We start from the raw sequence: 142,228 nt of genomic DNA on the forward strand, positions 1-142,228 counted from the left end.
AGGTTTTAACTTTTATTGCGATTTCTGGAGTTGGGCTGCGGAGCATATATTAAGTTTACGCTTATGCGCTCTCGGCGGGGAGGGTCCTTTAAGAAATAAAAATCCATCTTAATATCCGCAGACGAGAGAGATAATTTTTTCCCTCCTCTTCACGCTGTTTCTTCTGAAGACTCCCTTCCAGCGAAGCGAATAAATAATCACCATCGCCTTAGCCATAATCTACGGTCCCAGGGCCGTGGGGGTGGACTCTGACCACCAGACTGGCCCTCACCTTGGCGGGGTGAGGACTCGCCCCATTCCCCAGGATCTGGGAAGGGGAACACCGCAGACTCATGGCTCTGTGGCCACCCTCCCATAAGCCCACCGACTCTGAAATGGAAATGGGGGCAGAGAGAGACCCAAAGCACAAAAGTCGTTCATTGGTGAATTTCGGCCCATCAGGGACACTCTCTCCAAGCCAGGCACTCCTGAGCACCCGGCCCCTGCCTGGGACTCCCTTCACTCCAACTGGTCCTGTGCTTCTGACAGCTGGAAAACTCAGAGACTGCTAGGGGCTCCCAAACCAGGGGAGCCCCTGCCTGCCTCGCACCAGCTGGCCTTCTTCTCTGAAAACCTCCCTATTTCCCAGGAGCCATAGAGAGATTTGAGCACTTTCCTTCAAGGAAAAGAGATTATTTTCCCCCACAAAGGGCTGGGGGATAGACAGAAAGACTAACAAACTCAGGGAGAAGAAAGGCTCTATTCCCATTTTCTCCTCTAGCCTCCCTGGGGTCAAAAGAAATCTCTCTGGAGAGAGAGAGAGAGAGAGAGAGAGAGAGAGAAATACACGAAGTATGCATGGAAAAATATACTAGGGCTTTGAGAGAGTCTGGAGAAGACAGACATATAGAAAAAGGGACCTACACTCATATACAAGGTTAGATATATCCCTCCAGCAGCCCACTGTAAGAAAATAGAACTCCATGTATATATTCTGTTACAGGGATGTAATTTTATTCCCCTGTCTCAAAGTTTATAATACTTTAATAATCATAATAATTCCAAAGTAAGAGAACCAGGAGTCTATCCTTCTCCTCTTGGCTTTCTCTTTCCCAGTCTCTCTGAGAACAGGGGTGTATCTCCCCATTCTCCCTGACCCCCCTCCCATTTTTCTCCACAGGCAGAGAAGCCTCTTTTGAGAGCCTTCTCTCTAGCGACCAGGGCCAGAATTCAGGAGCCGGGTAGGGAAAGGAAGGGAAGAAGCTTTGCAAAGTTTCACTTTGCTCGGGTTCTCTACTCCATTATCCTCCCCTCCTCCCCCTGGCATCAGCCAACAACCTTCCCAACAATATGGTAATGGTGGGCGCTGGCAGCCTCCGTTCACCCAGACATTTCCACACAGCGCAAAGACAAGCAGCTGCCTGACAGCCACAGACACAACAGACCAAGGCCTATGGGCCACAGACAGCTAGACCGAAACTAGAACTAGGTTCCTGCCCTGATGTTTCCCAGTAGGGTGTGTGTGTGTGTTGGGCGGGGGTGGGGGGGTGGGGGTGTTTCTATTTGGACTTGATGGCTTTTCTCTAACTACTAACACACTAAATATCCCCTTCTCATGGGTATGGAGCTATAGAAAGGGAAGGGGAGGTGGCTGAGCTGGAGCTCAGAGTTCCCCAACTCTTGGGACCCCCCAGACACCCCACTTGTCAAGGGAGAAGCTCCAGCCCCAGCCGACTGGAGGTAGATTTTTGTCTTTGGAGGTTGGCAGGTGAGAGAAGCTAGCCCTTCCAGAGACTCCCTTCTCTTTCAGTACTCTTCTCTCTCTTTCTGATCCTGCCCCACCCTGCTGTCCAACTGAGAGGGCCCACCAGGCCACCTCTTACTCAAATTCCTCAATTTCCTTGGAATTGGCTAGACTTTCTTTGTCTGTCTCCATCAGCTGGGCCCAGGAAACAATAGCTGCTGGGAAAACTCCTCTCCCTCAGTCACAGGGATTGGGACAGGCTGAGGAGTGGACAATATGAAGCGGGTCTCCCCAGACTTGTCCTGCAGTCCCAGTCACAGCTTGTCCTCCTCAGTCTGTACCCATTTTGCCCTACCTGGGAGGGGGCTGTGGGGCAGTCCCACTGGGGAGGGAAGGAGCAGGGTAGGTGGATTGGGGCCCTCGACGAAAACCGACTGATGTAACTCAGGCAGTTTCTTGTTGCCGAGTTCAAAACTCAATCCCAACAACATGAAACTACCTAAGCCACAGATCAGCTGAGCGAGCAGGGCGGGATCGGCTTTGCATCTATCGCGAGGAGAAGGGAAGGGGGTTGGGGAAGGAAGAAATTCAGCCCCGTCCCCCTTTCCGCCCCCACAACCTCCCTAAGGACTAGAGAGTAGACTTTGGGTGGCTGGGTGGGTAGGGGGTCTGACTGCCTCAACAGCCTCTGGTCTAAGCAAATTGCTCAGGGAAACTCTGGTGAAATGGGACCTCCAGCCGCCAAACCCCCGCCCCGCCCCCAGCCCCGCAGTGGAGCTATTCCCCTGCCTCTGGCCCTGGCCCTGGGGGAAGCTGGAGTGTCCTTCCACTCTTGAGCTGGGTCCCCTGTCTTGTCCATCTGGCTCTCCTCCTGGATTCCCTCTGGTCTTCTCCCTGTCTCAGCTCTGCTTTGCTTCCCTGCCTCTATGGGTGGCCGAACCAAGGCTCTTGTGCTCCAGAGCCTCTTCCAATCAGGCCACTTGCCTGGCAAAACCCCACGGCCAGAAAACGTGGAGACCGAAAGCTTGAATAAGGCTCGGATCCAAACCAGCAGAAAGCAGGAAACCTAAGCTTCAAGCTCCAGCCCTCTCTCGCCCACCCTCCCTCTTCTTCCCCCAGCAGACGACCAGACGGAGCGACATCTACATCCATGTGTCGACCTCGAGGCCACCCTAAGTGCCCGCACAGAGAAAGAAGCCAAAAACCACCAATTTACCCCTTTACCCGCCGAACCCCACGGCAACGGGTCGGGGAGGGGTGGAGAGGGAGCTCCCGGCCACTGCCCTCCACCGTGAGTGCGGCCACAAGACAAGCCTGGGCTCTCAGCAAGCTCAGATGCCCGAAACACCTTCCTCCCTGTTGTGCCCGCTGCACGCCAGGCACCTGGGGACACCGCTGGTCCCCACTACGCCGCCAAGAGAAGAACAAGAAACCGCTTCTCTTACCTTGTCGCCGCCTCCTCCTCCTGCCTCTGCCCGCGTTTCTGCTGCTGCTGTCGAGGAGGGGGGGTTGGCTGAGCTCCTCGTCCCCCTCCGGCGGTTAAGTTTATTCCTCTCTTTGGATAGGTGGGGGGCTCTTGGGGTTCCCCCAGCAGCGGTGGGGTGCGCCTGGCCCAGCACCCCAGGCAATCAGATCCGTCTGCTCCTCAAGATTGCAGTTTGCTCTCTGCCTCTTTCCCTCCTCCAGTCACCTTTAAATGCATCTTTTACTGCAGCACCACATTATATTTGCAGATCATAAAATCCACCTCTCGCGCGCACCAAGACCGTCCTGACATTACTGTTTTATGACCTTGACTTATTGTGGTCACCTGGATAATATTTAAATCAACGTTATGGTCTCTCACTTACATTAAACCCGCCAAGAGACATTCTAGAAAGGCTCTAGGAGATGAGTCAAACACAAAACACACACATCCATACACTCAGCCTCTTTTTGGGGTGGGGGTGTTGCTAAAAAAACACTTAAAAACAAAAAACCACCCATTTGAGGATTACGATTCTGGAAATTTATTAGGATTTTCTTCTCCATTAAGGAAGCGACATGCAAAAGATACAACATACAGAATATCTTTAAATAACACAACTCCCAGACAGGGACAGGGCAATATTTAAGGGGGGGCAGTCTGTCTTTGCTTTACTATGTTCTATTTTTAATTTTTAAATTTTTTTGTATTCCTCTGGATGGAATTTCTGAGGTGTCAGTGGTGGGAGAATGTGGGGGGTGCTGGGAGAATGGAAGAAAAGCAGAAAGCAGTACAAATACGAGACTTCAAGCAGATTCTCAGAGCGACTGGGAGGTAAAGACATGGAGAGGGTTTCGTGGAGGCGCTGGGCGCTACGACAAACACACAAACACTAGCCGAACTTTCCAAAACGTCTATTATCCTAAGGAGGAAATGCAGCAAGGAAGGAGCGATTCTGACTGTGCTCTGCGAGATTACAGACCTTCTCTGGTTGATTTTTTTCCCCCTGTGATCGGGTGGGTTCGACCTTAACTTTGCATGGAGGACAGGATGGTGTGTGTGAGTGCGTGGGTGAGTGAGGGGTTGACACACACACCAGCCACTCTCCCACCCTCATCTATGCGGGCACACCACACCCCACACCCCGGCACCCCGTTTCTCATGCTTTAGGTGGAGGCATCTTCGCAGCACGAACCATAGGTCCCTTGGAAGGAGAGTCTGAGGTCTTTGCCTTTTTGGCAGGCGCGTTGCATTTATACTCAGGGAGGGAAAAAAAAAAAAATATATAGCACCAGGCACAAAGGGAGGAGGGGGCGGGGAAAGGAAGGAGCAGGGAGAAAGGGGAGGAGGAGGGGAGGCCGCGCGCTCAGGTGAAATTAAAATTGGAGGTCAGTTCCCGGATCCGATTCTCTCGGTTCATTTTCTTGAGTTTCATTCTGCGATTTTGAAACCAGATTTTGACTTGTCTGTCTGTAAGGTTAATGGTCTTGCTAATCTCCAGGCGGCGCTCTCGCGTCAAATACATATTGAACAGAAATTCTTTCTCCAATTCCAGCGTCTGGTGTTTAGTATAGGGGCACCGCTTCTTCCTTCCGCTCTTTGCTGTCAGCCAATTTCCTGTGGTGTTTTCTGCCTTTATCTCCTCTGTTAAAAATAACATTATTTACATAAGTATCCCTCGAAGTGGCAGACCCTCGCAGCCCGCTGCAGCCTTTGCCAGTCTGCTGTGGGGGGCGGCTGAGGGAGCAGAGGGGAGCTGTTCTCACCCCAAAGGCCTGGCTGGCGGGGTGTTCTTGGGCTCTGGGCTCTTAGAATTTCTTTGGGGTCTAGACTTCCATGGGGAAAGACAGAAAGCTCTTGCCTTGGGAGCATTTATTAATTAAGTGACCCCAATCCACCTTGACCTAGCAGATTCTGAGTACTCCCACTCTCCCTCAGCTTATTGACTGACCCTGGCGGGCGTGTGCTCAACCTCACCAGGCCCTCCCTCCTCTAGGTTCCATTCCAGTTCTGGAAAAATCCAACTGGAAGGAAAAGTGCTTCCCAGGCCCCAGACGGGGTTGCAGAGTCCACCCTGCTGCCCAGAGCAATTCCCAGAGAGCTTTGACCCCTTTCAACTCAGTGGAGGGACAGAGGGACATCGCCTTAGAGTCCCTGTGGCCAGAGGCCCTTGCAGTTGTCCCTGTACCAGACCCCCAGCCCTTGTTCCCACCTGAAGTGCCACAGAGCAACTCTGCCCCTTTCAATCTCCCGTTGCCAGCTCTTCCTCTCCTGGCCATTTCCCCCAGGTGTGAATAGCTGAAGCAGGGTTGCTTGTGAAGGCAGCAGAGGTCAGGGGCAACCGCTCTGGGGCATGCTGAGGGGTCCTCAGACAACTGCCCTAGCCATAGGACCTAAGGTCAAGGGAGAGAGATATCCTGAAGAAATGCAGCCTCCTGGAAGTCTCCATCTAGTCTATATAGATGTGAATGCCTGTGTGTGCACGTGTATTCCTGTAGAGGTGCGCACTCCTACACAACTGTCCACACACAGATACGTACACATGTGTCTACTGAGAGAAGGAGATGATATAGATAGAGTGTGTAATTCCCATTATCTTATTGACAGCTTCTTTCCTTGGTACACATTCTTGCTGAAATGGACCAGCCTTGCTCCTCAAGCAGCATGAGAGCCCTTGGCCATCCTTTCTAGGGAAAAAACCCAGAGTCCAGAGACCCAACAAGGGCACCCAGCAAAGGTGGCTGCTGATGGCTCTGTACTCTCACCCCCCGGCCCCCCGCTTTGCCAAATGGAACTGCCAGATTCCTAGATCCTCTTTTGATGGGGTGTGAGGCAGGGGCCCTTGGGGAACTGAGAGGCACCAGGGGAAAAAAAAAAAAAAAGGCAAACTTAAGGCTATAGTTTAAGACATCTGAATGTCCTTACTTCTGCTCCCACCTCTGCACCTGCAGCCTCTTGCTAAATTATTTAAATGTTCTCCACATCTAACTCTGCCCTATTTATTTTCTCATTGGGATTGTTGGGTTTTGGGCGAAGGGAGAAATTAAAAATGGGGAAGTCTGGCTAAAAGCCCTCTCGCCTCTGGCCTGGTGGAGACACCATATGGGGGGGGAGTGGAGGCAAGAAGGGCACAGGCAAAGTGCAGACTGAGAGGGATTGGGTGGGATGGAAGGGCTTAGGTTGTTGTGCGGAGGGCAAGAGAGAAAGGGAGCCTACCCGAATGGGGGCAGTTTGAGTTAGGAGGTGGACTTGTTAACCTTGACTTTGCTTTTGGTGGGGGTAGGACGCAGCTTTTCCTAACCTAAAATTCTTTCCCAACAAAGCTCAGGATCTGGGGAGAGGGCACAAAATTAAGCTTTCCTGCAGCACATGTGTCACAGGGAAGCCTTCCTGGGTGTGGGTACCTCACTCTCTCCCTCAGCCTCATGAACACACTGGTGCACATCTTCTGCTGGGGTCTCTATGGGCTGATTTGCCAAGGCCATCTTTGCAGAGGAGACCCAAGAGGGCAAGGCTCTGCCCTTGCCCGCCAAAACAGTGCGGGTGCGCGCACGAGCGTGCGCGCGCGCGCATGTTTGTGTGTGTGTGTGTGTGCGTGCGCACGGGGGCATGCGTGAGTGTGCGCGAAACATGAGAGAGGCGTGTGTGTGAGTGTGAGTGTGACACAGGTCGCCGCCAGGCATGCGTGTGCACCGTATCCATATACAAAGCACCACAAGATCCAGGCCGCCCCAGGCTGCTCAGCTCTCAGGAACTCATCTGCCTCTGCGTCCAACGAGCCCCACTTATACACAGCCTCCAGTAGTTAGTGGCAGGGGACACAGGTTTATTCCTCTCCTCCCAGTTGGGCCTTTCTGGATGATTTTTGCTCCAACTTTTCAAGGAAAGTGGGTCCCCTCAAGTTCCCTCCACTGCTCCCGTTTCCTCCACATTCTTTCTCCAGGTGTCAGAGAAAGGTCCTGGAGGACCCCAGTTCCAGCAGCAGAAATGAATCTTGAACCCTGAGCTTGAACTCTGGCTAGGCTTTCTCTCTCCAGCCGAAATCACAATGAAATCCAACTAAAGCAACACTCCCTTTCAGGAGAAAACCGCTTGCCACGCACACAGAAAATTCCCAACCACTCATTTGTAAACTGTTTTTGGAAAAGAACGAAAAAATATGTTTTTAAATTTAACTAGAAAAAGAAAAAGAAATTTTACAGTGGAGACAAGAAACTAACAACATTCCAAATGCCCTGTTCCAACGCCATCCCCTAGCCAGGCGTCTGGAGGAGGGACGGACGTGGAGATCAGCCCTTCACCTCCACCTCTTTCCGCCCCAGCCCCCGTTGCCCGAGGGCCCCCGGCCGAGCTCAAACCGCAGGAGCCCATACCACACACACAAATCAGACCCACAAACAATAACAAATCGCGCTTCGAAGGAAACAATTTTCAACTGGGAAAGCGCAGTAAAGCGAAATCCCCCTTCACCTAAGCCTTCCCCAGTCCCTGGCCCAAGATCGCCATTTTAAGCTTTTTGCAAGCTTCTGACCTGAACGAGGGACCTCAGCCCCCCAAGCCACCACCGTAAAGCAAGCAAACCAAAGCCAGCAAGCACCCGGGAGCCGTCATCAGCCCTGGGCAGCACAAGGCGCCCGCAGGCTGCCCGCGGTGCGCACCACTCCCGGGTCTCGGCGCCCACAGCCGCTGGCGGCCCGGCCCTTCCACTCTGCCGCTTACCTTCCTTAGCCAAATGACGCGCCACCAGCCTGGCGCTCAGCGGACACGAGTCGCAAGCCGGGATCGCATTCCCGGGACTGTCCAGGGCCTCCTCGGCCCAACCCTCCCCCTGCCCCCGCCCCGGCCACGAAGACCAAGTACCCGAGCGTCCCAGCCCGGCCGCCGCGGCCCAGGCAGCCTTACCTTTCGCTTCGTTATCCGAGGTGTCTGGGCTGGAGTCCGCGGTTTTGGCTCGCTCCTTTTCGCTCTCCAAGGGGCTGCCTTTTGGGCCCGCCAGGCTCTGCTCGGTCTTGATTTCATTGGGGCTAGGGGTCTGGCTGTCGGACTTGGGGGTCTCAGGGAAACTCACTTTGCCCCCGAGCTGGGGCGACTCCAGATGTTCCGCGCGCGGGTTGAGATTGGCCCGCTGCTCAAAGGGGGCTTCGAAGTCGTTGGCCCCGGCACAGTGGGGCGGCTTGTCCAGCGCTGAGTAGCTCGGGCTGGCGCGGTAGTAGCTGGGCACGGGCACCTCGTGCTCCCCGAGGCAGGACTCCTGCAGGGGGTGGGAGTAGAGAGCTGCCTCGGGGCCACTTTTCGCCCGCTTCTCTGCGCTGTACATACAGCAGACATTCTCCTCCTTGACACTAGGTGGGTAGGAGCAGGAGGACAGCGGCCTGCCAACAGGTTGTTCCAGGCGGTAGGTGGCTTTGGGGTCGCCCCAGGAGTCCAGCTGCGAGAGGTAGGACGGGTAGGTGTTGAGGGCGAGGTTGGGACTGCTGCCCTCGTCCCTCTTGGAGAGCGAGGGCGCGAGCCCGCAGCCCCTCATCACCCCGCAGTTGAAGTCACTCCCAGATTGCATATACATGCCTGCGCTCCGGCTATAGCGCTCTCCTCCGCCCGGCGCAGCCAAGGGCTCAGCGTACGAGTTCGGAGTTACATTGCGAGGGCATGTCATTTTCAGAGAGAGGGGTTTTTAAGGAGCAATACTACAGCGGAGGAGCTGACATCTTTTTTTTTCCCCATCCGGGAGGGGGGGCGGTTGGAGGGGCGGGAGGGAAAAGAAGGGGAGGGGGGGGAAATATCAGCTCCATAATTATCCGCGCATTCGGTCCTCACCATGTGACGGCTAGACCAATGGGATTTGAAAATGGCCTTGATGATTCAGACGGCCGTGACGTCAGCGGGGTCAAGTTGTCGGCAGGCGGAGCGCGCAGCGTGGAGTAACAGCGCCACCTAGCAGCCGCCCCGGGGTAGGGGCGCCGGAGCCCTTCCCGCGAACAAAGGAAGCGCCCCCGGGGCGGCAGGGGCAGGAGAGGGGTGGAGGAGGGTGGGGGGATGTTCTAGAGAGAACGGGGTTTGTTTACCCGGGAGCCAGCCTGTAACTCTTGGGGAGAGTGGGGCGGAGAGGGGGGACATGCAGGAGAGAGGGAGAGAGCAAGGCAACTCGGGGCTCAAAACAGTCAAATTCAAATTAAAAGGTCAAGACACGATCCAGGTACTTTTTCCCTTGTCTTTTACCTCTTCTTTTCCTCTCTTTGTGCCCTTGCCCCGTTTCTTCCCTTGGGAGGGGTGTGGGGTGATGTTTGGAGGGAGGGCTCCAGTGGGCAGAGAAAGGCAGAAAAGTTAAGGAATCCCAAACAGAACTAAACTTTCTGCTCTCCTGCGTCCCGGTTCTCAGGGCTTGGCCTGGGAGCTCAGTTTGGGGACCTTGCTCAGTGGAACCTGGTTGAGTTATAAGTTTCCTGTGCGGGTTGACGGGGGAATCCCCAGAGTCTGGAGTGGACCAGGGAGGGGGTCATCATCACTTCAGGGCTGTTCCAGGAGGGTAAAGGAGGTTTCCAGTGGATCTAGGGGTCCGGAGAGAAGGAAGCCAGAGACCAGAGGCGCCAGCTCCCAGACCAGGGAATGCAGTCCGGGCCTGACAGAGTGGGCGGCCCCTGGGTCACCATCTCAAGGGTTGGAAGGCTTGGGCCTTGGAGTCGGTTCGGGTGCTTTGCTCCAGGCCTTGGCGGTCCTCGCTTTCCAATTGACCTTGCCCCCACTAAAACAAGGAATATTCCCAGAGAGGAAGAGGGAACCTGCAGGGCCTCGGATGGTTTGTGGGAGTCACGTATCACACGGGAAACTAGGACACCAGATGCGACAAAATTCGACCCAGAGAAGTGTCCTTTACAGAGCGAATGAGCTGGGGGGCATTTTTTAACGGAAAAGAGGAACCAGCGTCTTTGTGTGGTTTTTATTTTTTTAATAAGGGACAAGGTATGTTTTAAATAGTTCTTTCCGTTTCTCCATCGCCTTTCTCCCAAAGCGAACTAAACTCTCCACCCCTTCCTCAGGAAACGGAATCTGGAAAATAACTTGTCTTTCCGGTCGCCCCACATTTTCCCCTGGATGAAGCCTCGGGTTTCGATTTTCCAAAGGGCTGAAGCCTGGCCGGGAAAGGACCGGTGCTGCGGGCGCCCTGGCGTGGAAGAGTGCAGAGGCTGGATCGCTTCTAGAGAGGCCCCAGCCCGCGGCTGCTAGAAAAGGACTTCGGAAAGAAATCCACGGAAGTCCCTCAGCCAGGGGGCGAGAGAGGAGACCACAGGGGTCCATGGACCCTGGGAACACTGGCAGGAAAATGTGTAAACTGTGACTCGCTTGCAGGGTCAGCCAGAGGAGATTAGAAATGGTTTTGTGTTTTCATTTGCAGGGGTCGCAGTGGGCTCGGCACAGGGGTTGGCTGGGGCAAGGTTAGGCTGTTTAGGCCCCAGACGAGACTTGGGACAGCCTGGGCAGCCGTCAACCCAGGGAACCATTTGTCCCACCTCCCACCCCGCGGGAAACGGCGGAGACTTTATGGCCACTCTGTTTGTATTATCTGCATAAGTCTTTCCCCACCAGTTTGATCGAAACTGTTCGCTTTTACGAGGACCCAACGAAAATTCCCCGTCATATTTATCAGCCGGGGATAAAAATTTAGTATGGGAACTGATATTTCCTCATTTATGGGGCGATGAAATTAAAGACCAAAGCAATTGAGAATTATATGGCTTTGGGGGGGTTCCCTCCCCCGCTCTTTCACATCTCCTTTATTTTCCCGCCTGGTGTGCCTGTCCGTGGAGTTTGGTGTTGCAGTCTCCTGCCCTTGTCCCCCATTTGGGGGTCTGCTGGGCCCTCTCCTCCACACCCAGGTACCGCTTGGTCAACCCTAACTTTTCCTGGCTTTTCTGTCGGTGTTAGCAGCTAGGGGCTGGGATAGGGCTCCTTGAGCCTCTGCCCAGCCAGGCTGGGATCTGGCTGGGGTGGTGGAAGGTTGCCAAGAGGCTCACAGGGGAAGGGTCTGAGCCCAGGCTGGGAGGGGGCGAGGGTGGTGGCGGAGGGTGAAGAAGACAAACTCCAGATTACCTCTCAAAAAACAGCAAGCCCCAAGACTTAAGCTGGGGAACCAACGGGAGAGGAACAGAGTCACTCCGCCTCAGGACCTGTCTCTCCCTACCAGCCCGACCTCCATCCCAAACTCACTCCTTACCTCAGCCCCAGGAGGGGTTGGAGCTGCTTCAGAATTCTTGCCATTATTAATGGAAATAATCCCCCGGGGAAAAGGAGCCTCCCGCCTCAGCTCTCACCTCCTCACAAGAACGAATAGTGTTTAAAGTTGAAATAATTAGAAGTATGATAAACACGGCCCATTAATGAAAAAAGAAATCAAATTCATCAGCCTAAGTGGGACCCCCGGTGGGACAAATGTTTGCCTCTAATTACACAGGATAAACGCAAACCCGGAGCTGTTAAACAAGACCCCAAGCGCGGACGCAGACTCGAATAACTTGGGTTTTTGCAGACTTTGGGATTCTGCCCCAGTGGAGGCGAAAGAGAGGAAGACGTGAGGGTGAGGACGAGGCAAGGGGAGCATTTGAGCAGGTCCAGGAAAGTACAGTCAGATGTGTGTTCCAGCCCTGCCTCCTTGGGCTCGGTCTTTCCCGAGGCCACGAGCAAAGGCCGTTTCAGTCCTATTGTCCGGGCCTGGCGTTCAAAGGCACTCGGGCTGCCACGGCCATCCCGCCTGCTGCCGCTGCCAGGCACCCACAGGTCCTGCCCCACAGAGCCAAGACCCTCAGGCCTGCACCCCTGGGGAACTGGATTGGGGTCAAGAGAAATCTGTGTGGCTACGCTCAGCCAGTTAAACCATTTCCCCAACTTTCTGGGAGTGCTGAGAGACTTCAGGGCTCCCCCTTCTTGCCTCAACTTGGGGCTGTGAAAATCCAGGGGTGGCAGGCCAGAGCAGGGCTCAGGCTGCACGTACATCTTGACCAATCCCACCCAACCCGAGAGCCCTCTCATTCTGGTTGCTTCTTCCTGGTACCCTGAACCTGGAAGGGCAGCAGGGACGGGGGACTGAGCCTCCTGCTGCCTGTGGGACTGTGAGCCAGGGAGAGGAGGAGGGTGCCCCTTGCTCGCTCCTAGCATATTCCAGGAAGATCTGTGGTTCCAGATGGCAGGCCGAGGGCTGGGGCACTAGGGGTCCCCATGTGAAAACAGAAGAAGGAAAATGTAGTGCTCAACGAACAGAAAGGAACCGGGCTGTTTCCCTGGCGCCAGCCCTCAACGTGCCCCAGAAACACCCCGATTTTTCCAAGGAAAATGAGGAGAGTTTCCCCAACAGTTTAAGGAAATCATCTGGGAAATTTTAAAGGTGGATTGAAAAAAGGAAGAGCGTCTCTCCCTTTGGGGTAAAATAATAAAATAAAATAGTAGTAAAGTTGGTGTATTGAAATCTCTCCAAGTGAAATGGAAAACAAAACCACACCAGGGAGTAAAGTTACAGGCATTTTTCCTCTTGTTTTGGAGACCCAGATAAATCATTCTCATCCCAAAACTTGAAGGAAAATTTTGCTTTTCTCCTTCACAAACACGGGGCTCTGCCCAGGCTGAGTTGGTAACATTGAACTACCAGGCAAACTGCAGAATGCTCAGAAGCCCAAGACAGAGATTTTCAAAGAGGTACAAGAGAGACATGGGAGACCCAGGACCCTTGGAGGTGCCTCTGGTCTACTCAGGATCTCGAAGCCACCCTGGCAGCCCGGCCATCAGAGTCCCTCTCACATCTGGACACTGTACACTACACGATTGCACCCAGATGCTACAGAATTTACCGTTTACGAACTTGTCTAACCTGTGCTCCATTGCGCACGCACGGCAACAAATATTCACCTCTACCTAAGAGTTGTGCTCCCCAGGATCCCCGCATCCTGAAGTCCGATAAACCTGAGCCAACACAACGGCCTTTTTGCCCTGCCGAAGGCGGCCAGTTATTTAACTTTGCCTCCTGAATCGAAACCAGACAGCAAACACTTCGGAAAGAAGCTTTGAGAGAAGGAAACAGATGGGAGGATGTCTTGGTGGGGGGAAACCTGGCCCCCCACATCAGGGATTTGCTCCCAAGTTGCCCCAGTAGATTGGGTTTCCAGTGGGGAGTCAGGGCTGTGGTTGGGCCGACTGGCTCCGGAGAAGGAAACCCCCCGCTCCTCCCTTACCGGCTAAATTCCTTTCCGAAGATCCATTTTGCATCTTTTTTTCCTCTTTCTCTCTCAGTTTCTTCCTTTCTTCCTGCTTTCCTTATTTTCTTTTTCTTCTTCCTCCTTTCTCTTTATTTGTTTCTTTCTCTTTTTCTTTCCTTCTCTTTTTTCCTGCAGTTCATTTTTCCCTTCATTTTTTCCTGACCTTTTCTCTTTCTTAATTCATTGTTTTCTTTATTTCCTTCTTCCTTTTTTCTTTAGGACACAATTTATTCTTTGCTCTTTTCTTTCCTCCTCAGTGCTTTCCTTCCCCCTTGACTTTCGGTCTCCCCAGCCTTTCTTGTTTTTCTCTCTGATGCATAGCTCAGGGAGGAGAAAGCCGCAGGCTCAGGTCCATCTCTTCCCAGCCTTACTACTCAGGCTTGGAGTTGACCTTCTCCGGCCTTCAGCCTTAATAACTCGGCTCCTCACAAGGCGAAGTGTACAGCTGCCAGCGGCCAGCGGCCAGGCCTCAGCAGTCGCCATTAGAGGGAAGGAAAAGCTGACGCAGGGGCACATTCTTACTGGCCCTGATGGTTCCCTGACACGCCTGGTCCCAGGGCTCAGGTACCTTTGGTCCCATTGCCTCCAAGACGCCTCTTTGGAGAAGTCGCTCCATCTTTGTCCTGACCTCCAGAGCTGAACATTAAAATAGCCTCAGTTTGAGCTGAACTGGAGTCCCCAAGGCTGGAGCCAGGGGAAATGAAGGAGTGGGGCTCTGTCAGTCCCAGATGGGGGTCAAGATCCAGGGGCCACCCGCGGGCTTAGCAACCCAAAGCCATGTCCCCACATGGGCACCTTTGTTCTCTGAGCTTCCGGACTGCAGCCTGCCGGCCCTCCTCTGTCAGTCTTGCAATCTCTGGAACCTCTGGGCAGGAATTCCTCGGTGTTTTGAATTCTGTCTTTCTTCCGACCCACTGGAGACTTTGCAAGAAACAGAGATGCAAGGCCGTGTGTGTAACTCTCCTAAATCCGTAGTCTGAGTCAAGGTTATGGGTTTCCACTTTGTGTAGTGGGTTGAGGGAGTGTTTGGTGTGTGTGTGTGTGTGTGTGTGTGTGTGTGTGTGTGTGTGTGTGTTGTGTGTAGAGACAGAGAGACAGAGAGACAGAGAGACAGAGAGAATGATGCCTGCAGGAGAACAGAGGGAATGAAGGGAAAGGTCTGGCCCTGATGACATTGCCCAGCTTTGGGAGTCTGCAAGGGCGTGCGTCCAGAGTGGAGCGGCTAGCACTGTCTTGCAGGCCTGTAGTGGCTGTGAGCCGCTAGCCCCCAAAGCTCGGTCTAAGTTGGGCCTCAGGCAAAGACTGGCGACAGTCTTCAGCCTTGTTCTGCCGTAGGCAGACGGAGTCACCTTCAGACGCCCCCACTTCCCCCACCGGGGCCCCAGAACCTCTCTCCCCACAACCTCCTAAAGATCCTGAGGTTTCATTCCGTGAAAAGACCAAAACTTAAAGTTTTTTAAAAGGGGAGGAGGAATCTTGTAAAACTTTTATGCCAAACAAAGTTATAAAAACTGCCCGGGCGTTGCCTTTTCCAAAGGTTTATACGAATAATAAAGAGTGTAGTCGCGTGCACACGGTTCTGGCGGGCTCCGAGCAGAGAAGGTTCAGCAAACAGTGTTATCCAGCCCTGGGGCACCAGGAAACCCCAGGGACAGCCCCCTTGAAGGAATAGTGGCCCAGAAACGAATTGTCCTACAGATTCCTGAGAGGGGGCGGGGAAAGGGAAGGGGTGGCGCCCTTGACTTCTTGAAGTTCAAAGTTCTTCTTTGCTCTGGTGAGAAAATCCCCCTCTGCCTTCAGCCCACTCAGGAAATTAGCCCCAGCTAGTTTTTCTCCCTCTGGTTGAGAAGGGGCTCTAGGTATCCCCATGTCTGTGCACCTTTCAGACACCTGGTCTGTCACTTTCTTGCTTTCTCAAAGCAGAGCTGCCCATCCTCTCCATCTGGGACATCTGAAACCTGTGGGCTTGCTTTCAGAGGTGCCTGTGTGAACTGTCTTCTAAGGGACCCTTGCATCCCCATTCCTCAGCAACCCAGGGATCTGAGGGACAAAGAAACCCCAACACAAGGCTGGCCCCAAGCCATTTCTCCTTTCAAGTCTCCAAGGTTCTCTCTGTACCCCTAAAGCCCATAGCGAGAGGGGGAGGGGCCCAGAGTGCTCTCTCTCAGCCCACACCACTTAATACCCTTGTAAACTCCCACGTGCGCTATAAACTTGGATTTTTACAACCAACATTCCTCCTTAGCTCCAAGAAACTTTGAACTCGGCCTCGGGTTTATTTACTGGGGGGGGGGGGGGGTGAGAGGGGGTTGGGGAGCTGGGAGCTGAGAAAAGGTGGAGGAGAAGAGGGGGAAGATGCGGGGCAAGAGGGTAATGGCGTGGGGGTCTGGGGTGTGTTGGGGGAGCCAAGACCATCCGCTGTGGGTTTGTTTACTATTTAGAGCGGAAGCATTTTCTAACCCAGGCCAGACTGGGTCATTAAGGGCGAAATGAAACTGGGTTTAGAGGCACGGGGGGTGCTTTATGGCGGCGTCTAGACGAAGATCTTTTGTTCCCTGGCAGCGCCTCGGCTGGAGGGGATTACCCAGAAAGGCTGAGCCCAGAGTGCTCCTGACCCACAAGGGGGGTTGGACACCCCAGGGGCCAGAAGATGGGTTCGTTTGGGGGACAGAGACCCCTTTTTTCTCTTTTTAGAGGGTTGCAAAGGACAGGCAGGTTTCTGGGCCTGGGTCACAAAAGGCTTTGTTTTTCTTTCACTATGACCCCCCCCCTCCCCTGCCATCCGAAATCCCTTCTGGGGCCGGGGATCTTTTCTGGGCTGCATATTGCAGGCAAGGGGTAGCTATAGGTTTCAAATAGTTTTCTCCAAAATCGGAATCCATTTGGAGATCAACATTTAGCTCTATAAACAGGTTTGCTCAATAGAGTTATCCCCACCTTATTTTATTGGAAACATGGCCAGCATGTCAATATTCCTTGATATGACTAGGGGATAAATGAGGTCTTGCGCATCCACACACACATACACACCCACAGAGCACCCCCAGCTTCGTTCTTGCTGACACTCATAAACACTGCCAAGGCTTACACACCACAGAGGACACAAGCCTTGGATGTGTGTGGGGTGAGGCTTACTCCACAGCACGGGCAGAAATGTACATATAAGATTCCTTCTTCTGTACACACAGGCACACCAACTTAAAATACCTGGGTGGGGGCACACAAGGGAATTGTGGGGCTGTATGCACACGTTGGCTTTCGGATTTTATCTCAAGACTCACATTGACAAATTACAGATTCAGATAGCTAAGCCGCACAGGTCCCTGTCATCGAAAACAACGGCGGAGCCTGGTTGTGACTGTCCATTATTAGGGCGTTTTGCCTGTCATTCCACAGAATCATATTGGCAAAACCATTTTCTTTGATTTCTGTAAGAACAGTTCCAAAGGGGGAAAAGAAGAGAGACTGTTTCCAAATCTTTGCCCCTAAATAACGAATTTGGAACCAAGACTGCCAGAGCGCCCTTGCTTTTTGTTTGAAAGGACTATGGTTATCTTTTTACAGAGGAAAAAAAAAGCATGCAGGAAATATAGATGGGTATGGCGAATGTCCCCATGGATCACCCCATTACTCAGGGCCCCACCGCATCCCCACCCCTTACAAAACAAATCTCTGGGGCTTTCTACTCTGGGAGACCCAATGTACAAACATCAGGGTGGCCCCAATATAGGGTCTTGTTGTGTCTGGAGGAGCCTGGCCATTTGTGCTTGAGGGGAAGGGGCCCAGCCTCGGTGAGGAAAGGGAGGGGGCTAGTTTCCCCTCCTCTCCCCCTCCCTCCTTCAAAACTGTATATAAAAATTCCAATACAGCCTTCTCATAGAGGGGGAAAAAAAAAACCCCGAAAGCCCTACCCTCAACCCTGCACATTTAACTGCGACAGACGGAGACATCTGGCGGGAGGGCGGTGGAGCCAAGAAAATTCCTATAAATTTAAATTCGATGATGGTTACAATTAACTCCACAACAAACGTGTACTTAAACGGAAAGCGGTGCTGGGCGTTTGGACGCAGCTCGAACTGCACGTGAGAAAGGAGAGCTTTAAGAGTCGCGGTGGAATGTCCTCAGCTCGAGAGCAGGAGGAAGCTACCGCCTCGCTCTTTCCCCTGCCAGCGGGGAGAGCCGGCAGGCCCACTAGCCCAGGCCTACCTCACCTTCCCTTGCCTGTCCTCACCAGCTGGGCCCTACCCTCCAGCCTCCTCCTCCGCCTTGGGAGCACTGAGGATTTTAAGAGGAGAGGGGCTAATAAAAGGGTCAAATAAAATCATAATATTGAACAGAATGAAATATCTTTATTTGCCACAAAAAAAAAATTCACAGCAATCCCTCTGGGATGGGAGCCGGGTGGGGATTGCACACGTACACGCGCACTCACACTCATGGAGAGAGATGGGTGATTTGAATCTCATTCCAGGAGAGTCCTCCCCCCCACCCCATTCCCTCTGGGTAAAAAGAAACGCTAGTGAAATTTATTTACAAAAATTCAGGCCCCAGCATGGGGGAGGCGTCCAATCTCACCTCCCTCCTGCCTCCTCCACCCTAATCTCTTTTTTTGTCTTTTTTTTTTTTTAAGGGAGGTAACAACTGCATAGACTATAGCTATAAATCCATGGAGTAGGGCACGGCTGGGAAATAGGTTAGGAAACCTCAATGCACCAGTTAAGAAATTTCAAAAGAGGGGCTCTACACGGTCACGGGGAGAACAACTAGGCTCAGGCGGGGCCTGGGCGCAGACGGAGGTAGGACACGGACTTTGCACACCTAACACCAGGTCGAAGGTACAGAAATTTCACAGCAAGGCAGGATCACATTTAGCTGCCCCCTAGCAGTGGGGCGAGGTGGGGTAGGGGTGGGGAGAGCAAGAAGTCTCCCCTCGTAGACACGGTGTCTTAGCAGATCTTATCACTGGGGCAAGGGAAGGCTTATAGTTCAAGGATTGTTCCCTCAGGCGCCCACTACTCTCGCCCCTCCCCCACCCAATCGGAGCAGCAAGACATTGTCGCGAGGTGTGTTTTCTTTTAAATAGAGTCTTGGCCTCCGCGCCAACGAAGTCCACTCGCTGTGGGTTAGACACTTCCCTTCACCCTCTTTCCAGGCCCGGTCCCTGTCCCACAGCGAGTCAGACGGAAGGTGAAGGAGGTTCCAGAAAGAAGTGCGGGCATCGGCAGTGGGGGCCAGCCCTGGCCACAGTCCAGTTTTCCACCCGCGGAAAGAAGGCGAGTTTAGAAAATAAAAAATAAAAATAAAATAAAATAATTTTCCCCTTCCACCCCCCACCCCCGTGAAGGGCCCGGTCTGCAGTTACAGCAGAGGATTTCCGGAGAAATACTGCAGCCGGTCTCTGCTTAGTTTTTTTTCTTTCATCCTTCTGTTCTGAAACCAAATTTTCACTTGTCGGTCCGTCAGGTTCAGCATGCGGGACAGCTGCAGCCGCTTCTCTTTGTTGATATACACGTTGAAGAAAAACTCTCTCTCCAGTTCCCGGATCTGGAATTTCGAATAAGGGCAGCGCTTCTTGCGGGTGCGGGGGGCGTCTGGAGGGGAGGGGAGGGGGCAAGTGCGAGGAGAGGGGAGAGAGACACGTGAGACCCGGGCGACCCCAGCCCGCTGAGCGCTCAGCGGCCCTTCCACCAGCCCCACCGCCAGGCAGCCCTCCCGCCAGGCCGGCCTGCTTTCCTCGCTCGGGCCGCAGTGCTGGGGCAAGCCCGGGACCCCCTGACAGGTCTGGCTCGGCCGCTCCCGGGCCACCGCGGGGTCGCCGCCCCTCCCCTCGGCTGGTGGAGTCTGGGGGAGTAGGTAGTCTGGTGGACCAAGTGCGTCCCGGGGACGCGCGGGCTCAGCCGCCGTCCTCGGCCCCTTCCTGCACTGCCCTCCCAGTGGCTCCGAGCACCCACCCACCCCTCCTCCAGAAATCTGGGGGACCGCGGAGAACAAGAATGAAGAAGTGAGAGCGGGCGAGAGCAGTGGGGAGACGGGAAGGAAGCGAGCGAGTAGCACCAAAGACACCCGAGAGCCGCTTCCGGGGGCCCTGGCGCCCCGGGACGCCCGGCCGGCCGCGCCTTCCAAGCTACCGGGCTAGGCCGGCGCCGAGGCCGCGGACCGCAGGGAGACAGTGAGACCCGGGCCTGGAGCCGCGTGGAGCCCTGAGCTGGCTCTCCCCACCCTTTGTCGCCATGACCCCTGGCTTGCTGGGGTTCTGCTCAAGGACCCGTGAACACATAGTTTGAACATTTCAAAAATAGTTTTTAAAAGAAGCAGAGCAGTCCTGGCCGGCCTCTCCGTCTCAGGTTCTGCTCCATTGCCTCTCCCCCACCACTCCCCCTCTCTGAGTTTCTCCCTGTCTTTCCCTCGCCCTCCCCTTACTCCCCCTCCACCCCTCCCCTACGTCCCACCCCCCGGCAGCCCGGCTCCCCATCCTTCCTTAAATGCTCTTCTAAGTTCACGATCAAAGTTAATATCGCTCGCAATGGTGGCGCTTTTAAAAATTTCACAGACCGAGGGAGATAACGGGGAGGGGGGGTTCACCCGGCTTTTCCAAAGAGCCCTTCCCCCCCCCACCCCTTCTCCATCGTAAAAAGTCGAGTCGTTGGGAGAGAGGGCTTTGTAGGTTATAATAAAATCCTTTGAATGCTTATAAAACTCCACATAAATCGGACTGACCCAAAACACGAGGCCGTCCCCGCTCCCCTCGCCTCCCCCCTGCTCTCGCCCTCCCTCTCCCGCTCCCTCCCTTGCTGCCCGCTAGTATCCCGGCCGCGGCTACCTACTGGGGGCGGCTCCCTTGGCCGGCTCCTTGGCCGCGGAGTGGGCTGAACCGGACGAGCTGGGATTCGTGTTTTCCTCCTCGGCCTCCGCCTCGGCCCCCGCCTCAGCCCGGGACGCCAGTCCCGAGGCCGGGGTCGCCTCAGGCTCCCCCTTGGCCTCGCCCTTGCCTGGGCAGGGGGGCTCGGTAGGCGCGTCGCCGCCACCGCAGTAGGCGTTGTCGAAGAAACGGTCGAAGGCTTGAGGCAGGACGCTGTTCTTGTTGACTGAGGAGTAGAAGCCGGCAGGGGCTGCGTGCGGGGCGCTGGGGTGGTGGTGGCTGCCGTAGGAGCCTTCGTTTTTCATGAGGATCTCGGTGACCGTGGAAGGAGGCAGGCACTCCCGGTGCATAAGCTCGTCGGCCGCTGCATAGCAGGAGGAGTAGCTGTTCCGGTGGTGCCACTTGCCGGATGGCTCCAGGCCGTATGAGACTTCCCGGACCGGGGGCACTTGGGCTGAGTAGGGATAGGAGATCTGACGAGAGGGGGCCTGGGGCAGGAAGGAGGAGACCGTGGAGAACTCGGGCACGTAGTAAGTGCAACTGGGTAGATAGAGGTTGGAGGCGCAGCTCCCTCGCTCGCCGAAATCAGCGCCCCTCTCCTTGCGCGACGGCGAGCAGAAGTTGCCCAGGTTGACCGAGTTAAACATCGTTCTCTTCTCCTGCCGGCTCCAGATGGAGGTTTTGGACCCGATCTAGCGAGGGGGGAAAATTTGGGAAGGCGAGATGACGCGTTATCCGTCTTAGTCTCTCTCCCCGAGCACGTGATCCAAAGTAGATATTGTCATATATCAGTTCGGAGCACTTCGCAGACGTAGGAGGGGTTCTCTCTTAGGTAAGATGGGGACGTTCAGGCGATTGGTTTGCAAACACCGCAGAAACATTATGAAAATCAATTGCAGATTTGTATTCGTTTTTCTCTCGTCACTCCCCTCCTCTCCATTCCACAGAGCAAGCAAAGGAAAGAGAGGGTTGGAGTGGAGTGGGTGGTGGGATGGGCGGGGGCGGTGGCTGGGAGGGGGCAACTGTATTTTTTTTCTAGCTGCTGCTGCCCCCCCCCCCCACAGGATTGGGTGTAGGAGGAGGGTTCCCACATATAGGGGGTCTTCCCTCCTCCCCATGATGAGCCCAAGACTGAGGTGGGGAGGAAGACTGAGTTCCCCACTGCCTGGTTCCGGCGGGAGATGTGAATCCTTCCCCCCAACTCTCAAGATCTCTTACCCTGCCAACCCACAGAGGGCCAGCGCCTGTTTACAAGAGTTTGAAGAAGTCCATTCTTTTCTTGGCCGGGCTGTATGTCAAGACTCCCTTTCCCCTTTGGAGAGACTCCTCAGAAGAGTGTGTGAAGTTTCCCAAAGGTGAGGCAGCCCAGCAGCAAGCCAGTGTCCCAACTTTGTCTGGCTTGCTGTGCTGCCTGCGGCTAGGGACTCAGATTAGTCATAAACGAGTGGTAAGCAGTGCGCCAGCCGCCCAGCCGGTGCCTGGCGAAGTCTGGGAAAAACCTTCTCTAATGTTGTGTTAAATATTTAGTATGAGAGAGTGGCCCTGGGTGAATATTTCATGCCTGCCTTTATTGTCAATCAATGTGCAGAAAGCTACATCCACTGTGGATTTTGAAATCTCAAACCCCAAAGATAAAGATCGGAATGAGAGCTATGTATTTTCTCTGTCTGTGGTCCTTTGGGTCGGGGGTTCAGCCTCAGCTTGGGAGCTGAAAAGAAGCCCAGAGTCAGAGTTCAGGAAGAATATGAGGGGGGTGCTGGGTTTGGGGCTCATATCCTTGAATAATTTGGGGGCTGGGAGGTGGGCAGTGGGTCTGCTGGACAGACTAGCAGGGGAATGGAAGGGAGCTGAGGAACCCGGGTGTACAGGGCAAGGCCAAGGGCCACTCCCTAATGGAGGCCCCCAGCCCTGCTCCCAGGGGGCTGTAGGCAGTCCCTGGTACCTCTTTCCCATTTCTCAGTCATTTCCTGACCTCTACCATGTCCACCAGCCTCCTAGATAACTATGGCCCTAGAGGTGGACTCAGTGGTTTTGCCCTCCTTTGCCTTTCATCCCTCTGGGCACTATGGGACACATTTAGGCAGGTGAGAATCACTTTATTGGAAGGTTCCGGACTGGATCCAGGGGGCCAGAGCAATCGTCATAAGCAGAAAGCAACCTTGGATCCAAGGAGGAGCTGCCAGGTCATGATGTGCTCAGGTAGGAGGGGAAGACTGAAGCCCCAAAAGGACTCAGGGAAAGCCAGAATGACCCAGACCTTCTTTTTACCCCTAACTCTTGGTTAAAACTGATTTCTACTTTAAAAATATTATTTGGATTTGATTTTCCTTGCAGAGCTAGGGGAGGTACTGAGGCCCCAAAACCAGACGGGGGAGGCACAAAAAATCGTATCGCGTCCCCCAAATACAACTCCCTTAATCCACTCCTTCTCAATCCTCCTGCATCCCCAAGTTTGCTCAGCCTTTAGAGCATCACCTGAAGTGAAGCCGCATTGGCAGCCCCATTCTTGGGCAGGCTCTGGAATACCCAAGGATAGACCTTCAGCACCCCTCTACCCATTATTATTTGTTGGGCAATATTTCCTGAACCCTTCTTTAGTCCTGGCCAGATCTTAAATGATGGCAAATAGGAACTAGATCGGGGCTTTGCTAAAGTGTGGAACTTCTCTATCAGTTAGGAGCTGCAAGAAGAAAAATCTGTTGCTTTTCCTCCTTCCTCTACCTCTTTTTATAGGGTGACCTGGGGCTAGCGTTTTTAATTATAATGATGGGGAACTAAGGACTATGGCTTTTATGGGGTTCGTGCTGACCTCATTAAACTCAAGTTTATTGGAGGCAAAATGTTCCCCAAACAGTGATAGGAACCAGCAAGAGGGAAGTGCGAGGCACCCCATCCCTTGCAGAGGTGGGGATAAAGGCTCAGAGTCTCAGCTTTGGCTTTTCCCAGTTCCCCCAGGGCCCTGCTTCTTTCTCTATCCTGGTCTCCAGGGCACTGTGGGGCCTGAGCCCTTAAGGCAAATTCTGTACAGCCAGTGCCGACAGTGGGGAGGGGTACGCTTCCTGTGAGGAGCCAGCTGTGGGCCTGAGCACTTGAATTTGACCACCAAAGTTTATTCCAGGGCCACCATAAAAGTGAGCCAGGCGGCTGCAAGGAGCCACTGGCGGCTTTATTTCCTTGAAACAAAAAAGAAGGCAAAAAAGAATGTCAAAGAAGTTGATGTTCAGAAACTCTAGGGTCTCCTAACAGAGGCTTCTGAGAATTAATATTCTTCCCCCTAAAAGACATGAAGTTCTTTCTTTCTTTATTTATTTTGCCTAGTTTTGGTCTGACTGTTAATTTTTCAACAACTGTTTAAAAATTCCAGCAACTGGAGATTGCTGCTGGGGTCAAGGAAAGAAAGCCCTGGACGCTGAGGTTAGCAAGGCCCTGATGGGCAAAAATGCCCACAGTGTGGGCTGGCCACTTCCCTGCCCACCCCTTGGTCCAAGGCTACTCCAAAGCATAGACTGGGTCACTTACCCCAGGGTGCACCCCGGGGCATCAGTACATCCCCCAATAGGAGACTCAGCTGTGGTCCAAAATCAGTTCCTAAGAGCCCTGGCAAGCCCCACTCCCTGGCAGGAGGTGGCTTCCCCTCCCCATCTCATGGGTGCCTGTGGCCCTTCCACAATCCTGGAGTCCCATCTTTCATCTGAATTCCTCCAGGGCAGGGCCATCCTGCCTAGCTCACCGGTTCTTGGTGGCCTCAGACAGCACCTCCAGCCCGCCCGCCTGCCTGGCCGCTTCCAGGCAGCTGCGGTCGGGCTGCTGATATGGTACTCTGGCCAGGACCAAAACAGACTCCAGTGACACTCCCTTCCACACACAGACACTAGAGGTGGCTTCAGAAGGGGGCAGTATCTCCTGAATTCTGAATCCCCTCACGCACGGCAGACCCCACACACAGCGCTGGCTAGCTTTGCAGCTTGTCCACCTCCCGGTTCTAGAAAGCAGATTGGGGTAACCAGGGAAAGGGACCCATCCCACAGACCAGGCACCGGGAGGACAAAACCAGAGCGGAGAAAGAGGGACGGTTAGAGCTCCGGTGGGCTTGTACTCTAAGTACAGTCCTGTGTGGGGTCAGTAAAAGATAAGCAATAGGCCGTGAACAACCTCAGTGCTTGGAGGCTTGGCCCGCAAGGATGAGCCCTCATTCGAAATCGGCTCACACCTTCTTGTACGTCTTTCTCTCCCCTTAGAGCAATCCGAGACGTTTAATAAGCTCTCTAGTGTGCTTGGAGATTTTCAGGTCAGCCGTTTACCCTGCACCCAGGACACATCCCACCCCCAGCCACAGAAATGGGGGGGGGACTACTGGTTATTGGCCCCCACCTCTTCTCAGCCCTGGCCATCGTCCCAAACCCAAGGGCCCAAGTCAGGTCACCCTAGCTGGTAGATGCTGCTGCTCCGAGGTTCCTCGGCCACTGGGCCCCTGGAAGTGACAGGGGGATGGAGAAGGGCAGCTTCTCCGCCCCCGCAGCCCCACCCACCTTCCTCCGCTGAGGGATTGTCCCAGGAGGCTAGGAACGCGACCCCATTTCTCCCCATAAAAGTCCCATTTTATGAGCCAGTTTCACTGGGCCCCTCACCAAATGCTCTAAAATGAAGGAAATGTCTTAAAAGCAGTCTGAATTGGAGGCGCTACTACTGGACCTTGGTGTCCAAGCCCGGTTGCAACCCCACAGAAATGTCTTTTCTGGGTGGGATTGCCCTGTTGGGCCACCCGGATCTCTGTCCTCTCCACCGCCAGCGAGCAGAGGCCGGTTGGCCGGAGCCGCCATTCCCTGGCTTTAGCGCCTAGTTAGGCTCGGACCCAGTCCGCGCAGATCAAAGTGAGCTCACGGCATTTTTATGAGATGAACTTCAGTGGCTCTTTACTTGTAATCAGACGCCTGGGTCGAAAATGCAAAAGGGAACAGCCCATCAATCCAAAAAGGAAAAGGGGGGGTGGAGAGAGAGAAAGAGAGAGAGAGAACACTAGGGAGAAGAGGGGTACTGGGGTGAAAACATTCAGGTGACACATAGCAGCAGGAAGATTCTGATCACCACCACCGACCAAAAAAAAAAAAAAAAAAAAAAAAAAAAAAAAAACAAAAAAAAACAAAAAACCCTTTGCTTGCAGCAAAAATGGTCTGTGGGTCTGTTCCAGCCTCCAGGCCCCGCCATCTGCCTGTACACTTCGCCCCGATTTCCGGGGGGCCGGGAAACCTGACTCGCCTGTGTGCTGGAGCTTGATCCGAAAGCTTCCACAGTGTGGACGTGCCTTGTGAGGCGAGCGTGGCCGCCTGCACTCTCCTGCCCCAGCGGGGAAGTCGCCTTCTGCTCAGGATTTCAAAGTCTCTCCCGTTTTGCTCCTTCTTTCTCTGCGGTCTCCGTGGTTCTCTTGTCTCTACAGCCAGAAGTTGAGTTACAGGAAGATTCACCAGAGATTTATCGCCTGGCTCCAAACTTGGAGAGCCCCGTTGCCAATAACAGCCGTCTATTGTCTAGACTTTTATCTCCGGGTATGGATCCTGCATTACTGAGGCTCAGGGGACATGGGTCTGGCTCTGTGCGGGGAGTGTGTGTGCCAACCAGCGCTTGCCCCTTGCCCCCGCAAAGGTTGCTGTGGGTAGGTTTAGGAAAGTGCACAAATTTGTGTGTGCTTCTGGAGCTGGGCAGGTACACCTGAGTGTCCCGTTGGGGAGGCCCAGGGTGAGGAGGGTCTCTTTGTGCCTGGGAACATTCTGGTGCATGGACTTGTGTGTTGGGTGAGAATTTGTCACGGTGCGCTTTGTTTCTGGGGGCATTTTAAGTGTTCCTGTCTGGGTTTTTGCAGGTTTTATGAACCTGCATCCGCTTGGCCTGTTTATGTCCCTTCGAAGGAGATCATCTGGTGTTTTTCAATATTGGAGTCCAGTGTGTGTGTGTGTGTGTGTGTGTGTGTGTGTGTGTGTGTGTGTGTTTGGCTTCTCTGAGAAAATGGATTTGGGTGATACCTTTCTAGTCTTGCTCCCTCAGATTCCTCTACTTACCCTAAATCACACCTCAGCCTCTGCCTTCCCCCAAGTGTCTGGCCCTGCTCTACTCCCTAAAAGTCCGGAAATCTCCCAAGCAGCTACCAATTTTCTGTCACAGGCATGAAACACATTTTTGCAGGATGAGGTCTGGCTATCTCTGTCTTTCCCACATTAGGGGGAAATGTCCCAGCTCATAAACTCCCTCACTTCCTGGGGCTCCCCTTCCCAGAGCTGAGAGGAACATCAGAAAGGGCCTCCCCAGTTCATTCCAACCTTTTAAAACACTCTCCACACCACTGGAGATAATACGAAAGCGGGCCTGTCGTGCCCTCCTGGGGCTTTCTGGTAGCAAATGTCCTCACCCTGCTCACCTCTTCAGCCCCTGGAGCTCAAGCAGTAGGACATTTGCCCAGATTGAATGTCTATGGGAGAGACGCCTATCACCTTAGATCTCGGGGTCAGGTGCTGTTTATCTAAGCTTGGATCCTTTAACACCATCAGAAATAATCAAGTCCTCCCTCTTTGTTTTTCATTATCAGGAAGCAGGGTGGGAGGGCTCTAGGCCCTGAGGCCTGGGAGCTCTACTGACCACCCCCAGTGCTCCCGGCTACTCCCACCTGGGTGTCAGGTCCTACTTTGGGTCCCTAGTAGCCCTTAGGCACTTTAGCCAGGTAGGTAAAGTGGGAGGGGACTGATCCTAGAGGCTGGTTTACAGTTGGGAAGGGCGGATGTGACAAAATTAGGCCTTTGAGGAGTATCACATTGAACCAGAAGTCCCCAGAATTGCTTTCCAAGCATTTCTCCCTTACCTCGCCATTTAGAGTTCCCATTTTAAAGTAACAGATAGGCCTAAAAAGGGCTCTATGGGCACCGAGCAAGAGGAAATCCGCTGACAGGGCCAGGAAAAAGGAGGTGAACCCTTCACAGACACCCCTATGCTATATTCTCTCTCTCCCTCCCTCTCTCCCCACAGTGCCATCTTGCAGGGAAAAGATCTAAGATTCCACTTTAGGTTTCTTTCTCTGGCGCCTTGGCTTTCGGCTGAGCTGCCCGCTGCCCCCAGCCCGCAGCTAGCCGGGTCACCGCCACTGCCCCCAGGGTCCGGAACTCACTTTCCCTCTGGCTGGCCGGTTGGGGCGCCGCCTTCCTCTGTCTCTCCCTGCCTCCCTCCGTCCTTGAGTCTCCCACACTTCTCAGGCCAACCGATTTGGGGTATGCTCGCTTCTCCGCACCTCAGGCCTAGGCTGAGCCCGCTCCGTGCTCGAGGAGAGCGGCTGCAGGTCCGGGTCCTAGGCCCGCGCTCTTGACTCCCAGTCCCGCCCGCTGCAGCTTCCTTTGCTAGTTGCCGGGTTAAAGCGCTTCTCTCTCGCTTTCCTGCTTCTCCTCCTTTCTCTCCGCCTCTAGATCTGCGAAATAAATAAATCCAAGCCTCCTACCTCGTCAGCCCTCCCCACTGGCGCTGCCTCACTTCTCCTCCTCCTTACCGAGTACACCGCCTTGTTTTCAGAAGGAAATCTTATTAGACATTTAGGCTGTAAATGAACTTTTCTTTGTGATGGCTAATTTTCTTTCCATTTCTTAAGTCCTGCTCCTTTTCCTGGTGGAGTGGAACGGATTTAGAAGTCTGCAGTAGGGGAGGGGAGTGTGGAGAGACGGAGCCCAGACTGTGATGAGAGACACGGAAGACCAAGAGATAGAGAGAGCAAAAGAGGCGTTGGGTTGGGAAGAGGAGGGTGAGAGGGAGGGAGGGAGGGAGGGAGAGTAGGAGGGAGGGAGGGAGGGAGTCCCAGCTGGCGGGAGCGGAGCCAGAGAGAGAGAGAAAAGGAGAGAAAAGTTTCCCAGAGTCTTCATTAGTTGACTTCTCTGTCCACTGCTTCCCCCAGCCGGCGGAGCTCACCCCCAATAAAGGAAGGAAGGGGGTCTTTATTTTTTTTTTTAAGGCCCCAAAGAATCCAGTGTTTACAAGACTAGAAATGCTACAGCCATGTCCTGGCAGAAAGGCTGAAATGGAGGACCGAAGCCTTCCTTATAAGGTACGATGCTAACTTGACCTTCACTTTGTCATGGCGCCCCCCCCCCCCCCCGCCCACCCAGACTGCTACAGGCTGCCTGGCAGATCGTGCGGCCAGCGGGACCCTAGCCTCTGTCTCCCTCCTTCCTCTCTTTTGCTTTCAAATCTTTCTTTCCTTTTAAAATGCCCCTCCTTTTTTTTCCTTCTGTCTTTTTATTTCCTTTCTACCTTTTCCTTTTTATTTCCTTCCTTTATTTATTGTGGTTTCTCCTCCTGCCCCTTTTCTTTCACTTGTTCCTTTTATTCTTGTCTTCCTGTTTCATGATTTCTCTTGATTCTCTCTTGCCTGGCTCTCCCTCCCTCTTTCCTCTCCCCTCCCCCCAGGCTTCCGGCTTCTGGTCTTCCGAATCCCAGAAACAAGAAAGCATATTTTCAGTTTTTTTACCCATCCCCATCCCAGCCTGACCTCTACCCCCATCCAGGTGTCCCTAGGGAAGAGGTCCAAGAAGGAAGGCCAAACTGGGATCAAAGGGGGCTTCACTGAGAACCTAGGGCCCACTTGGGGATGACAATGAACTTGGTTTTGGTAAGACCCTGCCTTCTTCTCACTGGCCTAAATTGCCAAGTCTCTGTGACCTTAGGAGTCTTGAAATAAGGTTGAAGTCTTTCACTGTGGGGGGACATGGGGAGAACAGAGACTACTGGTCCTGAGACTAAGGGGGGAGATTTAAGTACCAAATTGTTGTTTGCCCTTCTCTGAGCTCCCAACCCCTAAAATTGTAGAGATTTCCCTTAAGACATCTGGGGAGGGAATTTAGAGAATTGGGGATTTCTGGAGATTCACACACACATAAAATAGGAAAGAGAAAGACAATCAGGACTCTCTCTCTACTTTGTCTTTTGCTGCCTGCCAGGTTCCAACAGAGCCTCCGACATTAACTAATCATATCTTGCACAGCTGTAAAATAAATGATATTATCGACACCCCTATAATTATCTATTATTCGCTTACTTGTGATAATTACAATACTAGATGAGGCAGGTCTATACAGACAAAGTAAAACCAAACAAATATTTTGGAAAATGAAACTGGATCACCGAGGTTTTCAAAATCTCTTAAGAATATCTGAGCTCCTGCCTAGGACCTTCTTGGCTCAGGAGTAGCCATCTTGTAGGTCACAGAGTGACATTGGGAGACCCTACTACCTCCTTTTCCTCCATATCCCATATAGCCACCCCTCTCCTTGCACTGACACCAGAGAGGATCAGACAATAAAAAGGAAATGCTTTCTCTCTCCCTCTCCCTACAATTATCCAGATAATTGCATGAATTTTTCCTTGAATACTGCTGTGTAGTTGGGATTGGGATTTCAGCAGGAAGTGCAGGGGACAGGATTCCAAATGGGGGAAGTTGACAGGGTCCTGCGTTGTTACATTCCCAGACTTTATAGTTCTGTCTAGTGTTACATTGTTTCTTCAGGCAAAGATCTTTGTTCGCCTTCAGTCATATTTCTCCCTTCCCCCTCCCTTTCTTTCTCTCTCCCTCCCCGCTTTTTGGTCCCTTTAAAGGAGACTCAGATCATCTTGTGCTCTTAATAGATGACTATAAAAGTAAAATTAATTCCCCCTGCCCTTTAATATCAATATCTCTTCGTTAAGTATGCACATTGGTGAGAATAAACAGAATTAAGTGTTGCAACCCAAACCAGCAATTACATTCAAGGTTTTTTTTTGTTTGTTTTTTGTTTTTTTTCCATGGGGTCTGGCTTATCAGGGGGTGTTCACTCTGCCGCAAGATAACCAAGGGTTATTTGTATTATTATTATTTTTTTACAAGCTCACTGGGGCCTGAGCCAGCACCAACCCAGTAGAAAAAGCAACCATGAAGCCAGAGAGGGAAGAGAGCTCCAGACAGAGATGAAAAGGAACGATGCGGAGTAATGCAGAGAAAGGAGGAGGCAGCAGGTCTCAGAACAAGCAAATGTGGCAGAGAGCAAGACAGGCACTCACAGACAGAGGTTTATACATTTTTATTTACAATTTTTTTTTTAAATTTGGGGCTCGATGAAGAAAAGGGAAAATTCAGAGGAGCGGAGAGGGGAGGGAATTATCCGAGTTCCAGCATGAACGCCCCAGAAGGGGAGAAGACTGGATAAACGCGAGCGAGGAGCGATGCCAGAGCCGAATTCCGGCTCCGACTCCCGGCTGCCGCTGCCCCACACGCTGTGGGCTGGCCCTCGAAGCCCCCCCTCGTGGCCGCCAGGGCTTCCTCGCTCTCCTTATCATCTCCATCTTTATGATGAGGCTTGTTAACAAGACCAGCGATCTGGCCACGCGCATCTATCTCAGCCGCTCCCGCTTAGCCAAGCAGCGGCCGGCTCTGGGACTGGCGAGGCACTAATTAATTGATTCCTTTGGACAGTAAAATATGGCAGTGTCTACACGGAACCCATGAACAATATCTGTGCGGAGGATGAGTGCATTGTCTTTTAAAGAATTTTTCCATAGGGTGTGTCAGGTAGTCTCGGATTTTTAGCTACTAAAAGACCCAACTGGGATTTATTTTTTCCGGGGCTGAAACAGTTAGCTCTGTGTCTGAAAATGCTTCAAGCTATGATTCCCTCTCTGAAAGCGTTAGGAGTGGATCTTGTTGAGAAAAACTTGGGTTCCAGAATAAACTTTCCCTGATGCCTGTGTAGACCTGGCCAGCATAAAGGATGCTAACCGGCTGCTAAAGAACTGGGTGGGCCAGAATCCTCTCCTGGGTTGGCTGAGAGGGAGTGGAGCAGCTTTGGGGTTTGAGAGGGAGGTAGAAGACCAGGTCCAGCCCTTACTTCATGCCATCTTCCTCCACTGGAGATTTTAAAAATAAATTTTAAAAAATTTAAACAAACTTTGGCTTTCAGGAACTCTGAGTGCCCAGCATACACCTGGAAGTTGCCTTTACCCCAACCTGCCTCTTACACAACTTTGCCAAGTCACTGCACTTCCCTCTCCTCCCCTCCCTTCTTAACTCACAGCCTAGAGTAATGCTCTAATATATTTATCTTAGGTCTAGAAGAACAAGTCCTGAGACACAAGGTAACTTAATTATATAATGCTCATTCCATATAGGCTGTGTTTACGCAGTCAGACCCTGCTGCAAACAGGACTTGGGATTCTAAATATAGATGCTGATTTCAGCAAGAGATGGACTAAGGAAATCGAGATAGGAGACCACTTATATAAATAATCCATTAGACATAGAAGGGGTTTTTAAAAGACAGAAATAATAGAAAAACAGAAAGACAGAAAAGAGGCTCAGCTGTTGGAGACTGTCAATGCCAATGCCTGAGCTTCCTCCCGCTTCTGTCTGTAAGACAGCCAAATAAATGTGTATTATAAATGCAATACTATGTGAGCTCAAAGAATGTACTGCAATGTATTTGGTATGCACACACCATGTAAACAAACTAATTTACAGCACATATTTTTCATACATTGGGTAGATACTCAATTTATGTGTGTATAATAATATGATGTATTTTCCATGTGCTTTTTATGTGAACAGTTAATATCTGGATGCATTTTCCATGCATGATTTTATACGCCCTATGGAATGTATACATTTATGTAGCTAAACAGATGAGGACTGTATATTTCCTGTGTAGGATATACATGCAAGTGTACTGTTTATGTAAATTACGTGTGGTGTCTATCCATGCTGTGCGTGACCTTTACCCAGAACGTTGCTTTCCCATACAAATGAAAGTGTCTTTGTATGTATGATTTATAGAGAAATATATTTTCCATGCCCAGTATGTACATGTAATAGAGCTATCTGTGCATTTTAGACTGTTTCAATATATCGGTTATGTTGGCATTCCCGCCAAGTGTGCGTTTTCTGAAACATCTTTCCCGTGCTCCGCATACGAACTATGCATCTTTCACAGGAGCTTTCTTAGCAAGAATTGCGGGAGAGCTCCATCCGCGCAGATCTGCCCTCAAGAAAGTTCTGCACTCCGAGACGTGGAAACTGACATAGTGAAGGCTGATCTCCTAGTCTCCAGGAAGTGCCTCTGGCTCTGAGAGGAGGGATCACCCACCCGCAGCCGGCTGGGTCACATTGGCTAAAGGTCCGGCTGTGTTTGGTCTCATCTGAGATCAGTTCCTCGTCTCCAGTGCCAGGCTCCTTGAGGAGGCAGAGGCTTTAGGAGCCTCTGCCGCCGGCGGTGAGAAGCCCAGCGGGAGAGAGGACCGACGCTGTGGGGACGCCGCGTGCCCAGCAGAGGGAGGGCGCTTAGCAGCCCGGCAGCGCCAGAGACTCGGGCTGTTCTTCCAGGACTCCCACAAACTGGGAGCACTCCCGCCCAGGCCCGGGGTGCTCGGGGCAGAGCGGCTGGGCGGGGCGGCGCTCGCCAGCCTCCACTGCTCCGGCCAGCAGGGGTCATCCCGTACTTCGCGGGGGCCCGGCGGCCCTCGGGCGGCGACTGGAGCGGCTGGCGGCTGTTGGGCGGAGAGCTGCGCGGGGCAGCGGGGGGCTGATAGGCGCGCCGGGTCTCCCCTCCCGGGGGCCCTGCAGCGGACAGGAGCCGTGGCTGGGGCCGGCCGGGGACGCGGATCGACCTCCCAGAGCCCTTTCCACCCGGCCAGGCCATGGAGGGTTCCCGGCGCCCGTGTCCTCACCAGCGGCCGCCGCGCCTTTGTTTCGGAGCCTCCTCCTGAGCGGCGACCGCGAGCGCGGCGCCGGGGCACAGCGGTGCGGGGCGTTCGGGGCGGCGGGCGCCGGCCGCACGCTTCACGGAAAACCCGCAGCTCTGTCTCGACCGAAGCAGACGCCGGAAGGCGGCCACGCCGGCCTAAGGCTCGGCAGGCGCGCGGCTGCGGGATCCGGCGCCTGCAGCCCGCCGCGCGATGAATTACACCCGACCCTCCGGCGCCTCCATGTGCCCGCCGCGCAGAGAGGGTTGGGGGCTCCGGGGTGCGTTTCCCGCGCCGGCCCGGGGCCTAAAAACCGCTCCTAGTTTCCTGGTAATGGCAGGGAGGATGGTGGGCAGGAGCTCCGGCCTGTCCGGAACCCAAGGCCCCGGGGGGTTTGCTTTGTTCGTAGATGGGGCTGGCGGTCCCTGCTCTGCTCCGGGTCTGAGCCATCGACCGCGCGCCGGGTTTCCGGCTGCATTAGCATCCACAGAACCCCGGCTGCCGGACCCATCTCCCGCCCGCTCGATAGCTTCTTTAAATACCGTAGCTGTGTCTATGCAGGCCAGAGTGGAGTAGAACAGGGTGGACAACAGGGGCCAGAGATGATAGAAGCTTACAAATACACAACAGCAGAAATATTTTCTACCTGAATTATCCAGATAATTGTCTCCGTTTCTTGCTCCTCAAGACCCAGGTAGAGACACGAGATTCTTTGTCTTAAAGTCCATGGAGTAAATTGTAGTTTGAGGGTTTAAGCCAGAAAAATAGTTGCAAAATACATGCAATCCTTGCCGAGATGCTGAATACAGCCTTGCCCTGAGTATTTGGATGGAGGCTCCAACCATGACATTCTCTTTGGCCCAGATACCCAACAGTAAGTTTTTCAACCCTTAGGAGGAAGTTATAGGGTCGTTCCTTCTCTGACAGTCTCCCCAGTTATTGAGTTTGGGGATCTGTGTAGACACGACCCAGCAAAGTACCTCCTCTCTCAGATCCACAGTGTCTCAGGAATGAATCAAGGGAATAAATTAAAGGCCAGTTATTTCCGACCTCCTTAAATTCCCTCCTTTCTTTTTAGCCAGAAATGCCTTCACTGTTAATTCTTCCTATATAGATGTGTCCTAAGAATAGAGTAGTCTCATGCCTGGGTTCATTGGGATTCAACTCCTGCCCCCCACCCCCCCCCCCCGCCAAATTAATTCAGACCTAGGCACAGCCCCCACCCAGTCCCTCCCCAGCTCATGGCTGCCAGAAGCTATTCTGTTCCCAGCTTTGCCTATACTCTGTGGGGACCTTTGTATGGTGACCCCCCCCCAAAAGCTTGGGATCTTCCTTCTTGCCCAAACCCTTCAACTTCACCAGATAAGCTGTGTGTTAGGAGCAAAAGGAGAGTGGGATTCAATTTAAATTTGTTAGTTTTTCTAGTTGCAGGAGTAAGGAAAGAAAGGAAGAGAAAGAAAGATTTCCAGCCAGGAGTTGTGGGGGCCTCTGCTTTTCCAAAGCAGGCCCAGGAGGGTGGAGAGGGAATCTGGTGGAGACTCCCTGGTTGGAACCAAGCTGTGAGAAAGGGAAATTCAGGGGCCAGATGCACAAGGGTAGAGGCAGTGGGAGGATATCACACCCAGAATGAAAGGGTGAAGTGGAGGTGCAGAGGGCCCATGGGCTTTGCTGGAACCCAGACTCTGGCTTCCACCTGGGCCTCTCTCTGGCAAGGTAGGCCCAGAGGCAATTGCTGGCCGAGAGAGAGAGGAAGTCTATTTCGCCAGCTTCAAGGGGCCTTTAGTCCCATATCTAGTCATTTTGCTGTGCACAGAATGTGCTCTCGGGGTTAAGCCATGGGGTTAGACCATGGGGTTGAAGTGTGGTTTCACCAGCCCCTGCCCCATATCCCAGGGCATTCTTGCCATCCTTGCCCCAACCTGCTTGAGCCCCTACCCTGGTTTCACTTCCTGGAGATCCTGCAGCTCAGACATCCTCTACGTTATTTTTATGGCCCCATGACTCCTCAGATATCCCTCTCCTCCCCCCTAATCTTCTATCCCCCAATTTTCTCTCTGCTAGTAATTGCTTGGGACCAGAGATGGCAGCTCATCAACAGATCTTTGTTGCTCATATATTTTTGTTGCCCCTGCACCGTTCTTCCTTTATCATTATACATTTATTATTTTTATTATTCACCTGAGCTGGAGACAATCAAGTGGGAGAGCTGCTAGGAATGGGGATCCCATTCTTTTCTTTCTGGGCAGAGGAGACCATGTGTGGGGACTCAGTTTAAAATTATTTCTAAAAAAAAATCACATCATCATTCGGTCATGTTTTAATTATTATTATTAATATTAATATGATGAAGCAACTCTGTACAAGGACTATATAAAGGGAAAACGTGCTAAAGACAGACGTTTGAATAGGAGGGCACACTACAGAGAGCTGGGAAGGGCATCTACCCACAGAGACTACACTAGGTACTAGCAACGGATACAGAGAACAGGACACAGATTGACAGAGAAGCTCACAGAAGTCAAGTTTAAAGCGACAGGAAGAGAATATTGCATATCTTTGTACCCCCACCCCTTTTGGAGTGTTCTGGTCTCTTTTTTCTACCAGGCTGTAGGAATCAGGCTGGAGTGGTGAAGCTTGAATCCAGCACCCCAGAGCCCACAATGTGGGGGGGGGCGCTGCATGAAGGGGTAATGGGTGACCAGGCAAAGGGGAGAGTGCCACGTACCCAGGGTCAACCCAGAAGGGATTGTGCAGACAGCTGGAATGATGCTGATTTCTGCAAACTGGTACATAGGTGAAACAAGTTTACGTCAGTAGGGAAGTGTGTCAGGTGCCCAGTGGGGGATGAGGGCAAGTGATTGTATGGCCACTCTGCAGGGCTGTATTTGGGGACATGAGGCTTCCTGCTTACAAGTACAGTCAGGAAAGTGGCATAGGCCCCGTGGGAGTGCTGGGCTCAGCTGTGCCTGTGTTTGCCCATGCCTCTGCACAATCCCGTATGGGGGACCTGAAGCTGTGTGCTGGTGGGAGAGTTGGAGGCTCTGGGGATTGCCTTTTGAGGGTGGGTTAGGGGACACTCTTCCCAGGCAGGAAGAACTCCAAGCTAGCAGGCCAGTTCACACTGTGCATGCTGGGCTTAACTCCCATTGGTCCCCTCTTCTCACCTTCTTACTCCTGGCAAGGGTGGGTCAGCAGAGGAGGACGTCCAGGGGCTCTCACCAAGAGTGCAGGAAGGTGCGGCGGGGCTTCTTCACTGCCTCTCTCTCCTAAGCCAGCCTAGATCTATTGGACTGGGGCTGGGGCCTAAAGGGGGCTATGAATAAAATGTCCTGGGCTGAAGAAGCCACTCTGGCTTCCAACCGGTTCTGGGGATGTGCCCCTCCTATTCTGGTCCTCCTACTCCGAGGCTCGCTAGCTAGGGTGAGGCCCCCGGCAGCGGATCCTGAGACAAAGGGCAACGCTGGGGGCGGGTGGAGTGGGGGTGGGTAAAAGAGAGAAAGGAGTTGTGTGGGGGGCAGCAGCGCCCCCTCCTTCATTGTCACCAGCCTGGGAAACCCGGGCTGAGCTGGGGCCTCCGTGGCCGGTAGCCCCTTTAGGGGCAGATTCTCCTCCTGCCTCGTAAATTATGCCGGTCCAGCCTCTGGCCGGCCGTGACCGTGAACGCCAGCGGGGAAGGGAGAATCAGCCGCGGTAGCCGCGGCTGTCAGAAACTCTCCCGGCCAATCAGTGCTAGGTTCGAAAGCCTCTTTCACAGCCTCTTGGGCTTCCTGGTGGGCCAGGTGGGGGTCCCAGGGGTGGTTACTAACCCTGAGGCTGCATCCGCTCAGCTCGCAATCCCTTGGGGCTTCCGGTCCGCAGCCGCCTAGGCTGCAGGAAGAGTGGATGGCTGCACACCTGTGAGCGAATGGGAGGGCAGGGCCATCGGGAGAAGGAACCCAGAGACTTTTCCAGCAGGCTGCCCTAGAGGGGACATAAGGCTGATGATCTCCCTGTCCACAGCCAGGTCTGCCAAACGTGCTTGCACCTCTGCCTGTTCCATTTCCAGTCCTAGAGGACCAGACCCCAGTGGACTTGAGCATTACTGATCACTCTGTTCTCCCAAACTGCACTTCCTCTTAGGTTCCTGCACTTCCTCCTACCCTCCCAGAGCTACCCTAACCCCTTCCAATCTCTCCACCGACCCTCCACTCTTGCTGCCTCCTCTCTCCCTCTCCTAACCCCAGCTACTGGGACTTTGGGGAGACTTGGTTCCACTGTCTCCACTTTTGCCTACCGCAGGCTGGCTTAAGACCATGGAAGGAGATGGGGGAGAGGGGGTGGGGGGCAGATTACCTTTCCTCCAGATCCTCAGACGGAGGCCAAATGCCCCAGTTCCACTGCAAACCAGCCCCACCCCAGCACCTCAGCCTTCCCTGTCCCTATCCCCAGTCTGCAGATCCTCTCCCTGGTTGGGTTCTTCCCTTCTCTCTGGGACCTGGCGGGGCCTGCTGAGGGGTGTGTGGGAGGGAACCACAAACAAAACAGACAAGAGGATGTCCAAGGAGCGCCTGCCAGAGATGCCTGGCGTTCTAAGCGGGGACTGTCCCAGGCAGCACCCCCTCTTGCTCTCTGTCAGAGACAGGCTCAGTCCGGGGCCGGTGCCCATGTCTTGCCCCCTAAAAGAAGGAGAGAGCTTGCTCCCTCAACAGAAGTCTTTTCTTTTTCATTCTCCGGTTCTGAAACCAGATCTTGACCTGCTGGTCACTAAGATTCAAGCGGTCTGAGAGTTCCCTCCGGCGCTGCCGTGTGATGAACTCGTTCACCAGAAATTCCCCCTCCAGCTCCGCCAGCTGCAACTTCGAATAGGGCTTGCGCTTCTTCCGGGAGCGGCTGTGGATCGGGTACCAGGGCGCGCCTGGGTGGAGACGAACCGGCAGCGTTGGCCAGAGGACCAAGAGGTGACAAGCCCAGTGCCCTCGGTCCTTCCCCAGCCCTTTTCACCTTGGCCTACCGCCCACCCCTAGGCCCTGGCTCTTCTGTCTCATCCCCTCACTTCTACACAGATCCTCATCCCCATCAACTCCCCCACCTTCATCATTCTCTTTTTCCCCTTTCACTCGTCCTTGCCTCCTCAACCCTACCTCCCACTGTAGTATCTCTGACCCTTCTGGGTTCTGATCCCCTCATTTCTCCCCAACCTCTTCTTCTCTCAGATATCCTGGCCCCTTCCTTTCACATCCACCAGGATGGGGTCCCTGATCAGCTAGAACACATAGGAGCAAGTGGCCAGAGTAAACTGGGTCCACTGGCATTCCTTGAAAGGAAAAATGTAGGTAACGGAGCCTGTGTGAAGGCGGAGGGAGAGGCCCTAAAGAGAGGGACCAAGGTCTCAGTCCCCACCCCAGGCATGGGGAAATGTCGGTCAGAGTCCCCTTCTCCCGAATTCCCTGCCCCCTCCAGCCGCAGGTCGGCTAAAAGGGGACTCTGTGCAGTTCTTTTATGGGGATATTTACATGTTTATAGGCGCCCCCCACCCCGTACTTCTTTTTAAAGGAAGCCCTTCCTCACCACACATTCTGTCACCCCAGGCGGCCCTAGCTCAGTCCTACACTGCCCGCCCCCGGAGAGCTGTCCGGTCCTGAGTACGCCTCACGAGTGGGCTGGGGTCCTTACCGCTGGCCGAGAGCCCGCCGCCGGGGTTTAAAGGAGATACCAAGCTGCCCGGGTCGCCCGCGCCGGCGCCCTTGTTGCTCTCGTTGAGCAGGGAAGAACTGGAGTCGGATTCCAGTGACTGGCACGAGGGCGGGTCGTGCGGGGGTCCCGCGCCACCGTCGCCACCGCCGCCGCCGGCCGCGTAGTCGTACTTGAAACCGAGCGCGGGCGGCCCCGACGGCTCCAGCGGCAGCAACGCTGCCCCCGGCCCGACTCCCGGGCCCGGCTCGCGCCCGCGCTCCTCACGCTTCAAGCCCCCGCCGCCGCCCTCCGCGCAGGGCTCGCGGTAGTAACCCTTGCTGTCCTCCACTCGCGCCAGCTCGCACGTGCGGCCAAAGGGCGGGTTGAGCGACACCGGGCTGCCGAGATAGGGCTGAGGGTAGCCATTGCAGGGCTCCGCCGACGGCCAGGGCAACGAGCACACGTTGTCGCGGCGCGGGTAGGACAGCGAAGGCAGCCCTGGCAGCTGCGCCCCGGACGCGCGGAAGTTGGGGAAGTAGAACGTGTCTCCCGTGTGGATGTTCACCAGCGGCCCCACAAACCCGGGATTCAGGAGATTATGCTCGCCCATTTCCGCGGGGCCCGACCGGCAGCTTCTACTTTATTGCTATCTGACATTAAACATAGTTAAACCTGCACCAGCCACCCATTGGCCATCCAGCTCACGTGGGCCCAGCCGCCAGGGGGATGGGTGGGGACAGCGAGTCCCCCCCACCCCGCACCAACTCCAACTTCCCCTTCCCCACTCGGGGTGGGGGGGACAAAATGCTGGGGCAGATTTATTCACTGGATTCTGGTTTTCAAAAATATCATATAAAACCTAATGCAGAGAGTGAGGCAATCGCCGGACACGGGGCAAGAGGGAAAAAGCCACACCAAAAAAACCCACACATCTGCACTTCTGCACCATGCACTCCCCCCCCAGATGTATTATCTTCTCGCCAACAGCTGGCCAAGCACAGCCTGTCCCTCTTTAATTAGCTCCTTTATTAACTAAAACCGTTGGAATTTACAATATCTCCCCAATAAATTACTATTAGATATTGTGTCATATAAAGTTTACTGGCTGTTTAAGGAGACGGATGAGCCCTTTGGCTCTGGGTTTATTTACAGTAGAGGCAAAGTGGGGGTAAGGACAGATTTTCCTGCCACTGTCTTTCCCAGCCCTGCCGCTGCTGTGCTCCTCTTCCTCAGCTCTTTCTCCTCAGGAATTTTGGGAGGCACTTGGGGTCCTCTCCTCTAGGAAGGACTATGGGAGAATTATTAATGCTGGGTATCCCTCGCCCCTGGAGCTGGGAGCCACTCCAGCCTCACACTTTCACTCACCGTTAGAGGAGGGATGCAGAAAGGAGGCAGAAGAAGCCAAAAAAAGGAGGTGCCCGACTCTAGGTGGACCTGACTACCTGCTCCTGAAAATCTGGGGGCCTGAACTACTCTTGCCTTTGACTTCTGTGGGTCAGATGGGCTTCTGGGGGTCTTCCAGAGTCTTTGCAGCAAGAGGCTCTGGGACCTCATTAGGTCTTGGCTGGCCTGAGAGGCTCACGACTCCCACAGCAGAAGAGACCCCCACACACCAGAACCAGCCCAGCCTGCTGCTGGGACCATCAGATAGCAGTGCCAATCCCAGTAGGTATGCTGGGAGTGAGGGAGAGGACTCCGGAGAATTACCTTGTTGGGGTTTAAAATTATATTTATGGTGCTAACCTCAGCAGCTCCTTCCGGACAAGGTTAAGAATCCAACGCTGGCCGTTGATGAGATTAATCGACATCTGGAAACCACAAACCCATCCCAAGCAAGTCCACAGAACACAGATAAGCAGATTAAAGTGAAAACCAAAACAAAGCCTTCAAAACTAGATGTATTCTATTGGTGTCTGGTAGGCAAAATACTCAGATTTCTATTTGCTTGTTCCAAGCTCCTATACAATGCTTGGCTTTGAATAATATAGGGTAAAGTAGATAGTTCAGCAAACGTCAAAGTGCAGAAAACACCAGAAAATCTAGAGAAATTTGGAGAAACCGAGAGTCTCCGCAAGAATATGGCAGAAAGAAACCCATGTAGGTGAAAGTTAAGTATCTGAGAATGAGCCGAAGCTACAAAAGCAAACCGAAGCCGAAGATTCTCATCTCCCTTTTTCTCTCTCTCCTCTGCAGGACTCGGCAGAGAGAAAAGCAGATTCTTTAAATTCCACAGCTCGCCGGGAGATTTCATATCCCCAACCAGAATTGCTCCGGACAGAAATGTGTCCGCACGAGCGAGCGTCGCCCAGCCCCGCGCAGCTCAGGGCTCGCAGCTCGGCGCCCGCCCCTCTTCCACTTCCCCTTCCCTGCCCGGACCGCCGGGCGGTCCGGCCAAGGCCCTTCCGCCCCTGGGAGCCCGACCCGCGCCCGGCACTTGCCAGGCCCACTTGCCGGAACCGAGTCCGAACGGTGAGATGCTAGCCCCGAGTAGTCACCTCCAGTCAGAACGGCGCGAGCCAGGGCGCCAAGCGGCGGGCAGGAGACCGCCTGGATTGGCCTTTTTGTGCTTAATTGATTAAGGGGCTGCGCGGCTGCAGAAAGGAGCATCCCTGAGCTGCAAATTCCACGTCACAGCATCTCTAGCATCTTATGTATGCCCCCGTTTCCAGATGCATTAATGAGCACCACTGAAAATTTAATTTTTAAAAATTTTATTTGGGGGTTATTTTGGTAATAAAGATAAACAGGGTGTGACTTGAATATTGTTGCTGTTTTCTATCAGAACACTGCGCTGGCTGCAAGGTCTCCGGGCCTCCAGGCCTGTGTGCTCTGCGGCTATTGTTGGTATGAGGGTCGCGGAGCTGAGCTGTGCACAGTCATCCCTAGTCCTCGTGGGGTAGAGGCTTCTCCCCATCCTCTTTTACCCTTCCAGATGATTCCAGTCTCCCAGAAAGGGGACCCCAGGAGGAAGGTACCTGACTCTCCCTGTCCCTTTTTAGCCTGAGAACCTCCAGCCCACAGCCCTGCACATTGCCCTCCAGCCAGGCCTCCGAGCACACAGAGCAGCGGCCACCGGGCGGCAGAGGCAATGCCCGGGGAACTGAGAACAGAGGGAGGGCTTTCTTCTTCCAGGAACACAGTTTCTCCCGCCCGGATTTGGCCCCATCCGAAAAGGGCATTTTCCCCCCGGGGGTTGCCATTCTGTGGACAATGGCACACGCACAAACCCCTCTTCGAGGCGTGGAGCTGACCCTGATTTCTGCTCAGTGAGAGCTGCGGGGAACCTTCAGCAACGTTCACATCCCCAGTGTTCTGCTCCTCGAGATCCATTGTGAGCCTAGGGGTTTCCAGGATCCCGGCGAGGACACAGGCAATCTAAGTGCACCACCGCCGATCTGTCCACCTTTAAGGCACCGCACCACACACACACCGCTCAGCCCCCTCTTTAACCCGGGCGCCCACAAGCGGGCCCCAGAGCGCGGCGCCCAGCCTGGGTCCCCGGGGCCGTCGGGAGGCTCGGGTGCAAAGCTTCAAATTTAAATCCGGCCATGGCGGGAGCTGCCTGCCAAGAACCCACTGGGGCTCAGGAAGGGGATCTGGGATGGACTCGCAACCCAAAGCGCTGAGCAGCCGCGTCTAGCCGAGTTTTATCCACCCGCACTTCGCAGCCCACACGCAAAACTATAATTGGCTAGACCCAGGCTCTGGAACTGCTGAGGGCTCTGTGCGTCTGCTCTCCCGCACATTCATCAAATCCCAAGGTTTGAAGAGGCGGCCTGCCTGCTGGCCATTGAGCCTCCAGCTCCTGCTGCAGCTGGCCTGGTTCAACCATGCCCCGCTCATTAACTCAGGGGTTAATTAAAACTGAAGGCTAGGATGTGGCCCCAGGCTTTCCTTGAAGACCCGAGGCAGCCCTCCTGCTCCTGCGCACCCACCAGCTGGCTGTCCCACCGCCTCTCCCGCACCTTCTGTCTGTGCCTTCATCCCTCCCGCATCTCGCAGCCTCTGCGAGGGGCCTCGAGTCCCTGCCCAGCCGAGCCCGGCGGCAGGAGTTAATTATAACATCCATGCCCGCTCTGGTGGCAGGGGCAAGGCAGCTGCGGGAGGCTCAGGCCACCATGGAGCGGCTGTGAACTGCCGGGAGTTGGCTCCCCCGAGGGCCCCAGGTCAGAAGTACTCCACGCAGTGCTGCCTTCTCCACGGTCAGTGGAGAGGCTTCGCGGCCCAGTTCAAGGTCACTGCCTAGTTTGCAGAAAGCGGTTCTGCCCCGTATGCAAATGAGGCAGGGCCTGGGCCACTGACGGAGTGTGAGTAGGAACTGAGCAGGTGTTGAGAGGGGAGATGAAGGGCGGCAGATGAGGAAGTTCTGCCCACCCCCACCCCCAGCCCCGCGCCCGACCCTACAGTCTTCTCTGTTTCATTCTTTTGAGGCAGCTCAGGCTTGGTACAGCCTCTTTGTTGGGTTCAGACAAGGCTGAGGGGTGGGAAGGGGCTCTCCGTCACCTTTTTCTTTCCTTTGCTAACTCCTCCAGGGGTTGGAGCCCACCTGGCTGCCAGCCACCCCTCCGGGTGTCCGGGGATTTCAGAGGAAGCATGGGAGATCCCTGCTCCAGGTGCTGCCTTCTAGGCATCTGCAGCCTGGAGTGGGGAGGGGGTGCGTCAGAAGAACCTGGGGTGGGGGGCCTAGCCAGGCTTTCAGGCTCACACAATCTGCCTTGGGTCTGCAGCATCCTTACCTCCAAACTTTCTGCGGCATCTCTGGGGCCCTTCCTCCATAAGACCCCAGTCTGATTGCTACTCTGGAAGGGAGTGGGGGTGGGGGTCCCAGGCGGGAACATCTGGGAGACCATCTCTCCACCAATCACCTGAGCATCCCTAAATGGGCCCATTCCCCCCAGTTTCTCTGTCCTTTCAGCGCGTTAATAGTTAAATAGTTTCCCGACTCTGACATTTTCCCCCTCCGCCAGCAGAGGATCTCCTCCGCCTAGTGAATTACTGAGTGTCAAGAAAGGTGTGGGGACCGAGTTAAAACACGCGCGCGCGCGCACACACACACACACACACACACACATCAAACGCCACACCCACAGCCGCCTGCACCGTATCCGGGAGCCCCGGGCCTGGTCTCTGCGACCTCGAAGCTCGGTATAGGGGAAGACTGCCCAAGTGCCCTCTGCCCCACAGCCAGAGGCTCGCTGTGACCATGGCCTGTCGCCAGGCCTAGCACTGGGGAGAGGCTGAGATCTATTTGGGGTCTACTCTCCCCAGCCTCTACAAATCCCAAATCCAAGCCCCCAGTCCCGGGGAGGCGGGGCGCGGGTGGACTGAAGTGGGGGCAATCGGCCTGGCGGGTGGCGGTGGGAGGATGTGCGGCTAACCTGGAGGCTGGGTTGGAAGAACGGGGGTCTACTTACCTTTGGAGACAGAAGAGGCTCAGAAGGGTGCGGGGCGGGGTTTCTTAGCCTCTAGAAACCCTCTGGGTGCCCCCTCCCCAGGGCCGCCGCAGGCCCAGCCTTGGTATCCGAGGAGGGCGGGGCGGAGGAGGCGGAGGGAGCCGCCAGCTGTAGGCGCGCGGGAGCCGAGTTACAGAACATCTCTGGAGAGGCCGCCTTTTATGGGCGTTATTAGCGCCCCTGTCTAGACTGGAGACGACACCTCCTCTGTGTGTAAACAGAGGCGGCGGGCTCTGGCGGGAAGGAGGATGGCGCGTCGAGGGGGCGAGCGGCCCTCCCCTTCTCTGGCCACCGGAAGATCAAGGCCTTTTCCACCCTGCCCCCCTTCCCTGTGCTCCCTGTGATGTCAAGGTCAGAAAGACCTAGTCACGGTCAAGGCTAAAAGAGGAAGAGCCTGGTTGGTTGCGAAAAGACTCTGGCCCCCTCCTCCTCCCAGAAGCCCCTCACTTCCCAAGGCCCCTCAATCTTCCACCAGCGCAGGTCTGGATACACATCTGCCTGAACCAGCACTTGGAGTTTTTTGAGGGGTGGGCTCCCGACACCATCCCCGTTCCGCACAGGTGGATCCTAGGGTGGGGAGCTCGGTTTTGAATTGGGGAACCTGCCGCAGGATTCCCAGGTCCAGTCCTCCGAGAGATGGAGAATGTCCCAGGGCCTGCCCCTGCCTCACACCCACACTGGCCTGCTGATCCCCTGGCCTGTGGATCAGCCTCAGGAGCAGACGGTCTGGAGACAGTCCTGGAGGGATCTCCCCGAGAACTGCTGGCCTTGCTCCCTCAGGTGGGTTCTTAGCTGTGGGTCTACAGGCTGAAAAGCCCATTCTGCCTGCCCTAGGTCTGGGGACTAAGATGTGGGTGGGGAAGGGATTTTCCCCCAAGTCCAGGAAAGGATCTGAGCTCTCCCTGGAAGCTTGGTAGAGTGACCTCCGGATGGAGAGTCCTATGAGTCTCCAGCCCAGCCAGGTCCCTCAGTCCTGGCCTGGGGTGGGTGGGGGTAGCCATGGGGTGTGGGGAGTGACCTGGATTGTGAGAAATATCACTGGAGCCCCAGTCCCAGAGGAGAAAGACCGTCTGTTTCCAGGGCCTCTGCTCTTAGCCCTTCACACCGCTTATGTCCCCCTACCCCATTGTATACAGTGGAGTCTTGCTCTCAGATCAGTGCTAGAAGATTGACCTTGGAGAGAAAATCTTCTCACATATTTGAATGAAGAAAAGTAAATACGCTCTATACCTTGAGATGACAACGTTCCTACTTACATGCTTACACACACATGGGAAAATCTCCACTGGTCGAAAGCTCTCTCCACACACACACACACACACACACACACACACGCACATCGGTGTGCACGTGCACAGATAAACCATCACAGGAATGTCTCAGAGTCCCCAAAGAGAATGCCAGCTCTTGGAGGAAGGAAAGGTAAGGGACCAACACAACCAGGAACGAGAATAATACATTTTCCCATCTTTGCCTCCCCAGAATACACACTCGCCCACTACCTGTCTCATACAAGAGTTCGATTCTTGTGCTTGCTTACTCTTATGGGAGAGGAATCTCCAGAATTGATCCAGACATGATAATCCTCCAAAAACCATTCAGACATATTAATCCAATGTAAGAGATGGTCCTAAACACCCCTGGCACACCAGGGCTCCCAGGGACTTCAAAGGGACTGCCGTCTTTGCCTGGGTTTTCAGTGTCCCAATGCAACTCCAAGGAGCCTGCTATTAGCCTTCTCCTTTTTTCCATCGCCCCCTTCTGGGGCCTTAGGGAGGGTCTTTCTGTATGGGAAGACTCGCTCATTAGACTCTCTGTGAGTTTGTGTGCAGAAGTAGAGAGAGCCCATCCCTTGGAGAACTCTAGACTTGTCTTTCCCTACAGTCTCCAACTTCCTCTGTATCGACAGCTGTCATGAGACAAAGCCAATGTACCCGCGAGTGAAGAGAGATGGGGGCCCATATCAAGAGAGCCCCAGGCTTCTGCTCTGCTCAGTTTCTTTTTCTGACACACATAGTTAATTTTCAACTCTTTCCATCCTAGGAGAGACTCAGGGTTTTGGGAAGAGGTGAAGCTGGCAGGTGGTGAGAGAAGGGAAGATGGAATTAAGAATGAACCTTATTCCTGGGAGGTTCACCTATACCCCCTAACCCCTCACTTCCCAGCCTGTGATTCTCTGATAGTTGATAGAGTTGAAATGGAGTAAACCGGGACTGGCAGGCACAACAGTAGCAGAATCTCTATGGAGGATAAATTCTTCAGGTTCTTTGTCTCTCTCTCAGACTGCACGGTGTGCAGTGTGCATGTGTGTGTTTCACCCCCAGAAATGTTTATTTAAATAAGCTTGTAAGAACTTCAGCCATCAGGCAAAGTGCGATCGGAGAGCTCTGATTTCCAACCCAATGCCTCCAGTCTTTCTGTGTCTCAGGAGAGGAAAAATATTTTATATAAATAAAAATTGCTGCAGTAAAGATTTAATCTGAGATAACATTGTTTTAGGCTATATTGCTTTTTAAAAGTCTCTTAACCTGACAACTTAACGATCTCATTAACTCAGCCAGATAGGGAGATAGGCACGACTGACGCGACAGGGAAAACAAATTAATGGCAGAGTCTACATGGCTCCTGGCGGCCTAGAAGTCTGTGGTCCCCAGGAATGCTGGAAAATAAAGGTGGGCTTGGCTTATGAATGGGGAGGGGGGGCAGGCAAGGGGTCCTAGCTGCTGGATATCTCTGCATAAATTGATGGAGAAGAAAAGAGAACAGCCTCGGAGCGCTGAGTTTGCGGCTGCTACCCAGCAGGACAGGCTGCGCCGACGCCTTCCCTGCCCCAGTCCTAGCCCTGCGCTGGCCGGAGCAACTGCAGACCATCTGGGGGCAGTAAGGCCCCAGGAGTCCAAGATTAGCTCCCCACATGGCCCCCACTGCTACCACCACAGTGTCCAATTCCAGCTGGCTGGGTGCTGCCTTCTTAGCTCCGGAATTTGGATGTGAGTCCCAACCAGTAACTGAAGTCCACGGGCAACGTACTTTCTCACTCACCTGCTTCCAGGCCTTCCCATTCACAGATTACATCCTTCTCTCCCCAACATACACTCCTCTATTCTAAAGGAGTTTTCTCGTAGTTAGATCATCACAATAATGCAAAAAATTCACTTTAAGAACGTGAGTGAAACAAAATATGAGTTTGAAATTTATATAGCTGGGGGTGATGTCTACACTCTTCCCCTTGCCCATTCTGGCTGAGTCTGGGCAGCAAAGATGGCCCTGATAAGCCAGTGGACAGAAGGGTCTGCAGAAGGAATCTGAGTAATAAAATCAAGGCAAAAAAAAAAAAAGATTTTATTCTAAAAACAGGTTTGTGGGTTTTTTTTCCTTTTTGCATTCAGTACATTGTCATTCAGACATCACAATACTATATACAGATACACAACATTTTAAAAAAGCCTATTTCTGATGAACATTTCAAAAGAACACTGTTTTGTAATGCACCAGTGGGAAGGGAGAAGGTGAGGGACCTCCCCCCTCAGCAGCAAGTCGGCCTTTGAGGAGGGATATGTTAGGCAGCGTCTACATTAGCTGGTTAATTGGGGGCTGGTTATTTTGGCCTCCCGGAAGAAAACTGCTTTCCTCCGAACAATCAGTAAAAGTGAGTGTGAGGCTCTCTCTTCAGTGACTGCCTCCATGGAGAAGCAACTGGAGAGGGGCTCTGCTGGGGGACCCACTCTCCATCCCCATGGAAGAGAAGTTTGTCCTTTCCTTAGAAAAACGTTCTGCTTCTGTGCCTGGCCTGATCCCCAGCAGAGAGAGAGAAGGGCAGGGAGGGAGACGGAGAGAGAGAGACAGACAGACAGTAGACAGACATTTAGCAGCGTGGTTGGAGTTTCCATCCTCCATGGATTTCTGCACATTGACTGAGAGAGCAGAACAGAGGAGGCAGTGGGGGCAAAGTCGGCTCCGGAGAAATTCAGTTTCCTGACTGAGGTGAGGGTAGGCAGCTCCTCCACCAATTCCAGCTTTTGTTGAAACAGGAAAGAAAGAAAACCTATGCGCTGTCTGTACTCCAATCACGATGCCAGATCCCTAACAGTTATCATTAATATTAACGCGACTTTTAAAATATGCACAGAAAATCTTACCTGGGAAATCTTGGCTAACTAAGGAGTGCGGGAGGGACAGGGAACAGGAGGAGGAACTAGAAGGACAGTATGAGCTTGCCAGGTCCTGCACAGGGGCCCCACCCTCAGGAGGGTCATCAACCTACCTGGGCAAAGGATGAGGCAAGAATAGGGTCATTCGGGGTTCCCCAACCCTGCTTTGGTTGGAATGATCGGGATCTTTGCCCCCTACCAGTCAGCTTTCTGGCAGGGTGAGGGATGAGGGCAAAGGAGAGTGGAGGCCGTGAACCTGCCTCCCACAGCCCACCCCAACCCACCTCCAAAGGTGCTGAGGCCTGCGAGGTCCCATCTGCATGGCGGTTGGGGGTTGAGGATGGGGTGGGGAATAGGGGGCTGCAGAGTGCGCCCTCCAATCCTCTCTGCCTCCCGCGGCGCAGTCCCTCTTTCTTGTTAACATTAAATATTCGTCTGCACCGGCAAAGCGTCCTTCGTTGGGTTTGGTAATGGTACAAAGCGGCGACATAAATAGACGGGGTGGGGGGCGGATGGGCGGTCAGGTGGAGTGGAGATGAGGCGCTTTCGATTTGCTGACCACCTTCTTCTCTTTGACCCGTCGGTTCTGGAACCAGATGGTGACCTGGCGCTCGGAGAGGTTCGTGGTGGCAGAGATGCGCCGGCGCTTCTCTTTGGTGATGAACTTGCTGGCAGCGTACTCCTTCTCTAGCTCCTTCAGCTGCACCTTGGTGTAGGGCACACGCTTCTTGCGCCCGCGCCGGTAGCTGCTCACCTCGGGCTGTAGGGGAACCACGTCTGGGGGGAGAAAGAAGCCGGGCAGCACGAAGTGAATAGCATGCCTGGAGCCTGGACCGACCATGCTGTGCGCCCCAGGCGGCACCACGTTGTAGGAGCCAGATTCCGGCAGGGACACAGACCAATTGCCCCCTAGTCCCTTGCGCTTCTGTTATTATCAAGGCCACGACTAAGGTGAGGCTGCAGATCTGTTGCCTCTGGTGAAAACTTAAAAAGTGGGGGGGGGGGACCTCGATACCTGGGAATGGAGGTAAATAATATTTTAATACAATGTTTAAAAAATTGAAATGAATGCCAAAAAATGCATGATAAACAAAACATTTTAAAATAAACATGGTGCAAGTAGTACTGATTTTTCCTTTTGCCTCAGGTTCCAATATAGTTCTGCACAGCATTCATTTTTAGAATCCTGCACCCGTAAAAGGATCCCTACAAATTTTGCCCTGGTCTGAGGACCTAGAGGATTGTAGGTATTCAGGAAAATTCCTCCTTCCTGCGCTTAGATCACTCGGGCATACATTAGCACAAACTGTGTCCCATTATCAGGGGAAGGTGTTCTCTTGTATGTTTCAGGGAAGGCATGGCAGGAAGGGAGAGAACTTCGGTGGGCACTGGCCACTGAGTGGGGCCTCCTGCCTTCAGTCACTGACTCTGCCCTAGGAATCTGAGACCTGTACAAACAGCTACAGAAGAAAAATGTCCAGGTGAAGCCAGCCTGCTTGGGAGCCAATCACTCTAAGTGTCCAGTGTTGTGAGCCACTTAACAACATCCAAGTTGAGGGGTCCTGGATGGGAGATATAGGGAGTCAGACCCCTGGAGGTAGAGTCCATGCTCCAGGGTCTGCTCACCAAAGGAAGCTCTAGGAGAACCCTTCTTGGGTTAAAACATAAGACATAAGTCTTCTAGGAAAAGAATTCAGTGCCTCTCCTCCCTGCCCCCCCAACCAAGTGTCCACTCACCAAAACAGAGCAAATGCTGCTCCCACCCGCTCTCCTCTTCATTCCTTCAAAGCTGAGAGAAACTGTCTCCATCGCATATAGGAACCCTAGCCACCCTAAATACCTTGTTATCCCAACTACTACTAGGTCAATTTCTTTAAGCTCTGTGAATTTTACAGGAACTAAGAACAATATATGTCACTCATATCCCCCTTCCATTTCACCCTCACCTTTGTTAAAACAAAGATCACTTATTGTGATGCCTTCAAGGGGGAAGTGGGGAATTAGGGAGATTAGCTGAATAATTCACCCCTCAATTTAAAAAAATGTAATTGTTAGACTTCTTCAGGCAGAAGCTAATGATGAGGACAGAATGTCTGGGGTTCCCCTTTCATTCTCACTGCCCTTTGGAAATGAAGAGGCAGCCCAGAACACAGACACGAAGCTCTTCCTGAAGTGCTTGTTCTCACTCCACCCTCAAAAAACACCTTCCCGACACCATTCCCATTGGGTCTGCTCTCACCCAGGAATACTTGTCTATACAGGCTGGAAAGAGAAGAGGTCACAATCAAATGCCAGTAGGAAATAAAGTGCTCAGGAAGAATATGTGAAGGAGAGGGTTCCAATGGCCTGGTTTGGCTGTCTTCACGATGACAATCTCTCAGGAAAATTACTGAACTTGTCACTTTTCTCTGTCTGTGTAGGAATAGGCCAAGGTTGTTTTGTTTTGTTGTGTTGTGTTGTGTTGTGTTTGTTTTTAATCTGAAAAACAAAACAGCTTCACTTTCACAGAGAAGATCCTTTAGGTTAAGAAGAGGTTTTTTGTACAAGACAATTTTTTAAAAAATCTTTCATTTCTCAAGTTTGTTTTACTCTTACAGACTTAGGTATGATTCAGGAGATTGAGGATTCCAGGACAAGAGTAAAACAAAGAGGGTAAGTAGTAATACCATGAGGTATTTGTTGTTGTCATTGTTGTTTGCTGTTTTTTTTTTTAATTTAAATCTTCATAACATTGTTTCAGGCTTATTTCATTAAATCTTATTTTATAAGATGAGGAATCTGAAGCTCAGAGTGGGTAAAATAACTTATGTGGCAGAGCCAGATTTTAAAACAAGATTTTTCTGACTCAACATAATGACACAGTAAGTTCTAAAATGGAAATAGGCTATCTGGTACAAAATACCTCCTTTTCCCTGGAAAGCAAAATGAGATAAAGTCGTTGGTTCCTGAATTCACCAGCTAATTGTCCCTGATTTTTATCTCATTTTCTGGAAATGCTACAGTTATCTACCGAATTTTGGATTTTCTAAACTTCAACTCTAAATTCCCAATAAATTTAGAAGTTCTTAAAAATTGGTTTTAAATCCTTAAAAATCGGTTTTAAAAAGCAGATACCTGGTCTAAACTGGTTATTTTTCTCTATAGGATGCCAAGGATTGATTTGCCAAAGTTTTTAATGGATCTGACCAAAGTGTTGGTTGTTTTGGCCTCTTGGGAAAATACCTTTAGTCTTGCCTTCTCAAAGAAGCCCCCCTTCATTGCCTGCTGTCTTGCCTGGAAAGGAATTGGGATCTACAGTTATAGAAACATCTGGAAGCTTAGACCTTGAGAAGTGTCTATACTGCCTAAAGTAAGTAGGGGACTTGCTTATTGATTTTACAATCAAGCCTTCCCTAACATCCCTCCAGAGCACATACACACACAAACCACTTCATACCTGGGGACCTAATAGACACCTTTGAGAAGTGAAGAAAAATCAGATCAATGATCAGCTGTAGCCTTCTCTTGGGGTTCTATGCACAGGTTTGCACTGCCCACTTGCTCATGACCATCCATCTGCTCCTATAACAGGGCTCTGTGTTCGGAAGAGGACTTTGTCCAGTTAGAAATCCTAGCTGCTCGTCTCAGCCATAATCCAAAGGTTTGTCGGTAGGGACTTCCAGTATGGCCCAAAGAACCCACTATTTCATTCTATTGCTCTCCCCAAGCCGATCTGATGCTGTCTCACCCTGCCCATTCCCCACCCCCATGCTCTGATTCTCTCTCCTAGAATTTCTGCTGATTCTCTCTCAGAATTTTTGTCTCTGTTAAAAAAAAAAAAAAGTGCCTACACTCATCATAGGACGGGAAAAAAAAAAAAGAGCAATGAAACAAGGGTATGTATAATTGGGGGAAGGAAGAAGCCACAACACATCTTGGCCCTAATTATCTGGATCTTTCTGAACAATTGCCTCCATATCCCACACCAGCCCAGACTGCCACAGTGAGGTTTCTTAGAGCCAGAGGCGCTAAAGAGAGACAGGAGTGTTTATGCCCAGATGCTGCCGAACAAACCACAAGTGCATAGACAGAGTTATCTGGAAATCTCACTACTTCTAAAAGATCTCTGTGTGGGTAGAAAGACGCAGGGTGTCTGAAGATAATTTCTTTTTCATCTGCTCTTTTGCCTGGACATCTGCACTCACTGAGCTTTACCAGCCCAAGTAGTCTTTTTCCACACAGGGAGTGTGTGAGCGCATAGCTGCTGAGACCTAGTGGGTTTTATATCCATCTCCATGCCGTAATTTGCAAGTGTATTAAATCTCAATTGGGCTATATTTTCTTTATGTTAAAGTTATTTTTCTCTAGGAGGCTATGATCAAAAAGTGTTTATTTTTAGCAGGTTTTTTTTTTCTGGGAAACTTTAAGATGTTCATTTTGCTCAAAGATATTTCTGAGCTTCTTTCCAATCCTTCCCCGCCACTTCGCTCTACATGCATACACAGGGGTGCCAAAGCAACTCCTTCTCTTCACCTCTCCACACTAAACCCATTGCCCATTGCTCTAGAACTATGCCTCTGCCCACAGTGGGTGAGGTAGGCATCTGCTCCCCTGCCTTTCGGCCCAGCAGCATGGCCTAACAGCTCCCCCTGTTCCAGGAATTCCTGCTGGACCCCTGTCTCCAAAGGAGTTTTCCATTTGGGTGAGATGGTGAATTAAAGGGCCATCTGTCTATAATACATTACTGTATACTTACATGTGAATTGCCTATCTTCTAGAAATGTATTATCATGTGTTTCATATTAGGTAGTTGGTAACAAATTATTATATAAAAATATTATTGCCAATTCAGAACAGGTAACACATGATATACCATGTACTACAATTCTATCATCCTGGAATCTTCTGGCAGCCAGAAATAGGGTGCCTAGTGTGGCTCCCACCCTGATATTCAGTTGTGTTATACTAAGTAATCTCATATTTGCAAGAATGTTATCTTCTGCACTTTCTAACATCATTCAGTGATTTTTTTCACCATCTGCCTTTGCCTCAGTCCCGGATGCAGAGGAATTTCAGGCCCACCCTTAGGAGGTCTTCACATCTCTAATTCCCAGTGAAAATGTCCCAGTGAGTGAAAAGCTCACATGTAGAGCTGGGGGCCCACTGGGTAGTATGGGGAGACATCTGTGGCTTCCATGCCTCCTCCCCAGGATTCCTGTAGGCATTAGAATGGAGCCAGTCAGCCCTCTCCCACCGAGTTCTGCTTACAACCAAAGCAGACTCAGGGTTTGGCTTCGTAATTTCTCAGCCCTGTGCTGAATCCAAAGCTCCTGATGTGATTTTGACAAACCTGGGACTGATCTTTCTCCTCTGGAGAATGGTGGGATTGCAGGATCCCCTCTGGTTCAGAAACAGCCTCAGTTGGAAAAGGAACAGGACATCCGTGAATTCCGCTTCCCCCCACACATAGGCAAAGATTTGGGGGTCCCTAGCCTGGGCCGGGATCCTAGATGTATCCAGAACAGGTCTTCAGTCCCTCACTTCTCATCCTCATACCCCTTTTTCTGTGTTGGATACATAGAAAACTCTCCCTCTCCCTGAAATTTGGGGAAGTTGGCAGTGGGAACACCCACAGGATTTGAGCTCAGGCAAATTAAAATTTTATACCCAGGAGAGGGATGCAAACTCCCTTCTTACTACATCCTTTTCAGGGATTTTAGTTCTGCTCCTTTAACGATCAGGAAATTCGTGGCCGAATTCTTAAAATAAATCAAGAAAAGAAAATATTCTGCATTTCTTTGGATCCGGCAAATTAGACCTCTATTCAAAAAACAAAACCAAAAAAACTATCTAGTGCTTCAACGATCCTGAAAATTCAGGCAAGATAGTTCTTATTTTTTCTTCAATTATCGGTGGGTTGAGGGTTTTGTCCGCGTGGTTTCGGATTCCAAAGCACCCAAGGCCCACCCCACCCCCATTCCTGGCTGGAATCGGGCTTGCGGGGCGCCAAGAGCCGCGCGTGAGACTGGAACGGGCTGGGGGAGGAGGAGGCGAGCTCCCGACTCGAGCGGAGCCGGCAGCCCGGCGCTCGGGCGCCTGTGATTGCTTCACTCTCGGCCAGGCAGCTCCGGGGAACGTGTCGGAGCAGATTTCTTCCCCGGCGCATTCCTCAGCGCAGCTCGCCCGGCCGGCTCCATCGGCAGCCCAGCAGAGCCGGCGCGCCGGGGCCAGACGGCGGGGGTGGCTGAGGCGCGGAGCCCCGGGGCAGGCGGGGCGGGGAGGGGTCCCTGGCTGCTTCTGCAGCTGCTGCTGCTGCGGCGGCGGCGGCGGCGCTCGGGCCCCTTCCTTACCTGGAAAGGGAGACTTCCAGAGGTGGGCGGACTGCGACTGCTCCTTGGAGCAATACACCTGACTGTCCCAGCCGTTGGAGAGAGCCCAATGCTGGTAGCCTTCGACGGGGATGAGCGCATCGTGACGCGGCTCCGGGTGCCCGCTGATCCCAGGCACCACCGACACGTCCAGGTAGCTGGGCATCGCCTGGTAGGAGCTGGCGAAGCTGGGGTAGAAGGCGAACTCCTTGGCTCTGGAGGACAGGTCGTCACCGGGCAGGGCGCCCGACGGCTCCGGGTATTTATCGCCCGGGTGGTAGGCGCAAGGCTTTTGCTGCAGGTTCACGTTGTGCGACAGGCGGCAGCCGTAGTAGCTGCCACCGAACGGGTAGCCGTAGCCCAGGGTGGCGCTGGACGAGGTGGGGGGCGCTGGCGGCGGGGCGCACTGGCGCGCCGCCTCCGGGGCCGGGATGTCCGTGTAGACAGCGCCCTGTGGGGCGCCCAGGGGAGCCGGCGGGCGGCCCAGCACGGGGTGTGGAAGCAGGTCGCGGCAGTGGCTGGCCGGGCAGCTGCTGCCCAGCCCGTCCATGCTAGGGGCTTTGCTGGGGCTCGCTCCGCTGCAGCCGCCCCCCGCGCCGCCCGCGCCGCCGCCTCCCCCGCCGCCGCCTCCGCTGCCGCTCTCCGCCGCGCTGTCCTCATAGACGTACATAAGGCTCTCCGGCCAGCGCGGATGCAAGAGCAGCGAAGTCGTCATGACATGATCTGCTCGAGCTTTTTAAAAACTCCACTTGCCAGAGGCAGCGAGCTAGGGAGACACCTCGCTCCCTTTTCCCCTCCCCCATCCCTCCTCCCTTCCCTCTCCTCCCCTCCCCTCCTCCTCCGGGTGCTTCCACCTCCCTCCCTACGTTCCCTCTACGCATGCGGGGACACTTCATTAAGAAATCCGCGGTCTCCCGCCCGGCTCCCCTCTACACCCCTCCCGCGCCCACGTGACGAGCCAACTCACGTGACCCTGGGGCCAGGTCTCCTGGGGTTCCCACCCCTTGCCGTGGGGCGGGGCAAAAGGAAACAGATCTCTGCTGATTGGCTCTCAGGAGGGGCAAAGAGGAGGGAGCTGGGAGATTTAAAGGGACAGGGCAACGCCCCCCCAACAGGCCCGAGGGAGGCAAAGGGAGGAGGGTGAGGCTGAATTTGGCCGACGCAAAGGGGTCTAGAGAGACTAAGATTGTTCCTGGGCGCCTCCCTCTAGGTTTGGGTTTAGATTGGCTATGGGGAAGTCAGATCCTTACCCAAAAAAAAAAAAAAAAAAACGATCGCTGTGACTGGATTGGAGTTGGGGCTAAGGGTGGGGGAGAAACTGGATTGTTTTATCTCCTAATAAATAAACTAGAAAGCAGGCGGAAACATGAGGGCAACGCGTGGGGAGCCCTGGTTCTGGCCCTGGCATAATCCCCTAGAGCTCTTGGATGGAAAGAACCTGAAGCCGCGCAGCGAGACGCTTTGATGTCCGGGTTGCATTTCCATTTCAGACTTTCGGCCACTTTCTCCAAAGCCCCAGTTGTCTGAAAGGGACCCTTTCGGCTCCTCCACCTCCACCGCAGAGCAAAGAGGGCTGAAAGGATGTGATAGCCCCGAAACACACACACACACACACACACACACACACACACACACACACACACACAATCAATACATGGAGGGGGTGGAGTTATGCTCTCAGTGAAAAATGGAGAAAGAATAAAAGGAGGAAAATGAGGGCAATAGAATAGACTGATATTTCAATGTACAATAGAAATAAAAAGCCTCGGAGCGAGATTTTCAAAGAAAAGGGCGGGAGATGGGGAAAGAATTTGGTGTAGGAAAGCTAAAAAGCCCTTGATGCAAACAAGAGCAAGAGCTCTCAGATCCGTGTACAAAAGGAATTGTGGAATGAGAGTCGGCCCAATCTGTCCCTTTGGAGGGACCTTTCCCAGGCGCAACCCTGTAAGACCCCAGAAAGACCGACCTAAGCCTCGTGGGCCCACCTCTGCCCTCTGCAGCCTGGGCTTATCAGGCCTAAGAGGGCCCAGGGGCAGAGCCAGAAAAAGCACGGTTCTCTAAGTTTAGCTCCGGGGGCTTTCTTGGGGTCACTCCCTTTTAGTGTGGAGCATAAAATTGCCGCATATGTCAAAGAAAAAATTAACACCAATTAAGTGATTTTTGGAAAAAGTCCCCCTCTTCCTTACCGATCTCCAGACATGGGTTTCTATGCCCAGTTGACCTCATTAATAGAGTCACCAGAGTCACCCTTTTCCAGAGCGCATCTCCATGGAATTGAGCCAAGTTCCCTTTCAGCACAGGGCCTCCCTGAGGAGAAGAGGTAATAAAGAGAGAGGGGAAAAAAAGAGGGGAGAGGGGCTGCAGCCTCTCCCTCTTTCCTGCCTCTGTCGCAGATTTTAAATGCTGGGTGCTCCTGTCCAGACAGCACACAGGCGGGGCCACGCAGTAGCACCAGGCTACGGACCCACTGGATCCCTCAAACCTGAGAGCAAATGCCAAGTCTGTACTGAGATGTGGGCCACTGGCCACCTCCCTTCTCCAGATATGGAGACGATGGTATTTGACGATGGAGAGCGCCCTGGTGTTGGTGAGTTAGGATAAAAAACGAGTCATCTTTATTAGTGTGATATTCATCTGGAAGGGTCACCTCAGAATCTGTAAAGCAGGCTTTGGGCAGCTGACAGTAGGAAGAAAATACAACAGAAAGGTTTAAAACATAAGCTGACTTAGCATGAAAGTGTGTTAGGGCGAAGATGGTGGAGGGAGAAGAGATAAGACGGGGGTGGGGGCTGTGGGGGGATTGCTTGCTCGGAGGAGGCTTTTGGCTAGGAAACTGGCTTCCTTGCCTCAGAGTCCAAGGTCAAGGTAAAACAGGGAGAGCAAACACGGGCTGGCCAGTCTAGACTGGATGGTGTGACCTTGGCCCTCATCGGCCTGCCGCCTGGCTGGCGGGGTTAGGTGGTGAGAAGGTCTGAGGTTTTCCAGCTGCAGGTGTAAGGAGCTGCCCGGCCCTGACTTCCCCCACTGTGAAGTGCTGGGTCTCCATGGAGAACCCAGGGCTACGTGGACCCGGCTCTGTGGGGCCGCCAGGAGAAACAAAGGGCCTGAGCAGCCCACCCCATTCCTGGGTTTCCCTCCCCAGTCCAGGAACGCTGGAGCTCAACGCCAGACGCGTCTCCCGCGGACCCGAACCCAAAGACACGCTTCCCCCAGCCTTTGGGAGTACGGGGCACAGCCGCGGGAAGGATCTGGGTGCAGGACGACCCAGCAATAAATAAAATTAATAGTATCTTCTTTTCCAGGTTTATGTAAGGACATTAACTATTCCTATTGCAATGAGATATAGATTTAATTAACCCGGCAATTTTACAATTCCATTTATTAGGGGCATGATGCAGCCAAAATTTAGCAACGAGAGGAGAGGGAACCAAAGTCTCCTTCATCAAGAAGACCAGCCAGGAAAGATGTAGCGCCCCCAGCCCCGACTTGGGGGTGTGGGAAGGCTGGAGGAGGGGAAAGTTCAGGGCTAAGGGCGTTGAAAGCATCTGGAGACGTGTCCGCATACTCTGAACGATTCCCGGTCCTTTCGCTGGGTTCCCCGAGACAGTCCGCGCCTGAAACCGGCTCCACCACAGGGGCGCACCGGGAGCTGGGAAGGAGGTGGCAGTGCAGGAGCCTTTGGCGGGTGGGCGGCCGAAAGTAAAGCCTGGTTGGTTAATTAACTTTAAGCCTGGGGTCTCTTCTCTCTCTCCCCCCGAAAAAATGTGGATCTCGCTGAGACACAAATAAAACCAAATTAAACACTCCAGGAGAATATGCACCACTGGAAACGTAGTAATTACATCTCCGAGGCGAACCCGCCCTAGGAAGCCGGGCGCTGAAACCCGCGGCCCAGCGCTCGCCCCCCACCGCCCCGCCACACCTCACCGGCCGGGCTTCGCGGATGGGGCGCTGAAGCTTGACTGTGGGGGAAGTTTAGAGAAAATCAAGAGAAAGGAAAAGGATTGTGACTCCTTGGTCTCTAGCTGAGCTGCTGGTGTGGGAGTGAAGACGCAGCATTTCATTATATCAAAGGAAAATGGAAAATAACCCTTCAGCCACCTCGGGAAGACCGGGCTCTGCTCTGGGCTCTGGGCTCCTTTCTCAAAAGGGTACTTGCAAAGGCTAGACGGCGGAGCCTCTCTGTCCTTAGCTTCCTCTCCGAACGAGTTCCAGGCTAAGTTCAACTCTGAAATTCTTCTTTTGTGAGTGTCCAACATACAAAGGAGATATTCAGCGTGCCTTCTCACTGAAAGTGTGTGTGTGTGTGTGTGTGTGTGTGTGTGTGTGTGGGCTCCTAGCCTGTGGATTTGGGATGGTGTGCAGGCTGCCGGCACTGTCCCAGCACATACCCTTGTGGACACAGCCCAGTGTGTTCCTGAAGATACCCGGTTCTAGGCTGACATCCTCTCTTTGCAAATAAAGATTTCTGCTTGTCTCTTTGTCTCTTTATCTCTTTGTGTACACTCTTAATTTACATACTCAGCTTATCTACCTATACTTCCCCCAGGAAAATACTAAGAAAATGAAGAGGCAGCTGTCTGCACCTTTCTGAAGGTGAGAGCTGGAATTCCTGGCCCATGGTATTAAAGACAAACTCAGAGGTGTAAGTTAGCAGCGCCTGCAGCAGGAGGATGCAAGCCTGATGAGCCGGGTCTGAGGGCTGGGTGTACCTTCAACACCAGGCTATGAAAGAAGAGGAATGAAGTTGGTGTGTCCCCCACTCCCAGATTCTTCTCTCTGGAAATTAAGAATCAGTTGATTTCCCTTTCTTTTCCCCACAATTTCTTCTGCTTCCTTCAAATTCCCCAGGATTAAAAAAAAGAAAAGAAAAAAAGAGAAAGCTTGAAGCTCTTAAGCTCCTGCCTCCCCCCTTTTTTTATGGGAGAAATTCCAGTTTAAAAAAAAAGAAGGAGGGGGTGGGTTGAGGCTGCTAGAGAACAAAGAGCCTCACCACCATGGGGTCTGGATTCTGGCCCAGACTTGGGACCTTGGTGGGCGGGCATAGTTTGGGGGGCCCTTTCCTGTCCGGGGCAAGGGCTGCAGAAGGGAAAAGGAGATTTGTGGATTACAGAGGTGTAGGGCTTGAGCTATCCAGGAAAGAAAGGGATGTTTTGGATGGAGAGGCCACATACAGGAAGGGTTTGGGGGTTCAGGGAAGGCCTAGGGGAGGGCACGCCTGAGAGTATGTCTGAGTGAGAGAGCCTCCCACACACTAAGTGCCAATTCTTGGACTGCAAAGGTGACCTAGGCAAAGAAGTAAAGAAAAGTGACTGACCATGGGGCTCCCTGACCTAGCCCAGTCTCCCCTTCTCCTCTTTCCCTCTCCCTCTCTGGGCTCTGGAAGGTTGGGGATGACCCAAGGAGTGTGGAGACACAGATGACACAGATGCCCCCTCCCAGGCACCTGAACCTTCTGGAACCTGCTCTACTTTATCCCCCCCCCCCCACCTGGCCTCAGAAAAGGGCCATCCAGACCTCTCCTCCCAGCCTTGGAACTCACCTCCTGGACAGTGGCTGCCTTCCTGGCATCTTCCACCTTTATTGTTCTACCTCCCCGTGTCCCCAGCTTGAGGGAAGCTGCGACCAGGATGGCTGATGCAGCACTTTGCTCCTAGTTTCAGAGTTTCCAACTCTCAAACCCAAACTTGCCTTCCTCTAGACCCCATTCACTTCCCTCTTTTAGATATCAGGGAAATCTACTCCCTTCTGCTGCCAACTTAGGACTTGCGGTGCTGGCTGAGAGTTTGGGGAGCCACATCAAACTCTCCTTTCTGCTTCTGCAGGGATCCACACGGGGGTTCAGAAGGGTTCAGGTTTAGGCTGTGAGCACCAATCGTTTCGTGGATTCTCCTCCAGGTTGCCCATAATCACAGGCCCTGCCTGGTGGTGCCCTGGGTTGGCGAGAGATCAGCCCCTGCCATGGGAACTCTCAGGAAGCCTCCTCCAGTGGCTTCCAGGGTCCCTACCTCAGCCCTCTTTCTTCCACTACTTTGGAACCTGGCCAAGCTCCTGACAGAACCATTCCCAGCTTCCTCATCTTCTCCTTCCCCAGCGCCATCCTTTTCTAATCACATCCCTCCTACTCTCTTTCTCTTGGCAACATCTCAGCCTGTCACTTGCCCTTTCCTCACCCTCCACTGACAAAAGAAATTCAGAGAATTAACACTGAGTTTGGAAATTAACAAGTACATCCTCCGGCTTCTTGCCTCGCTGGAGCCCCTACGCCTACCCCATCTTCTGCTATGGATGAGAGTCCTCTGTCCCCTCCCCCCCAAAACACCTCCCCCTTTTAGGAAGCCCTTCAGAAACAGACAAATAAAATCTCTCCTGGTTTTAGGGCCTGTCTGAGAGGGAAGTCCAAGTTCATTTTCAAGTTAGACAAGAGAGTGAGGGGGGTGGGGAAGAGGTGGAGGAGTGTTTGCTGGGAGCTGGTTTTGGCTTTCTCGCAGAGATCTGACAAGGGCCCCTTTTGGTCAGAAAGCCAACAAACTGAATGCTCAGAAAAGGCATTTATCACTTTCGATCATTTCCTCTATCTTTTAAAGTTTAGATTTGGGGCTCCTAGGAAGAAGGCTGACCAATCTCTCTCTCTCTCTCTTGCTTTTTCAGATTTCCAGTTACTTTAAAGGAGAGTATGAGAAGCAACATTTTTCTCAGGAAAAGGAGGGGTTGTGGACCCCAATACATTATTCTTCTGTATCAAAGAGGACTGTTTAACCTGTCCCAAAGAATGGCAAAATATAAAAGAGTTGAAGGGCTAGACATTCCATTTCTAACTAGATGAGAGACCCCTTTAATGCCCCCGTGGTGCTGGGAACTGGAATTTTGTAGAACCCCAAGAGGCAGATGGTGGAGGATATATGTACATTTCATCATGAGGAAGGGGGGAAATGACACACCCTAGCTCTCCAGATGACCAGACACCCTCAGAAGTCACAGAAGAAGGTACAGTCTAATTATTCTAATTTGAAAATAACCAAGCAGGACACAAGTAACTGAAGGACCATCAGAAGATGTTTTATCAGAAGAAAGAAAATTTAATTTCCCCATCTCCAAAAAAAGAGGGAAGCAAAGACCCAAGACTCAACTAAAACTGAGGAGTGGCAGATAAACCCCTCTTTGTGAAAACAGCCAAACTGGCTTAGGATCTGTGGAACAGAAAGGCAGGAGGGAGTTTGTTTGGTAATTAACTCAATCTTCCTTAAAAGATATAATTTGGTGCAGTTTTAGTGACTGGTGGGAAATTATCCCTATGATACCCTGGGGGAGGGGGTGTTAGACTTTTCTTCCCTCACTGCCTCCTCCCTCTCACCCAAATTCCCCTTCCCTAGGGAGTTATTTAGGAACACTTTTTTCTCTCCGTTGTGATATTGCCTTGTACATGCAGCAAAGTAGATGAAATCTGAAGAACTAGAAGAAAGGAGGGGGGACATCCTTTTTTTTTTTTCTCTTCCCAAAGATTACCACACTCACTTACATAGAGAAAATCGAACTCAGATAAGAAGTATCTTTCAAGGCATAGAGACCACCCCAGGCTCCTCACACTTGATGGACTTCTGCATTTCTAGAGAGCATAATCGCTGAGTCCTGGCTTTTGGAGACTCCTGGAGAGTTAGTGCCCATGCTGGGGAACACATGTTGCGATGGGTATGCATTGTGCTTGTATAGCTTGGAGACATTTATGGGTTGGTCATGACAAGGGTGCTGGTTGAGGCAGGCTGATAGAATGGATAGGGGTGAAAGGAAAGGAGACACTTTTAGAATGGGAGCTTGGGGAGACTCTGTGAACCCGCCAATTCCAGCTGTCTCCAGAGGTGGCCTTCTCTTCCACTAAGCCACTCTAAGCAAATGGATGTGAGAAAAGACCATCCTCGAGCGTTACAGACTTGCTACTCTTAAGGCATGGGGAGAAGGGACCTTGTGCAATTCCTTGCCTGCTCTAACTCTTAGGAGAATCCTTTTCTGCCAGAATCTACATTGTGATTTAAAATACTTGTAACTCTCTTTTCAGCGCTTGGCTTATTAATGAATTTCCCTCCAAAGAAGTAATACAGATTTATTTCTCTCTCATCTATTCTAGAACCTATCATCTCTAGACAAATAAGTGTATAATATATGCTTTGCTGGTTGTTAAGGGAACTTTAGATAAATATTAACAGAAGATATGTGCCCTCGGATACACATATTCAGATAATTAGGTAATCTTTTAAAAAAACTTTAAAAATACTTTCCTTGAATATGAAACACAGTCATGTTTAACTTTTAAAATGTAAAGCCTCTCACTGTCTTTATGCCCATGCCCACATGTGTGTGGGGGGACGGGTGGACCTACAGTTGTGTGGATGAAGATACACGTTGGATGGACATGTTCACTAATTCACCTCCACCGGTGTTTTCTCTGATGCAGTGAGCTGTGACGTGGAAATGGTATTCAATCATAAACAAAGCAGAAATGCTCGTTACAATTTTATTTTTAAGAAAGAATAAAGACACCAGGTCTGAGAATATGCAGGAGTAACTCGCAGTGTGTAATTCTCAGATCCATCCCCCCACCCCTCCCCAGATACCGCTTAGCGGAATCGAGCGCCTGCGGGAAACCAAATTGCCCTCTCGCCAGACTTGGAGGAATCCTGGCGTTGACACAGTTCTTTCCGCGCAATTTTTTTCTGGGCACGAATTTTAGGAGATTCGGGTCACTTCCGGAGCCTGGATGACGAGTCCCCCCCCCCCCCCCAACCCCCAGCCGGAGCAGTCACCACCTCCTGCTACCGCCGAAAACTCGGCGCCCGCCTCTGTTTGATTCCTTTTTCCCTTTTCTCTCTGGATTGCTCCCAAGACTTGGAGAGGTCCTTCGTTTATTTTAATAGGCTGATTTGGGGGTTGTTGTTGTTGTTTTACATGTAGTAATTATTGAGTATTTGATTTCACTAACTCCGACCGAGCTTAAGCTGGGCGAAAGCCGCTTCCACACAGGACAATAAATGGCCGACAGGGGAGGACAGCAGGATGAGCGCCCGCATCCGGAGGCGCCTGATCCACTCCCCAAGGCCGCTCGGCAGAGTCCTCGAGCCCCGCACGGTCGCTCCCGGGATCCTGGACGATGCGCTTGTGTGCACTCGCTGGGCACCTATAGCTGAAGGCACATGTGGGTACGTTCATTTGTGGGGTAGAGAAGATCTACGAGGTCCCTGGGAGCTTTGGGTGTGGGGGGCGGAGGGGGTTTACCCGACTGCCGGGGCATTTTTGGGTGTGCTCCTGTGAGCCTCGGTGGGGGGTTGGGAGTCAGATCCTTGTGCTTCTGGGGACTCCTATGCTGATCTATAGGGTCACGTCTCGACTGCAGATTTCTGTTGACCACCACCTGCCAAGACCAAGAATCAGCTAGCTTTCCCTTCTTTTTCACTGCCTGTCTGCTTGTTCCTGTGGAAGAGGGCACCTCCCAAATGCGAAAGGAAAAGGAAAAGGAAAGAAAAGAAAAGAAAAGCAAAGAAAAGAAAAGAAAAGAAAAGAAAAGAAAAAAGAAAAGCTATTTTCTATTCCTTATCTCCAGTCGTGGGATAGGGAAGTGTTTTTTTTTTTGTTTTGTTTTTTTTTTTTTTTTTTAAATCATGCACCTACTAAGAAAATTTGTGAGAGAATTCTTGGCTCAAAAAAAAAAAAAAAGTGTGGGGGGGTGGATGGGAAGAGGACAGAGGCAGAGAAGCCATGAGAAAAAACTTCTGCAAAGCTGGGCAAATCTTAGCTGCCATAAGTGTTAAGGAGAAATGGCAAATTATTCACATGATAGAAACCTCAGCATTAATTCTGGTGTGGCTACATATTTATTGTTATTTGCTACATGTGGCATGGTCATGTTTTGTGTAGAAACCCAGAATGGCAACCCGGTTGGGCATATTTCAAATGTACTTCTAAATCTGGGGCACTGTGGGTCTACAAATTTCCTACTAAATCTTGTCTTTAGAACACTTTATGCTTTAAATAGTAGGATCACAAGCAGGGTGAATTTCTCTCTTCAAACGTTGCCAGTAAGAAAAGTGGGTTCACAACCGTCAAAACTTAGCCCCACCCTTGAGAAAAAAATTTCCCAAAAGTGATTTATCCAGGGGAGAAGAAAGCCCCACCCCAACACCTCCCCCTTCCCCAAAGTAACTGCTCTCTTGGTCTCAGGGTGCCAGCTCCCTGGGTGCAGCCATTAGAGCCCAACTCCTTGCTAGGTCCAGAGAAACTCTCTTCTTGGTTTTCATGCTGGCCTGTCAGGGGTCACTCCTCCGGCTCTGGCCTCAGCAGGGAATGCTGCCCAGTTTGGAATATGGATCTGAATCTGCCGGTTCAAGTCAGGCAGAGTTATAACCCAGATTCACTCAGCCTAAGGATTATGTGGAGGAGGCTGGTCCGACCCAGTTTCAATCACCGTGGGAAAAAACTAGAGCCCAAATGTTATTCCCACCAAGAAAGATGTTTTCCAGTGATAGACGTAGAAACCTCTTGCTTTCATACACATACACACCCACACATTTTAGTAAATTTATCTAGTACTATGCCTTTTACCACAACAGAAGTAATATCCTTCCAGAAACTGATTCCCAGGAAAGGCAGACTCTGACCAGAAAATATGTACAGAGGACCCATTTCACCATCTCAGCGCTCACTCCACGGTTCTCTATTCGATTTTCCTTTCCCTCTCTCCCTCTCTCTCTCCTCTCCAGCGATGATGGGTCTCTACAAGCAACGAAAATTCTCCTTTTCCTGAATCACTCAACTAATCAAAAGGTAAGTGAGAGGAAGAGTTGCCTGGATATTCCCACGATTTCGCTGTGATGATGTTTTTTTAGAATGCTGGAACGGAGAACCTTGCGGCTGCGACCCGCCCCGCACAGTGGACCTGAAGAATGAAGTCTATGCTAATGTGAACAGGGAACCTGTTTGTAATAAGTTCAAAATCTACTTTGTTACAAACCCCTAGGATAGTGAAGAAACCCCCCTCAACGCTTCCTTCTCCCCCATTTCCTCAACCATTATTTAACAGCTTCAGTTTTAAGGATCCAAAGCTGGGGGAGAGGGGAGGAGAGGGCCCCTTCTCAAGGCCCAAAAGGCATCTTTTCGAGCTCCTGCTATCCCGTGGTATCCCGTAAGGAGCCAGCTCAGACGTGCACGGCGGAAGGTTGGGGGGCGAACCTCAGCGGAAAAGCCAGTGGGATCATAATCACGCTCCAGATCTTTATTTTCAAGATCAGTAGCTTCTTTGTTTTTCTTCTTTCCGAGGGCCGTTCAAGGAGCTCAGGAGTATTGCCTTCTCGTCTAATTCCCCAGCAGCTTCGTATTCTGCCCTCGAAAACAGACCACCTCCTCCAACCGAAATCAGGCGGAGGGCCTAGCAGAAGCCGAGCAACGAGCATAGGCTGAGGACTCTCGCCGCCTTCTCGCCTCGCAGCCGCGTGCGTCAAACAGCGCTTTCAGGCCGACGGCTTCGAGGGGTACCGGCAACGGCGCTCAGTGCTTTCCCCCTGGCCCACCCCCTTAGGGAGCTGGGGTCCAGGGGTGCGCATGGTCTCCACGGAACTTTCCGAGGCTTTGGGCAGCTGGGAGAGCACTCCTCTTCGAGGGAGCTGCGAAGGTCTGCACCGCTTGGAGACAGAGGGCCCACGTTCCAGCCTGGGACAGGGCGACCCTTATTTTCTCAATCTGAACCAAACGAAATCTGCCCCAGCCAGAACCTCAGTGCCCAGACTGGGTGGCGCCTGCCCATCCACGTCTTTGGTTTTTTGAAGGGAATAGACTTAGAGGGGGTAAAAAACCCCTAACGGGGAGAAACTTTATTTTCAAACATTCCTAGCAGAACTTCTACGCGTTGGCGCCTCACTAGGGCCGGGCAGCCGCCCAGCGCCTCCTCGCGCCTTCCAGGAACTGGGTCCGTCGGCAGCGTCTGCATGGTGGGGGGACCCAGTCAGGAACGCAGAACTCCCCAAAGCCGCTTTTCGAGAGGGGCGGCCCCCTCTGCAGGCAGATTCGCAGCTGCGGCCGCGGCGGGCTGCAGGCAACGGGGGCGCAGGAGTGCAGCCCAGCAGTCGAGCCCCGGACGCGGGGCTCCGGACAGTGCAAGCCTTAGGACCCGGCTTTCGCGTGGACCCGCGAGGAGGAGGGGGTTGGGAAATTGAGGGATTGCTGACTCCCCGAGCCTCCAAAGACCAATCTTTGCAGCTTTGTACCCCCCCCCCCCCCCCCGAGCTGCTCACTCCTAAAGGCGAGGACTGGGTCCTTCTTAATGGTGGCATTGGAGGGAGGGGGAGTAATTTCAACCCCGCGGTACCTACGCTAACGGATAATTTCTTCCTCAAGTCCTTCGCCTTTCCTTAGGAAGCTTTGGCTGCTCTTGGCTTTGGGATTAGACAGACTTCCTCCTCTCCCCCGTTTTGTTTTTCTAGCGTGTGTTCTAGTTCATCTCAAGAAACCGGGCAGGGGAGGGTACTTAATGTATAAATCCAGTGAAACTTCACACAGACATGAATACGGTAGTGAGCCTCGCTGCAGAACCGTGCATCTGAGCTAGAAAGGAGATGCCCTTTATTTTTAATAGCGAGCTAGAGGCCCGGAATATAGATAATAGAGGAGATTGAGTTTCGGGAAACTTGGCCTTCAGCGATGGGTCCTGCGAAGCTGTTTGTTCCCACCTCGACTGAGACTCCAAAAGAGGCGAGTGTTTTTGGTTTTTTTAATTGCAAATATTCAAATTCTTCTTCTGATGACCTCATCCCTGCTAGATGTGCCTTCTGATCTTACCAAAATGAGGCACTTAAAAAATTAAATTCTGTTTTATGATTAATCTAATGTAAAATATGATTTTGTTTAAGGTTGAAGGGCCAGGCAATACTGCCTTCACTGGGTTTTACTGACTTCTGTATTTGCCAGCAAATTTTACCTGAGATTCTTTTCAGTAGCAATAAGGGTATCATTGTTTTCTTTTAAGAGGACTCTCTACTTCCAGGCTTCTCAAGATCTGGGGATTTCAGGCACTTCTTCACTACACAGGAAGCCAGAAGTTCCATGGGAGTGGGGGTGGGGAAGGAACAAGTCTCCTGAGGTGGAAGGTCTCAGTAGTCAAGCTACACCAACTCCTCCATCTTCATGACACCTGATTGCGTTTGTTTCTGTTCTTACAGGAGAGTCCTCTCAATTTCTCCCCCGTTCCATCTTTACTCTCCCCCATGCATCAATGCACATCATCTGGAGAAAAATCTTTTTGGGGAGCGATGATCTTTTTGAAGGAAAAAATATTCTCACAGTTATGCTCTCTATTGTGGTTGAACCATTGGTTCTCCATGAGGATCTTCCAGGTGGGTCTCTATAGCAACTGCTCCAAACCTGGGCATTCTTCTCCTGGGTTCATAGCTGGACTACATTCCCCAGCTTCCTTTGCAGTTTGATGTGGCCATGTGACTGAGTTCTGGTCAATGGGATATATATCCCATTTCCTGGCTAAAGGTTTTAACAAGTGGATGCGTCCCCATCCTCCTCTCCCATGCTCTGTGTCTCCTTCTTCAGTTTGGACACCAGGCTTTAGGTCCGAGGAAATAGTGGACATTCATACAGGAAGAGCCTGAACCCCTGAACCACATGTAGAGAAGAGCTTTCCACTGACAAGAAGCATTTGCCTAGGACTTTACTTAAGGGAGAACTAACCTTCTATTGTGTTTGAGCCACTGTACATTTTGAAGTATATTATGGCCACCCAGTCCATCCTTAACTAACATACCCTTTAACAGACAAAATGCAACTTGATTTTTATCTTCCATCACTCATTATAAATGTCAATGGTTGTTAGGTAATCCTTTTTGACCCTCGGATTAAAACCCTAGGAGGCTCCAAGACTCTTCTGCTCATTCTTAGGTAACAGATAGTTCTATAACAACTTCAAGTCATATACACAATTTCAAATCTGTAATTAGAATGTCCAGTCCAATTTATCTTCAAGATTCTGAGTTTGATTTAATGTGAAATCTTCTCCCCTCTTAACTCAGGTTTGCCTTAGCCCAGATACATGTAGAGGGGGAAGGAAGATGATTTGGTCTCCTCTCTCTTTTTTTCCCTCCTTCTTTTTAATGCAGAAGAGTTTTGGTTTGGGTTTTTTTTTTTAAGATTTTGTTTATTTTTTTGAGAGAGAGAATGAAAGAGAGGGGGCATGAGAAGGGGGAGGGGCAGAGGGAGAGGAAGACTGCCTGGCTCAGTAGGGAGTTGGATGCAGGACTCAATCCTGGGACTCAAGGATCATGACCTAAGCTGAATGCAGTTGCTCAACCAATTGAGCCACCCAGGTGCCCCTCTTTTTTTTTTTTTTTTCAAAGATTTTTATTTTTAAGTAATCTCTGCACCCAACGTGGGGCTCATACTCACAGCCCTGAGACCAAGAGTCTCATGTTCCACTGACTGAGCCAGTGAGGTGTCCCTTGCCTTCTCTATTTCTTTCTTTCTTCCTTCCTTCTTAAGATTTTACTTATTTAGGGGCTCCTGGGTGGCTCAGTCATTAAGCGTCTGCCTTCAGCTCAGGTCATGATCCCACTGGGATCAGCCCCGAGTCAGGCTCCTTGCTCCGCGGGAAGCCTGCTTCTTCTTCTCCTACTCCCCCAGCTTGTGTTCCCTCTCTCGCTGTCTCTCTCTGTCAAATAAATATATAAATATTTTTTTAAAAAATATTTTACTTATTTATTTGAGAGAGAGAATGCAGGAGCAGGGGTAGGGGCAGACGGAGAGGAGAAGCAGACTCCCTGCTGAGCGTGGAGCCCCAGTGATGGAGCTCAAGCTTGGATTCCAGGATCCCAAGATTATGACCTAAGCCAAAGTCAGGCACCCAACGAACTGAGCCACCCAGCTACCCCAACATTCTCTATGTCTTAACCTTGAGTTTCTCTTTCTGTATCCTCAGCTGCTGTTAGCAGTTCGAGACATGGAGAGAGTGCAGGATAGGCTCAAGCTATGTTTTTGTGACCTGGAGTTGTGGAGATAAACCAAATAGTTCAGGGATATTGTAGCAGAAACTACATATCACCAAATGAAGCAGAACTTTGGCAATTAGTTAATCTGACATAGACAAGAGAGTGTAGATCTAGATGATTTAAGATTTTAAGTAGATTTTATGAATTATTTGGTTTCATATATTTCCATATCTAAATTTAGAATCACTGTTTGCTTCACTAGACTGTGTAGAATTGACCCCAGTCAGTCTCTTGCAAAGGTGGCTAGTATGAACCATTTTCTCCAAAGGTAATGAGGATATATTGCTTTGAATTGGTTCACCCAAATCCCCCTTTCCCCATTATCTTCCCAAAATATATAGACTAGACTCACCCTCAAGAAATAAGTACCCCCCAAAAAAAGAAATAAGTTCCCAATTTTTGTCCCCTTCCAACACTAGGAACTGGACAGTATCCTTCCTGCAGTTCTATTTTGCCTTCTACTTCTTCTTTTATGGAAATGACAGCAGCTGTCTGATAGTCAGGATGCCTGCCAGACGCTGGCACATTTGAGATACTGGCATCCCTCTTGATTACCACTGCCAAGCCACTCAGGCCAGCCTTGGGGTCACCAAGTGAGGAGTAAGCCTGTCCAGCCACAGCATGCCAAGTGGAGAAAAGAAATATTAATGGTGCAACTAACTTTGTCCATGGGCACTGCCTGACTACAGAATTTTATGGCTATCGACCTGCTGATGAAGGAAAAGTTCAATGGGTTATTCCTTCATTTGGTCAGTTCTAAATACCTAGATATATGGAGATGAGTGGATGGAGTAACTAGATAACATTTTCCTCATGCTTACAACCAGTTTCCTGATATTACATAGGTCTGTGGTAAGTGCGTGTGTGAGTTATTGGCTGACACCAGCATTCTGTGAGCCTAAGCTGTGGGAAGGGCTGTAGACTGGGATGTGGGTAGACAAAAAGCATTGAAATCTGTGGGTGAGGCTAATCTAAACTTGGAAACCTGCTTACCATGGTTGATCTAGGAATGATTTCAGATGTCTGCATTTAGTCAACAGCAAAATCAGTCTGAAAATTACTCTGGTTTTTGCAAGGAATGTAGATTGTGTTAAAGACTGAATTATTCATCAAGGGTGATAACTTGGTCCACTTTCTCTGGATTATGCCCCATCTTCTCAGTTTTTCAAGTGTACAGCAGGTTATGCTCACCATCACCCACTTCCTGGGAGCAGTCGAAGTAGGAAAGGCCTGACATTGGAAAGGAGAGTCTGTGGGTCCATATAATGAAAATGACAGTGAAGCTTGTTAGATAATGGAATGAGAATTGAAGAGTATGACATCTATTACCCTCTGAATCCCAGATCTTTCTGATTCACCTGTGCAGAAATGTATAGGTACTAGGCCAGAGACAGGGGCGTGTCCAAGATGACCTCCTGAAACCATCTTTTGCCTTTGGCTTCTATAATTTTCTGACAACAGCTGTACCTGTAAAATGTGTCAGATTGAGTAGCAGGGTCAGGGGCTGCTGTCATTTGGTAGACTTCAACAACATGACCCTAGCAAAGACTTTGGAATAAAAACATCAGGAAAATAAACATTCAATGTTCCATAGCCAGAGGACCGGCTGGGAGCTGTCAGGTTGAAATACTAGTCTATTTGGGAAGGGAAAGAACAGGAGCAAGGCCTCCGACACTCCTCTGCTTCTTAGAAAATACCACTCTAGCAGCAGAGCTGATGCCAAACACATCAAATTAATTAAGAAAGGAGATAGGAGCAGTATCAAGGCTGAGCTTCTACTCCAGCAGGTCTGTCAATAAACACCCTCTCAGGAAGAAGGCACTGCCTTCAGGGTGGAGGGGACCACCACAGAACAAGCGATCAGGCCAATCCCTGCCCATGGGGAGCCTTCCCACATCTGTGTGGGGAGATGGGACAGAGACTCAGGACACAGAAAGAAAGGTGAGGAGACTGAGAGACAAGAGAGGAGAGGGACATCGCTGCAGGGGCAGAGGAGCACAGCCTGTGGGAAGGCGGGAGGAATCAGACAAGGGAGTGATCCCCAAGGAGGGGAGACAGTTGAGATCTGGGGAGGAGAATGAAGCACAGTTGATTGCAGAAGTGGGAAGAGACTTGCATCCCACGTTGAGCAATGGCTTGTTCAGGTTAGAACCTGGAGAAGACAAGGTGTGTGTTCGTGGAGAGAGTACAGGAGTCTGGTTGAGCAGAAACTGTGCATCAGGGAGTCAAAGCTGGCAGGAGAAGATGAAGCAAACATAAATTTCTGGGTAGGGGCGCCTGGGTGGCTCAGTGGCTTAAAGCCTCTGCCTTCGGCTCAGGTCATGATCCCAGGGTCTTGGGATCGAGTTCTGCATCGGGCTCTCTGCTCGGCAGGGAACCTGCTTCCCCCCCGCCCCCACCCCACACCTCTCTTTGCCTCTGCCTACTTGTGATCTCTGTCAAATAAATAAATAAAATCTTAAAAAAATAAAAATAAAAAAATAAATTTCTGGGTAAAGGTATTTGTGACAAACATGCTGACAAGGCAAGATGCTTTTGGTCTGCTTAGCTTTTAGAATAGAGGCAAAATCTAAGCAAATGATAGTGATGCAGTCGTCTCTGGTTAGCTGTATGGGGCAAACACAGAAAAAAACAGGTGGCCTCTTTGGTACCAGTCTGAAGTGGCAATGGTATCTGTCAGCTTTGACAGGAGGACCCAGGAAGGAGCCAGGGATTGTGCTGTGGCATGTACCTGTCCATGTCTCGTGGTATGTGCATACATGTGTGTTTAACCTGCATGTACATGTCTTTATATGTTCTTTTTTTTAAAAAGATTTTATTTATTTATTTGACAGACAGAGATCACAAGTAGGCGGAGAGGCAAGCAGAGAGAAAGAGGGGGAAGCAGGCTCCCCGCTGAGCAGAGAGCCTGATGTGGGGTTCGATCCCAGGACCCTGAGATCATAACCTGAACCGAAGGCAGAGGCTCAACCCAGTGAACCACCCAGGCGCCCCTCTTTATATGTTCTAATTGTGTTTCTTCTTGAACACTTTAGAAAAGTATGCAAGACAGCCACCAACAATAGACATTAGACCTCAAGTTAGTATATCCCATGGAAGAAAGCAGTGTTAACCCCTCTGACCCATACATACATACACGTACAACAGAGATGTTGAATAACATTCATGTATATGTTAGAAATGCACATATACAGGGGTGCCTGGGTGGCTCAGTGGGTTAAAGCCTCTGCCTTCGGCCCAGGTCATGATCCCAGGGTACTGGGATCGAGCCCCGCATCGGGCTCTCTGCTCAGCGGGGAGCCTGCTTCCTCCTCTCTCTCTGACTGCCTCTCTGCCTACTTGTGATCTCTGTCTGTCAAATAAATAAATAAAATCTTAAAAAAAAAGAAATGCACATATACAAAAAGATACTCCATTTCAGACACGGATACAGACACAAGTGCTATGGAGTTACTGCTATTCATTTCACAGGTATACTATAGAAAAGACGTAGACAACAGTAGACTTAATATAGTGTTTAAGTCATCCTATTTTTGTGTGTAGGAAACAGGAACAGCTAACCAATTACTTCAAGCAACATAATGCCCTTTTTCTGAAAGAACTACAGGAAATTAGCCCAATCTCTAACACCCACTAGCCTGGTACTGGAGAGGAAAGTGCACTGAATCCTGAGTCAAAAGATATAACTATTAGTCCACATCTGTCCCTTAATAGCATCATATCCTTTGGTAAGTCATTTTCTCTTGGACTCTGTTTCTTCACCTATTATATGTGAAAAATGTTTATAAAATCTAAGGTTACTTCTAGTTATTGTCTTAGAATATTAAATATTATATTCACACTCATACAAATGTTATCCAAACACCTAGAAATTTTGGGTGTGGAATAAAATTAAAAGATACCCACGGTTGACTACAAAATGGCCAGACAAGGTGCGCCTGGGTGTCTCAGTGGGTTAAGCATCTGCCCTCGACTCAGGTCATGATCCCAAGGTCCTGGGATCGAGTTCCACATCAGACTTCCTGCCTCTCCTCACTCTCTTTCTCTTAAATAAGTAAAATCTTTAAAAAAAATGCCCCAACAACTTTTTGGTTCCGTTCTCTAATGACAAATTCCAAATATGTTTTCTGACATTGTGAAAACTAAAATTGACTTCGACTAACTTTTCACCTTTCCAGAGCTGGTTGGTGTCATATAGACAGTAAACCCGAGCACGAACAGGTCTGTACTCACTTATTCTACACAAATGTTGAAAACAAGTTGTTTGATTTGATTACAGAGTTACCCAATGTCAAAACAATGGGATGATTTAGTCAAGTCAATGAAAAAAAAAAATTCAGTCACATTGGTCATCTGGTATTGGATAGTCAAAATAATTCTTTTTAACATTTTAAGCAGATCTGGTCTTTGTGTTATGGATGCGTGTCCATCTGCACCATAATCCCTCTTCTGGCTCTCCCTCCATCTTCACCCCCAACATCCAACACAGAGGATTTGCTCCCATCTCCTGGAGCAGCCATGTTCTGAAAGTCTGTTAGTATACCAGTATGCATTAATGAGCCACATATATGTGCATGTTGAAGAACAGACAGTCCAGCAAATAATAGCATGCTCTCTTTTGAAGGCTTCTAGTAGAGCACCAGTACCTACAAAACTGTTTCATTGAGAAAAAAAAAAAAAAGTCTACAGCTGGTAAACTTCATCCTGAACGTCAACAGGGAGCTGATCCCATAACACAACAGCCCCAGATAACCTGTATCACAAAGCCAAGCCTGGCTGTGATTACTTAGCATTTATATAGCACTTTATCTGGGCCCTGTATGTCAGCATCATTAACGGGAGATAACTCACCAGGAGTTACAGCCGAGAAAAAAATTCATGACCAAAAAGGAAGAAAGCAGGGAAAGCTTAAAGTATCAGTGGTTCCATAGGGGCTTGTGGTTAGTCAGGAATGGGGAGGGGCAAAGATGCTATTTATAGAGGACTAGGAAAGCTCTTTTGTTTCTCCCCTATAAACAGGAATGATGGAGGTATGGAAGAAGAGAAAGAATTCAGACTTAAGGAAGAAAAACCCTATCAGGAGACTCACTAAGCCTTGACTAAAAGAACTTGTAATTTGTCTTTTATAGCACCTTAAATCCCAGAGAAATTATCATCTAGCAAAGATTTTGAGTAATGGTTGGAGGGTAGTTCTGTCTGGAGGCAAGGGGAGAGACAAGACATCCCTTTAAAGTGTATTCCAATCCCAGAAGTGTATTTTTTTAAATAGAATATTCAGAAATTCAGAATTTCATTGCGATATTTTTATAAAGTACAAGTAACTCAAATCTTCGGCTAAAATAGATAAGAATGTAATCATTCAATTAACTGCAAATATAGGAATACCACTCTAGTATCAGGAGATTGGAAACAAGCCTGCCTAATTGTGGTTCAATGAAAATGGCATGGGTTTGGAGACCAAAAAAACCCCCCTCAGATTGACATTTGGTTCTACTGCTTGTTTTCTGTGTAAACTTGCGAAAATGATTAACCTCTTTGAACCTTAATTTTCTCATTTGTTAAATGGAAATTTCATAGTATGTATTAATGAGATGGACTTTTGATTCCAGCATTAAGAATGATTTACTATAGAGCACCTAGTGGGGCACCTGGGTGGCTCAGTCTGGTAAGCGTCTGACTTTGGCTCAGGGCATGATCTCAGGGTCCTGGGATAGAACCCTGCACAGAGCCCTGGGTGGAGCCCCAGGTCCACTCCCACTTAGCCACTTAAGGGGGAGTCTGCTGTTCCCTCTCTCTCTGCCCCTCCCCCTGCTTGTACACACTTTCTCCCTCTCAAATAATAAATAAAACCTTTTACAAAAGAAAATATTTTTAAAAAGCCACCTAAAATATTGAATAAAATATAAAACATTCTTTTATTTATTTATTTTAAAGATTTTATTTTTAAGTAATTGCCACACCCAACGTGGGACCCAAACTCACAACCGCGAGATCAAGTCACATGCACTACAGACTGAGTTAGCCAGACACCCCTAAAATATTCTTTTAAATGTATAACTAAGCTTGATAGAAAGAGGTGAATCTCTTAAGGGATCAAAAATAAGAAAGCTGGGCACCTGGGTGGCTCAGTGGGTTGGGCCACTGCCTTCGGCTCGGGTCGTGATCTCAGGGTCCTGGGATCGGGTCCCGCATTGGACTCTCTGCTTGGCGGGGGACCTGCTTCCCCCTCTCTCTCTCTCTGCTTGCCTCTCTGCCTGCTTGTGATCTCTCTCTGTCAATAAATAAATAAAATCTTTAAAAAAAAAATAAGAAAGCTGAAAAACCTGAATGGTAATTGTGAGAGCTGATCGTGTATATTCCCTATAGTGTTTTTGGGGAGTAGCTGATGATCTTGTTAGCTAAAGGTTTTGTTTTGGTTTAAGGTTAAACACTAATCAGAATCTTTATTTTTTAATGTTATAATTACATGAATACAAGCTTTATTTTATTTTTTTCAAGATTTTATTTTAAAATAATCACTACACCCAGTGTGGGGCTCTAACCCACAAACTTATTTTTTTAATTTTCAATTTTTGTATTAACATATAATGTATTACTAGCCCCAGGGGTACTGGTCTGTGAATTGCCAGGTTTACACACTTCACAGCACTCACCATAGCACACAGCTTCCCCAATGTCCATAACCCCACCTCCCTCTCCTTACCACCCTCCCCCGGCAACCCTCAGTTTGTTTTGTGAGATTAAGAGTCTCTTATGGTTTGTGTCCCTCCCGATCCCATCTTGTTTCATTTATTCTTTTCCTACCCCCTAAACTCCCCACGTTGCCTCTCAACTTCCTCAAATCAGGGAGATCATATGATAATTGTCTTCCTCTGATTCACTTATTTTGCTCAGCATAATACCCTCTAGTTCCATCCACGTTGTTGCAAATGGCAAGATTTTATTTCTTTTGATAGCTGCATAGTATTCCATTGTATATATATACCACATCTTCTTTATCCATTCATCTGTTGATGGACATCTAGGTTCTTTCCACAGTTTGGCTATTGTGAACATTGCTGCTAGAAACATCCAGGTGCACGTGCCCTTTCAGATCACTACATTTGTATCTTTAGGGTAAATAGTGTAAATACCCAGTAGTGAGGTTGCTGGGTCATAGGGTAGCTCTATTTTAAACTTTTTGAGGAAACACCATGCTGTTTTCCAGAGTGGTTGCCCCAGCTTGCATTCCCACCAACAACGTAGGAGTGTTCCCCTTTCTCCACATCCTCACCAGCATCTGTCATTTCCTGACTTGTTAATTTTAGCCATTCTTTTTTTAAAATTTTGTTTATTTATTTGACAGAGAGAGAGATCACAAGTAGGCAGAGAGGTAGGCAGAGAGAGAGGGGGAAGCAGGCTCCCTGCTGAGCAGGGAGCCCAATGAGGGACTCAATCCCAGGACCCTGAGATCATGACCTGAGCTGAAGGCAGAGGATTAACCCACCGAGCCACCCAGGTGCCCCAATTTTAGCCATTCTGACTGTTGTGATAACCCACAAACTTGAGATCAAGAATCACGTGCTCCACAAATTGAGCCAGCCAGACACCCCATGAACACAATCTTTAGATTGGTTTATTTATTCCTTCAAATCTAATATATTTAACTGGAGTAGGTAATTTGTATTCCATTCCATTTCTCTAGTCAATACATCTGGTTTTTTTGTTTGTTTGTTTGTTTGTTTTTTAGGGATTGGGTTTTAATGGTCATATAGAAATAGGAATCAAAATTTGGCCCAAATGAAAAGGAACAGTCTGTCTACTGGTAAAGGGAGAAGACAAAGAAGTTTGTCTTGATCAGAGTCCTGGAAAAGAATTCCAACCTATGAAAACACATTCTCCTGTGAGATTTTTTTGCCTCACTTTATGCCACTTTGGGGTTCAAATTTATATCATATGTATAGTGTAGGGGTTCTTTGGCTTAGCATTTAATATTAAAAGTGATCCCAGGCTTTTTTGCCTGGCAGAAGCAAACATATAAAACCTCTCTGAAAGGAGAAAACCTCAGCTAGGCCACACAGAATTCCCACAGATAAAGTCTTGCTCAAGATAAGCTCATAAATCAAAATTACAGAGGTATAAAGAAATTATCCAAAAGAACAAATGTCAACAGACACACCAAATAGATTTGGACTGTCCAGAACTTAAGATATTACACGATCAGATTCAGATAATAAAATACACTCATGATTAAAGATACAAAGGAAGAATTTTTTTAAGATAAGGAAAAACAAAATACTATTTTAAAAAAGAACAAACAAATTTGAAAAAGAACATAGGAGAATTTTTAGGTATGAAAACATACCACATTTCATCAGTTCTAAGAATTGCTGTGTTCACATTTTATTATCTCTGAAATCAGGATAATGCCTACAATAACTGCTGGGTAGGCAGCCTTTTTGATGTAGTTGTCATTGCCTGTTCATACACATCAATATTTGCAGAATGGATGACAGTGACTTTGAACAAATCCTGGAGACAATATGGAGCACTCTTGATGTGAAATGTTACATTTCTAATGCTCTTGAAGTCACAGAAGATGCCATTGTGTGGAAAAGCACGGAATTTAAAAGACATTAAGAAGAGATGGATTCTTTTTTTTTTTTTAAAGATTTTATTTATTTATTTGACAGAGAGAAATCACAAGTAAGCAGAGAGGCAGGCAGAGAGAGAGGAGGAAGCAGGCTCCCTGCTGAGCAGAAAGCCCGATGTGGGGCTCGAACCCAGGACCTGGGATCATGACCTGAGCCGAAGGCAGCGGCTTAACCCACCGAGCCACCCAGGCGCCCCAAGAAGAGATGGATTCTGAACGTGCAGAAGTGTGAACTCATTTAAAGTAACTCATTCATTTCCCTTCTATTTTCTTTTCTTATAAATACACAAGGGTAATACATTATAAAACCCATGTCTAACATCTAAAATGGCTCTTTAAGTAGGTAGGGAAAATGCCTAAGTGTCAGGAAAACATTTGTCTTAGTTTAATTGTCACTGTGGCTTTCTTAGTGTCAATAAAATAATGGTGTTTCTTTTTTTTTTTTTAAAGATTTTATTTATTTATTTATTTGACAGACAGAGATCACAAGTAGGCAGAGAGGCAGGCAGAGAGGACGAAGCAGGCTCCCTGTTGAGCAGAGAGCCGGATGCGGGGTTCAATCCCAAGACCCTGAGATCATGACCTGAGCTGAAGGCAGAGGCTTAACCCACTGAGCCACCCAGGCACCCTGTCTCTGGGTATTTTAAACAAGAAGGAATCATGGAAGTATGAGCTTACAAATCACTGGATGAGCTGGAGGAATGAAAGTCAGAGTCACTTCACTGTCTTTATCATACCTGCCTTTCACATTGACAAAGATACATATGGCACTAAAAGTATCAGAACGTGGCCCCTACCTTGTTTCTGCCTTCTAAATCTTTCACAAGTCCATCTTTTTGGTAGAACCTAATTTGTATCCAGAACTGGAAAATGTAGGTAAGTGTTTATTTGTTTTGCTTTCCATGTTGTCTTATATGAAAAGGCACCTAAAAGGGAATAGGAATGGATGTTCTGTGCCAATAGATCAAATCTAGGAGGGTCATTAAATATAAAAAAACCAAACAGATAGAAGTGTATAATTTAACTAGTAACTAGTGAAATTACTAGTTACAAATTAAAGCCATAATTAAATATTATCACATACCCACCATATTGATTCAAATTAAAAATTACTCGAGGGGCGCCTGGGTGGCTCAGTGGGTTAAAGCCTCTGCCTTCAGCTCAGGTCATGATCTCAGAGTCCTGGGATCGAGCCCCACATCGGGCTCTCTGCTCAGCAGGGAGCCTGCTTCCTCCTCTCTCTCTCTGCCTGCTTCTCTGCCTACTTGTGATTTCTGTCAAATAAATAAATAAAATCTTTAAAAAAAATTAAAAATTACTCTTACCCACCATATTGATCCAAATTAAAAATTACTCTTAACCCAGTACCAGCTAGGTTAAGCAATGGATATATGGATGCACTGCTGATCAGAGAGTAACTTTTGAAGAATAGTTTGACATTATCTGATAAAATTGAAGGTAGGCATAACTTTGGACTTAGCAGTTCTATATCTTAATATATAACCTACAAAAATGCAAATCTGTATTTACCAGGATAAATTATGTACCATAATGTTCATGGCAGCAGGGTTCATAATAATACCAAATTAAGAACTACAAAATGTTCACAGCAGTAGAATGGCTAAATATTTGGTATATTACACAGTGGCATATTGTGTAAACACACACACAAAAACAAATGAGCTACAGGTAAACACAATAATACAGGTGAATATTAAATATGTAATATTGGTCCAAAGATCACAAAAATTTACATACAGTATTTATTTTATAAAGTCCCCAGACAGATGAAACTAACTTATATTGTTTAGGAATGCATACTTAAAGGATAAAACAATTTTTTTTTAAGCAAGGAAGTGATTACCATAATGGTCAGGAATGTGGTTACCTCTTGTGGAGAAGAAGAAAGTTGCCAGACCCCAGGAGCTCTCCATCTCCCCTTCCTGATCACAACTGTCTTTTCTTTGTTGTGATCAAGAAGGGGGAGGTGGAGAGCATTTGGGACCTGGCAACATTCTATTTCTGTCTGTAGCTGTAATTACAGTAATTAATATAATAATACATTTATTTTTTGTGCATTTCTACATATGTGTGTTATACTTCAAATTTTTAGAGTTTAAAAAGAAACTAAATGGGTGAATGAAAAGAAACCCAAACATAAGTAGAGAGAGAATTATAGAGCCAGAAGAGAGATATGATGAAATTGTCTAGAAGACAATACAAGAAGATAAAGAGTTAGAAAATATCAGAGACTAAAAGATGTGCTGGAAAATGAGAAGATCCAACATACAGACACTACTGGTTCATAGGGAGTGCATACAGAAAATTAGAGGAGGCAATATTCAAAGAGATTATGGCTGAGAATTTACCAGAATTAATAGAGGATATAAATCCTCAGATTCAGATTGTATGAGTTTTCAGCAGGATCAATTAAACTAAATCCATATCCTTACATGTTGTGTTGCTGTGAACTGAACAATTCCAAGTTCAATAAGGAAACCTTAAAAGCAAACAGAAAAATCACCTTACCTTCAAGGTAACAATGATACTCACAGCAAATTTTCCAAACGTAACAATAGAGAATAGATGACAGTAATATATTTGAAGTGCTGAGTTTTAAAAATTTCAAGATATTAAAAAAATTCAAGATATTTTTATGTAGCTGTACCATCATTCAAGGGTAAGAATGAAATAAATAAATTTCCAGACAAAAGACACTTTCCTGAAAAAAATTTCAATCCAGAAGGAAGAACTAAAAATAAGACTTACGAGAATAGTTACAGTGAGTAAGGAAACTGGAAAATATGTGTGTATATCTAAACAAGGATTGACTATGCAAACAATAACAAAGACTAATTTGGGGGGATGCCTGGGTGGCTTGGTTAAGCATCCAACTCTTGATTTTCGGCTCAGGTCATGATCTTAGGGTTATGAGTTCAAGCCTCATATTGGGCTCCATGCTGGGTGTGGATCCTGCTTAAGATTCTCTCTCCCTCTCCCTCTGCCCCTCACCCTGCCTCTCTCCCCCACTCTGTCTAAAAACAAAACAAGGGGCACCTGGATGGCTCAGTGGGTTAAAGCCTCTGCCTTTGGCTCAGGTCATGATCTCAGGGTCCTGGGATCAAGCCCCGTATTGGGGCCTCTGCTCAGTGGGGAGCCTGCTTCCTCCTCTCTCTCTGCCTGCCTCTCTGCCTACTTGTGATCTGTCTGTCAAATAAATAAACAAAATCTTTAAAAAAATAAAAAAATAAAAACAAAACAAAACAATGGCAATTTGGGGTTAGAAACATAAGGTAATATAATACCAGATAATAGCAATGAATGAAATGAGAGAGAGAGAGATGATCAGAGTTAAATTTTTCCAAGGCTCTTACATAATTTGGGACGATAGTAAGGATATTGACTAAGCCAGTAAGATTATTATTTTTTAAAAGATTTTTTTTTTTTACAGAGAGAGAGCGAGCACAAGCAGGGGGAGTGGCAAGTGGAGGGAGAGGGAGAAGCAGACACCCCAATGAGCAGGGAGCCTGATGTGGGATGTGGAACTTGATCCCAGGACTCTGGGATCATGATCTGAGCCATAGGCAAAAGTTTAACCAACTGAACCACCCAGGGGTCCTTCAGTAAGTTTATTTTTTTTAAAACTAGAGTAATCATGAAAGGAATAGAGATAGAATATACAACTTTCAAATCAGTAAAGGATAAAAGGAACTTAAAACTTTCAGTAATTTCATAGAAAGAAGGAAGAGAGACACATGGAAGAAATATAAGTACAAAATAAGATAGTATGTAAAAAAGAAAAATTATCAGCAAACTCAATAATTGTAAGTTATTCAAGTCACCAGTTAAAAGACTGGATTGTCAGACTGGATTTAAAATTTAGTTATGGGGGCACCTGGGTGGCTCAGTGGGTTAAAGCCTCTGCCTTCGGCTCAGGTCATGATCCCAGGATCCTGGGATCGAGCCCCGCATCTCTCCTCATTCCCGCATTCTCTGCTCGGCGGGGAGCCTGCTTCCTCCTCTCTCTCTGCCTGCCTCTGCCTATTTGTGATCTCTGTCTGTCAAATAAATAAATAAAATCTTAAAAAAAATAAAAATAAAAATTTAGTTATGTGTTATTATATGTCATAATGACATAGAATGCTTGAGAGTAAAAGAATAGAAAAAGATACCAAATAAGCTGGCATTGCTATATTACTATGAGACAAAATAGACTTTAAGATACACAGGAGGAGCCTAGGTGGCTCAATCAGTTAAGCACCTGACCCTTGATCTCAGGGTAGTAAGTTCAAACCCCCACTGGGCTCCATACAGGAAGTGGAGCCTACTAAAAGAAAAAAAAAAAAAAAAAGAGGAAGAAGGAAAAAAAAGATACTCAGAATAGTGGTTACTGGGGGATTGGAGAGAGAGGATGATGGGGAGTTATTGGTTAATGGGAAAATTGAAAGTTTGGAGATGGATAGTGGTAATGATTGCACAACATTGTGAACATGCTTAATGACACTGAACTGTTAAATACAGTTAAAATGGTAAATTTTATGTTTATGTATATTGTACTACAATTAAAAAAAACTTTAAAATAAAAAAGTAGTCACTATATAATCATAAAAATAACAGTTCACCAGGAAGATATAGCAATTGCTTACTTTTATATAATCACTTCAAATGCATAAAACAAAGCTATAAGAAGAAATTGATGAATTATTATAAGTTGGAGATTGAAAAAGTCATAGCCCTCAAATAAGTGATAAGTTGGCAAACAAAAATTAGTAAAGATAGGAGATTTGAATAACACAATTAACAAGGATGTACTGATGGATATGTAGAACCTTTTATGCAGTAATTAAGGAATACACAATTGTCTTAAAAATGTATAGAACAGGGGCACTTGGGTGGCTCAGTCATTAAGCGTTTGCCTTTGGCTCATGTCATGATCCCAGGGCCTTGGGATCGAGGCCCGCATCGGGCTCGCTGCTCAGCGGGAAGCCTGCTTCTCCCTTTCCCACTCCCCCTGCTTCTGTTCCCTCTCTTGCTGTTTCTCTGTCAAATAAATAAATAAAATCTTTTAAAAAAGAAGAATGTACAGAACATTTTGAACACCTAGGTAGCTCAGTCAGGTAAATATCCAACTCAGGTCATGATCTCAGGGTCATGAGATCAAGCCCCAAGCTGGTCTCTGTGGTGGCATGGAGCCTACTTAATATTCTCTCTCTCCTTCTCCCTCAATCCCACCTACCCAACTTCCCTCCCTTAAAAAAAAAAAAAGAGTGTATGGCACATTTCAAAATTGACCATACACTGACCCACAGAACAAGTCTCAACAAATAAAAGGAATCGGTGTTACACAGACCACATTTCTCTGAACATTAACAATTAATTTAGATAGCAATAACAAAAAGATAAAATCCCATATGGTTAGTAATTTAAGAACAAATTTCAAAGCTAATAAATAGTGGAAATTAGATAACATTTAGAATGAACAACAAAGAAAATACACAAAATATGTGGGGTACTGCTAAAGCAGCATCAGAGAGGGTATTATAGGCTTAATACATTAATAAGAAGAAAGAAAAGCAAAGAGCTAAGTAACAAAAAGAATGTCACAGCAAACTCCTCTCACCAAAGCAGATGGAAAGAATTAATAATTGTAAAAGTAAAAATTAGAAAACAAAGATACAACAGGAATAATCAACAAAACTACCAACTGGTAAATGCTTGATCACCAAAGGGCACCAACAGTTCTTGATAATCAGCTGGACAAGATGACCTGGATCTGTAAATGTTGGTCAGCCTCTTTATCAAGCCACTCAGGGCTTACTAAAAGGCCTCAATACTGTAGCTGTGAGAACAAGGTTGGAAATTACTCAACAAAACAGATTTTCTCTCACCAAGGCAGATCTGGCTATTATATACCTCCTAAAGATAATCTGCCAACAGCACAGACCAATAATGAGCCATATGGTACTGTACTTGAAGGAACCAGCGAAGGCACATTGATGGTAGTGAATCTCTTTCATCATGGAAGATGTGGTGTTTTGTCCTCACTGGGATCCATACTTTTTCTGGATATAGATTTGCCTTCTCTGCCCACAATGCTTCTGTCAGCACCATTATCCATGAACTTACTAAATGCCTTATTCACTAGCATGATTTCCCACACTATATTTTTCCCATCCAAAGTTCACAACAAAAGAAGTGAAGCAGTGGGGTCATGCTCACAGGATTCCATAGTCTTACCATGTACTCCATCATCCAGAGAAGGCTGACTTTATGGACTGATGGAATGGCCTAATGAGACTCAATTACAGAACCACCTGGGAGACAACACCTTCCAAGGTTAGGGTGCTATCTTACAAGACTGATTGGGTGAGCTGTACCTGGACATATTTTCCCCATAGCCAAAACATATGGATCTAGGCACCAAAGAGTGGAATAAGGCTGACTTCTCTGTTAAGACATAATGACCTCCTTGAAAATTTTTCTTATTTCCCATTCCTTTAATTTTGGATTCTGCTCGTTTAGAGGTATAAATTCCCAGGAGAGGTTTGCAGCTTCCTGATCATTTTGTATTCTTCATGCCAATGAAATGAGGCAAAGGGGTTCCTGGACCAGCTGAGGTGAAAGAGAGTTTTTGCCTCACAATAATAGCAAGGAGGCATATGCTCAAAACCCAGGGGATTCTCTGAGGTGCCTCACAGTATCTCCATGACTGGGGTGAAGCTAATGGAAGATTAGAACATACCAGCACAGGCAGGACCATTATAGGCTAGCTCCTTCAGGAATAAAGATGTGTCTCTCTCCACCAGGAACCAGAGCCAGCCAGATGCTGATTGAGGACTCAAAAAAAAAAAAAAAATGGAACAGATAATTGACTAAGGAAGTTATAAATACCAACTACAGCCTTTTCTTAGAAGCTTTGGGGCATATGGAAGCGGTGTTGGCAGCTATGATGGTGGGAGCAGCCGCTTCCTGGCCTGTTGATCAACCATGGTGGTATGTTCTTCAACTAATGAACTTAGTGGCACCTTCTGACTGTTCTTTCAGCCCTTCCAACAATTTTGTAAGCATTGAATTCCTTTAATTTTATGCACTAAATTCCTTTCTGCTTGGAATATCTAGAGTTGTTTCTGGTTTTGTCCTAAGCCCTGACTAAATCACATAATGATTAAGATGTGTTGTGTTTGCACAGGCTGAGTCAAAATGACCAATTTAAAAGAACAGAGAATCCAGAAATAGACCTGTGCTAAACATGATATCTGACATTTCAGATCAGTGGAAAAAAGGCAGGATTGTACACTAAATGCTTCTGGGAAAAATGGAGCTCCATTGTATGTGGGGGGGGCGGATTAAATCCTCTTCTCTCACTATACAAAAAAATTTCATTCCAACTGGACTAGAAGTCTAATGTGGAAAGCAAAAGTGAAACACTTTTCAAGGAAAATACGTGAGATTTCAAGGCAAGAAACGTTATTATGCTAATGACTTTTAAATTAACATATTTAGTTTATCTCTATCCCCTAAACATCAAACTCATATATTGAACTTCCAATTCAAGGTTTCCACTTGGATGTCTAATAGGCATCTCAAAATTAACATGTTCGAAACACAGGACAGTTTCATTTTCCTCCCAAATCTCCTCCTCTTGAAAAGTTCCCCATTTATGAAAACAGCACCATCATTCATCCATTTACTCAGGCAAAAAACTGGAGTTATCCTTGACTTCTCTTTTGTATAATCTTTATCAAATCCATTAGAAAATCTTTTTAGGGGCGCCTGGGTGGCTCAGTGGGTTAAAGCCTCTGCCTTCAGCTCAGGTCATGATCCCAGGGTCCTGGGATCGAGGCCCGCATCAGGCTCTCTGCTCAGCGGGGAGCCTGCATCCTCCTCTCTCTCTGCCTGCCTCTCTGCCTACTTGTGATCTCTCTCTCTGTCAAATAAATAAATAAAATCTTTAAAAAAAAAAAGAAAATCTTTTTAGGTCTAACTTCTAAATATATGCTGAATCTGTCCACTTTCAGGATTTTTCTCTACTACTACCCTGATCTAAGTAACCATCACCTCCAGTTTAAACTATAGCAATGTACTCCTAGCCAGTCCTCCTGCTTCCATTTTTACCTCCTGTATGTTATGATAGTAGTCATAATAATCTATTAAAAAGTAAATTCCTGCCCTGCTCAACATCCTCCAGTGGCTTCCCATCACTGAAGAAAATCCTTGACTACTTATCTGAAGTAACTGCTTATCACTCTTCCCCTTGGTCATGCTACATAGAGATATTTGCCATTTTCTCAATATAAAGTGGCTGACAAAATTAAATAATGAGTTTGTAATAGCAGAGATTTGGAAGCAACTCCAATGTTACCCCAAAGGAGAATGGCTTAAATAAACTGTGACACATTCTTTTCATTAGAATACTTTTACAGGGGTTAAAATGAGTAAATTAGAGTTTCATGAATCTACATATATGAATACCAAAAACATAATACTGAACAACAAATGCAAGTTGAAGAGTATGTATGGTATGACACCACTTATAAAATTAAGAAACATATTAACACTGTAAATAGCTAATGTTTATACAGATGTAGTAAAAAGTTAAAGACTTCAATGATAATGATAAGCATCGAATTCAGGACAGAAAATAAAGAACAGAGGGACAGTAATGTGATAGGGGAAGGGTTTCCATGGGGTTTCCATTATACTGGTGATGTTTTATTTCTAAGCTGGAAGGTTTACATATAAATGTTAATTTTCTTATTATCTATAACTTTTTGTGTGTCTGAAATACTTAATAATAAAATTAAATGAGATAACAGTGACTAGTATGTAATAATAATAGTCAACACTTATATAAAGCTTACTTTCAGTTAGGCACTATTCTAAGTGTTTTATATATGACAGCTTATCTAAATTCTCACAATGATCCTAGGAGGTAAGTACTATTTTTTTATATTTTAAAGATTTTATTTATTTATTTCACAGAGAGAGAGAGAGCATAAGCAAGGGGAGTGGCAGGCAGAGGGAGAGGAAGAAGCAGGCTCCCCACTGAGTAGGTAGCCCGATGCAGGGCTCGATTCCAGGACCCCAGGATCATGACCCAAGCAGAAGGCAGACACTTAACAACTGAGCCACCCAGGTGCCCCAGTAAGTATTATTTTTATCTCTATTCTAAGGATGAGGAAAGGGAGACACAGAAAAGTTATGTAAGACTATATGGTAAAGCTGACCTGGGGAAAAAAAGGCAGCTTGGTTCTGGTTTTTAACTGCTTAAACTATTCTACCACATTGCCCTTTACTCTTATTAAGCACTCATCCAGGTGAATTTTCAGGTGAAATTTACAAGGTGATTATTTTTGTAGGTCAAAATGCTCAAATATGTCAGCAATCACATATGGTTCAACCTAATAAATGGCACATAAAAGCAAATACAGCTGAAATTACAATTTCACAAGGCTCTATGATGACTCTGCAATTGCTTTTAAACATATTAAAGTCTAATGTATGCATATCCTAGATATTGTTTACCATGGAAGCATGAGGAAGTAAAGTTAAATACCCAAAGTAATTCCCAACCATTAACATTGAATCAAGGGAAGAAAGGAAGAGTTGTCACAATCAGTGTAGGGTGTGTAAGAGCCACCACGGGTGCTAGGATAGCTGAGCTATCAACAGCCCAAGCCTCCCTTCCTTTTGCCTCTCTGTTTAAGAGGGTGTTTCACACCAGCTAGGACTTTGCCATGGATTTGGCTCAGAAGTCCTTGTCTGCAAGCCTCTGAGTGAACTCCTGAGATACCCAGACAAGGCAGTTGTCCTCTTCATTAGAGCAACCAAAGGCATGAGAGCACAGATCCCTCTACCCCAGCGCCTAGCTGCACCCCAACTCCCAGGAAATTGGAAATAGAAAGAAGATGACAGGAGACAGATACACATCACCCTAGGATCAATGTATCTGGTTCTGACAGTTACAGTCCTTGTTTTTATCTGACATTTCCAAGAGTCGCTTTTTTTTTTTTTATCTGTTCAACGGCATAGTCTCCTTCTCGGTCTTCCTGTCTCTAGTGGTAAAAACTTAACTCCCTCTTATATATAGTTAACAGAAAAACTTGCATGAAACACTGCTTTCCTCATGCCCTTCCTCAAGAAAAATCATTCCCCATATTCAATTTGATATTCCTCAGTGCAACTTCTGCAACTCTTCATCTCTTTTATAGGTGTCCTCTCATACTATGCCAACTGTAACAAAACTCACATCAGTGGCTGAATCTACCCTGGAGCCTGGTGGAAACAGAAGATTGGACAGGGTTGTTTCTGAACTGTAGTGGAATTATGTTGTACCTTATTGCATATGGGCTGTTTCTGTAGGGGTGAATGTATGTGTGTGCACACAGAGAAGGGTGCATGCACGAGTGCACAGATGTAGTTGGTAAGTGTGCCTGAAGGTGGTGTGAGCATTTTCTAGAACCCTATGCTTGAAGTTTTCACTCCATAAATCTCTTTTACTGGCGGTACTCTGAAAGCCAAGGGCTGTGTAATAATTTACACTGCATTGTCCTTCCTCTCTTGCTTCCCTTCACTAGCTTAGGATGAAAACCTAAAGATTGATGGTGATGTCCCTTTGGAGGAGCCAGGAGTGTCATTCATCCCCACTCTGTCAGTCTATTCCTCTAGAGTTTTTCTTCTTACTCCACTCCTTCTGCTTTCCTAAGGGGCCAGGCTTTCTGTCTCCTTGTCTTTCCTAAACCTTCTCTACTGGCTCTTTTTGAAACGTCCTCCTTGTTGAGGGCAGCCAGGCTGGATTATGTAGAACAAGAAGGACTTTTCAGGTGACCCAATCATGAGATGAAAAAAACCCCTCTGCAGAGATCCAAACAGCTCCAGAGGTCTCCTCCCTCCACTCAAAGCCATCTTAGTCTGACTTTCAAAGGCTCCAGAGAAGGTCTACACTTCTGTTGGTCCTCAAGTAGAGTATTTTTAAAAAATATTTATTTATTTATTTATTTATTTATTTGACAGAGAAAGAGAGATCACAAGTAGGTAGAGAGGCAGGCAGTTGAGGGGGGAAGCAGGCTCCCTACTGAGCAGAGAGTCCAATGTGGGGCTCAATCCCAGGACCCTGAGATCATCACCTGAGTTGAAGGCAGGGGCTTAACCCACTGAGGCACCCAGATGCCCCAAGTACAGTATTTCTAACTGAATGCCACACTTTTTTTAAAAAAATCATTTCCATTGTGGTTTTGGCCATATTCTCTTGAAATTGTTTACTTCTGCTATATAGAAAGTTCTAAGTGAAAGATAAAGGGTAGGTATGCAAGCTGAGATAGAGCTGTACACACTTATTTTTAGTTTGTGCCTTGAAGCCTGCTAGTGATATATTTAGGTTCACAGAGATCTGACAGTCATTTTGTCTGTCCCTTACCTCTTCACCTCTTCTCTTCCAGCTGAATTATAGTCTCTCTAATGTTCAGCAACCCCCAAGCAACCACCCCCTGCTACCAAACAAAATGCAATAGACTCCATTGTTTCAATAAACCAGTGTAACTTTGCAAACACTCATGGACAGGAAACCCTTCCTGAGGTTAGACCAACTCTCACTTCAGCCACTTTGGCTCTAACTCCGTGTAGATAGACCACTTTGGGCATCTGCCTCCTATGAAAGAAGGAAATCCTCTATTGATTTACTGTTTCATGTTCTCACTTGTCTTCAAAATTCAATTGAAAAGAAATTTTTAAAAAAGAATGTATGCAAGTTATTTATGCCTCAATAAATAAATTGGTTTAGTGCTTCTAAAAAATTCAATTCCACCACAAATTTAATGTTTTAGGAGAAAACGCAGGATGTCTTTGTGACCTCAGGGTAAAAAAAAAATAATTCTTAAACCAAGATATAAATAGAGTAAACCATTAATGGAAGAGATGGGTAAATTTGACTACATAAAAAGATTATTTTCTTTAAAGGTTTTCATTAAAAAGTGACAAAATGAGGCACAAACTGGGGGATATTTGTTACTCGATTGTCTTATAAAGGATTTGTACACAGAATGTATAAAGAACTGATAAATATCAATTGAAAAGATAAAAAGAACAATAGAAAAATGAGCAAGAGACATGAATAGGTCATTCACTTAATTGGAAATCCAAATAGCCAGTAAACATCCAAAAGAGGTGCAAAGTCTCTGGCAATCAGTAAAGTGCAAATTAAAACAATCCATTGGGATGAAATTTTATTTTATTTAATTTTTTTTATTTTTTATTTATTTTATTTTTTTAAAAGATTTTATTTATTTATTTGACAGAGAGAAATCACAAGTAAGCAGAGAGGCAGGCAGAGAGAGAGGAGGAAGCAGGCTCCCTGCTGAGCAGAAAGCCCGATGCGGGGCTCGAACCCAGGACCTGGGATCAGGACCTGGGATCATGACCTGAGCCGAAGGCAGCGGCTTAACCCACTGAGCCACCCAGGCGCCCCCTATTTTTTATTTTTTATAAACAATAATATATTTTTATCCCCAGGGGTACAGGTCTGTGAATCGCCAGGTTTACACACTTCACAGCACTCACCATAGCACATACCTTCCCCAATGTCCATAACCCCACCCCCCCCAACCCACCTCCCCCCATCAACCCTCAGTTTGTTTTGTGAGATTAAGAGTCACTTATGGTTTGTCTCCCTCCCAATCCCATCTTGTGAAATTTTATTTTTTTTAAGATTTTATTTATTTGACGCAGAGAGAGAGAGATCACAAGTAGGCAGAGAGGCAGGCAGAGAGAGAGAGAGAGGGAAGCAGGCACCCTGCTGAGCAGAGAGCCCAACGTGGGGCTCGATCCCATGACCCTGAGATCATGACCTAAGCTGAAGGCAGAGGCTTAACCCACTGAGCCACCCAGGCGCCCCAGGGGTGAAATTTTAAAAGCACGACAAAACCAAGTGCTGGTGAGGATGTGGAGCAAAATTCTTATACACTGCTAGTGATAGTGTAATTGGCACAGCCAATTTGAAAACAATTTAGTTTTATATTCTAAAGTTGAAGATATGCACACCCTATTACCCAGAAATTCTGCTCATTCTTTGTGAGAGGGGGTTTGCAAATATAACATAAAATTTATCATCTTAACCTTAAGTGTACAGTACAGCAGTGTTAACTGTATGTACCTGTATTGTTGTGCAATAGATGTCTAGAACTTTTCCATTTTGCAAAACTGAAATTCTATTCCTATTGAATAACTCCCTCCCTCCCGCTTCTCCTAGCCCCTAGAAACCATCATTTTATTTTCTGTTTTTTAAAGAATTCACACATCATACAGAATTTTTACAAAAGTTCAAGCACATTAAAATTAATTTATTATCAAAGGATCTATATGTAGTAAGACATAATGAAATGCAAGGAATGATAAACACAAAATTTGGAATAGAGGTTTTCTTCAGAAGGAAAAAAAAGGGATGCAATCAGAGAGATACATAAAGGAGGTTTCACTAATACTAATAATAGTCTATTTCTTGCTAGGTGGGAGGCACATAATTCTCTGTTTTACTTATTTAATATTTATATTTATGTCATATATTTTCTTTTATATATGTGAGATACATATTCATATATTCAAATATATGAAATATCTGAGAATAATAAAAATGCATTCATTCATTCAAAAAATATTTATGAAATATCTATTATGTGCTATCACTGTTCCAAGTGCTTGAGATATAGGAATAAACAAAACAAAACAAAAAAAAAGGATTTTGGAGTTAGAAGGTAAAAACGGAAGACATTTAAAATAAATCTTTTAGCCAGGAAAAACTTTAGTAAATCCATGCCAAAATCTGTTAAGTATGACTCACAATAGGCCAGGAGAGAGCATCCAAATCTGCTATCGCACAATGAGACAGTATTTATAACTAACTTCCAACTATTCATCCTGCACAAGAAGTACAATTGTGTGGATAAGCTAAGAGAAGGATTTATATACTCAATAAGATCAATATTACACCTTCTAAGATCAATATTACACGAAGGTGGTGGAGGCAGAGTTCATCCAAAATAGTAGTTAATCTAAAACATCGGTTAATCCAAATAATAGAAAAAGAGCCAATGTCATTTGCATTTGTCTTTGGAGTATATTGTCCTGCAACTGTAGCATGTTCTCTTAATGTACTTGCTCTGGCACACAGGAAGAGGTAGTGCTGTTAACTTCACATCAGCTGCCTGGGATGAGCAATGAGAACATTGCTACTGGATTAGTCACACAACAAAATGAGTATTGACCTTTAGTAACACACAAGTTATTGCTCTGGGCAGATACAAAGACAAAGAAAATTTGGGTCTTGTCCTAAATGAACTTAGTTCATATAGAAGGGTAGTAGAGAAAGAAAGATTTTTCAAAAACTTTAAAAGAACACAATAAATGTTAAAATAGAAATATAAATAAATTGCTATGTATACACAGGAGAGAGAGCATCTAACTCTCTGGAGGGGAATGTATTCATGTAACGTTCTTGGAAGTGGTGCTTGTTTGGCAGTGTTGAAAGACAGTTGAGAATTTTCCATATGAAATAAGCATGTGGCCTCACAGAGCCTGGGACCATAGGACGCTCAATGTGGCAGTAGCTGTGAGAGCCCATGGGGAACTGGATTGATGAGCAATTAGAACCACACCCAAGTGCTTACCTCTATCTCACAGAGATACAGAGCCAGAGTTTGAGCAGAGGAGTGACCCAATCAGATTCGTATTCTAGAAAGATAATTCTGGCGGTGGTGGTGATATGGAAGTCAGGCTGGAGTATAGAAGACACCTGGTAGAAAGAAATGAATGGTGGCTGTTGCAATAGCTCAGGGTATTGGTGATCAGAGTTAGAACCAAAACAGGTTAGAGAGGAGAAATGTCTTCAAGAGATGGTTTTGAAATGCAGTTCAGTTGGTCACAAGTCTGGATGATCAACTTGACATAAATGAGGAAAATTGCAAAGGTTTTAGCTTGAGAGACTGTGGATGGTGACTCCATAAACTGAGATGGGGAATGCAGAAGAAGGCTTTGGATAAATGATGGAGTGAAGGGGAGAGGGTATTGAAGAAGTTTCAGGGAAAAGAGATTCAAAGGAAGGTTATTTTGAGTGAGAAAAATGACAAAGTGGGTCAAGAATGGGTAGAAGGGAAGAAGATGGAGTGGGAACAGAAGTGGAGAGGTTGTTCTAAACATAGTAAGGCTATATACCCCTCTAATTACTATGAAACTTGGAGGCAGGGCCATATGGTTATAATGAAGTTTAGAGGTCAAGGGGAGGGAAGTTGTAGGAGTTAGCATTAGATGATTTTAATGGTAAAAGGGGAGTAAGATGGGAGCTCATGTATTGAGGGTGCATAGTTGGTATGGGGTGTGAGAAAATGCTATCATATATACTTTGCCATCTGTATATATTATCAAGATTGCAATTGTAAGCCTGCCCTTACAGGCTGCAGCTTAGATGCTTACTGTTCTCATAGATGTTCTGCTTATCAGTCCTCAGTTCTCTTAGAGCCTTATTCATCAAAGTAGATACAATCATAAAGTCAGTCGACACCAGAACAACTTCACTTAGAAGATCAGTGTCATTTCTTCCCAGGGTTTATGGTTAAGTGCAAAATTGGAACCAATGAGAACTGAGACATTTGCAGAAGCATTGTGACATGGCTCTTCCAGTTCAGGCCATTGGATGAGTATTTAGCAGGCTACTCAAACATTCGAATTCTATGGAAGTAGTGGTAATTCCAAAGAAACACCTACTTCTATTCACCATTTATTCAGAATGTCTGTCTCAGGCACTGCACCAGACACTAGAGATTAAGGACCAGTAAGACACCTGGCCTTGGGGAGCTCACAACCTCATGGAATAGCTTTGCTCTGGTGTGCAGAAAGCACTATGTTTTGGGGCGCTTGAGTGGTGCAGTCGGTTAAGTGTCTGGCTCTTGGTTTCAGGTCAGGTGGTGATCTCAGTGTGAAATTGAGCCCCACATTGGGCTCTGTACTCAGTGTAGAGTCTGTTTGAGATTCTCTCTCCCTCTCCCTCTGCCCATCCTGCTCATGCTCTCTCTCTCTCAAATAAAGAAATTGGGACACCTGGGTGGCTCAGTTGGTTAAATGGCTTCCTTTGGCTCAGATCATGATCCCAGGGTTCTGGGATCAAGCTCCACATCGGACTCCCTGCTTGGTGGAGAGCCTGCTTCTCCCTCCCCCTCTGCCTGCTGCTCCCCTGCTTGTGTACTCTCTCTCTCCAAAAAAATAAAATCTTTAAAAATAAATAAATAAATGAACAAATAAATAAATCTTAAAAAAAGAAAGGCAGTATGTTTTTACATACAATGAGATCTAGTGAAATTGATACTGCTTTATTTTTTATATGGCATTATTTCTGTGTGTAGATTATTAATACATAACTTTTTAAAAATTTTATAAATTATGGCATAAGTATACATTTGCAAAACCAGCATCACAGTCAAGGTAATAAAACATATCCATCATAATCCGAAGTTTCTTCTTCTTGCTCCTTTGCCATCTTCCCCTCTACCTCTCAGTCCTGCCCAGGTAACCACTGAGCTGACTTCTGTCACTATGGAATAGCTTGCATGTTCTAGAATTTTATATAACTGGAATCATGTAGTATGTTCTCTTTATTATTTGGCAACTGTCAGCTTTGACAAGCCATACTATTGGAAGGAAGTATGGGTAATTTCTTAAAGTAGATATGTATTGTTTAAAATCATATGGAAAAATATTTTAAATTTTTTTAAAGATTTTTATTTATTTGACACACAGAGAGAGAAATCACAAGTAGGCAGAGAGAGAGGAGGAAGCAGGCTCCCCATGGAGCAGAGAGCCCGATGCAGGACTCGATCCCAGAACCCTGAGATCATGACCTGAGCTGAGGTAGAGGTTTAACCCACTGAGCCACCCAGGGGCCCTGGAAAAATATTTTAAAGATAATTTAATAATCATGATCATGTGAACTGATAAATCAAGTCCTTCTGGAACTTGTGTGGGAAATGTAAATGCACATAGATTAATTATTGACAAAAGTAGAATACTTGGAGTATGTGTACTGTGTAGATTTTGTAGGATTGAGTATGAGTAGAAAATGGGCAGGTTTGGGAGGCAGAACTACATTCACATTAAGGTTTCCCCATCTCTACAAGAGTGACTTCGAATGAATTACTTTACCACCCTGAGTTTCAGTTGTTTAATCCATAAAATGGGAATAATAATGACCTCTTTATTGGGTGACCGGGAGGATACAATTAGACGTGGATATGGAAAGTCTCTCACAATTAAATATCAGTTCCTCTTCCCTTAACTGTGATTCTTGTTTCTATGAGAATATAACTTCAGAATCAAAAAGAGAGTCACCTAAAAATTACTCAACATAAAAATAGCCACTTAACAGCCTTTATGAGAACATATCATGGTGCAGAGCTGTACTAATCTACATAATATTTTTTACAGTGGCAGGTTGACCTTCCTAATTCTGCTCTATCCTAATGACATGAGAAAGAATTTGGTATTAGTGTTCCCTGAATTCTCACTGACTAAGGGTGGGAGAAGATGGCCAAGAGACCAGGGAGAAGATTGGGACTTGACCAAAGAAATGACCATGAATAAGTTCCAAAGTGGATAACCCACATAGAAAAGAGAGTGAGGTGATGGTAGCAGCTAAAATGAGTCAAATGTGTGGTCCATGCCAGGCTCTATGCTGAGGCTTACCTGATCTCCTGCATTTAACCCTTACAACAAATCTTTGAGTTAATTACTGTTACTGGACCCATCTTATAGATGAGGAAATCAAGGTTTAGAGAAGTAACTTACTCAAGCTCAAATAGATGAGAGTGGCAAAGAAGGATTCAAACCTAGGCCTCTGACTTCATCACTCAAACACTTAGTGAATTCTAGAGAAAGAGCAATCTCGGACCCAAACCTCATCCACAATTTGCAAAACACCCAGTTCTCTTGTGATAGGCTCAGAGAGATTTTCTGTTTTTAGAAAGGGAAGAAAGGAAACTACTACCACAAAACTGTACTGGATTTTAGGAAAGCTTCCATCCATAATGACTTCAGCGGAATCCAATCACTTCTTGATTATCTATTCTGAACTACCTGACCATGTGAAACTTATTCTAGGCCTTCCCCACCCTCAACCCATCGCCCCCAACATATGCTCTTGACTTCCCTCACTCTTGGAAAATTCCTCCTGTTGCTGAATCTCAGTCCATTCCATTGAAGTGGAGGCCCTCAAGTTCTGGCTAACACCCACTTCCCTCCAGGGCTATTTGTCGAGGAGGGGGTGAGTAGGGACTTAATGATATGCTTTCCTTAACAATCTTCCAAACCTATCATCTAGGATAGATTCATCAACAGCACCCTAACAAAGTAGGTTAGTAGGATGAACCCACTGCATATTTAGGAATCTGGAAGGCTAAGAAATATTTCCTGGGACTCAGGACTCAAGGGTTTTAGCCCCAGCTCCTCCTGTACCATGTAGCCTTCAGTAATTGCCTAGTTGCTCTGCTTATCCATTCTTCTCTTTACTTTCCTTCCACCCCCACTGCCATCATCTCTGTGGGCAGAATGAAGGCTGAGCTTTGCCTTACTTCCCACGGAACTAATTAAGGCCTACAAAGTACTTTGAGAACATTCAGTGTGGGGTTCTTGCCAAGACAGAATTACAGGTGGGAATGGCAAGGAATGGGAACAGACTAAACTAGGGTAGTTGACTTGCTCTACAGAAGGCTCCATTAAGCTTCTCTCCACTGAATCGTAAAGCTCTATCTCCCCTGGCTCAGCCATATCAAAGATGAGTTCACTTCTTTTCCCCTTTCACAGCCTCAGACACAAGGCAAAGCAGTACCTGAGTTCTGTAACTCCATCTACCCTTTGGCCTCGAAATCACACACCGACCCCTTCAGTCAACACTTGTCTTATGAAAAGGAAATGGTTGGAGTATGTCTTAGTCTGGTGCAAAGTCCTCAGATGCAGGATGTTGATTGTTTCATTTTCTGGGCTTTCAACTGTGGTTGGTTAATCACTGCTCTTGAGCTTCTGCTCTAGCACAGCCTTGACAGAGACACCTCTGCAGGGAGGCTAAAAAATTCCTCTGAAGAGTCGGGCCCTGCCCAGAAGTCTACTTGTGAAGGCAAAAACACACACAATAAAAGCAACCCAAGAGCAATTATAAAACAGCACATTACTACAGGCAAATGAAATAGTACTGGAAGGATTAAGGTTAGACTTCAGAAGAACTTTCTAGCACAACAGGTGTCACATTACTTTGCTAGGTTTAGGAATATCCCTATTTGAAAGCAGGAGACTTTTGGCCTTTTTTAAACTTAAATTTTATTTTAATTCCAGTAGAATTAATATAAGGTGTTATATTATTTCAGGTATACAATATAGTGATTCAACAATTCTATATACTACTCAGTGCTTATCATGATAAGCACTTAATCCACACCACCTATTTCACCCAAACCCCACCCACCTTGCCTCTGCTGACCATCTTATTTGTTCTCTATAGTTAGGAGTCTGTTCCTTGGTTTGTCTCTTTTTTTCATTTGTTCATTTGTTTCGTTTCTTAAATTCCACATATGAGTGAAATCACATGGTATTTGTCTTCCTTTGACTTATTTCACTTAGCATTATACTTTCTAGCCCCATCCATTTCATTGCAAATGGCAAGATTTCATTATTTTTCATGGCTGAATGATATTCCATTGTATATATACTACACCTTCTTTATCCGTTCATCTGTTGATGGACACTTGGGCTGCTTCCAAAATTTGGCTATTGCAAATAATGCTGCAATAAACATGGGGTTCATACATCTTTTTGAATTAGTGTTTTTGTATTCTTTGGGTAAATACTCAGCAGTGCAATTACTGGATTGTTGAGTAGTTCCGTTTTTAACTTTTTGAGGAAACTCCATTCTGTTTTCCACAGTGGCTGTACCAGTTTACTTTCCCACCAAAAGTGCATGAAACTTCCTTTTTCTCCACATCCTCATCAACACTTGCTGTTTCTTGAGATTTTTATTTTAACCATTCTGACAGGTGTGAGGTCATATCTTATTGTGGTCTTGATTTGCATTTCCCTGATGATGAGTGATGTTGCGCATCTTTTCATGTATCTGTTAGCCATCATATGACCTCTTTGGAGAAATGTCTGTTCGTGTATTCTGCTCATTTTTTTAATTGGATTATTTGCTTTTGGTATTGAGTTGTAGGAGTTCTTTATATATTTTGGATACTAACCCTTTATTGGATATGTCATTTGCAAATATCTTTTCCCATTCAATAAGTTGTCTTTTAGTTTTGTTGATTGTTTCCTTTGTTGTGCAGAAGCTTTTTATTTTGACATAGTCCCAGTAGTTTATTTTTAAAGACTTTTTTTATTTTTAAGTAATCTCTATGCCCAACATGGGGCTCAACCTCAGAGCCCTGAGATCAAGAGATGCATGCTCTACTAACTGAACCAGCCAGGTGCCCCCAAATAGTTTATTCTTGCTTTTGTTTCCCTTGCTTCAGGAGAAAATATCTAGAAAAATGTTGTTATGGCCAGGAGATTTTTGGCTTTAATATATATCACCTATATTACAAAAGTCTCAGTTTTGAGGGGGCTCTTATATCCTATTTTTAAGTAGGTCAACGTCCTTTGGGTGTTTCTGCCGTTTTTTCTTTCACTGTCCTATAAAACATTTTCTGGCCCCATTTCCCCCATTCCCACATCTCAAATAGCGAAGACCTTCTACTGTCCATATCAACCTACCCCCTTATGGGACATGTCATGGAATCAGTCAATATTTTTCCAGATGCTGGTAAGCAGTGTCACTAAATATTCTTTATTACATGTCTCAAATGTATAAATGCTGAAATCATGGGGTAGGGAGAATGAAGGCTGGCAGGGGTGTCTACATCTCCTAAATTCTCAGGGATTAAGTTCCACATCCTTTAAGCCAAACTATGATACTGATAGCCAAGACAGGAGATTTCTGATGTGGTATGGGAAAGGGTCTGATCTAACAAGAAGGGTTTCTTTAGGAAGAATAGATAGGGGAAGGCATTTGTTTCATTCTAGCTTGACAACATGCTAGAGTAAGGAGATGGCCAAGCTCAAGGATGAACAAGGAATAATCTGGGCCAAGATAAAACATTTGCTGCAAATGATTCCAAAAATAGAGAACATATACAGATATGGCAAAAGTGAACAGACAAGGAGAAAAGGGAACCCATCACAAAAAGAAACAAGGGAAAAGAGAAGTCTAGTTTGGGGAAGTAGAGGGGATTATAGAGATGACCCCCTGCAGGATTACCCTGCAGCTGTGGTTTCAGGCCCAGAGTTCATGCTTTCAGACCAGCAAAGCTCATGACTGCAGCCCTGCAATGTTCTATTCAGTGTTTGGGCTCAGCCAAGTCTAACAGGCCTGATTTTCTCATCCAACTCTATTTATTGTACAGATTTTTCCCCCTTCCCTACACCTGCAGTGTACATCTATGTTCCTATCTTCTGTTTTCTTCAAACCCTATATAAGTTTTTTGGACTCCATTGAATGCACTTAAAGAAAGTGAATGAACTATATCTTAACACTGTATTAAATCAAATAATCGAATTAGAGCAAATAATAGATTTCGTGAACTTAAACTGGCAGGTGGGCCAACAATAATTATTTGGTACCTGGGCAGGGTCCTCCCCTGAAATGTTCTGTGGAATTCAAATAATATCAAAGAATTGGTATCAAAGCATACTAGCTCCCAGAGGAGCTTACAGTCTAAGTGGGGAAACAAAACACAAGGCACATGAGAACAATCACAAAGTTCATATAAATCTAGGCAAATTACACACTAGAAAAGGACTGAAGTGAATTTAACTTTTTTTCTACCTAACCACCATTTTTGAGAATTCATCACCAGCTAGGCACAGTGCTAGGAAGTATTTTACATCCTTCTTTTCTATTAAACACTCACAAACCATTATGGTTGGTATTCTTACCATCATTTCAGAGATAAGACTAAGTAACTTGCCCTAGTACATAGGAGAGTGAGCTGGAACTCTTCTGGATTGAAACCCAAACCTATGTGACTTGAAAGTTATGCCTTTAACCATCATGCCACATTGCCTCCTTCTTCAGAAGAGATTTCTACCTTAAAAGAAGTTATAAACTTTTTCTTTGCTTGAGAAGAGGTTGTACAACTTAGAGGCAGTATTGTAGAGAAATGATTCGTATGAACTTCTATCTTCTAGTTAACCTGATTATCCTATCCAGCTCTAATCCCTGGGGTGAGGGAAAAACAAAAACAAAACCAAAAAAAAACTATAAGTTCAAGAGATGTTAAGGTTACATGAGCTTCCAGGAGCTTTGGGCTGAAAAGCACTTTGAGAAATCATTCTCCTGCTTTCACATACAAATCTTGTTAGACTCCATGGTATTCACTTTAGGGAAGTGGATGAACGTCTTCATATAAAGCAAGGTCCCTTGCAGAGGAGATCACATAAATCAGCTCATGAACGTCTAGATTGATTATTCCTCAGTGTAGCTTTCATTGTTCCACTGGCCTCAGGAGAATTAACAGAAAGGGATATTCTTGGGATCTGTTCATTGACTTTCTGGCATGGCAGTTTTTTCTTATGTCTAGCCCCAATCCTTACTTCTACAAGACAAGCACAAGAGCTTTACTGGGGCTAGGGAGCACTCAATATATACTCTGTGGAATATAAAACTATGTAAAACGGTCATTGTCCTCTAAGAATGTATGCACTCATATACAGGTAATTGCAATAAAGGCAGGATTCAATATAGGAAGAATAAGAAGAGAACCCATGGTCCTCAGTACCAAGAACCCCTTCAGTCAATGATATTTACTCAGATGCTAATGGAGCCACAATCTGTTTGAGAAAATTTTGAGCAAGATGGCAGGATACTTAAGTCCTGTTCTTTTAGTCCACCCTATCCCAGCATTCATGGAACATTTACTAAGCACTTATGAGCATGGAGAATACAGATATGCCTGTGATGTGACCTTATCAGCAAGACACTCCCATACATCCCATATGTGGGGAGATGTGTCCCATCCAACACCTCCACCTTCAGCAAGAAACTTAATTTGAGAGTGTAGGGGAACACAGACATTAATGCTAAGAGTGCTGAGTCAACAGTTTCTCCACCCCCACTTCCTCAGAAAGTGGGAGAGTTAGAGGAAACCACATGAGTTTCACTAATCCCCCATCAATAGTACCCACTGCATTACTGGCCTCATTATTTCTTAATGGGACTTTGCTGATTACAGACTGCTTAATTACAGTGACAGCCTCCCTCTTAGTTGAGGGGGGCCTGGGGCAAGAAAATAGGGCTGAGAAGGTATGGGAAGAGGGGGCTATGAGACAGGCAACCCCCCCCCAATCCACTATGCAGTGCAGGAGCTAAAGTGAGGAAGAAGTCTCTGACCAGCGGTCTTAGTCCCCTTGCCACCGCCTTCCCCCCAAATAGTAAAACCTCCAGGGATAAGAAAAATAAATCAACTTCTTCTTACAGCTCTTTTTCTAGTATACCTTTCTTTATTAGACTTTTTAAAAATATCTGGTATTTAGGAGAAACAGCAATATTTTGTCACCATTGAACCATAAGTACAGTATAATTCTTGGTACTTAGTAAGCACCTAATAGATACTTGCTGAATAAATGAAAGATTACAGACAGACAAAATAATAGGGGCAAAGGCATACAGAGAACAATTTGATGGTAGATCTCTGTTGGGCTACTTGAATCTAGTAGCTCCTTCAGGAAAGCGCTTCTCTCCCCACCGCCGACTAAAATCATCAATTGCATGACAGAATTGACAACACCAGAAAGCACTTTTAACATTACAAATATGCATCTAGTGACAGGAAGAGAGGAACAAGGAAGGGAGTTTTCTGTGTGAGTATGTATGTGTAGCGGTCCTGAAAAGGCAGAGCTGGGAAAAGCAGAGAATAGACAAGGCAAGGTTAAAAAAAGTCTGAACCAGCTACATGTCAGAGAAAAAGGTGTGGGACAGAACAGGCATTTCAGGCAATAGTCAGAGAAGGTGTAGGGCTGATCCATAAAGCCACATCCACTTCAAGTAACATAAGTTAGTTCTTTCGTGGCCTTGAATTGACCTCACCTTGCCATTCCTGCCATGCCTTTCCCAGGCATTCAATCATCTTTGTTTAATCTTAAGCAACTCTTGATCAACTGTGCTAATAAAATGAAGTGGACAATGAAATGTTAGAAGTTATCAGACTTGGGGCACCTGGATGGCTCAGTCAGTTAAGTGGCTGCCTTTGGCTCAGGTCATGATCCCAGGGTCCTGGGATTGAGTCCCACATCAGGCTCCCTGCTCAGCGGAGAGCCTGCTTCTCCCTCTCCCTCTGCCTGCAGCACTCTGCCTACTTGTGCTCTCTCTCTATCTCTCTGTCAAATAAATAAAATCTTTTTTTTTTTAAAGAAATTATCAGACTGATTTTTAAAATTTTTTTTATTTATTTTCGGAGTAACAGTATTCATTGTTTTTGCACCACACCCAGTGCTCCATGCAATCCGTGCCCTCTCCAATACCCACCATCTGGTTCCCCCAACCTCCCACCCCCGCCCCTTCAAACCCCTCAGATTGTTTTTCAGAGTCCATAGTCAGACTGATTTTTTAATTTGGCTCTGCCCAAGGAGTTTACCTGAGCCATTATTATTTACATAAGCATCAGTGGAATGGGTCTGCAATGCCAGTTTGGGAATGACTGCGGTAGGGTGGCCAAGATGCATGCTGATAGGCAAGGAACAGTCAGATTAGGATTTTAAATTTTCTGAAGATAATTTACATGCCAATATTTATGAGTTGACTATTTGTACCCACATTCTGAACTATGTAATTTGTGGAAATTTTTCTAATGTCCCCATCTTTCATTTGTCATATTCATCATGAGATGCAGATATATCTCAGTGTTCTTTCTCTCTTCTTTTATATAAACTGGGTTATTCTTTATGCTGGTAGAGTATTAAACTGTCTATAAAACTCCCTAAATTAATCACCCAATAGTTTAGACATAATAAACATGTGAACTGCCTCAGTTAATCGGCCCAAGAAATTGTGTTCATCCCTAGAATCATATTTTGTCTCTCGCACTTCCTCTATTACCCCGAACTAATGTCATAAGGAAAAAAATAGTTCTTAAGAAGTGCTGGATTTATGGGGCTCCTGGGTGGCTCAGTTGGTTAAGCAACTGCCTTCGGCTCAGGTCATGATCCTGGAGTCCTGGGATAGAGTCCCACATCGGACTCCCTGCTCGGCAGGGAGTCTGCTTCTCCCGCTGATCTCTCTCTCCTCTCATGCTCTCTCTCTCTCTCAAATAAATAAATAAAATCATTTTAAAAAATGCTGGATTTATATCAAAAATTAAAGCAAGAACTTAAGTAGGAATTTAAGAAATAATTTGCTGACTTGGACAATCATCAGATGATGTGTAGGCCAGTCACTTCTGAGACGACCTCCTTGTGTTCAGGAAGTAGAGGGAAATCTGGCACCAGGAGAAGATACAGTCCCTTCCCACAGATAGAGTCCAGTCCCATGGTGGAGATGTGATGGCATGCAATACACAGGGACCACAATAAAGGGAGATGAGGACAGACCAGGAGGCATTTTACGGAGGTCCAGAGGTAAGTGCTAAAATCCTATGGAGAAGCTAAGTCAAGAGAAGCCAAGTCAAGGAGTAAGGTTTAAAATGAAGGGTTAGGCATAAGATTCCATGTGAGTATCTCCATGTATGTTTTTTTTAATGTGAATTTTTTAAAAGATTTTATTTATTTATTTGACAGACAGAGATCACAAGTAGGCAGAGAGGCAGGCAGAGAGAGGGGGGGAAGCAGGCTCCCTGCTGAGCAGACAGCCCAATGCAGGGCTCGATCCCAGGACTCTGGGATCATGATCTGAGCCGAAGGCAGAGGTTTTAACCCACTGAGCCACCCAGGTGCCCCTCCATGTATGATTTGCAAGGAGCTGCAGGAGAAGGCAGTGAAATAGGAGTGAACTTACATGTATGGAAAGAAGCAAGAAAAGGGTCATAAGTCCAGGGAAGCAGGCTAGGAGGTGAGAGACAAGAGGGAAAGTTGTAAAGGATGGGAAAAACCAGGCCACAAGCCTTCTGTCCTCCCTGTCTATTCAAGTCTATACTCACCACTGGCAGGCAGGCCAGTAGCTTTTGGCAAGGCTTATATGTCTTCCGGACTCAGAGAATGAGAAAGAGTGGACTCACATTATGGCTCTAAGCCTCTTCTGAGCAACACTTGGAGTTAAGTCCACTTTAATGTGAAATGATGGGGACTGGGGGATAACTGTCTTCAACAGCATGATGGACTTCAGAGCTCTGAAGAATTATTACTCACAGGACTACCAGCAGCTATTCTTCATTCTTTCTGAGGAAATAAAAACCACAAGGAAATAGAATGAAGCTGCAGAAGCAGGGATTGAGTTAGAGGAAACATTCCCTGAGTGAAACAACCCCCCTCTTTGATAGTCTTTAGGGCAGTCTTCAGTATACACTCACCCCTCAGATTGACTTAGAGGCCAATTAGCTGAGTTTGTTAAAAAATAGTGCTCAGTTCAACATTTCATCATCTAATTCAAATATTTCCTCATTTGTAAAATGGGTAAAATACTAATATTTCACAGAGATGATGTGTGAGAAAATGCATAGCCCTATGAGAGGCCCCAGTAGGGTGTGTGTGTGTGTGTGTGTGTGTGCGCGTGCGTGCGCATGTGTGTGCGTCAGACAGAAATCATTTCCTCAGTAAAAATTCATCATCATCTTCTTCTCTCTCTCTTTTTCTTTCTCTCTCTCTCTCTTTCTTTCTTTTTTGGCTTCCCTTCAGTTTTCTGAAATATGAAATCGGTATGGACTGCATCTTTCAGGGGGCTGGTGTGAGGATCAGAGGGGGCCTATGGATGGGAAACATTTAGAAATTGTAAAGCCCCTCACAAAAAGGCATATGTTGTCATTACATCTCTGTGAAAGTGTTTTGTCAGCTGCCAGTATACATTGGCCCCTTTTGTTACAGGTCAGTTTTTGTTTCATGAATGTGGGCTATATCCATAATCCTTTCCACTGGTTCAGAACACAATCCCTGCACTGTGGAAGGAACCCAAAACCCAAAACTCAGACTCCCCTGAGGGCAGTTCTGTCCCAGAATGTGAAAAGAAAGATCATAAGCTAGGAGTCAGTCAGGTCTGAGTTCAATTCCCAACACCACTATTACTTAATATCTTTGAATCCTGGTTTCTGCATCTACAAAATGGAGATAAGCACTATCTACTGTTTGTATAGTTCTAAAGTTTCAATGACATAAAATATATAAAAGACCTGGCCTATTGAAGGTGGTCTTTAAGTATTTGTTCCCCTTCTCCTTCCCCTTGGTCAGCTCATTTTGAAAGTTGTTCCAATGTGAGTACATGATAGTTTTCTTTTCTTTTTAAGATTTTTTAAAAAAATTTATTTATTTGACAGAGAGAGAGAGAGATCACAAGTAGGCAGAAAGGCAGGCAGAGAGGGGTGGGGGGAAGCAGGCTCCCTGCTGAACAGAGAGCCCGATGTGGGGCTTGATCCCAGGACTCTGAGATTATGACCTGAGCTGAAGGCAGAGGCTTAACACGCTGAGCCATCCAGGCACCCCTTCATGATAGTTTTCAAAGAGATTCTGGCCCTGACAAAATGGAGCATGTCTGTACATCCCACTCTTTGCCAGATAAAGGAAGAAGGTGAAGTGGAGGGAAAGCAAAAGTCCGTAGGTGTGTTCCAGGTGCACCCCCCTGCACATGTGTTAGAAAATGCATCTGAACAGAGATGTATTAGTGGAAGGGAAGGGCATGTCATTCGTATCTCATATCGTGTCATTTCTATCTTGGGAGGTTTGATATTTGGGTGAACTGATGATTGGTGAGTGTACACACTGGGTAACTATTGAAGTGTAGTGTCTGAGTGTAGATGCCAGTGTCTATCTAGTATGGCATGGGCATATGTGTTGGTGTTTGTTACTGGGGAATATGATGACACAAAGCTGCATGCAGATAGAACTCCATTACCAAATTAAAGTGGGAACAAAGATATATAGAGAGATAGATGATGATGATAAAGATAGATAGATAGATAGGGAATTAAATCTCTCAGACAACAAGCAAAATGCTTAGTTTTCCATTCTCAATCTGTCTCTGTCTAACCTATAGACTAAGTCCCTAAAATAAAAGCATTATGAAAGCAGGGATTTCGATTGTCTTGTTAACTGATGTATCCTTAGCATGTAGAGGATAGATGCCTCTGGCACGTAGTACATGTGGAATAAATACAAGATAAGTATTAGAATAAATATCTCATAAATGAACACATTGTTTACTTAAACCACTCCTAGACCCATTCTGACCCTACCAATTAAAGAGGAGTTGGGGGGGGGGCACCTGGGTGGCTCAGTGGGTTAAAGCCTCTGCCTTCAGCTCAGGTCATGATCTCAGGGTCCTGGGATCGAGTCCCACATCGGGCTCTTTGCTTGGCAGGGAGCCTGCTTCCCCCCACTCCTCTCTACCTGCCTTTCTGCCTACTTGTGATCTCTCTCTGTCAAATAAATTTATAAAATCTTTAAAAAAAATAAATTTTAAAGGGGAGTTGGGAAGATGGCAAGGACAGGCAAGGATCAGAGAACACTGATCCTTGAGGAAGAGGAGGTGTATGAAGAAATGAAATTGGAAGAATTAATCCAGGCAGGCATCTTGGAGGGAAGGGGATGTTGAACAGAGAAATGTTAACATTCTATGCAAGAAGTTATCCACTGAGTGTTTATTCTGTAACATTTATGAGTATCCACTGTGTGGAGGACTCAGTATTTGGTGGTGTGGTTAGAAAGGTGAACAGGCTGTGGTCTCGAGGTATGCATTTTGGTAGAGACCAATGTGACTAACATAACATTAAAAAAAAAAAGACCAATGTGAAAACAGATAATCATTTATAAAGCGGGCCTGCGCCTTAGCAGAGGTTTGTAAAAAGTGTCACAGAGCAGGGGGGATGGGACAGGAGCTAGGCTTTAAACCATTTGAGCTAGGTTTTGAAGCATGAGTTCTTTCTCACTTGCCAAGCACAGAGGGGGAAAAAGTTTTCCAAGCAGAGTGAGGCAAAGTCCATAATGTTTTGTGGGAACACGAAGGGGCTCAGCTGATTGTGCTGGTGTCAGTGACACAGAGGATGCACGAGGAACTCGGGCTTTTGGGTGCAAAGATTTCCTAGAGATGTTGTCTTTTGAGCTGATTGTCTGTAAAACAAAAACCTAACAGCACATGTTCTCTATCCTATCTGCACGTAACATTGCTTTCATACTTGGGGTCGACAACAGAAAGAAGCAATGTGTGGAGAAAGGTTTTAAGAAGTTACCTGGGTGGTTTTTATGAGACAATATGAAATGAACAGTATTATAAAATGCAAATGAAAGGAAAACAGGAAATGGCTACCATAGAGACTATCTGAAAGAACATAAATCCACTTAAGGGCATGTGGCACATAGAAAAATGGCTTTAAAACAATTTATAAAGCAACATATAAAAAAGTGTAAATAAAAACAATACAGTCTGAATCCCCTGGTGAACACAGAAGAAATAAGAAGCCAAAATTGAGGGAGGAGAACTAGGGGCTGCTTCCTGGACAATGGAATTTAATTGTTGGAAATGCTGGGGCAAGTGTACGCTACATAGAGTTATTTGGGAATGAATCAAACCCAAGGTCAGATAATAACAGTGAGAAAATTGTCAGAGACCAGCCAGAATTTGCCCCCCTGACTCACTCCCAACCTGGGTTGATTTTCTGCCTACCACCGTGAACATGTTACTCATTTGCTACTTTGATCAGTCTGTTTTCATTTCTCATGCTGCAGACACCTCCTCAGACACCCTGTTCAGTTTCTCATAGACAATTATGACTCTCATATTTCCTGTGGCTCCAGTGGTTCTAGGGCTCAAGTTGCCATAGACCACAACGAGGCAATTATCCGGGTAATTTAGGTGTCAAACTACTTTATTTGAATAATCAAGCTCATCCACCCAATTTTCTGCTTCCCAGAGCCCTGGCAGCTAACTATCCTGAGACCAGCACACAACGCTTCGAGAACCTAACAACATGCAGTGGAACATGGCCATGTGGATAATGAGTAGGGTCTCTTGAGTCCCTCAACCACCTTTTTCCTCCGCCATTTGGTTTGACATGTGCAGCAAACTTCAAAAGCCTATATCAATTTCCTGTAGATGGAAGGGTGCAGACAAACTCCCAGTTTTATTTGCTAGGTTTGAAAATCAGTATATGTGGGGGCACCTGGGTGGCTCAGTGGATTAAGCCGCTGCCTTCGGCTCAGGTCATGATCTCAGGGTCCTAGGATCGAGTCCCGCATCGGGCTCCCTGCTCAGCGGGGTGCCTGCTTCCCTCTCTCTCTCTCTCTCTGCCTGCCTCTCCATCTACTTGTGATCTCTCTCTGTCAAATAAATAAATAAAATCTTTAAAAAAAAATCAGTATATGTTAACTCACCTAGAAGAGGAGCATGAGTCCTCACCATGGAGATCTCTAAACCGGAAGGCTGTTAGCGCAGACTCCCGTCAGTACAGGCTGCCTCCCCTAGAGGTAGATTTGAGAAATATTTAAGGGTTAAAAAACCCAAATATTTAAGGGTTAAAGTGGAAAGGGTTTGTCACTTAAATGACAGTGGAGAAGGAGAGGAAAGTAGAGGAAGGTCTCTGGCATAGGCAACTAAAGTAGGGACCTCAAAATGAAGAGCAGGTTTAGAGGAAGCAGATGGGTTGTTTTTGAGCACTGTTAAATCTGAGTTACTTGAGGGTGGACAGCAGCTGGATACTTAAGTCTGACTAGATCTGCTGGCTGTGTACATATTCAGGTTCCTTTCATTCTCATGTGACCTGCCCCTCCTATCATATGTCATGTTCTCAGAGGATTAAGTCTGAGGTCTAGTGTTTCTTTAGTATTCAGCTTCAGAGAACCCACTTGCAATCAGAGCTAATATTTGTTGTGGATTAATAGGTTGGAAAAAAGATGATTCCATAAGTCTGTCTTGACTGCATCTTTTTATTTGACTTCATGCCATAAAATGATCAAGAATCAAATCCAGCTTGTTCAAACCCCATTGCAAATGTACACATATCAAATAGTAATATGGGGATACAGGGAAAGACTCTGACCCAGGAGAGAGAGACTTTTGAACCATCTAATTGTGATACAGACATCTTAAGTCCCCACACATTAAGGCACACGAGCCTTGACTCTTATTCCCCATCTCCTCGCTGCTATAAAGAATACCTTTACCGGGGCACCTGGGTGGTTCAGTGGGTTAAGCCTTTGCCTTCAGCTCAGGTCATGATCTCAGGGTCCTGGGTCCTGGGTCCTGGCTCTCTGCTCAGCGGGGAGCCTGCTTCCCCGTCTCTCTCTGCCTGCCTCTCTGCCTACTTGTGATCTCTCTCTCTGTCAAATAAATAAATAAAACCTTTAAAAAAAAAAAAGAATACCTTTACCTACCTCCATCCCCAGTCCCCCAGGTCCACAAACTTGGAGCTAATTTTTAAATTTCCCTTAATATTCGCCATATACAGTTAAGCCATTACCGAATACTTCTCATTCCTCCGCCTTATTCTCCATTGGATTTCTCCTGTTTTCTTCTGATTTCTTGGCTCTAGAAACAAGATCCTGAAGCAGAAGTTTGTGTGATGATACTTTCCTGAGACGTGCAGTGCAGGGAAACAAGAGTGTAGGATAAGGAAAACAATGCAGGAAAAAAGAGAGAACAAATCAAAAGGAATGTGTCATATAGCTGGCCAGAGCTTCTTGAAAAGCTGGTTCCCTCACATGGAAAGATGTCTTTTTACACATGAAGCAACTGCATCCCTAAACAGTCTATTTAGGGAAAGGTAGGAGAAAGATTGACTTCTACCTCCTAATATTCAATTTTTGTTCCTTGAGGTATTAACTGCCCTGCATTTCTGCATATTGTATACATATGTACTGTGCACAAGCTTCTTTTTAAATTTAAATTTTATTTTATTTTTTTGATGCAGTGTTCCAAGAGTCATTGTTTATGTATAACACCCAGTGCTCCATGCAACACTTGCCCTCCTTAAGACCCACCACCAGGCTCACCCATCCCCCCACTTTTCATGTGCATATTGGCCATCTATATATCTTTCTGGGTGAAGTGTCTGTTCAAATCTTTTGTCCATTTTTAAATTAAATTGTCTTGTTATTATTGAACTGTAAGACTTCTTGATCTATACAAAGGACTATACAAGTCTTTGTCAGATATATGTATTTGTGAATATTTTCTCATGGTCAATATATTGTCTTTTCATTTGCCTAATAGTGTCTTTCAAATAGCAGAATTTTTTTTAAGAGAAGTTTTTCTTTTAAGATTTTATTTATTTATTTGACATAGACATAGCAAGAGAGGGAACACAAGCAGGGGGAGTGGAAGAGGGAGAAGCAGACTCCCCACTGAGCAGGGAGCCTGATGTGAGGCTCAATCCCAGAACCCTGGGATCAGGACCGGAGCTGAAGGCAGAAGCTTAACCCAGTAAGCACCCGAGTGCCCCCTAGATAGTATTTTTAAATTTTTATTTTCTAGTTGTTCATAGCTCATACATGGAAATACAATTGATTGTTTTTTATATTCTGTAAAATACCTACAATCATTTATTAGTTTCAGTAGTTTTTCTCCTTAGATTCCTTAAAATTTTTTATGTACATAGAGGTTTATCAAATTTATTTTGTTGATTTTATTGATGTTCTATATTGTTTATTTTCTATTTCATTGATTTCTACTCTAACCTATTATTTAATTCTTCTACTTACTTTAGGTTTATTTTGCTCTTTTTTTATAGCTCCTTAAAATGGAATCTTAGAACATTGATTTCAGACCTTTTCTCTTTTCTAATATACACAATTAATTATACATTTCCCTTTAGGTACCACTTTAGCTATATCCCATAAATTTTAATATTGTGTTTTCCTTTTCTTAGAGTCAAAGAATTTTTTGTTTTACCTTCTGATATTCATTTGTCTCACAGACTATTAAGAAATATTGCATTACGTTTTCTAAAATATGGGGATTGTCCAGATGTGCTTTTTGTTAGGTTTTTAATCTAATTTTGTTGTAGTTAGAGAGTATACTCCGTATGAGTTCAATCCTTTTAAATTTAGTAAGATTTGTTTTATGGTCCAGAAAATTGTCTATCTTAGTGAATGTTCCATGAGTACTTGGAAATAATACATACTTTTTTTTTGAGGCCCATGTTGGGAGTAGAGATTACTTAAGAATAAAGAAATAGGGACGCCTGGGTGGCTCAGTTGGTTGGGCAGCTGCCTTCGGCTCAGGTCATGATCCCAGCGTCCTGGAATCGAGTCCTGCATCGAGTCCTGAGCAAGTTTACCTTGCTCAGCAGGGAGCCTGCTTCTCCCTCTGCCTCTGCCTGCCATTCTGTCTGCCTGTGCTCACTCTCTCTCCCTCTCTCTCTGACAAATAAATAAAATCTTTAAAAAAAAATAAAGAAATAAATACAATCTAAACAATGAATTCTGGAACACTGAAAAGAAATTAAAAAAATAAATAGAAATTTAAAAAGTCTGTATTTGGATATTATACCATGTCACATATATAAGAACTTGACAACAGTTTACTTCCATTTCCTTTGTGTTATTCTCATACATCTTACTTCTACGTATGTTATGAGCCTCATAATATATCATTATTTTTGCTTTAAACAGCCAGTTATCTTTCAAAGAAATTTTTCGAATAAGAAAAAGTCTTGAGTATTTACCCACCTATTACCATTTCTAGAACCCTTGGAGGTTCTAGTTTCCATCTAGAATTCCCTCAGAATTCATTCAGCTTCTGTTTTTCTAGAAAAAGAAAAGTATTGTGTCTTCATTTTGAGAAACATTTTCACTAGACATAGAAGTTTATTTTGACAGATACTTTCAACATTTTCAAAATGCTCTTCCAATATCTCCTGGCTTACATTATTTCTGGGAAAATCTCTCTAATGAAAAAAAGAGAACAAAAAGAGAGAGAGCACGTGCATGTGAGCGAGGAGGGAAGGGACAATGGGAGAGGGAGAGAGAGAATCTTAAGCAGGCTCCATGCCCCGTGTAAAGCCCCACACAGGTCTTGATCTCACAACCCTGAGATCATGACCTGAGCTGAAATCAAGAGTTAGATGTTTAACCAACTGAGCCACCCAGGTGTCCCTCTAATAATTCTTATCTTTGTTTCCTTATATTTAATATGTCTTTTTTCTCTGGCTACTTTTAAATTTCAAGCAATTTGTTTATGATATGCCTTGGTATAACAGTCTTTGTGTTCAACCAGCTTGAAGTTTACTGAAGTTTACTTAAATTTGCAGGTTTACAGTTTTTATGAAATTGGGGGGAAATTTGCCACTATATTTTCAAACATTTTTTTCTGTCCCATTATGTGAATGTTAAAATATTTGATATTACCTCAGGGGTCATAGAGGCTCTTTATTTCTCCCACATTTTTTTTTGTCTGTGCTTTTGGTTTGTATGATTTCCATGTTTTTAATTTACTGATCTTACCTGCTGCAGTGTTTAACTTGCCCATCAAGTAGATTTTCCATTTCAGATATTATATTTTCAGTTAGAGAAATTCTATTTTTAAAAATATCTTCTACTTCTGTCTTCTTTATGTTCATGTCTTCTTTTAAATCCTTGTGCATATTTATAATCACTGCTTTAATGTCACTATTAATTCCATCATCTCTGTTATTCCTGGGACTGCTTGTGTTGACTGATTTAACTTCTATTTGTGAACCAAAATTTGCTGCCTTTTGTATGTGCTAGTAATTTGTATTGAATCCTGACATTGTCAGTGTTTCATTGCTGAATATTTGGATTTGGCTTCTTCTTTTATAAAGTATTGACTTGCAGACAATATTTACCTTTTTGAAACTTGTTTTTAAGCTTTGTTAGGGATGCGTCTGGGCTAGCTTAGCCTTAATACCAAGGCATCAACTTTCTAGAGGCTCTACTGATTACTCCAGATGTTTAATGATGTCTTTGCTCAGAGTGGATGGAACTGGAATGTTTCCCAGCCCTGTGTAAACTTGAGGAATTGTTCAACTTACCCTTACCTGTATTGTTCTTTGCTCAGCATCAAGGAATTTCACCCTACCCATGCACAGATTAGTATTCAGCCAAAGATTCCAGGAGACTGTATTCAAACCTCTGAAACTCTTTCTCTGTATAGCTGCCTCCTCTCAAGTATTCTGACCCACCAATTTTAGCTTCCTTTGCTTCTCTGAACTCCAATTTCTATCTTCTCAACTTAGAATGACCATTCTACTCTACATGATGGCCCCTCTCCCTGCTACTGCTGTTTTCAAATTGCTTCCAGGTTAGAATCCAGGGTAATTACAGGGTTCACCTTGTTTGTTTCCCTCTCTCGAGGATCACAGTCCTGCAGTGCTGCTTCTCCCAATGTCTGAAAACAACTTTTCATATATATTCTAGTTGTTTATAGCAAAAGGACAAATTCCATATCAGTTACCTCTTTGTGGCCAGAAGCAGAAGTCTCTTATGTGGCTCTCCCCATCTTCATTTGTCATCTTAGGTGTGAATTTCTTTATATTTATCTTACTTAGGAGTCACTGGGCTTTCTAATGACTTTAATCATTTTTTAAAAATTCTGTCATTATCTCCTCAAATATTGTCTCAGCTCTATTCTTGGTCTCCTTTTGTTTTGGAACTTTAATTAATTAAAGTTAAAATTAAATTAAATTTTAAAAATTAAAATTAATACATTTAATTAATGTATGGTAGGTCTTTTCACTCTGTCCTCCGTATCTTTTAACTCTGTTCCATATTTTCATATTTTCAAGCCTCTCTGTGCTGCATTTTGGATTTCTTCTCACTTATCTTCTAGTTTACTAATTCTCTTTTCAACTGAATCCAGTCTACTGTTAGACTCGTTCTACTTGGTTCTGTTTCAAATCCACTAAGTCACTTTTCATATTTTCTTGTCCCTTGCAACTATCTTCAAGCTCATTTTATAATACATGCCTGACAATTTTTTAAAAGATTTTATTTACTTATTTGACAGAGAGAGAGAGAGATCACAAGTAGGCAGAGAGGCAGGCAGAGAGAGAGGGGGAAGCAGGCTCCCTGCTGAGCAGAGAGTCCGATGTGGGGCTCAATCCCAGGACCTTGGGATCATGACCCGAGCTGAAGGCAGAGGCTTTAAGCCACTGAGCCACCCGGGTGCCCCCATACCTGACAATTTTGATGTCCAAAGTCTTTATGAACCTGTTTCTGCTATTCTTTTTGCTGATTTTCATTCATTTGCCTTTTCTTGCTGTGTGCTTGCTTATTCATTGCCTTTGAAGATTACTTGTGGGGATTTGAAGTTTAGGATGAAGGTGCCTTCACTGAGGGAGGATTCACATCAGCCTTTGACAGGTGCCTTGCCTGGAAATACTTGTCTAGAATCATTTTAAACTAAATTCAAGGACTGAGGTTTTCCCAATTACTTAGGTAATGTAAATTTGGGCTGCAAACCAGGTTGGCTTGGAAAATTTCTCCCTGTTCTGCTAGAACCAAGGGAACTTTCTTGCAGTCCTTAAGGAGGTAGTAGAAGGGTTAGCTTTACTTCTGTTTCATCCTTACCTTAAGGGGGTAAGGGGTAAGGGAGTAACCCTTTGATTCTTCAGTTTAATGTGAGGAAGGTCTCCTATTAGACTCCCCAATTTGAGCCCACACTGAGTTTTAACTTCTGAGACCATCCATCAAAACCAGAGTTCAAGTTTGTCTTAATCAGCAAATACGTCCAAAGTGGCCTATTTTTTTCCACCTACTACTTTGAGGTTTCAATTTCCATTAAATTTGGCCTGGTATTTCCTTACTATTTTGTCAGCTCTTTGAAGCTTTTAAGATGTTTCAAGTTTTATTTAAGATGTTTTAAATAGCCCTTCACTCTTTGCATGAGTGAAACCTGTAACAGTCTGACAAACCTGTAGGTTGTGGAGTGAATTTCACTTAGAGGACTGCTAAGGAATCCTCATCGGGCAGTTAGCAGAAATTGAACTACCAAGTTAAATTTGGGAATTTCAGGCTAATGTTGCAGAAGCACCTGGACTTAAAATTGAGAAAGAAGTAGCTGTAGAAATTAAAAAAATGGAGATTTTGTAACTCCGTTTAGTTCTGGGGCTGGTTATAGTGGCAGAGCAGCTGCAGGTATTAACTATTTGAGCTGAATTTTAGTGCGCTTTTAAGAATTTCTTAGGCAGTAAGTTTAAGTTCATTCAGCTCACTTTGGCGTAGGTTGGTCACTTGAATCCACTGGAATTAGCACTTGTTGGAAGCCCTCCTGGTCCCGGTATGAGTCCTCTGCACTACTTGCACAACGGCAGTGATGCCTATACTAATTTTCTGGGCCAGTAACAGGCGCCAAGCCCATCTGTGTGTGCTTGCATCCAACTGTGATGAACCCATGTATGTCAAGCTGGTGGAGGCCCTTTGTGCTGAACACCAAATCAACCTAATCAAGGTTGATGACAACAAGAAACTAGGGGAGTGGGTAGGCCTCTGTAAAACTGACAGAGAGGGAAAACCCCGTAAAGTGGTTGGTTGCAGTTGTGCGGTGGTTAAGGACTATGGCAAAGAGTCTCAGGTGAAGGATGTCATCGAGGAATACTTCAAATGCAAGAAATGAACAAATAAACTTAGTTTTTGTTCCAAAAAAAAAAAGATGTTTTAAATATTTTATCCAGCATTTTTGGTTGTTTTCAGCAGGAAAGTTGATTCAAATAAACTACCTTGTCATGTTCCCAGAAACTAAAGTGGTTTTGGGGTTTTTTAAAACAGACTCCATCAAGTTGCCTCTATAAACAATCCAAACTAGCATTGATTTGGTTTTTTTGTTTTGGAGTTTTTTTGTTTATTTGTTTATCATTTTTGCCAGCCAATGTATCTTCCCCCAAAGGATTGTAATTTTTCAAAATCAAGTAATTGAGAACATATACTATAATATGTTATATATCTATATACATATTATATACAACATATACTTGATTTTTCAAAATCAAGTAATTGAGAACATATACTATAATATGTTTTCTATATATATGATGACTATAATATGAATTCTTTGTAAGAATTCAAATACAAAACAACTTCTTCTTTTCTGAGAAATTACTTGGAGAAGATAGAACTTCACCTTACATTTTTTCAGCAAGTATAGTATATAAAGAGTCACAATACCTAGCATAGAGCATGTATTTTCTCTTCTCCAGCTCTTCAGGAACTCCCCTTTTGAAAAAATCTAAGTGGTCTAGTTGTTTAAAGTAATGTGAGACTGTCCCTGCTTTGGGTAAGTGGCCAAATTGTCAGTATGACATTTCTCTAAGTCTGTTTCAGTACACAGTGGTAATCACATGAACCTTTCATATACACACACACATACATACATACATGGCCACATAACCTTATGAATTACTGGGTTTTATGGCCTTTTATTTTACAGGGATTGTTAAGAAGCATAACAACCTATACAACATACAAGAAACTTGAGTTCCTTTTAGAAAATGAAGTTTTTAGTTCCAAATAGAAAGAGTCTTCTTTTTTTACTCACAAAGGACTTGGGATTTTTAAGAAAGAAATGAATAAGAACTTAATGTAGTGTTTTTCTTCAGTGATTCTTGTGAGGGCAGGCCAGACCTTCCACAGTAGAATGAGCATATGTCTAGGATACGAGGCTACTGTGCAGAGGATATAAGGCTTAGGCCATATCTACTTCACCATCTTCAAAAAGACATTACAGCAATTTTTGTAACATCCCAAAGGGATAAGGAGGTATAGGAGCCCTCCCCCATCCTCACTAAAAATTCATAATCATTACCACCAGCACAACCCACACATTTAAATGGCTCAGTCAGTTGAGCATCCAACTCAGTTTCAGCTCAGGTCATGTTCTCAGGGTCCTGGGATCAAGCCCCAAGTCAGGCTCTGTGCTCAGCATGGAGTCTGCCTGCCTCTCTCCCTCTGCTCATCCCCTGCTTGCTCACTTCCTCACTCACATGCATGCTCTCTCTCTCTCTTAAATAAATAAAATCTTTAATAATAATAATAATAATAATAAAATGGTTTTCCCTTATCGATTATGTCTTTTTTTTTAAAGATTTTATTTATTTATTTGACAGACAGACCACAAGTAGGCAAAGAGGCAGAGAGAGAGGGGGAAGCAGGCTCCCTGCTGAGCAGAGAGCCCGATGCGGGGCTCCATCCCAGGACCCTGAGATCATGACCTGAGCTGAAGGCAGAGGCTTAACCCACTGAGCCACCCAGGCACCCCTGTCTTTTATTTTTTATTTTTGGCTTAAGCAAGAGTGTATTTATCACTGTTCTGGAGCTAGAAGTCCAAGATCAAGGCATTGGCAAGTTTGATTTTTTCAGAGGTCCCTCCTTGGCTTGTAGATGGTTGTCTTCTCCCCATGTCTTCAAATGGCCCTTCTTCTGTAAGTTCCAATGATGTTTTTAAATTCATGCTTCTTTTATTCTGTGATTTCCCTGCTTGAAGTTCTGTCCATGATATTGGAGGAGATCAAGAAAGAGAGGAAACCACAAATTCATAACATATTTCAAGTTTGAAGAATTCTTAGAGATGGCTTAATTAAATAATTCCTTGTCCAAATATTTAAACTGAAAGCCCAGAGAGGTTATGAATTTTCCAAGGTTATAGATCCACAATAGCTTCCTGGGGTTCTTGACTTCCATGCCATTTATTACACATCCTTCTACACTGTGCTGCCAGTTTCTTGTGTGCACCTCAGAGCTTTTCTATTTAGACTTCATATTTGGAAACAGTGTGGTGAGGGCAGATCTTGAGGCCAGCTGAATGAAGTTCTTTATATTGCTGCTGGGGGGATCGAAAGCATTGGGAATATATAGAGGGTATGCAGAGTTAGAAAATGTAGTCTAGAGAGGTAGAATGGGGCAGGGTTAGGAAGTAATGGAAGGTCAGGACTGATGAGAGAGGAAAAGGCATCCCAGCTGAAGAAAACTGATATTCGAAGTCTCAGTCCAAGGGAAGGTTGAGATATGTTGGGGGTGGGGTACAGTAACAATAGTGACAAAAATATGGAAGGTCAACAATGCTCAAATAATTAGGCAAATTTCAAGTATGCTCAAATAATTAGGCAAACTTCAAGTAATACTTTCCTTTCCTGGCATAAGGAAGATATTACACCAAATGCTTTCAAGAAACATTATAAAAGCACTAAGATACTTTTAGCTAGAAAGATGTAAGAGAGACATGGATCTTCCTTTCCACAAAGGGAAGTAATGGGCTAGAATTGCCATTGGAAATTAACAGGACAACTGGGCAACAATTGTGCACATTTAAGCTAATAACGCTGAAAATTCAGAAAATCTTGAAACAAGGTCTAGAGGAGACACCCTTCAGTGTAGGACGGGTTAAGTTCAGTCCTGCCTGGAGGCAGAGGGAGGGATGAAATGTCCTGTCACAGAGTCTAGAAGTCTGGATCAGGGCCGATTCATGGAAACAAAGCATCTCATTATGGAGAGAGGTGGAGAACAACAGAAAAAAATCCCCAACCTATTTGCCTGGGGCTTCAAAGCAATGTAGAAGCTCTCTGGCTTGATCAATTTTAGGCCCTGATTCTCACAAAAAGATTTCAGTTAAATTAAAATGAAAGAACTCCTATGATACTGCCATGGGACTTGGATTTTGCTTATTAGGGAGTTTAGCAATTGGGAACAACTTGCAAGAATAGTTAAGGCACAAATGGTAATGGAAACAGAAAGAGGGATGAAATTATGCCTTGGTTTGGTAATTTAGGATTCGGTTCTGAGGCCTTGGTGCTTGTAAGAGAAATTTGGTTAAGTGAGGGTCCTCCCAGCCTACTGGCTATGCAAGAACCCACTTCTGGGAACCCACAGTGAAGGCTGGGTGTGTCAGAGCGTGTGCTGAATTCCTGGCTTCAATTACAGACTACTAGGCGGCTAAAGAGTCTGTCATTGCCGATGTCATCACATTTACAAGATTCATAGGTCCCCTTTCCAGTAAGACCCAAGAATGAGGGCCTCTTTGCACCTGCTGACATGTCCCACCACTATGTGCTGTATGAAGAAGCAGAGAATTGAGGGAGGTAGAGTGAGGGTCTCTCTGGTGTGTCTACTCATTCCCACCAGGGGATGAGGAAATGGAATCTTGGAGAATTTATGCTGAGCTTCCACTGCCCTGGTGTGGTCTCCATGTTACAGGCCAGAAAATCTTCAAGGTGAGAGACTTTTGGTTATCTAGAATGAAGGCTGAAGCATGAATAAAATTCTCTCTCAAACCTCAGTTCAATTGAAATACTCTATGATACTTTGCTGGTCTATGAGTTGTCCTTTGCCCATTAAAATCCACTTAAATTCTTCTGCTGCCAACATCCTGGGGGATTCAAAAGAGTGTGGGTGCTCATTCTGTCTTCTTTAACTAATTGTTTCTAGGCTCTGCCCCTGGAGATACCATTAGAGACCTGGCAGGCATGGGGAACCGGCTTCTTACAAAGTGAAACTCCTAAACAACCAGCCCCACATTCCTCTCTGACTCATGCCACCAACCCCCCACTGTGCCCTGCAGGTCAGTGGGCTGGGAACCCTGACACATCTGGAACAACTACAGCTGGGATAAGATGTCTATTCTGATAGGCAGAGCATACCTCCTCCCATCCCAGCCCTGGATCACTCTGTGGCCTGTGCCCCAGGTATTATGATAAGATGAAGCCAGAGATGGGCAGAGGAAGTCAACAAGAGGTCTACCCTAGGGCGGCCGGCCTCATCTGCAGAGATCTGATCAGACTCTGTGGTTCACCTCTGATTCCTCCACTTGCCATAATGTAGAATCCTCCTAGCCCCTGAGAAGTAGGCACTTCTCATTATCCAAGTCAGTGGATGAGAGCAGAGGCACATGTAATTTATTCACTTGATGATTGCCTACATGTGCCAAGTCCTATGCTAGCTAAGTGGTGAGTCTACAATGATACACAAAATAGATGTAAGCCTTGTGTGTAGCTTACTGTCTAGTGGTAGAGACCACAATTATACAGATTCATAAAGAAATATACAATGGAATTATGCAACCATCAGAAAGGATGAATATCCAACTTTTGTATCAACATTGATGGGACTGGAGGAGAATATGCTGAGTGAAATAAGTCAAGCAGAGAAAGTCAATTATCATATGGTTTCACTTACTTCTAGAGCATAAGGAATAACATAGAGGACATTAGGAGAAGGAAAGGAAAAGTGAATTGGGGTAAATCAGAGTGGGAGAGGAACCTTGAGAGACTGTGGACTCTGGGAAACAAACTGAGGGTTTTGGAGAGGTAGGTGGTGAGGGGATGGGTGAGCCTGGTGGTGGGTATTAAGGAGGGCACGAAGTGTATGGAGCACTGGTGTGGTGCATAAACTATGAATCTTGGAACACTGAAAAAATTGATTAAAAAAAGTAATATATAAGCTTAAAATGTAATTAGTATTTTAAAAAGTGAAATAAATTCACATTATATTACCTACCTGTGTTTGTCACTCATACACACATACATGCAAACCTACCATATGTCTCTATCCCTGATTCTTTCTCACACAGTGTTTCTGTCAAACCCAAAGCAGTGGAAGTATGGAGTGTGAAAATCAGGAATGAAGAGTTGATCCAATGTTAGTATAAAAATTCACCTTGGCTACTCATCTAGATATGAAAATCATATCAAAAGTGATCACAAAATTCCATTTGCACATCTAGGTTGAATAAACTTCATCCTTAATTCCTCTAAGTCTTCCATCTCTGAAACCGAAAAGCAAAAAATTTTTGAGGAACCAGACAGACATGCAGCTATAAGGAAGAGAGACCTGAAAAGATGGATGCAAATCACACTAGCAATTCCTCTACCCATATCCTATTCAGAAATCACTGAGACTTAGGCCTGAAGACAGAACTTTGGAGATCTTCGCATCCATTCCATTGGCTCCAAAATCATGCAGACAGTTGGTATTTGACCCAATTCTTCTAGCTTCTCAGATAAAGAAACTATTCAATTTCCTTCAATCATATCAATAACTCACTCTGTTGGAAATTCCTTCTTTGGTAATTCTATCCTTTCTTTCTCTATGAAATTTAATTCCTCTCTTGCTATTTTGCCTTTTAAACCAAAATTTTATTTTTAAAAGATTTATTTATTTATTTATTTATTTATTTATTTATAGAGAGAGTGTGTGTGTATGTGTGTGTGCATGTGTGCATGTGAGCAGGTGTGGCAGAGGGAGAGGGAGAGAGAATCCCAAGCAGATACTGGGGTGAGCACTGAGCCCAACAAAGGGCTTAATCTCCTGACTCTGAGATCACAACCTAAACCAAAACCAAGAGTTGGATACTTAACTGACTGTGCCACCCAGGTACGCTAAACCAAAAATTTTTAAACCTAAATTTATTTAATATCTTTCCACAGTCATTCATATTTCAGCATTATATGAAAAGTAGTCACCTGTTCTGTCTGCTTCAGAGGAGATCCCAGTAGAGTTCCAAGGAAGAAATATTTTAATTCTGGGAAGTTAGAGCCAGGACTCCCCTTCCATGTAGTTAGCATAACCCAGATTAGGAAAACATCCCCCCCCCAACAGGCTGGGAAGATCCAGAGGTAGTTTCTCAGTGTGTATTTCCTCCTTTCAAGCATGATCAATTCAGAAGGATAAAAAGGTCAATGGACAGATAGATACCAGGTGTGAAGATTTCTTTGCTTTACCACCAAATCATGTTTTACAGGAAAAATGGGTAGACTGAAGAATGTAAGAAGCAATGTGACTGGGTAAATTAACTTCTGCAGGGTCATTCTAAGTTCCAGAATAGAACCAAGTAAAATGAAGTGCAGAGTCCATTTGGATAAATAATTACAGCTGATATTTAAGCAATATTTTCAAGAAAACAAATAAACAAACAAAAAACCCCTAGACCGTGGGCTTATTATTATAACTGGTCTTTACTCTTTACCACATGTTAGCAGAACACCTTAGTCAAATAGTAACCAGAGTCCCTAAAATCTCAATTCCTTTTTCTCAAAAGCTAGAGGAAGAATAAAAATTTTAGTGTTCCTAAAGTTACTTTATTTATTCCTCTGCTTCCAGCTGTGTTGGTTATCTAGGTCCTCCACCAATTCTACCCTAATCTCTCACCAGACCCACACCTTTTGACTTTTTCTACTTAGCCCTGTCTTTCAGCCAAGATAATTATTCACTAAGTTCCACACCCTGACTCAGTCCCACATCCAACCCTGTGATTGAACATTGCCTCCTAACCCCAAGAATGTAGTCTTCATGGCTTCTACTTCTCAGTCTCCCATCAAAACCGAGCTCAAAACTCTTTGTTCCGAAGAGTCTTCTTCATTAATTCTAAATAATGGAAATGACTTCTTTGCCCCAGTTTCATCTCACTATTTAGTTTCAACAATATTTAATTCCATAAACCAGCACATGTGTGCATTTTTATACAACATAAAGAGAAATGATATTTTCTTTTTTCTTAAGGTTTTATTTATTTATTTATTTATCAGAGAGAGAGAGAGAGAGAGAGAGCGCACAAGCAGGCAGAGTGGCAGGCAGAGACAGAGAGATGCAGGCCCCCAGTGAGCAAGGAGCCCAATGCAGGGCTCAATCCCAGGACACTGGGATCATGACCTGAGTCAAAGGCAGTGGCTTAACTGACTGAGCCACCCAGGTGTCCCAGAAATGATGTTTTCTGTCTCATTTGTTCTACTATAATTTCCTTAAAGGTGAGGACCATGGTTTCTTTTTCTTTTCTTTTGTTTCTTGTCCTCCTCCCCTCCTCCTCCTCCTCCTCCCTCTCTTCCCCTCCTCCTTCTTACTCTTCTCTTCTTCCTTCTTCTTCTCCTCCTCCTCCTCTTCCTCCTCCTCCTCCTCCTTCTTCTTCTGAATAACTAGTCTCCCCACTCCAACCCTTGGAGTTCTTCAATAAATGCTAAAATTATGGTTGAGACAGACTAACTGATCATCACAGATGAGACACAAAACAACTTTTCTGTATCAAGTTCTGAGAGATGGACCAATAATGAAAGGAATATCAAAAATGGAGAGAATGGCTCACAAAGAACAGAAATCCTAATTCTGTACTCCATCAGAGACTTCCAAACTTTCAATATTGTTCAGGAACATTTGATTACATAATTTCCCAAATTGGGCCAATATCCAAACTTCCACTCAGAAAAAGCATGGAATATAAGCTATATACAGGAGAGAAGCTTGATAATATGAGCAGTGCCTAGTACATAATAGATGCTCAGCCAGTATCTGTGAAAGGAAGGAATCAAGAAAGTCAGCAAGTTCTAAGTCTCTCTTTATTGTCACCTGTTAATGTTAGTTGAGTTTCCAAGGACAAGAAGGCCAGTCAATGACCTCTCTAACTGGAGAAACTGGAGACCACGGGGTGGGTACAGAGTTAAAAGGAAAAGTATTATTAGTGTGGGGAAGTTCTCTGGATGACAGGAAACAAGATACAGAAAAACACAAAGAATAAATAGAAACATCACTAAAAGATCTGGGCTGGTGTCTAGTCATCTATGCTGGTGTCTAGTCATCTATGCTGTGGAGGCTGAGGAAAGGTTAAGGGCATTTCTGGAAGGTAATCAGAGAATACTTTATGGAGGAGGAAGGGGGATAACAAGTCAGAGTTTGGTGAGAAGGAACCTACAGAGTTGAGCACAGAAGAGTGGGTCTGAAGAAGTGACCCACGCGGGCCATCAGTAATGAGGGTCATTACTTATCTTAGAACAGAAAGGTCTTGTTGGAAATCAGGAGAACTGATGGGGGGGGGGAGTGAGGAGTTGATGGCAGGAACTGGTAAGAGGTCTGAGAGGCTTAGTTTTGTCTTCTATTAAGTATATGGAACATAAGCAGTCAAAAAGTAGCCCATTCTTCACCTCCTACCAACAAGCAAATGGGAACAGAGCTGTCAGCCCTTCCTTAGGCACCTGACAGGAAAAGTGCTGTGGGTGACACTATCGTAGCATAAAGAAACAAACCTGGTGCCAAGACTGAAATGAATACCTCTAAGCACAGACACGGCCCTTTTTGCTGACATACAATATCCTGAAACTGATCTGGTTCCAAGAAATCAGTTTCTTCCAATATTCACCTGCCTCTCCCTTGATCCTGGTTTCTCCTGGTGTGGTTCTGCACAGGCATCCCTTCAAAAGGCCTTTGCAAAACTGGAAAGCTGATCTCAAGCCAGTCCAGAAACCTTCCAAGGATGACTCTGTTTTCAGGGCTTTCTCAAACCTGTCAGTTCTACCTGCAGTCTAACTATATTATTTTAGATGCTCTGATGTTACCATAGACATAGGTTGAGAACACCCAAAGACTGATTTGGTCTGTGCAAAATGGTGACATGGTTAGGGAAAAACTATAAGAGCAAAATAAACATAACAACACAGCCCTTTCATTCAATGAATTGATATTTCTTGCACACCTAATGTGCCAAAGCATTATGCTAAGCCCAGAAAGGGACATAAAGTTTAGATAGATAGATAGATAGATAGATAGATAGATAGATAGATGATAGATAGATAGATATAGATATATTCTCCACCTTCCAAAAGCTTATAATCTAGTAAAAGAGACAAATACATATATGAATTACTCCAGCACAAAACACTGCTACCATAGAGACTCAAATAATGTGACACCATAGTTGGGGTAAAGACAGAAATAATAGTCACGAGAGAGACCTAGAAGTATTCTTGGAAAATAAGATTTTAGGCTGGGCTTTAAATGAAGGATAGGACCTTGATAGGTTGACAAGGAAAGGAATGGCATTCTAGGCAGAAAAAACAGCAAGTGCAAATGTCTGGAGGGCAGAAGAGCATAGCACAAGTTCAAAAACCTCAAATGGACCCATGAGGTGTAGTCCAAGTTCTATGAAGGGATGTAGATGTAGGTATAAGTAGTGTCACTACAGAGGATGCTGAAGACCAAAGAACAGAGTTTGTTTTTTATTCAGTGTATAATAGAGAATCAAGAAATTATGATGGTCCATATTTCTTTGAAATTTCTGGGTAACTGACTCAATTTCTGAAGTTTGAGAACAATCTTTGAATTATCACACAGAAAATGACATTTCACACGGACTCCACTATGGAAGCTACTGTCTTTACTAAATTCATCTGCATCTATACAATTCCACGGACATAAAAATGGGAGATTAAGGAAGACTGTAAAGTCTCCCACTTCGAAAGGCCTTTAATAGAAGAGAGACTTTTATCCACCTAAGAAGTGATGGTAATAGTTTTATTTTTGGTCAGGAGACGTATTCAGATGGCCACAAAAAGTCCTTTCATGGACATAGGCAGACATTAGGAGAGATACTAACAGCAAATAATATAATGTTGAGGAACTATAGAATAATGGAGTCCTAGAAGCCAGCTAAGGTGAATAAGGCAGCTTTCTGGCGGAAGAGATTTTAGGACCGGTTAGCCAAAGAGGAAAAGGACAGGGTTGAACAGAGAGGACAGAGAAACAGTACCTAAGGTTGGGGGAGGAGGGAACTGACCTGTATAAATGTTTGGAGACAAGTTCCAGCAAGCACATGTGGTGAATGTCATGTGTGGGAGACACAGAACAAATGAACTCAGCTGGAATGGATAGTCTGTAAAAAGAGCTAGCAAGGACTCAGTGTATAGGTAGACCAGTTTCCAGCATAACAGCCTGGGTCAACACTGAGTGCTACTACTCCTGGCCTCTCCAGACAGAGAAGTAGGAATTTTAGTCTCCATTTTCCCTTTACACATTCATGAGATGTATATTACAGTCCTGGTTGTTCTGGACACTGACTCATCCTCCTGTAATGAATCTGAGTGTTCTAGTGTACGATGCTCTCTATTGTACTGAGGAACAAAGTGAGACCAGGGAAAAGAAGACTCTTAGACCCAAATTCAAATTATACTTAAGAACTAAGTTCTGCTGGTGCTAAACTTATATTCTTAGGACTTAATTTCTCATTCTCCTTTTCCTCTGTTTCCCGTGAACATCCCTTACGGGGGTGTTGAATTCTATCTAAGCTGGGTGAGGGAGTGGTTAGTTGTGGAAGTAGAAGTTATTACAAAACAACTTCAGAAGGACTGCTATGCTATAGGTTAGCCGCCTGCCATAGCTCACAGTCTCTAGATTAAGGCACAACATTCTCATTTCTAATCCCATCTGGATTCACAGATGCAAGTGGCCACAATAGAAATTTCCCAAAAAGTCTGAATGCTGGACTAGAAATTGCTCATTGTCCATTCTGAATAATCAGTGAAGCCATGCTGACCCTAAACCATGAAGGAAAAACTGAGTTCAGTTTTGCTGAGTAGAGCAAAACTTTCATATAGCCCAACTGCAATTAGAAGCTAGGGACTAAGGCGTCCCTGAAACCCAGCTGGGGAATCTCTCCCTCCTATTCTCTCTGAGCTCCACATTCTACCACAGGAGACAGTAAAAAAGGAGGTTGCCCCACACCCTTCTGTAGAAAAAAGGTACATTTTGGGATGGTTTGGAGGCATCAAAATGGTAAGCAATTTTAGGGTACAATTAAGACCTGGCTGCTCAACCCTACAATAAATTACCATCAAAGGCACTCACACGTCAATACGGGAGAAAAAAAACACATGTGCTTGCAAGACGATGTGTGTTTGATGCTCATAAAAAAGATAAAAATATAGGTCATCATCATGTAACGAGCTTGTAGGTGTCAGAACGTGTGTGGTTGGGGGAGGTAAGGGAGGGGAAACAGAGAGGGATCAGCAAACCAAAAAGGAGCCAGAAATCAGACTCCTATCCCCAAGTTCTTCCCTTTGGTTGAAGTTGGCAGATGGGCCATGGGGACACAAACAGACCCCTCCCCCATTTTTTATTCCTGGGGACATCCCCTTCCCTGCACGCCCCCCCCCCAGCTGGATTGCCAACATATTAATCACCTCTCCCATTTTGAAATCGGCCGGTCAGGCTATTATTCAAGCATTGTTAATGACACCATCGGCCAAGGTATCAATTAGGCAAGTTGGGATAAGAAGAGCAGAGAATAGGGCTGGCCAGAGAGCAGAACACAAGTTTGTTTTGGTGTAGGTAACCTACATGTCCACCAGGGCTCCTAGCTCTTTACTCTCCTTAAAGGCAATTGCAAATGCACTGACTTCTCTAGTCAAACCCTAAACTAAAACTATACTTCATAACTTTCCCCTACCTTACCTGCTCAATCATCCCTTAACTGGACTTCAGCTACTCACATCAAATCACTCAGGATATGCAAGCAAAGAGCCACGGATAACAAGCTCTGGGCAGAGCTATTCCTGTGGTTGGGGCCTACATCAAGAGAGGGCTTCCCCAATCCACATTCTGAATTTCCTTTAAAATCTAGCTCAACGTATTCTCATCTAGGAAGCTTTTTTTTCAAATAAGGAAAGTCTTCCTATTTGTTGATTCTTTATTTCTTAAATCCAAGAGCTGGGTATTATTTTCCCCATTAGACTGAGCGTTTCCTGAAGACCAGAACTTTCTTTTTCCCCCCTGCTAGATCCTTCACCTCCAACACCTACCTATACCCTTCTCTGTCAAGACACGCTCTGTTCAAAGGGGCTGTTCGAAACCAAGGGTGTGACAGCTTCTCAGGTCACTGAAATTTGGATTCTAGAGAAAGGAAGGAAACAAAAACTAGAATCAAAACTCCAGCACAGGGGTGCCTGGGTGGCTCAGTGGGTTAAAGCCTCTGCCTTCAGCTCAGGTCATGATCCCAGGGCCCTGGGATCGAGCCCTGCGTTGGGCTCTCTGCTCAGCGGAGAGCTTGCTTCTCTCCCCGTCCCCACTGCCTGCCTCTCTGCCTACTTGTGATTTCTGTCTGTCAAATATACGAATAAAATCTTTAAAAAAAAAAAACTCCAGCACAGTAGGAGTTAATTCAGTCATCAAGACTTCCAAGTTCCTTCCCTATTATATACTTAGGGAGGTTTTCAGACAGTTTTGTTCTAGACTCCAATTTTAAGTCATTCACCAGCTCCTTCTCACCTTTCCATTATCCAGATGGATACAAGTCCTCCATGGCTTTCTTTCCACACCCTCCAATTATCCAGATCCTCAGACAGATGTGGGAGACTAGAGAAGGACAGAAGGTCAATGTTTCATATTTTTAGTGGCTTTCGTTCCAAAGAAGGTGGCTGGACCAAACACCACAACCCAAACCAGAAATCTCAATAAAAAATATTCATGTTTGGAGTCTTGAAGATGCTGTTCTTACCTAAATAGATTGTCTAGGAAAGTGAACAGGCTCCGCAGGCCTTTTCCCAAAAAACTTACCTCCTTGAGTTTCTTTTTGCCCTTGTTCTCTGCTTTTTTTTCTCCTCTAATATCTTCCCGCAACTTCACCCTAAACTCCAAAGTACTAAGTTACAGTCACCCATAGAAAATAAATACATAAACTTTCAAGATGGGGAAACAAAAAATTTTTTTCAATAACTTGTAGTTTCCCTAAAGGCATGCACTGTGTTATAATTTTCTTTTTTTAATAAAAGCTTTATTGAGATAAAACTCACATACTATATGATTCACCTACTTAAAGTGTACAATTCAGTGATTTGTAACATAGTCACAGTATTGTGCAACTATACCACAATCAATTCTAGAATATTTTCATCACCCCAAAGAGGGAGCCTGTATTAGCTCCCCATCCCCCTTCTCCCCCCCAACTACTCCCAAGACTCCTACCTCTTGGCAACCCCCTAGTCTCCTATTTTACTTTGTAGATTTGCCTATTTTGAATACTTCATATAAATGGAACCATGTGATATGTGGTCTTTTGTGACTGTCTTTTTCCTTTTAGCATAATATTTTTTTAAAAGGTATATGTAGTGATTTTTTTTTTAAGATTTTATTTATTTGACAGACAGAGATTGCAAGCAGGCAGAGAGGCAGTCAGAGAGAGGAGGAAGCAGGCTCCCTGCTGAGCAGAGAGCCCGATGTGGGACTCGATCCCAGGACCCTGGGATCATGACCTGAGCTGAAGGCAGAGGCTTTAACCCACTGAGCCACCAAGGCGCCCCTTAGCATAATATTTTTGAGGATCATTCCCTTTTTACTGTCAAATAATATTCCATTATATGAATATTCCACTTTTTATTTTCACAGTTGATGGACATTTGGTTTGTTTCCACCTTTTAGATTTTATGAATAACACTACTATTAATATTCATATACAAGTTTTTGCATGAATATATATGTTTCCTTCTCTCTTGGGTGTATACTTAGGAGTGGAGCTGCTGGGGTCTCATAGTAACTCTAGGTTTCACAGTTTGAGAAACTGTCAGACTGTTTTTCAAAACAGATGTATCATTTTATAATCTCATCAGCAATGTATGAGGGTTACAATTTGTCCAATCCTCACCAACATTTATTATTATCTTGTTTTTATTATTATAGCCATCCTAGTGGTTTTGATTTACCTTTCCTTGAGAGCTAATGATGTTGAGCATATTTTTATGTGCTTATTGGCATTTGGAGAAATGCCTATTCATATGCTTTGCTCATTTTTTTTTAATATTTTATTTATTTATTTGACAGACAGAGAGCACAAGTAGGCAGAGAGGTAGGCAGAGAGAGGAGGAAGCAGGCTCCCTGCCAAGCAGAGAGCCCGATGTGGGGCTTGATCCCAGGACCCTGGGACCATGACCTGAGCTGAAGGCAGAGGCTTAACCCACTGAGCCACCCAGGCGCCCTGCTTTGCTCATTTTTAATTGGGCCATTTGTCTTTTTATTATTGATTTATAAGAATTCATGATATATTCTACATACAACTCTTTTATCAGATATATGGCTTGCAGATATTTTCTCCCACTCTGTGGGTTTTCTTTTCATTTGATAGTGTCCTTTTTTTAAAAGGTTTTATTTATTTATTTGACAGAGAATGAGACACACAACACAAGCAGGGTGTGCAGCAGGCAGAGGGAGAAGCAGACTCCCTGCAGAGCAAGGAGACTGATGTGGGGCTCAATCCCAAGAACCTAAGATCATGACCTGAGCTGAAGGCAGACCCTCAACTGACTGAGCCACCCAGGTGCCCCTTGACAGTGTCCTTTGAAGAAAACAGTTTTAAATTTTGATGAAGTCCAATTTATTGTTTTTCTTTTTCTTATTGTGTCTTTATCTAAGAAACCATTACCTAGCCCAAGGTCATGAAGATTTATACTTGTGTTCTTCTAAAAGTTTCATAGTGGGGCACCTGGGTAGCTCAGTGGGTTAAAGCCTCTGCCTTCAGCTCAGGTTGTAATCTCAGGGTTCTGGGATCAAGCCCCGCATCAGGCTCTCTGCTCCATGGGGAGCCTGCTTCCTCCTCTCTCTCTACCTGCCTCTCTACCTACTTGTGATTTCTGCCTGTCAAATAAATAAATAAAATCTTCAAAAAAAAGTTTCATAGTGTTAGCCCTTATATTTAGGTCCTTGATGCATTTTGAGTTAACTTTTGTATATGGTGTGAAGTAGGAATCCAAATTCTTTTTTTTTTTTTTTTTTTGCATGTTGCTCTCCAGTTATCACAGCACCACTTAGAAAGTTATTCTTGCATTGAGTTGTCTTGGCCCTCATGTCAAAAATTAATTAGCTGTAAATGTAAGTGTTTATTCTCAGAGTCTTATTCTAGTTCATTGGTCTGTAGGTCTATCTTTATACCAGTGCCATTCTCTCTTGATTACTGTAGCATTTTTTTAAAGATTTTCTTTATTTATTTGAGAGAAAGAACAAGAGAGATCATGAGAGGGGAGAAGGTCAGAGGGAGAAGCAGACTCCCCATGAAGCTAGGAGCCCAACGTGGGACTCGATCCCAAGACTCCAGGACCATGACCCAAGCTGAAGGCAGTTGCTTAACCAACTGAGCCACCCAGGTGCCCTGATTACTGTAGCTTTGTAGTAAGTTTTAAAAGCAGGGATGCCTGGGTGGCTCAGTGGGTTGAGCCTCTGCCTTCAGCTAAGGTCATGATCTCAGGGTCCGGCTCTCTGCTCTGCGGGGAGCCTGCTTCCCCTTCTCTGCCTGCCTCTCTGTGTACTTGTGATATCTCTCTCTGTCAAATAAATAAATAAAATCTTAAGAAAAAAAAAGATTGTTTTGCCTCTTTTGATCCCTTGAAATTCTTTATGAATTCTGGAATGTTTCTAAATTTTTGCAAAGAAGCCAGATAGGATTCTGATAGTTATTGTGTTGAATCTGTAGATTAGTCTGGAAAGTACTGCCATGAACATGGGATGTTTTAACATTCATTTGGGTTTTCTTTAGTTTGTTCCAGCAGTCTTTACAGTGTTCAGAGCATAACTTTTGTACTTATTTTGTTAAATTTATTCCTAAGTATCGTATTATACCTGATGCTATTGTAAATGGAACTGTTTGTCTTAAACTCCCTTTCAGATAGTTTACTGTAAGTATTATAATGTTCTTTTTTTTTAATTTTTTTATTTTTTTCAGCATAACAGTATTCATTATTTTTGCACCACACCCAGTGCTCCATGCAATTCGTGCCCTCTACAATACCCACCACCTGGTGCCCCCAACCTCCCACCCCCCACCCCTTCAAAATTCTCAGATTGTTTTTCAGAGTCCATAGTCTCTCATGGTTCACCTCCCCTTCCAATTTCCCTCAACTTCCTTCTCCTCTCCATCTCCCCTTGTCCTCCATGCTATTTGTTATGCTCCACAAATAAGTGAAACCATATGATAATTGACTCTCTCTGCTTGACTTATTTCACTCAGCATAATCTCTTCCAGTCCCGTCCATGTTGCTACAAAACTTGGGTATTCATCCTTTCTTTTTTTTTTTTTTTTTTTTACAGCTTTATAAACATATATTTTTATCCCCAGGGGTACAGGTCTGCGAATTATAATGTTCTTTTAAATAATATGGTCGTAAGTGTAATTGCTTACAGAGCACCTACTGTGTGAAAAGTGCTCTGCTAGGTTGAGTGAGGAAAAAAGTATAAGATTTAGTTCCTAAACTCAAGGAACATACAACCTAGTTAACTAGAAACAATGTTTTATGCAAGTGTCACCTGCACAATTTTTTGAAAACATTTCAAATACTTCATCTTACTTGATCCCCCAAATACCATTCATTCACTTATTCAAAGGTATTTACTGAATGACTAATATGTGGAAGCACTGTACTGGATGTTGGGAATTAAATGGAAAGGAAAACACACACATACATCCCCTATCTTCGTGAATATTACTGTCAAATTATAAAGGCAGATATTAATCAGAAATAAATTAAAAATTGTGATAAGTACCATAAAAGAAAAAAAAAGCACATTGAATAGTAAGTAGGGCAGGAATTAATAAGCCTATTTTGCAGAGGTAAATGGTACTTTAAGTATTATAGGAGAAAAGAGTAAGGATTCTATGAGAAGGATTATACCCTTCAGCATTAATGCTCAGTTATTTGATTAGACCTAAAACATTTATTTTTTTTAAGGTTTTATTTATTTATTTGACAGACCAGAGATCACAAGTAGGCAGAGAGAGAAGCAGAGAGAGAGGCTGAGAGAGAGGAGGAAGCAGGTCCCCTGCTAAGCAGAGAGCCCGATGTGGGGCTCGATCCCAGGACCCTGGGATTATGACCTGAGCCAAAAACAGAGGTTTTAACCCACTGAGCTACCCAGGCGCCCCTAGACCTAAAATGTTTAGTTTCTATCTCCTCCCTTTGGCCTAGGGTAAGGCAAAGGAAGAGGCAATGTGATGAGGAAGGATGTGAGTCTTCTTGTTGCAACCAGGTCAGGACACTTCAGCCACCAGTCTCCTGCACTGGATTCAATCAAAGAAACAGTGTTCTATAAAGAAGGGCAGGATGTGGTCCCTGGACCCTGCTTGCTGCTACTTGCTGCTACTCTGCTCCAAGCACAGGGTGGCTTTAAGCTATTTTTCAGCACTGGCCCAAACAAAGTCATATGGGTTCTATAATATTTCACTTTTTCCAAGCTCTAGGCTCCTCAGTACTAGTTGACCTGCCCTAACTTTTGCAAAACAAAAATGGTCTGGAGTTACAAAATCTCTTCCAAACGATTTAAAATTATCTTTAAAAAGAGTCACAGAAAATTGGGAAAGGTTCAAGGTTATAGGGAGCTAACAACTATTTCATGAATGGATCACAGAATGAAAATCTCGGTTTTATTTCTTATGTATTATACATACACTGGAAGGAAGTACAGTATATTTTATTTAACCAGGGAAGTGGAGGTCTGGAATTCATCCAGGATCTTCTCCTAATTTCCTCTTGACAAACAGTGACAGGGCCAAGTCACAAACAGCAATTGCAGAGTCTGGACCAGAACCCAGACCGACTGACTCCTAGTATAGTGCTTTTGCCACTGCAGAAAGTGACTAAATCAATCCTTGATCAATCCATTCAACAAGCACGGCATCATAGTAAGGACTAGGAGATACAAAGATGAATAAAGTAAAGTTCTGGCTGCCATCATCTGCTCCTCTTGAGAGTCCACCCTTACCCTACCCCCACCCTGAAGAGTAAGTTTGTGCTTTCATAACACCTCATGAATTTTTACTTATGCTATGCCTTACACATTGTTTTACACCTATTTGTCAACATGTCCATTTCTTCCACTAATACTGGGAGTACCTCGTAGGCAGGATCTTGTTCTCTGCTACCCCAGAACTGCGCATAGCGCCCAGCACATAATAGGAGTTCAATAAATCTTTGTTGAATGAGTGAACAAGGAGCTGGTCTGGGACTCCTTGCCTCACTTCATTCTGCTGACACAAACTGATGTATGTGACCACGTATATCCCAGGTGAAAACTGGAAGCTGATATGTCCACGCTATGGCACACAGCATCACCAGGAATATGGAAGAAATGGAGTAGCATCCTTGAAACTAACAGATCAATCCAATCCCTCTTCCTACATACCCAGGCCAACATGGACATTTGAATTCAAATAAAGCAACAAAAGTTTGTTTCACCTTGGATGTATTTAATAAAGTAGGATGTTTGAGGCCAAACAATTCAGAAAACTCTCTTTTATGTTTCCTTATTTGTGAGTAGCCAGTTACTCAGTAGCCTGAGTTTAAACAGGATTATCTTTTTCCAGGGACAAGCTGTTCTCTCCTCTTTGCATGCTTCATTTTGGTTTTGCCAACAAGTTAAAAGAAGCAGTTAGGGGAATGAGATGCATATTTAAAGTTGTCATGAGCCAACCCAGAGAGGGGAATCTTATTAAAACTCATCTATATTCTTTTTCATAAGAAATCATCATAAATGGACCTGTAAAGCAGAGTCTGGGGAGACTCTGTAGTTGGCTCAGCCCAGTCTATCCACAGGAGATGGGAAGATGACAGTGGATGTCTTCCCTCCTACTCTCCACTGTATGACTCTGAGCTCCAGCTCTTGGAGGCAGTTTGGGGAGACACAGTTCCAGTATCTGTTCCAGCTTCAGAGACAGAATCAAATTGGGAGATAAGCAGAAATGTCATAGAAATCAGATAAGGATTTTGTCGTTGTTTGTAAACAATTTCTTAGGCAAGCCCTTTTGGACCAAGAGCACATCTCTACATATGTTAGCATGTATCTACTATGTGTAGATACATGCATGTGCTAGTCTATTCTTATCTCTGGAGACTGCTTAGGTTTGCTTCCTCCCCTCTTGGGGCCACGGGGCTACTGTCCATCCAGCTAGAAAGAAATTAGGGTCAGTCTGACAAAAGAGTAAGCACATATATATGCATTTGTGCATGCACCTGTGTGTGTGCCCATGTGAGCTTATGAGTTAGAGAGGAGGATAAAGAGTGAGAGATTAGGGGGCACCTGAGTGGCTCAGTTAATTAAGCATCCAACTCTTGATTTCAGCCTACATCATGATCTCAGGGTCGTGAGATCAAGCCCCACATCAGATTCCATGCTGGGAGTGGAGTCTGCTTAAGATTCTCTCTCTCCCTCTCTCTGCCCCTTCCCCACTCTCTCACTCTCTCTTGTTAAAAAAAAAAAAAGGCAAAATGAAGTGCATTCAACTAGTTCAAATTTTTAGGGGCCACTTCTATGTAGCACCAAATAAGTAAAGATTTTAGAACTGGATTCACATAATTTGTAAGCACAGACTAGCTAAGCCCCAAAGTAGATTACTTGAGTCTGAATTGCTCACTCTGGCTATTGGCACAGACTTAGTATCCTCCCTCTGAAAAAAACAAACATAGACGACAAATATCTATATACAAAACAGAAAATATATACATAATTTATACATTAAATACTTGGAAACATCAGATATCAGTGAAATTTTCAGTCAAAATATGAAAATAGCTAAAATTGCCCAAAACTGTGCCTGAAAAATCTGCATAATTACCTCCATGCCCCACAAAGCTAGTGTGGTTATATAATATATTTATATACCACTCTATTTAAATCTATACACATGCACATAAATATTAGGTAAGACACTAATATATATAACCTATATATGTTTATATGCTGAGCTGTATGGACATTCATAGGTAATTTATGTTATTTATTTTATTAATTCATTTATTGGATTTCTATTAGACGTGTCTATTTTGGTTTATTATCTGGTGAAAATTTGGCCTCAATCATCCTGCCCTCTCTTGTCGTATTCCTGGCGGCCAGGAGGGCTTGTGCCCTGAAGCCCGGGATTTTTAGCTACTTTCTTTAAACTGGGGGAAAGGTCACACATGGCCCAATGAACCCATAAATACCCATAAATACTGGCCCATCTCCTGGAATGCTCATGTAGGGTCTGTCATCAATACACTTTCCTCCCTAAATAATCTTTTTCATTATGTAAACAGGGGCAGTCCTACAACAGAACTGCCCCCTCTCTTGAGATGAAGGAGGTGGCAGTTGTGGGACCTGTTCCCACCAAAGTTTAACTATAACTCAAGAGTCTGGAGAGAAGTGATAGATAAGCACTCTGTCCCTACGCGTACACTATTTAAAATAACTATACAGTGAGCCAAGAAGTGTAGGCAGTCAAATTTGGGTGTCATGACCCTGTCTGGCTTCTTTACTAATGACCAAATCCCTGGGCCATTGAGGCTGCCTGGACGCAGCTGTCACCTCTCAAGGGGGTGCCCATCCCTGGCTGCACATTCACACCTGAGAAGCTTTTTAAAAATACCGATGCCTAGGCCCCACTCCACACCTGCTGAATCTACACATCCTGAGGGAGGCATCTCCACTGTTTAAAAGTCCCCCCAGGTGATTCTGATCCACAGTGAGGGTTAAAGCCACTTACGCACGCTGACCTAATTCAGTATACACCAGAGAACTATGCCAGGAACTGGGGACTGGTAGACAATCAGGGCAATTCTAGTCAATGACAAACCAACAAAAAACAAAGTAAGTTTCCTTTCACAGAAGCATTTTTCATCGTGTTAACATCTGCTCACACAGATATGGCTAAAGAAGATGGGCTGGGAGTGGGGGGATGCTTGGCCTTTAGGAGCTCACGTCCGAGAACCCACTCCCAGAGCAGTTACAAGGAAAACTGGGGCGGGCGTGCACACACAAACACGCGCATGCACACATACTTACCATGTGACTGCAAGCAACTTAAAACAAAAAAATTTTAATTGAATTTCGGGGCCTGGGGAAGATCTGAACCTATAATTATTTCTTAGCAAACTTGCTGAACACAGGGTTTCCCTCCTCTGGGACGAGATGAGACGGGTAGCATAATGAACCCTCTTTAATTAAAAAATAAAATGTTTTAGGATAATCATATTCTTGCAAGTTACACTGTTTTCTAAAAGGAAAAGAAGGATGATGAGAAAATATCAATTTTCAAACTCCTGGTGTTAGGCTACCTCAAAGGGCCTTATTTCTCATTCAACCCTCTAGATTCAAAATTAGATCCTTAAGGGAGAGCTGGAGTCCCTGCATTATTCCCAGTGGGAACCTAACTCTTCTTCAGTCCAGTTTTGTGCCATCTTCCCTTACAAGCAACAGGCAGATTCAAGATGGGATAATGCCAGCCAAGCAAAACTACGGGGAGGTAGCAGGAGTTGAGATACCAAAGCCGAGCTCTGAGCCCAACAGTCCTCTGACCTACTTTTATAAGATTCTCTAGTAAAGAAGTGCACTGTTTGTGTTTCCCATTGTAAAGGTCTTCTCCGGTTTTTTAGCATGTATTTGGGATGTGGATATACAGATAGAAGTGGATCCTAGGACTGTGGAGGGGACAAGGAAGGGGGAGTCAGAAGGAAGTGCATGCTCTGATGTATGTTGAACCTGTCTCTCCTCAGACAAGGGAACGAAACAAAATTGTCCATGGAATTGGGATAAGAGGGATTTCATCCTGAGTTCTACCTCTCAATGGGGTCCACGTGCATCAGGGGACTTGCGGGACAGCTAGTGATCATCCACCTGGGTCAATAGGACACATCGAATTCAGGAGTTATCTTCTTGTTATTTTCATTTTTTTGAATCCTATTTCTTCTTCTATTGCTTCTGGGTCCAACATCCCTAATGCTAACATTTCTGCATCTAACGAAGAAATCTTTATTTAAGAGAGTAAGTAAGACAAACCATAAGAGACTCTTAATTTCAGGAAGCAAACTGAGGGTTGCTGGAGGGGATGGGGGTGGGAGGGATGGGGTGACTGGGTGATGGACATTGGGGAGGGTATGTGCTATGGTGAGCGCTGTGAATTTGTAAGACTGATGAATCACAGACCTGTACCCCTAAAACAAATAATACATTGTTAATAAAAAATAATAAATAAAAATAATAAAAATTTTAAAAAAGAGAATAAGTAATATATTGGAAAATCCAAGTGGAAATCCTATTTTCCCCAAGCTTTTCCTAGCCCATTTCCCTGAAAAGAAAGGGTAAAGCAATAAAGCAGCTAAAACCTATCACTGTCCTGATTTCACACCAAAAATTACAGCTACTTGTAGGCAGCTTTTTAGTCCATGTGCCAAAATACACTATCGCTCTTTGCCTACACAGTGTAAGTCTATGTTCTCACAACTAAATGGAAACATTTACATTCCAAGCTAGCTTTAGACAGGCTTACACTTGCACACACAGTGTACACACACACACACGCGCACGCAGGCATGCACATGCTTCCTCCCTCTATCCCTGACACCAGAAGTGCATTCATTGATCTCAGCTGCATTTACATCAGATACCCTGGGGTCCATTTATGAGCTTAGAAAGGCAAAAGGAAGGTAGATGAGCATTTTCTTCCTCCAAAAAGTGCAGAAGTGAGTAAGTAAAGATAGTGGGACTGGGAAACCCATTTTCTGAGAACTTATAAGGCAAAGTAAGGCAAGCATGTGCACGCACATGTGCGCGCACACACACACACACACTGCTTGCACCAGGAATATTCACCTGCTGTGGCTAAAGGAAAAACTCAAGAGCCTGGAAATCTACCAGTGGGGAGGGGCCTCACAGTCAACAGCCTAGAGAGCTTTGCCCTGGCCAGGTCTACACCTGCCCAGGGAGAATTTTGGTAATTTTAATAAAACCAAATTAAATCCTAAAGTAAGACCAGTTGGTGATTCAGTAGGGATGGCCCCAGACCATTATGGAGTGGCTATAAAATAAAAATTATAGAGGGATAAGAATAGGAGCAAAGCAAATAAAATCATTTTAATGGAGCAGAGAGGGAGCATGGCAGAGAAGAGGAAAATCTGCCAAGTATGAAAAGGAGGTTGTTTACAGGATTCTCCAGGTAAGTGGCTTCCAAGATGGAGGCTTGCAGATGACAGAGAAGATTGGCGCAGATCCTGGGATCCACGCATTTGTGAGGAAAGGGGGGATGCTTGAATGAAAACACCTCTCCACCCAAGCAGAGGAGGGGCAGAGAGGCCTGTGGTGCTGGGGAAGAGGGAAGAAGTAAGCCAGTGAGATCCCTGCACTCAGGGAGCTTATCTTTTAATTAGAGGAGCAAGTTTGGATATGAGAAACTACTGGGCACTTTCTGAACACACTTTAGTCCGTTCTCATGACATCTTGTGAGATGAATTGTCTATTACTCAATTAGGATTTGGAAACTGAAGCTCAAAGTGTTAAGTAACTTGCCCAGGGTCAAAAAGCTCAAATGCAGAGGATCTAGGGTTTAAACCATATGTGGCTCACTCTGAAGTCCAAGCATGTTCTTTCTAACACCGTGAAAGAGACTGAATATACCACTGATGTTTTCCAAAGAGACACGGATCTAAAAGGACACTCAGTGTCAGTTTGTCCAATCCCTGCTCCTCATGCTAAATCCCTGACCCCCACCCAGGAGCCCCTTCCCTGGCCTAGGCACTACTGTGGGCAGGACCTCTTTGGCTGAGGTTGGCTTCCCTCTCCCCCTGCACCACTTCACCAAATGAAGACATCAAAGATTGCGGCAGGTCCATAAAGAGAGAGAGGGTGTTAAGAGGGAGCCACCCTGGGCTCGTAAACTGGGTAGGGGGACTCACCCATTTGTCAGGTGACGCTGCACCTCACTTTCCCCAAAACTTAAGATCTCAGCTCTTGCTTCACGACATGTGCTTAAGCAAAGTGCAGGTGGTGAGGACTTGGGGGCACATAAGGTTTGGAGTCATTCTGACATGGGTGCAGTGCCACCTATCCAGCCCCCCAGCCCCAATGAGGCCAACACATTCGGATGGGTTCATTTGAGACCTTAGTTGTAGTATCAGTTCTGCTGCCTGTGGTTATAAGGAGCTTCTTCCTATTCCCTCAGCCTCTTTACCTTGTTCCAGGGTAAATCATCTCTGGTACTATTTACCTTGCTGAGTGGCAGACTGGAGACCACACAGTGGAGGCAACCCACACAGGCCAGCCAAATTCTCTGTGTCATGGCCAGGCTCTGCATCTCGAAGGACAGCCGGAGCCCCCGAAGAATATCTATAGTCTCTCTTTCACCATATCCTCGGCCATCCTGCAAAACAGAGCCTCCAAGCTCTCGTTGGATGGTATCTAAGTCTGCAACAGTCATCCAAATTCAGTAAAAATGCCTGTGTCTGGGAGCCCCATTAGTTTAGGAGCTCCCAAAGGACAGAAACCAAGTCTTGTCCCTCGACAATTCCTCCACTGAATTGAGGGCTCTGTGCACAGCGGGGGCTCTTGTAATGGAGTCAGCAAAGTGCACATGGAGCGAGAAGTCCAAGTTCTCTTTAGCAAATTGGATCATCACAATCAAAATTCTCCCTTTACCATTCTCCCTTCTTCACCAAGAACTGCTTTTTCCCCCACATCATCATAATCATCAACCAACATTTACTGAACATTACTAAATAGGGTGGTGTTCCGGTGCTTAATATGACAGGTATCACAGGTCCTGCCACCAGGACACATGACAGATACATTTAAAAATATACAGATAGTATTAGGAGAGCATGCACTCTGGGTTGCAAAGGTCTGGGCTTAAACCTAAGCTCTGCCTCTTTCCAGTCATTAGATATTGGACAAGTTCTGTTACTACTCTGTGCCTCTGCTTCCTCATCTTTGAACAGAGAAAACAAAAGTCCCTACCACACAAGGTTGATGTGATTAAATTAGATGATGCACAGAGATCACATAGTGAAGTACCTGACACATAGTAAGCACTCAAGGAGGCAGCTATGGAAGAGAGCAGAAAAGTGGCATGATTCAGGGAGATAAATCTCTCAGCAGAGGTTAGGATGGTTACAAGGGAGAGAACTGAAGGAGGGAAGACCTGTTAGGAAGCGTTTTCACAAGAATGAAGCAAAGTCAGGGACAGCCCAAATCAGAGCAGAAGGAAGTAATAACACTTCATATTCTTGGAGACTTGCCCTTCCAGAAAGACCTGGAGCCACCAGTGTTATTCAAAAGCTGTATGTGAGAAGAAAAAGCCAGAGAGTTGGTGTTATTTAGGCTGAAGATGCCTGAAAAGTATGAAGTATTTATAAACCCATTAGCGGATATTACACTGGAAGCTCCTAGACAACTTTCCAAATCTTGATAGAGACAGACAGACAGATAGACAGTGATATCTCCTACCCCCACTCCCAGGAACAGTAGCAAAAGAGATTTAGATTAGTCCAAGATAAAATTGATGGGTGGGTCAAAAATTGCCATGGGTTCCTATTCCTCTGATGTCTGTAAGAACTGGGCATCCAACCACATGTTGACTATATGGCCAGAGGTGGGGACCTAGACAGAGAAGTCTCTGGAGGTGCCTTCTAAATCACAGTCATTAGAACATCCAAAATTTCATCAAGAAAACATTATCAGTTTGCATATAACAACACTTCTTCTCCAGTTTTCTTAATATTGTCTTGACATTGGGGTTAGATTTAGTTTCTTATACCTCATTTTTGGGGGGAATCCACACCAAGATCATCTTATCCTGAACCTATGAGTTAGGAAGGCTTTTGTGATTTAATTAGAAATTTTGTATTCCCCACTCTGGATATTCTTCAGAAAGTGTTCCCTAACTCTTTCTGTGATAGTTAGACACCATGATCTTCAGCGCCCCCCCCCCTTGCAACAGTCACTGGACTTTGATCAAATGCCATCAAAAGCAAATGTTGCTTACGAGTTCCACAGCCATAAGGAAATCATGTAAGTATTCTATTTCCTTGTCTGTAAAATAAGAGTCAGAATTCCAAGCATACAAGGTTATAAATAAAAACACTCTGGAACTGTACCATATTGTTTACATGTTAGTTATTATTATCACTATTATATTTCAGCATTGTGAGAAAGAAAAAGGAGGCAGCAGGTAGGAACTCTGACCCATAGCCCCTTTTGACTCACACATTTTGATTTTTTTTCTAAATCGTACTGCATTTTTTAAATCCTTGACAAACCAGAACACTGGTCTTTTCCAAGTGGGT

At 46.2% G+C, this 142,228-nt stretch overlaps 4 protein-coding genes and 2 long non-coding RNA genes across 8 annotated transcripts; 2 read left to right on the plus strand and 4 right to left on the minus strand.

The window, feature by feature from the left end:
- Positions 1–3,708: 3,708 nt before the first annotated feature.
- Positions 3,709–8,965, minus strand: HOXC10 (homeobox C10). Its single transcript, XM_047740194.1, has 2 exons — positions 8,091–8,965; positions 3,709–4,832 (listed from the first exon to the last, which is right to left on the minus strand). The coding sequence occupies exons 1-2, from the start codon at positions 8,839–8,841 to the stop codon at positions 4,555–4,557; spliced, it is 1,029 nt and encodes a 342-aa protein (XP_047596150.1). The 5' UTR covers positions 8,842–8,965; the 3' UTR covers positions 3,709–4,554.
- An 8,790-nt stretch (positions 8,966–17,755) lies between these two features.
- HOXC11 (homeobox C11) lies at positions 17,756–21,120 on the minus strand. 2 transcript variants are annotated; one of them, XM_047739393.1, is made up of 2 exons: positions 20,247–21,120; positions 17,756–19,017 (listed from the first exon to the last, which is right to left on the minus strand). In XM_047739393.1, the coding sequence occupies exons 1-2, from the start codon at positions 20,930–20,932 to the stop codon at positions 18,603–18,605; spliced, it is 1,101 nt and encodes a 366-aa protein (XP_047595349.1). In that variant the 5' UTR covers positions 20,933–21,120; the 3' UTR covers positions 17,756–18,602. The 2 variants fall into 2 exon arrangements, with proteins under 2 accessions (XP_047595349.1, XP_047595350.1); XM_047739394.1 differs by having other exon boundaries at positions 18,640–19,017; positions 20,251–21,115.
- Positions 21,121–28,121: 7,001 nt separating this feature from the next.
- On the plus strand, positions 28,122–30,378 carry LOC125107659 (uncharacterized). The gene is made up of 2 exons (XR_007129619.1): positions 28,122–28,356; positions 30,172–30,378. It is a non-coding gene; the product is annotated as an uncharacterized LOC125107659 (long non-coding RNA).
- A 4,951-nt stretch (positions 30,379–35,329) lies between these two features.
- HOXC12 (homeobox C12) lies at positions 35,330–39,313 on the minus strand. The gene is made up of 2 exons (XM_047742963.1): positions 38,667–39,313; positions 35,330–37,908 (listed from the first exon to the last, which is right to left on the minus strand). The coding sequence occupies exons 1-2, from the start codon at positions 39,274–39,276 to the stop codon at positions 37,670–37,672; spliced, it is 849 nt and encodes a 282-aa protein (XP_047598919.1). The 5' UTR covers positions 39,277–39,313; the 3' UTR covers positions 35,330–37,669.
- Positions 39,314–47,482: 8,169 nt separating this feature from the next.
- On the minus strand, positions 47,483–55,735 carry HOXC13 (homeobox C13). Its single transcript, XM_047742962.1, has 2 exons — positions 54,600–55,735; positions 47,483–49,047 (listed from the first exon to the last, which is right to left on the minus strand). The coding sequence occupies exons 1-2, from the start codon at positions 55,330–55,332 to the stop codon at positions 48,791–48,793; spliced, it is 990 nt and encodes a 329-aa protein (XP_047598918.1). The 5' UTR covers positions 55,333–55,735; the 3' UTR covers positions 47,483–48,790.
- On the plus strand, positions 54,633–59,075 carry LOC125107660 (uncharacterized). Of its 2 annotated transcripts, none has more exons than XR_007129620.1 (4): positions 54,633–54,771; positions 56,814–56,937; positions 57,039–57,204; positions 58,003–59,075. It is a non-coding gene; the product is annotated as an uncharacterized LOC125107660 (long non-coding RNA). The 2 variants fall into 2 exon arrangements; XR_007129621.1 differs by having other exon boundaries at positions 54,677–54,771; positions 56,788–56,937.
- The last annotated feature ends 83,153 nt before the right edge of the window (positions 59,076–142,228 follow it).

The sequence above is a fragment of the Lutra lutra genome, chromosome 8, assembly GCF_902655055.1.
Source record: "Lutra lutra chromosome 8, mLutLut1.2, whole genome shotgun sequence".
Taxonomy (NCBI): domain Eukaryota; kingdom Metazoa; phylum Chordata; class Mammalia; order Carnivora; family Mustelidae; genus Lutra; species Lutra lutra.

Excerpts from the sequence above, each read along its gene's own strand:
- HOXC11 (XM_047739393.1), bottom strand. The coding sequence starts at position 20,932 with ATGTTTAACTCGGTCAACCTGGGCAACTTCTGCTCGCCGTCGCGCAAG. Across the intron at positions 19,018-20,246 it reads AAGGGAGCCGCCCCCAGTAG|ACGCCCCCCGCACCCGCAAG; the intron begins GTAGCCGCGGCC and ends CCTCCCCTCCAG.
- HOXC12 (XM_047742963.1), bottom strand. The coding sequence starts at position 39,276 with ATGGGCGAGCATAATCTCCTGAATCCCGGGTTTGTGGGGCCGCTGGTG. Across the intron at positions 37,909-38,666 it reads CGGCGGGCTCTCGGCCAGCG|GCGCGCCCTGGTACCCGATC; the intron begins GTAAGGACCCCA and ends GTCTCCACCCAG.
- HOXC13 (XM_047742962.1), bottom strand. The coding sequence starts at position 55,332 with ATGACGACTTCGCTGCTCTTGCATCCGCGCTGGCCGGAGAGCCTTATG. Across the intron at positions 49,048-54,599 it reads CTGGAAGTCTCCCTTTCCAG|ACGTGGTTCCCCTACAGCCC; the intron begins GTAAGGAAGGGG and ends TTCTCCCCCCAG.
- HOXC10 (XM_047740194.1), bottom strand. The coding sequence starts at position 8,841 with ATGACATGCCCTCGCAATGTAACTCCGAACTCGTACGCTGAGCCCTTG. Across the intron at positions 4,833-8,090 it reads CTCGGATAACGAAGCGAAAG|AGGAGATAAAGGCAGAAAAC; the intron begins GTAAGGCTGCCT and ends TATTTTTAACAG.